General features: G+C 37.0%; 6 protein-coding genes across 7 annotated transcripts; 3 read left to right on the top strand and 3 right to left on the bottom strand.

Moving 5' to 3' along the window:
* The first annotated feature begins 1,466 nt into the window (after positions 1-1,466).
* On the top strand, positions 1,467-6,973 carry LOC129276500 (uncharacterized). The gene is made up of 2 exons (XM_054912877.2): positions 1,467-1,860; positions 3,976-6,973. The coding sequence occupies exon 2, from the start codon at positions 4,059-4,061 to the stop codon at positions 4,641-4,643; it is 585 nt and encodes a 194-aa protein (XP_054768852.1). The 5' UTR covers positions 1,467-1,860; positions 3,976-4,058; the 3' UTR covers positions 4,644-6,973.
* Positions 6,974-10,695: 3,722 nt separating this feature from the next.
* LOC129276147 (mesenchyme-specific cell surface glycoprotein-like) lies at positions 10,696-17,322 on the bottom strand. Its single transcript, XM_054912576.2, has 7 exons — positions 17,115-17,322; positions 16,530-16,644; positions 15,567-15,755; positions 15,101-15,166; positions 13,189-13,454; positions 11,913-12,142; positions 10,696-10,792 (listed from the first exon to the last, which is right to left on the bottom strand). Exons 1-7 carry the CDS (start codon positions 17,298-17,300, stop codon positions 10,696-10,698), a joined length of 1,149 nt encoding a protein of 382 aa, XP_054768551.2. The 5' UTR covers positions 17,301-17,322.
* Positions 17,323-17,984: 662 nt separating this feature from the next.
* On the bottom strand, positions 17,985-20,028 carry LOC135156590 (mesenchyme-specific cell surface glycoprotein-like). The gene is made up of 3 exons (XM_064109153.1): positions 19,660-20,028; positions 19,141-19,359; positions 17,985-18,178 (listed from the first exon to the last, which is right to left on the bottom strand). Exons 1-3 carry the CDS (start codon positions 19,865-19,867, stop codon positions 17,985-17,987), a joined length of 621 nt encoding a protein of 206 aa, XP_063965223.1. The 5' UTR covers positions 19,868-20,028.
* A 4,438-nt stretch (positions 20,029-24,466) lies between these two features.
* On the top strand, positions 24,467-38,723 carry LOC129276145 (echinoidin-like). Its single transcript, XM_054912575.2, has 3 exons — positions 24,467-24,603; positions 25,681-25,849; positions 38,475-38,723. Exons 1-3 carry the CDS (start codon positions 24,467-24,469, stop codon positions 38,721-38,723), a joined length of 555 nt encoding a protein of 184 aa, XP_054768550.2.
* Positions 38,724-46,793: 8,070 nt separating this feature from the next.
* Positions 46,794-90,365, top strand: LOC129275730 (DIS3-like exonuclease 2). Of its 2 annotated transcripts, none has more exons than XM_064109789.1 (25): positions 46,794-46,952; positions 53,807-53,996; positions 56,463-56,626; positions 58,911-59,163; positions 60,130-60,321; positions 61,721-61,840; positions 64,290-64,391; positions 66,588-66,741; positions 67,358-67,526; positions 68,579-68,675; positions 69,996-70,118; positions 70,705-70,871; positions 71,388-71,487; positions 72,752-72,905; positions 74,302-74,414; positions 76,124-76,231; positions 78,300-78,476; positions 79,398-79,534; positions 80,306-80,489; positions 81,522-81,608; positions 82,359-82,506; positions 83,443-83,573; positions 84,426-84,530; positions 87,626-87,790; positions 88,652-90,365. In XM_064109789.1, exons 2-25 carry the CDS (start codon positions 53,835-53,837, stop codon positions 88,682-88,684), a joined length of 3,345 nt encoding a protein of 1,114 aa, XP_063965859.1. In that variant the 5' UTR covers positions 46,794-46,952; positions 53,807-53,834; the 3' UTR covers positions 88,685-90,365. The 2 variants fall into 2 exon arrangements, with proteins under 2 accessions (XP_063965859.1, XP_063965858.1); XM_064109788.1 differs by having other exon boundaries at positions 46,821-46,956.
* A 10,821-nt stretch (positions 90,366-101,186) lies between these two features.
* Positions 101,187-102,077, bottom strand: LOC129275725 (adenosine receptor A2a-like). The gene has a single exon (XM_054912217.2). It carries the CDS (start codon positions 102,075-102,077, stop codon positions 101,187-101,189), a length of 891 nt encoding a protein of 296 aa, XP_054768192.2.
* Between the last annotated feature and the right edge of the window lie 10,470 nt (positions 102,078-112,547).

Here is a 112,547-nt window from a genome sequence, read left to right on the forward strand (position 1 = left end):
TTTCACATGACACTTCCGTTATTCTGTAAATAATGGACATGAAATAACTTGGAAAATGAACACGATGTAGCATAGATAAAATATTAAGAAAGATAACAAAGATTATGGTAATCCCAGAAGCAGTAATCATTAGCTAATATGAATTAAACGAAATAGGATAGGATTTGCACCCAAATACAAAGTTCATATCTTATACCCTTTAAGCGAGAGTTAGTCGGCGGGTTGGGGGCTTTTCTGGTCATAAAACCGCACCCGCATGAACAAAAAATAATAACGGCTAAGAAAAAAAGTATTAAAAGAAAGGAAAGTAAATGAAACAAGGGTGACGTAACATAATATTTTCTGAACATTATTTTAAAGAAAATATATCACAAAATTTAAATCATTTGCATATTAAAGGTAAAAAAAATACTCTCATCGTTTGCTCCTTCCAGTTTAATTTTTTTGTTCTCGAAAGTTTCGCTTAATACGCGGTGTCTGCATGACCTAAAATTGTTTGCGTTTTACGCATATGACAGATACTGACAGACATTTAATTTTTTTTTTTACGTCAATCGAAATATCGCGTGTATACCTAAATCGTTTAGGCCCTAAACAATATAAGTAGGACTTTTGGAATAATGGAATCGTACCGTGAATTATGACAATCATTGTTATCATCTTTCTAATATAAATCAAATGAAAGGTATCACCACCCCATAGCCTTACAAATATCATTAAAGTACATTGTATCATGCCAGCAAAAAACATTCATCCTTGACAATAATTTTTCATAAGTGGTTATAATAAAAATATGTCACTGTCAAATTATAGCAATTTCGCGTATTGGAGTTATATTTTAAACAAACTGGTATGAAGGAAATTTGATCACACCATCATTTCTTGCAATCTTCTTTTAATGAAAAAAAAAGGATTCAAATTGTTCTATTAGTAAAAAATACGCGGGAACGGCGAACTATCATTCATAGCTAGCATAAGTGGGTTTTAAATTCGCATTATGCCTTTGTCCTCTATTTTCACGAGTACACAATTAACCACGCAAAGTAATTTCATCTACTGTTTGGTGCAGTCCGGAGATCCAGATGAAAACAAATCTTTTAATGGTTGTCATCAAAAGAATTGATTATTACCTGCCCCCTTTGAAGAACAACTTTCTTTCCATGTTACTGTTTTTCTTACTTTCTTTTTATTTTTATAGTCAATAGATGGAACTGACTACTGGCGTAAAGATGGGGACGGGGGGGGGGGGGGGGTTGGGGCTTGGGGAGGCATGGACCCCACAAAGTTCCTCGACCACGATAAAACAGAAGTAAAAGAATTAAAGGAAAGGGTGGGAGATATTAATCTCTTAATTATGATCTGAAAATGTATCACTATTGGATTTTTGTCTGAAAAAAAAATCTCTTTAGATTTTTTGTGCACCACATGGCATGTCTGGCCTCCTCACAATTTTCGCCTAAAACCCTGGAGCTGAGCAAAAAAGTTAAGCTTGAATAAGCCCTTTCTTCAGCACTTTCCTATTTACCTGGATACATCCACAATACGGCCTATCGAATTATGGCGTCTTTTGTGTTACCCGGCGCATAGCTATTGTGGGTCATTACGTAACAATACACTTTGATGTCGTTTGTGACGTATCTCTACTTAAGTGTGGTTTTAATGCGCACGCATCGCAGATATACCGCTGCACAACCAACACACAACCCATTATATTCATACACTGTGTACGACTTCATTGGACATATTATCGGAGATAAAATAGAAAATGTATTTCAAGAAGACGTCGGATAAAACCTGAAAATTACAATTCATTAACAGTGGATACCTAAGATATTATATTTTGGAAACAATGCAGGTTTGGTAAGTTTTTTTTCTGTTAAAATTCACAAAATTATCATTATTTTGGTGTACGAAATTATCATCACTATTTTTTCATGATGAAGAACTTTTGTGCGTTCTACTTTCTCCGTTTGTTTAGCTAAAAACATGTCTGTCCAATTTGTAGGAATATAGTCTTACACCAGAAAGACAACATCTTCACGAACATATCAACATGTTCAGGATCAAAACAATCAGTTGTTAGGCCCTTCTTGGTAGTGATCGGTTAAAAGATAATTTTATGCCGTCGATGAGAAGTACGTGACTCGGTCCTTTTTAAATGAACAATAGCTTCAGTTTGACAGGCATATCTAGCAAAATATGATCATAATTACATTTTAAACACCCTTTTACAAGGATCTCAATCCCTTCAGGTTGTTCTGATGACATTAATTAAAACATAATTTGTGATTACAATGCTAGCCCTATAAAAGTTTCAGACCTCAATATGAACAATTAAGAAATCGTTTACATGTAGTACCATTAGAACTTTAGCATTAAAAATTATTTTTTTCTTATTTTATATTTGCTTATCCGTTTAATGATTCATTTACAATAATAATGTAGCATTTACAGACTTATTTATTTCAAGATAAAGCCTTTAATGACTAAAAATCTATTGAACTGTATACTAGCTGGTAATAAATTTCTTTATAATTTATTTATAGACAGAATGAAATTTTCCGATAAAAAAAAACGAAATGTCATTGTTGCAGGACTTCATAAATGCAAGGAATATGAAATCATGGTTATATGGTATATCCATTGCCTTTGTCTGTCATATTTCATAATAAATCACATACATATTAGATTGATTACGACGATGCATTCATTCTTCATCTCGATGTGTAACATACACACGGGCCAGGGACGACGCCATGATAATCCTATTTTCTTTTGGGGTTGGGGACAAGACGCCCCAGGTGACGCCATTTTGTCTTAATTGAATTATAGAGGTATAATATATACACCCGGCCCATTTTACTTCATAAAAACGCCGGATAGCATTATAAGTTTACCATATGTTTACTATCAGCCAATTGTTAAACATGAATGATTTCGGTAGCTAATAAACTACTAATAAACTGTTATTGCATATTCAATATTAAAAGTTTTCTAAACGAGTCCCGGCCTGACCTCTCTTTTTAATCTTATCCCCCCCCCCTTTCTTCATTTCTCTCCCTCTTCTAATGTTTAAACATTTTTGGAAATTCGTAAGGGTCGCCTGCCCCACCCCCCCCCCTCCTTCCGTGGCGCCGCCTCCACATACATGCATGTATGTTGTCCATTGCTTATGTAGTATAGAGGCACTATATAACCCAAATGGTATGCAGCAAATAGGTATTCGATGAAAGACAGAAATAAAATCCACTCTCCTTCGGTTTCATCTTGGCAGAATGCTACACATGCTATAGCTAGGGAAATACATGTATATATTGAAGGCATCTATCCCCAGTAAAGGGGTCGAACAACCTACGGGCATATAGATTGGGGACATCCCCCCCCCCATAAAAAAAATAATAATAATTATAATGATAATAATAATAATAAAATAGAAATAACATTAAAAAAAGAAAAGTTATAAAACCAAGACCAAAATAAGGGAAAATGGGAGAATAAAAGAGGAAAAAGAGCGTATATACTATATGCTATTATTCTTTGTTTAATATGCAAAAATCTATAATAAAAGTAGAGTTTCATTTTAAAAGGTCAACTTCGATCTGTGCCTGTAGCTCGAGACTTATTACAAAATTATTTACCACAGGCTATACATTTTATTTATCACTGACCCCCACCCGTTAAAAACAATCTGTTCATAACAATGAAGAAGTTAAGCAGAAACAGCAATCATAATAGAACCAATATAGATCACACAATTCTTTGTTTTAATTTCCTTCTCATCATAAAACTAATCAAGAAGTTCACAAGGCCTATAACGATAGTATCTTCAAGCTCTCAGATTAGGTACTACTGTTGCACATACAATATAACCCCCCCCCCGCTCGGTACTGATTATTCATGCACCTCTCATCTTCCCAATTCGATGCAATTTATCTTTTCACTGATATTTGGATGTTTACATGATTATTTCCACAGATTCGGGGTCAACATCAATTTAAACAGTGTTCACAACGACCATCTGATCCTGTAAAGATTTCCTGTCACCAAGTAGCGAGAAAATGAGGGAATATTCCTCCGCGGTTCTTCTCATCGTCACCGTCATCATCGTCGGCCTCGTCTCGCTGACGAGCGCGGCAACGCACGCCACCAACATCAGCAGCAGCTCGGTGGGCAAGAGCAACGCAGACCTCACATGGGTTATCCCCAGTGACCTCTCCCAGGCCAGTTATTACGTTCTTTACGTCCTCGACGAGGGACTCAACGTCGTCCTCAACGAAACCGTCGATGACGTCAACTCAGCAACATACTCCCTCACCCAACTGACTTTCTCCACGTACTACAATGTGACAATCTACACGCACGACGCAGCAGACGATGCCATCGGCAGTGACACGTTTTTGTTCGTAACCGACTATGATCCCCTAAATTTCCGCGCTCTGTGCGCCATTGGCGTAGTCGGAGCTCTCGTTCTCATTCTCATCGTGGTCAAATTGGCGGGAAAGATCTGCAACCCCGACAAGGGTGCCGACAAATGGAAGCAGGAAATTTTGGAGACCAAACAGAGGGACCGAGAAGAGAGAAAGCGGAAGATGCAGGCGAAGGGAGGATCGAGAGCAGATCTTGATGTCGAAGGTCTAGCATGATGATCAATACCAATTCATGATCGATTTCCCATTTTCTCTCCTCTGTCCAAATGACTAAGAGTGACTATAATGTTTTCTGGTCGGATTTTTACTCATTGCAACGATTCCAAAATCAGAACGCCAACTTTTTTGCGACACCTTGTTCTTTTCTTCAAAATCAGACACAATCAAGCTTAATAACATGAATAATAATAATAAAGATGCAACAGCTGTCGTGATAATTTTCGATGCATATTACTTGAAAGCAACATAAAGAATATCGATACTACAGTATTCGTACCGTTTGCAGTGGTTGACATAGGAAATGGATATGAAAACAGTGAGCGTTATTCTTTAAGTGAGAACACCTTTTCCCATTTCAGATTATTTGTGTGGATTTTTAACAGAGGCGGGGAGCTTGTGAGGAAAATTCTGAAAAAAAAATCGAGGCCTATTTTCTGTGCTCCCCTCTCTTTCGTTTATCAAATCTTAGATCCTTAAATCATTATCTAGGCCTATAATACCCCACAGGTATACTTTTTTACTTGAATACCAAGTCTAACATTATATAACTGTTGAAAAAGAAATCAAGGACCACTTTACACCATAATCATGTTTCATTATATTCCAGCATAATTTATAACCGGATTTGCTATAGATTTACAATCTAATAATCAGGTATTATCAGTGTTATATACAAGAGTCCTCAAGTCAAGCTTCTGTTTTCGCTGTTTGAATGCCTGCGCTATACTACATTGAATGTATATATCCATTACCATATGACTGTGTAATTTTGTATCCTTTTCCCGGTATTCGTTTTCATATTTTACTTACTATTGCTCCTTTTAATGACCAATATGTTTGTCTGAATTCATTTGTAAACATAGATGAAGTTGAAGGAATTGAAAAGTAGTTTTACTAGATTTACTTTCGAAGCACAAATAGTTTATTAAAAAAAGCAATATAACGCTAAATACATAGCGGTATATCGATTTTATCGATTGATATGTGTAAAAATTAATTTAGCAAAATTTTTTTTGGTATGTGCAATACGGATTTAAATCATGTGATTGGTTATTGATCCGAGAATGCACAATCACCCGGTGATCGAAGTAAACGATTCAAAATATGTTTTAAACTATATGACGTCACCCACCATGGTTAAAGTACTGCAAGATGAAGAATGTAAATAGATTGATTAAAATTATGAGCTTAAACATCGATAAAAATTTACAGTTTAACCCTAGAAGGACTGGCTATTTGAGATGTATTAAGGACGGGGGGGGGGCATGATGGCCCCCTTCTGATCTCGGCCACCGTTCTCCCGATCGCGCCGAAATTTGGCACGCACATATAAACTACAAGCCAGTATAAAAACAAAATCCGAAAATATTTTTTTATTTTTATTATGAATAAAATATGCAAATTTATTCATGAAAACAGTATTTGCATATTTTACACTTCAAATTTTATCTTATTTTCCAAATGTCATCTTCTTAATCTAATTTAAAGGTTTCCGCAAAGAAAAATTGTGAAAGCCATTTTGTCCTTATGTATTTCTCTGTTTTTAGAATTTCTTATGTATTTCTCTTTTTTAATTGTTATTTCATTGTTTTTTTTTTCAATAGAAATTATTACAGACCATTTAACAACAAAATTAATAAACCCTTAATTAATTAAGCAGACCAATTAAAACGAAAAATAATAATCCTTTGATGAATTTCATCTCCCATAGACCTTATATACAAAGTATAAAAATTAGCAATTTTCGGCATGATATTGTCTCGTAAAAAGTCATGTGGCGTCGTGATGCTATACCCGAATGTCGTGAATTTGGTCTCGAAAGTTGCGCGAGATTTCAAAGTTATAAAATTTTGCGGCGCCATTTTTTTGTTGCGTTTTTAGAAATATCGCCCAAAGCGTCTTGGGGGAGGGGGCATCATGCCCCCAGTCCTTTAGGGTTAAGGGAAAATGAAGGTGAATGAAAAGCCGAGGACAATAAAGAAAGATAAGAAAGGGGGAAATTAAAAGAATAAATTTGTCAACTATTTTTAAGGGAGGACGGAAGAAATGGGAGAAAAGGAGAGAATACCAACACCTTTAAACAGTTGAATGAAATATCGGAAAATTATTATGAATGAGTTCATTAACCTGTTGACTACTGAAATCTGTGATTCCCATAGGCTTTGTAAAGGGAGCACACAGTTCCAGTAGTCAATGAGTTAACATTGTGTGCATACAAATTGCAAGCTATAAACCAAAGAAATATTCATTGATCGAGTGATTTCAGCTTAAGACTATCATTTGTACATTTTGGTGACTATAATAAAAGACCATATTTTCTACTTATAGTACGGTGTTACCTGTTGATGTTGTTGTTGTTGTTATTATAATGCATGCACAGAAAACAAAACTATCATGACTACGGTGTTAACCAGTGTCCACAGGACCACACCAGTCTTTTAACCCACGTGATAAATTTAAAGTGTTAGTTCGACAGTCGACACGCAACATCTTTGATTGTTACTTTAATTCTGTTTGGTTCAATTCTGTTTGGTTCAAACTCCATGGTGTGTAATTTCAACACCTCATGGCGTGGAACACCAACTGGGGTCGAAGTTCTTAAAGAAAATAAGGGGGAGGGATCATCAACAGTTAAAGATGAAGATGTGAAATGTTTGGATAATTTACATTTGGAAAGGAAAATGTTGATGACGGTGACCGATGTTTATAATTGGAATCATGATGATGATGATGATGATGATGATAGTAATGGTGATGTTGGTGGTGGTGCTAATGATGGTGGTGATGATGATGGTGGTGGTGGTGATGATGATGATGATGGTGGGGGTGATGGTGATAATGTGGTGGTGGTGATGATGGTGGTGATGATGATGATGATAATGATGATGGTGATGATGATAATGGTGCTGGTGATGATGGTGATGATGATGGTGGTGTGGGTGGTGGTGGTGATGATGATGATGATGGTGGTGATGATGATGATGGTGGTGATGATGATGATGATGGTGGTAATGATGATGGTGGTGGTTGTGGTGATGATGATGATGGTGGTGGTGATGATAATGATAATGATGATGATGGTGATGATGATGATGATGATGATGATGGTGGTGGCGGTGATGATGGTGGTGGTGATGATGATGATAATATGGTGGTGTTGGGGTGTCGTATCTAAGGAAAACAGCGCCCGGGGCAAGAGAAAATTTGCACCCTGCAATTGCCGTTCAAATATATGTTGCCTGGATGAACCATGATGAAGTGCTTTCCAATTTTTACACCGTTGGCGGCTTTGGTTGTCGTCATATTCATATTTAGGTTTCTCTCTCTCTTCGTTTTAATTTTTAGCCAAAATATTTCTTCTGTCAATTCTTTTTTTTCATTTTATGTATAAAAAAACAAATCCACTTATGCCTCCCGGAAAGTTGTGCTCGGGGCACGTGCCCTCTTGATACAAAACTGTACGCAAACCCCACACATTCCCTGTTCATTCATTCTGTAACTGTGTAAAATTAAATTCTCGTATTTTTTCTTTACTTTCAGAGACGAATACGCACATACCCTTCTCATCGACCGACCCTCACATCGCTTACTCTCTAACCCATACACCCTCACAGTTATATCCACATCCGCGCACACCCTAAAAAAACACCGCCCTTTCGCTTCCCTAGTACATTTATTAATTATTTCCTACGACCCCTTACCTGTCTCTCTCAGACACTTCAGTACACTTCCACACGCACATGTCTTGCAAACATACACACGCCCTCACACAAACACACACGCTCACACCCTCGCTTATAAACTTCCCTTCTCTACAGTCCCCTTTCCCCCCTGATATATCACTATTATCCATTATGGCCCCTCTCAGACGCTTTATATAGTGTACTCCCACACGCACATATCCTAAAATATACTACTATCTCACACACACCCTCTCACACCCACAAAATCCCTTCCCCTTTATATAGTCGTTTTTTTCTTAACTCTCCCTATTACCCTCTTACCTACCCCTCTCAGACTCTTCAGCGCTCCAATACGCACATTCCCTGTAAACATACCACAGACACACCCTCACCGACCAACACACCCTCAGAAACAATCACTCATTCGTTCATGTGTGTGTCTCTCTCCATCCCTTGTATGCCTCTCGCAGACACACGTGCACTCACGCATAATCACCCACATGCATGCAACTCATCTATACCCCCTCTCTCCGTGCACTCTGACTCTCTCCCTCCACCCCCTCTCTCTCACACACACACACACACACACACACACTTACTAACGTCATATCCTTCTATCCCTCAATCCTCTTTGAAATATACCATTCCCGGCCATCTATTCCAAATCATCAATTTCTCAAATAAATTCATATTCACTTCTGTCCCTGTTCGATTTCTCGAATACATTCTTGTTCAATCTCATGTTGAATATTACTAATAATAACCCTTTGTATACATTAAAATCATGACTAAAACATGTATATGATCAACTCCAAGATTGATTACAAGACACCTCAAACTTTTAAGATGGAATTTAACGTTTATTTCAGAAAAAATACATAGTTTTCTTTCAGCAATTAGAGATATACGATTATTGCACTTGTCAATATATAAATTGTAACTTATTATTTTCTCAAAATTAATGCTTCTTTCCTGTTGATTCATATTATCATATTATCAAGTCTTTTGTCAACAAAGAGGAGCGCACTGAATTAAAACAAGATGAATGTATGAATATACCGCATATCTTTAAAAAATATTTTTAGCAAACATCCATTTCAAATGTTGATGTTGCTGGCTTTCCATAGTTGTGGTTGATCAAATCAATCGCAACTCTTTGTAAGACGGGGCCCATGTGTATGTTTGCAAAATATGTAGCAGAAGTATCTGAGATACGCAGAAAATGGCACTTTCGCTTTCCTTGCCCCTCCGATCTGATCTTTGATAAATTCTGTAACCTTTTTTTTTCTTTTATTTATTTTCCATTTACCCTTAAAACCACCATACTTACTAATCATAATTTCAGAAAATGGTTGTTTTGTTTCCCTTCCTAAACCTGGATCATTCAAGTGCATTGAAGAATTCAGATTTTTTTTAAAGACAATCCTGAGTTACTTATTATCTCGTTTTATTGAAACAAGAGCAACTCACAATCATTATCATTACAGACACATCCATCGATGCCCAGTACTTCTACCGAAAAAACACACATGTGTAGGAACTTGAATTTGATAGACGATTTGACATTATCACATATCAGGGCCCCGTTGCATATATATTACTATTATGGTATCATTGCCATCCAGTGGTAACTTCCATGGTAACGATGATGAACAGCCAATCAAAATCAAGGATTCCATGCAAGATACCATTGCTGCATGACAAAGTTACCATAATGATAACTTAAATGCAAACGGGACTTGGACTAAGATTTCCGGCGAGATCCAAAGCAAATTTACATTTTTACGGTAATTTCATTCAAGGGATTTGATTCAGATGGAGAGTATGGTGCCCCGGAGGTGACAGGATATTTTTCATTTTACCAAATAACTCCCATGACTTACTTACTCGTTCCCACGACTTATTTACTCATGTTTTCCCACGACCTTATAACGCCCCTTAAGTAGTTGATGGAACGAGTTAGCAATTCATGAAAACATGCAAATGTATTGTTACTTTGATTATATTTTGTTGAACGGAAATAAATAAATAAATCTAAATCTAACAAGCTTGGTACGTCGATTGAATGAGTTCGTACGTCGCGGGAACAAGTAATGAAATAAAAAGTAAATATATAAATAAAAAAACACTAATCATATCGCCTTAATGCGTAGGTCTCTGGAGAAAAATCATGGCACGAAAATGGAGGAAGAGAGATTCCATGTTCTTGATTACCAGAATAGGGGGGAGGGGGATTGCGAGACTTTGGTAAATAGAACGAATGAACATTTTCTCAAAATGGATGGATATGGTGAAGGGGTTGGGGTGGGCTTTCCATGTTATGTTAGATCATATACCCATTCACTGAGAAAAGCTCAATCTTCACTTTAGAGGTTGACTTCGTAGACTTGGATGGTACCGCTTACAGTGCTGGTGACGATTAGCATCGGCCTGTCGAATGGGGATTTGGAGGCTGGCACGAAGCTGTGGGTTAAAAAAGGTAACGTAATGAGGTTATTAAGACCAATCCAATGGTAATTTTTTGGAAATACCAAAAAGTACTTCACTCTTAGAAAAATGGTCTTTAAAGGATTCTGTACTTGTTCCGTATTTCGAACCTTTCAAGAATACCTACACTGACGTACTTTTTTGCTTGTCCAATTTTGTTCTTTTGTTTTTTTTGCTTTTCAAATTTCAACCAGCACCCTCTGGCTCCCTGTTAATCGTTCCCACGGCCCTGATCTAGGACTAGAAAGATTTATCTATCAGAAAGTGATAGTTAATATGACATCACTATAAAGGTATGTTCCATAAAGATATGCAACTATTGTAACTTCGTCACGATGGTAATTACCATGGTAACAGGACTCAGCAGCCAATCACAATCAAGCTTTCCATGTTAGTTACCATTACCTGTAACGTCTTTATGAAACAGATCCTGGGTATGGTAATTTCTATGAAGTTTATTATTCCCCTCAGAGGAAAGTCAATCACGAACCGCGATACAAAACTCAATAGTGCCAAATAATCGATTTTTTTTCTTTCTTATTTTGCGGAAGTTTCACCCTTCTCCTTTGTTATCTTTGATTTTAATGGTTCGACTGTTTGATCATAACTATCATTTTATGAAGATGTTCTTTAGGGTCATATACAAGGCAAAAATTGCAGGCTATTAATTTTGCTATCGAAAGTAGCTTACACGGACCAACATACGTGCAATAAGACCGACAGAATTGTTCGAAGACATGAAAGATTAGACATTTCTCACTCGGCTGGGGATTATATTACTATAATTTTATTGGAGAAGATTACAGGATCTTTCGCGGTGTGCCAAACATATAGTGAAACACAATCCTTATCTTCAATCATTTGGATTGCTTGAGACTGACAAAATAGAATTAATCAAATCCCGCGTTGTCGGGCCTACATTTTCAGAGATTCGTGTGTGACTCTAGCATTTACTGACAGTAATGAAAGATAGGCCTATCAACGTTGCGCACCAAACTAAGTCACTAAAGTGAAATTACCAAAATTTAACGGGTATTTTGATTATAATTATATATATTAAAATAATGAAATGCAAGAGGGAATCACCAATACTCACCGCAGGTCTTCTGGATCCAGGTCGCCGAGATTGCGTTCTTCCAGAAGTTCTTGATAGGTTTGACTTGTTCCACCGTCCCGTTTAACATCTACAAACCTTAGTTCCATGTCACTGGTGGAAGTTGGCATAACAATCTCATAGATGAGAATGGCGGCGCTTCGATCGATGCCGAAAAATGCGTAGGTCTTGCCGTTTATCTCGCCAAACTCGATACTCTCACACTCGGGCCCCTGATTCATAATAATCAGACATTCAAAATCACTCAAGATATGATATCAATCTACGTATTGCCATATTCCTACTGGGGAGAACACAGTGTCCCCGGCCGACCACAGTGTGTGTGTGACGAGATAATAATACACGTTTAAGTCTTGAGTACAGACTAGTGAAGTTAGTGAGGGAGACTAGAAAAAAACTTAGCAATGACCACTGGTGAACAACGGACTTGTTAGTCGGAATCGGAGTTCGGACGTCGTGTGTACATTTGTAAATAAACTGTGTTTTAAACCATTTGACACGGCGTGGCTTGTTTTCTAGCAGTTCACAGTGTGTTCACAGTGCGGAACATATATGCGATGTGAAATCACCTTCACACTCATAAATTCGAGCATTTGAACAGTATGGATCTCTCATTCACATAGTCGATCATGTGAACAGTCACACTGTCGAGGTGTCCATGGTGTGAAAATATCTTCACACTGTTGAAATTGAGCTTTTAACAGTGTGAATAATAATTTTCCCATAGTTCACTATGTGAACGCACTGTGATCACACTGTGTGAAACGGTGTTCTTTCGAGCAGGAGACGACAATCATGATAGCCACAACTTTTCAACTTGGAAAGGGTGTGGATATGAATGGTCGATTAAGCGAAAGAAAATACGTATGTGAACGCACTGTGGTCATACTATGGGATACTGTGGGGTTTTTTTAGCAGGAATGTTGAATCATCCACCAAATGTGAATCATAATGTGATGCCGATTATGTATTTTGTTGACCTAACTATCGCCAATATTTATCCACTTACTAGCCGACCAAACGGTGCAGTTTAAGTTCAGTGCAAACGTCAAATGAAAGCAGAATGTCTGTTGCATCTACGTATGGAATTTAATGTTTTTGAGGTCGCATTTTCTTATGCTTAGAAAGTTTAGATTAATTCAATAAACGAATGTATCTCATCCTTTGCTTATGTAGCAGTGACATTTTTTATTGACTGACGAAAGCAAAGGGGACAATGAATTCATCAACATAATTATAAGACCCCTGTTAGACCAACCAAGTTATCGGAGCGTGAATCCTGTAGGTCTCCTGGGGTTTCGTTATCCGCCTCGCCAGGTTTGGTGTCGCCATTGAATACATCCGGGTACGACTCCTTCATTCTCCTCTCGACGTCGTCCGCGCTGTCCCAGACACGTTCTATGTTTTTCAGGCTAGGTACCCCGTAAGGCCTGAAGATAGACACACCGCGGGCCCCAAAGAAGTGGGGGCGAAGAACCTTACCGTCATCATCTAGACCGTCGGTCCTGCTGAACTTGAGACGACCTTGAGAAAATAACGAGTATAGTTACAAACAACTATTCCTTTGGAAAAGCGTCAACCCGCAGTTCGACACTCTATACCCAGGGGAGCGTTTCATTAACATTTTCAACCGAGAAGTAGTCAGATCTGACATCTTTACTTTACTTTGATTGGCCGAGAGGCACTCTTTTTTATGGTAACTGTCGAATAAAATGGGACTTGTCGGATAAAACGTCCAAGTCCTTTCATGAAACGCCACCATGGTCTTGAATTAGTACCAGGTAGGATGCGAAAGGATGTGTAGGCCTATAGTATGCCGCAGTCGAGTATTGGAACTATTGTTGGAATGCTCCCCAAGGAGTGGAGAGGGTGCATGTATTTTATACGGGCAGACCAGGACCCGATGACAGTGGTAATAATGCAAATTAGTGCTCAGAAACATCATGTTTTAAGCACTATTAAGGTAACTTTTATGATGATGATGATGACGACGACGATTATGATGGTGATGATAATGGTGATGACGATGATGATGATGATGATGAACAACATTTGTATCGCACCTCGTTTAAGACAATGTCTGATCCCAGCAATACTGCGGAGCTGGTAGCATGCAGACTGACAGACATGCCATATAATTACTATTATTATCATTATTACTATTTTTATTGTTATAATTACCGTAAGGGCACTAGTATTCAACCCGTTTGGAGAGTTTCCTCAAATATATAGAAATAAAGAATTTACCTGAATTTCAGACCCGTCTTATTTCCAAGAGCAAATGCTGGTTATCCTTTTTCCGTTATTTTTTTCTTCAACCAGTTGACTGTGTGCGCGGGTGATCGAATTATACGGCGACGGATTTTGGTACTAGTATTCAACCCGTCGGCACTAGTATTCAACCTAGCGATGAAAGATGGCCCTGTCTCTCAATCTGCTCTTGTCCCATCCGACTATGGACTAGATCATTTGAGATGAGACCAAACAGGGAATTAATTAAAGCCAGAGAATTACATAGATCTAGATCTAATTTAGCAATCTAAACCCTTTTGAGATTTGCTATCAATCGATCCTCACTAGGTTGAATACTAGTGCCATTCAGTGCAAAAGGCCATCGCCGCATAATTCGATCCTCCGCGCATACAGTCGACAGATTGACAAAGAAAATATCGACAACAGATTACCCTGGAAATAACAAAGGTATGAAATTAAGATAAATTCCCTATTTCTAAATATTTTGGGGAATATGTCAAAATCTTTGAATTATGCCGGGTTGAATACTAGTACCCATACGGTACTACTACTATTGTTATTATTATTATTATCTTTATTTCCTGTGACAAAACCCAATGCCCTGCGTTCAACTTTCATCATGTTCTCGTTTGATTAAAATACCACTTGAGGCAGTATTTCAAATTATTGTCGCGGCAATTTTCAAGAAGTGAACAAGTATTCTTCATTGTACCTTTTCTTCGAGAAAATAATGCGATAGCAGTGAATTTGTCGTTCCCTGTTGTAATCAAAGTAGATCGGTGATATTATAATGCTACATGATTGTTGTTTCAAGTCATTATTCAAGGTTGGATAACTACATATTATCTGAAATAATGAAACTATAACGGCATCCATTATGTATTTCCGACATGCATCTTTAAATCTAGAAATCTTACCAAGTTCATCATTGTCCTTCAGTTGATCTTTCAGATTTGATGACATAGAGTCAGATAGCTCCACACCTGCGAAGAAAGTAATGTTTTAAATTAATTATGGTGACAGTAAATGAGAACAGTGATACGCGGGGCACTCACTTCAAAAGGAGGGGGCACTCGGATTTGGAAAATGGCAAGAGTAGGGATGTGCGGCCACAAAAGCTTGAAACCATATCCTCAAAATGCTTAAGAACTGAAGTTGCCAATAAATGAGGGACTTAAGAACTAGGTGGCCCTTTGCAAATTTAGGTCCTTGGAAACTGGAATTTAGCATGAAATGACCGTCTTCGAAATTAGGTGAGATGGGGTTGGTCAATGAAAAAGGGGGGAATCATACCCTTAGTAAACCGTAACAAGGGGGCCTTAAAGGCCGAACATACCCCTACTGCCATTATCCTGGAGATACATTCATATATACTGTACATACCTTCATCTCCGTCGTACAGGTCCTTTCCTCGAATGCCTTCGTCCCAATCATCACTACCAAGCTCATATTCGAATCTGTCGCCCTCATTGGCAGTGAATATATAGTCTGTATTATTGAAACTGAAGACCTTGATTGCGTCTGGCTGGTAGAAGCTGAAAATGTCGTACTTTTTGTTCTCTGGGAAGATTTCTACAGCAGAGAATTTGTTAAAATTGAAAAGTAAATGGTAGCGATTACGAAATCCTACCAATTCAAATTTGGAGATACTCCCATACCCGCAAACGCCCCCAAACATTCACGCCTGTGACGTGTCGATGGTTTCAATTTATCTTTGCCGCCGAAGTGGGGATGTGTGTGTGATGTAATACACTCTAAATTAACAATTTAATCACTAAGAAGGCCCACGCTCGGACAGAAACAGAAAAACCACACACCGTGATCAGTTCATTGGATGTTTCATAGCCCTTTATACAGCTGAAGTTTAATTTGACTGACGGGATCTTTTCACAAATTATATATTTCTGTGCTTTAAAAAAATGTTGTTTGAAATGTGATGACACAGTTATCTAGACTTGTACCTTCCCACTCTGTCGGATATGTCCTTGGTTAGAGGGATAAAACCTTAATTGTCCCCACTTGTATGTATACACACACACACTCACACACGCCCTCACGGACCCTTACATATACACACGCACCCTATCATTCGCGCGCGTGTGTGTGTCCTCGTTTTCCACTGTAAGTACAGTTACATCCACCCCACATAACACACGCCCTCACCTTCACACACACGCATGCACTACACACAAGACTGCACGAACGTGATAAAATGGACATACCGTTGTCTTTATCGCTTCCATCGATGTAAATCTGCCCCCACACACACCCTCACCTTCGCACACACACACACACCCACACGCACTACACATAAGACTGCACGGACATGATACAAACTTTGCATACTGTTGTCTTTGTCGCTTCCATCGATGTACATCTGCCCCCACGATTTAGTTCCAAGTGGTATAATGTCTGTGATGGTCCTCTGCTCGATATCGACGACAGCAATAGCATTGTTTTCCTGAGCAACGACATCAATGGTTACGAACGTTTATGATACATAAATGTCCATAGAAATGTTCATAGGATATTCAAATATAGTCATACTCATGAATACAAATCCATAGCAAAAAAAAAGCAACACTGACGATTAAACGAGAAAACTACATGACCCCCTCCTGTTTCCTGATTTTTTCATAGAATATAGAAGAAATGAGATTGAATATTTTTTTTCTTCTCCTATATTCACCTCTCTTTTAAAGTATAATATCAATAGTAGTAGTAGCAGTGGTAATAATAATGATAACAACAACAACAGCAATAATAATAATAACAATAATAATAATAAAATTAATGATAATAATAACAGCAATCATAACAACAATAATAGTAATGAAAATAATGATGATGATAATAATGATAACGATAATAATAGTAATAATAATAATAACAACAACAATTATAGTAATAATAATATTGACGAAAACCTACCTGTAAACACACATAAGCGGTGCGATCATCTTCTGAGATGCTGATATATTCTGGTTCCATGTTCTGAGAGAAGGTATTGTAGGAATCGCCAGATAGGTAGCCCTTGTACGGTGCCCTGACGCCCCACCTCTCCAATTTATCCGCCCTTAAAGACATAGAGTTAGTCAAAATAATGGAAGGAACCATATGGTTGTAGGAAGGTATACGTACTGCTGCACGTCACATCCTAGGGGCCGCGGACTTCGGGGGTGGATGGTGGAGCTTCATCCCCCCCCCCCACACACACACTTTTTTTTACCAAAACCGTGTAAAAAGCATAAAAAATACCATCTGGTTGTAATTTAATTGGGGGAATGGTCAGCCCTCTCCATAACTTTCAATACCGTTCGACGGCTCGTATAATATTAATTTCAATATCTAGACCAGCCCCCCCCCCCTTGATAAATCGATAACGATTTTTTTTTTTCTCAAAATATTCATGCTTCTACTTTTGAGTTGGAAACATGAATATGCCCTTATTGGCGCGGGGGCTTGAGCAAAACGAATGAGAAGAAAGCCGGACATATAATATGTCATATATAATAGTGAGGAAACATAAAGTGGCGCGCCCTTTCCTCGTAGTACTAAGAGAGTTGAGAGGCTTTTGTCGAAAAATTGTGGACCGGAAGAGCATCGGAATCTCTTGACTCTGGGCAACGACACATTTTGCAATTGTTCGTCCGGTGCAAATCTTCGAATGATCTGCTGTCCCTGTCCACCAACTTTTGACAAAAGCCTCTCGGCTCTCCATTGTGATTTTGATTGCATTTTCAAAGGAATGGATGCGTTGTAGAGAGTTTCCCCGTAGTAAATGCGAAAACTCTCTAGTATTTACACATTGTTAAACTTGCGGAAATCCAAAGTCGTCACCGACGGTGTACTGCTTGCGAAGTTCTCTACTATGGAGATTGATCCTTCGGGGTTGATGAAGGTATTCTGGTCGGGTCCGCCCGCCTCCCCTTCGTTGGCCGTCATGATTACAGTGCACAGATGATTGAACTTGAGCATGTCAGGTTTGCTACCCACTACAAAATCAAAGAGAAGAGTAACTGGGTTCGGGTGGTTTATCTCTTTGTGTAACAGAAAGGCGTGCCACCCCCTCCCCTAATAGAGATAATAACTAAATAATATAAAATAAAGTAAAATGAAATACAATAACAGAACAAAATGAAAAGAAAAAAAATGATATAAAATACAAACAAAATAGAATGAACTAAAATGAAGAGAATAAATGCAATTGAATAAAACAAACTCATTGATTGAATTTAAAGAAATGAAATAAGAAGAACAAAAGTAATGAAGGAATATGTTTATACGTGAAAAAAAAATTAAGTAATAAATAATTTGTAAAAAAATATCACTAAAGCCTTAATTGTTTGTTTAGTCATTTCTAGATATCCACCTATGGCCGCGTTACATCCTTTATTACTTCATTTATTATGAGAATGTGCATCATAGGCCAGCTTCAAAATCACTCAAGAAGACTGTAATGTTCATGGAGTAATCAATGTATTTCCGCACCGTAAAGACTATCGGATTCAAGAACACAGTCAATGTATTGAAAAAGCCCGCCAAATGACAATGAACAGCTGGTAGTGCTTTGTCAAAAATTGGTGAACCGGAACAGCAGGGGCCGTAACACAAAACTTGGCGATGATCCTAGAACATTTTTCTACGATTGATTCCAATGAATACAATGTACAATCAATCGTAAAAATCAAGCGCACGATCAATTGCTAACCTTTGTGTTACGGAACCCAGGTCATCCTAACTTTCGGAGCTGACGAAAAATTACAAAGACGTGTCGTTTGAGTGTCCGGCCTCCAGGACGAAACTGCTGGTTTTGATTCACAAAGTCCCGACAAAGACCTCCTGGTTGCTCTTTGTCACACGAGGTGCATTTGGCGATACATTTTCTAGGTTCTTGAATCCGTTCTGCGCCGCGGTACAAAAAACCCTATTCACAAAACGACAAAGTAATGCCTACCTTGGATTTGACTTGCCACTGGCCATTCCTTTGTATTAATGTTATACTTTCCTCGTACGATTAGAGTCCCATTGGCCTGCGATGTTTGTCCCTCTATGACGTATGCAATGTAATCACCACATATCTCAATATCATTCGCCGCACGACCAGCCGGCAGGGGGAACCTTTTGAGGATACGTAGATATGTTGAAAGCTGAATGATGTGGATGTATTTACCCCCTGTGACACAATAATTCCAAAAAATAAAAATGTAAGGCGAAGATTTATCTCAGAGTGACAGGCTTATTTATTTCTACGTTCTGCAAAGTAAAAACAAGTTATCATGATTGAATACAATGCTTTAAAATTGATTTCTATACGTTGAATGGCACTTGAATACTCATATTGGTTTTTTTTCTTCAAAATCATGTGTGCTAATTTCTGATTTTCCTCAATACTTTTTCAAAATCAGCTTGACATGAGGGTGAAATTCTCTTTAAGATTATACCTCTAAGAAAAATCTATGACGAAGCTAATTACCAGCAGAGTACAGAATCCTTGCATCCTCATCATAAGCACTCTGTTCTACTGCAGCCTTGTTGATGCCATACAGTCCATTTCCGGAGCTATCGTAGTCGTAGGGGATGTACAGCTTGGCCAGGGATTCAAGAACTTCTGCAGCCTGTACTTGAGAAAAGCAGATCAGGAGGCCACAAAAGGCTACGAGTATCTGAGTGGAAAGATGCATCTTCCGGTAAGGCTGATGGTAGGAGTGGCTCGAGGAAGCGTATCGTCAGAGAATAGGCCTTACTGGTAGTAGCTGTTTTCCGGCGAATATTTAGAGATTGGAAGGGCTCAGTAGCTGCTGGGCTGGGGAAGATGAAGCCTTCTGAACTTCTTGGAGCCGATGGATCCGGTAATGTCTCGGTGGTCTGGAGCTCACATATTTATAGAGTGAAAATCTAGACACATCGTCGGGTCCTGGACATTGCCATGTGAATGACATGGGTCCATTTGTACTGTAAATGTCTGACACGTGAAAAGCTTGCAAAAACCCCTTTTAAAATCCTTCTTCAGAATACTTAGAAGTTATTCAAGTTGGAGGGGCGACCACGTGACGAGGGATGCCGAATTTCAGACTTAAGAATCCAGGGTAGCACACGGGGAACTGACTACTTAGCATGTGACAGACATGTCATGAAAATATACCTTTCAAATTGGCTTCAGAAAACAAAATTTGATTGTTGCCATGTGATAATCATATGGATTGACTAGCAATTTAAATCAACTAAAAAATTGTATTATCACAACAAGATGGAAGTGTAGACGACGCCACCTGCTCCCGTTCCCATGCATAACACGAAGATCAATCTCGAAATATATCGAACTTATTCAATAGTGTCCAGTGGTGAGTGATGATCAATACAGCGAAAATATTTTTGGGATACTGGGGGAAGGCTGAGTTTAGAATGTTCTTTTTAGTGAAAGTGTACAAGTTGCTTTCCTTATCCCATGTTTGGGGCCAAAATGTAAGATCTTGACGAAAAAGAAAAGACTAATAAAACTAGCAGCTGAATGAGTTAATGATCTCTAAATGAAAAAGATCTTAATTCTGGTCCCCAATGGCGCCCCCCGGAGTGAAACGAGAGACCAGTCATTTTTGGGGAAGGGAATTGTACATTATAAGAATGGATATCACCCCTTTCTAATAGTGAAGGTTTCTAGAAACTATGCACAATCCAACTCCTGAACGTGCTATACAACATGTACAATGCACTCTATATAAGCATAATAAGGATGTACAGTTCACTCCAAACGTGCCAAATGGATTTGTCCCTATTTCACTCCAAGAGGAATTTGATTGGGGACTAGACTATCTCGTTTGCATTTCGGGAGTGGTTACCAATTTCTCTTTTTTTATCCCTGGAACTCAGAACGTAAAAGACTCAAGGGAAAAGACTAAATAATTAGCAAGAATGAGTGCTGCGGAAGCGTTGACACATGTTTGAACATAATTATTTAGATGAATCTACGTATCCGCCAGAAATGGCTGATCATTTTATAATACCGCGGTCAATAAGTAGAAGAAGAGGAGGAAGAGAGGAGGAGGAGGAAGAAGAATAAGGCGGAGAAAGAGACATATATAATATATACATATAGACCTATCATCATCAATCTTGTAATATCATCACTATTCGAAGCCAATTGTTAGTTTCCTTCTTAAAAAAGAACTTCCAATTGGGGGATCTAATTCGGTAAAGTGATTTCGTTGTCAATAAAAAATATTTTTATTTGACTTCTTTCTTCTGTTTTTCGTTCTTTTTTTATAGTTAAACTATAATCAATATGCATCTCACCACATAGCCTATACTGAACGCTTACATTTATTTTATTAATGCGGAGCTTAAAAGAATATGGTTGAAAAACATACATTTCATTAATTGTGGTGAAAAAATACATTCTAAAATTAAAAGTTTTAGAACTACTTACTGGCGTACAGATGGGGGCATTTTTGGCCATGAACTGCCGAATCTTTTTCGAAATCAATAAAAAAATGAGTAGAAAGAACGGAAAATGGATGAAATATACTTTGATTTTTCAATACTTATATTATGTCAAAACCTATCACAAAATTAAATGTTTGTATTTAAAAAGTCAAAAATTGTGTTCGGTCACTTCGCCCTCTCGCAGCTTTTTAGAAGGTCTGAGCCATGTCACATACAAAACATACATATATAAAATAACAATACATGGAACAGAAACTAGAATACGGCCCGCTGAGAGCAAATAATATATTTGCGATTCCCCTCTGAAAAACAGATTTATTCAAACGAACTTCCTTAATCAGATCTATTAACTCTTTGCCCGCCACGGAGAGATCGAATAACTCCGCGCTACATTGATTTCAAAGTACAAACTTATGGTTTTGCATGGACTATGCTAATTAAGCTCACAATATATTTTGATTGGTTGAATGTAAAGTGCTAATTAAGTTTACCATAGCTTTTGATTGGTTTAATGTAAAGAAAAGTTTTGTGTGTACACATCGCTAATGTGTATGTGTGTATGAGCAACGAACTTAATGCTCTCTGTGTATAATAAATAGAATGTGACCGGTATCCTTATGGTTTTGCATGGACTATGCTAATTAAGCTCACAATATATTTTGATTGGTTGAATGTAAAGTGCTAATTAAGTTTACCATAGCTTTTGATTGGTTTAGTGTAAAGAAAAGTTTTGTGTGTACACATCGCTAATGTGTATGTGTGTATGAGCAACGAACTTAATGCTCTGTGTGTATAATAAATAGAATGTGACCGGTATCCTTATGGTTTTGCATGGACTATGCTAATTAAGCTCACAATAGATTTTGATTGGTTTAATGTTAAAGAAAAGTTTTGTGTGCACACAGTACAATTCGATCATGGACATATTTTCTTCAATATTTTTCAATAGAACGATCATTTCTTACCCAAATTTTGACTAAACTTGCAGCATACAGGTAAGTTTTGGAAACAACAATAATTCAAATCGTATTTGCTTCTTTTCGCCATAGTTGGGCAGAATGGATGAATACGAATTATTGAAGTATCAATTAAGTATATATATATATATATATATATATAAAATCAAACAAGCCAACACTTATAATAAAAAAGAAAAACAATTAAATATATATATATATATATATATATATATATATATATATATATATATATATATTTATATATATATATGGTTGAAAAACATATTTTTCATTATTTGTGGTGAAAATACATTCTAAACTTAAGTTAAGTTATAGAACTACTTACTGGCGTACAGATGGGGGCATTGTGGGCCATGGACCGCAGAATCTTTTTCAAAATCAAGAAGAAAGGAGAAGAAAAAAAGAAAGGAAAATGGGTGAAATATTATTAGATTTTCTCAATACTAGTATTATGTCAGAATCTATCACAAAATTAATTTTTTGTATTTAAAATTAAAAAATTGTGTTCGGTCACCTTGCTTTGAGCTTTGAGCCATGTCACATACAAAATATACATACACAAAATATACATACGCTCCTCAGTTTGGAAATCTCACTTTGATCGATAATCCCTCCTCAGTTTTAGTAAATATCAATGTGTAAATAATATTAATGGATAGAGCATCTAACTCTCTTTAAACTGATACCCTACATGATATGATTATGCTTCACATGGAGGTGCAGTGCCTTGGAATGTGGCGCAAGGTCAAAATTCAAAAGTTGCACAATTAAACAATATTAAAAGTCACTGTTCTTTTTTCAGTGGTGATGAGTGGTTTTCTCAACGGTTTCTTTTAATTATTTTCATGCACCTTAATTTCAACATTAAAAGGGAATCAAACACACCTCTGCACAAGCAAACACATAACAAACAAACATGCATGGTGATTTCTGACCACGACTCAAACCATGTTATCTCACAGTCATAGAACCATCACTACAGAAGCAGGGGCTTGATTTGAAATGATTTCACGTTGACACAGACAAAGGAATCATGTTCTGTATTGACACTTCATGACCATTTCTACTCGTTTTGCAGCTTCTCAATTCAGACCTCATCCAACACTTTTGAATCCTGCTCTTTTCGTGATGGCATGACCATAACAAGCATGGTATCATTTTAAAGAGAAATAAATGATCTTTTGAATGATGTAAAATATGCGTTGCGTAAAATTGGAAGTTGGGTGAAATTAATTTTTTAGAGGCTTATATACAATAACAATATGGAACAGGAACTAGAATACGGCCCATTGAGAGCAAATAATACGTTTACGATTCCTCTCTGAAAAACAGATTTATTCAAACGAAGGTACTTCCTTAATCAGACCTATTAACTCTTTGCCCGCCACGGAGAGATCGAATAACTCCTGCGCCACATTAATGTCAAAGTATACCGGTAAACTTATGGTTTTGCATGGACTGTGCTGATTAACCTCACATTAGCTTTTGATTGGTTTAATGTAAAGAAAAGTTTTGTGTGTACACAGTACAATTCAACACACACATCACTAATGTGTATGAGTATATATAATGTGTATAATGTGTATGAGTAACGAACTTGTGCGTATAATAAATAAAATGTGACTTGAGTGGAATTTGGCAGTGTGCTGTATGTGAAGAAAGCCGAACAAAGTGGGCAAAGAGAAGTGATTTTGCCTGAAGCTGCATGCACGATTCGAAACTGTTCTGCTTGCATCCACTTCCTCAAAGAAGAATAGCGTTTTGAAATTAAATCGGCATTAGGAGATAATTACCGATTAGGCCTATCAATTTGGCTAGGTTCTCCGCTAATTCTTCAACAAATTAAAATAGTGAGTAGACATGTTCTGTCGACAGAAAACCTTGCTGTTCACCCTGGCATCGGTCACCATCTTGTCCATGTGTCCTGGTGATTGTCTCGGTGACGCTCCCTGCTGCTGTCCAACCTTCTGGACTGCATACAACGGTAGCTGTTACAGGTAAGTTTACAAGGGGTCGGGTTCTGGGGAGAAAGAACCAGGGATGTTGTCGAGGCCGGCCTCGAGACCACATTTTAGCCGGTCTTGGCCTCGGCCCTAGACACGTTTACAGAGTATATATTTAAAGGAGAAAGTTGTTTTTCCAGCGGCCTCGTGGCTCGGAGGTACCACCCTCATCTACATCCCTGATAAGAAAAAACTGACAACAGTGGCTGTCCTCAGAAGCCCACACCCTGAATGGATGATGACCCTCTAAGGAAAAAACATGGCAACAATTAGTGCATAAGTGACAACCAAATTTGTTGTAATAAAACCAATGGGTGTTGAACAAGAAAGATAAAAAAAAAAAACCAAGGGTGAAAAGGGCTGAAATGTCCGAAGATCGAGTGACAGCGTTTTCCACTCTTATTGAATAAGATGTTACTCATCGGCCCTATTAGAGGGTGATGTACCCCTTTTCCACCATTTTTATATGTGTACATTCAGTCCAAATTTCCACCGTCCCACGAGGTCTGTACATTGTGAAATTTGATAGGCTCTTAAACTTTTAGATTGTTTACACGACATATTAATTAGCTGTGGTTGATAGAGAGGGAAAATGTAACACCAGGAAAAGGGAGAATTACCAGAAATTGGGGGGAGGTTATCGAGACTTAATTTGGCCTTCTTTACTTCATCTTCATTCATTAATAAAAAAAACAATACTAAGTAAAGTCTAACCCATGGCTACTTTTGCATACAGGGCCACCTTTGGCTGAATTACATATCTCATTGGTGAATCATATCGTCAATGATATTGCTGACCCCCCCCCCCCTCGTTAGAGTGTGTAATTCTTCATATATAAAAGACAAAAATATGCCACTGTTATGAATATCCATTTTTGGTATGTTTTTGGTGTTGCATATAACCTACTATAGTATAAGTCATTCCTCCCCAATCCAACTTTGAAAAAGCCTGGCTCATACTGGTGTGCATGTCTCGAAATAAACGATGAGTATTTTCAAGAGCATTTTTTTTTCTTTTTGTTTTTCCTTCTCATTTTCCCAACCTTTTCTTTTTATAATCAAACTCCACAGATTGTTCAGTTACAGTATGAATTGGCATGAAGCCAAGGCACATTGTAACCAATTCTCCAGACCGTCTCTTGGCGTTGGGGACAGGAATAGCGTGGCTCATCTTGTATCCATCCATTCCCTAGATGAGAATGATTTCGTTGTTTCTTACTTCATATCTACAGGAATCAAGGTAAATGGGGGAGGGGATTAGGCCTACTGAAGTTCTAAAAAATAAACCCTAAACGAAAATGAGACCCCTCATTGAAATGAAGTTAATCAGGAGTGTCAAAAATTTGCTCCAAAATCTAGACAAATGACAATCTCAGAAACAATATTTTTCACTGGTGACTGATGTGTTCCTTAATTTTACTCTGGTGAAATAATGATCGCAGCAAAAATTACATGATATTCACCACTGATCATTATTTTAAAGGACAAGTCCACCCCCCAAAAAACGTTGATTTGAATAAAAAGAGAAAAAACCCAACAAGCATAACACTGAAAATTTCATCAAAATCGGACCTAAAATAAGAAAGTTACGACATTTTAAAGTTTCGCTTAGTTTCACAAGTAGTTATATGCACATCCTGTTCGGTATGCAAATGAGGAGACTGATGACATCATCCACTCACTATTTCTTTTGTATTTTATTATATGAAATAACGAAATATTCTAATTTTTCTTAATTGTCAAGTGAAACAATGATTAATTCCTCCCTGAACATGTGGAACTACCATTGCTTAATAATACATGGTTTAGTCAAGTTGGTCCTTATTGACAAATCTGTAAAAATTGAAATATTGTTTATTCCTGCCACCCCTCCATGCCAATTAAGTAGCGCATCTAATTTTGTCTGAAGGAGAGCAGCAATAGACATTTCTACTTTGATCGATGAACAGGCTTAGTCCTACAACATCGTTGGAGTAAACTAAACTAAACTAAACTAAACTAATTCAAACAATAAAGAACAAAATGAATAGTGAGTGCAGGACATCATCGACGGTCACATTTGCATGTCACCGAGTTGTACATGTCACTATTTTGTGAAAAAATAAGCGAAAACAAAAAACAAACAAAATGAGTACCTTACTTAATAATAACAAAATGTTATCTTCTAACCTAAATTGTATTATGTTTTAAAAGGGTGGGCAAATGCCACCAGCCCCCACGGCCCCCCTCCCCCTTGCTCAGAAGAGATGCCATTAATGTTTTATTGTAGTTTATAGAGCGAGACAAAAAAAATGAAACTTTATCACTTGGCGGGTATTGCCAGGTTATCAAAGGAAATGTTTTATGATTCAACTCTAATACGGCAGGTTGACAGCAAAATACAAATATGTTTGCGATTCCCCTCTGAAAAACAGATTTATTCAAACAAAGGTACTTCCTTAATCAGATCTATTAACTCTTTGCCCGCCTAGCTTGGACATATCGAACAACTCATGCGCCACATTAATTTCAAAGTATACCGGTACCCTTAGGCAGTGGCGTACCGTGGGTCACGGCATTGGGGGGGGGGGGCACCAGCAAAAATTTTGAGTCACTTATATAGTGATCGCGCGAAGCGCGCTAAGTTGTCAGGTATACTGACCTAATAGAGACATTTTAAGGAAGCACTTGCAGTCATTGTAATCATCAATAACATACACATCTCAGCAATCAAATAATGCGAGCGCGAAGCGCGAGCTGAAAATTTTTGATATTCAGACCTAAAAAAGGACTTTATAATCGAATTTTTGTAATCATGATACGTACCTGTCTTGCTAAACAATGCGAGCGCGAAGCCCGAGCCGGAATTTTTATATATATTGATCCCAAACAGGGAGAGGAATCTCTTAATAGTATACATATCTCACCATAGTCATGTAATGCGAGTGCCAAGCGCTTACTGATTTTGTTAGAATTACATCTGAACACATGAAGCACTTTTTGTAGTCAATGTTATCATGATTATCATACGCATCTCACTAATCAAATATTGCGAGCGCGAAGCGCGAGCTGAAAATTTAGGGTGCGTTTATCCGCCACTTTTTTACCCTAGAATCATGATCTGAATCATGATTCAAATCATGATTCTGCAAAATCATGAGTCGAAATTGAATATAATCATGATTAGAATCACAAACATGAAACACGAAAAAAGGGGCGTTTGGAAAGACGTTTCTGCAGAATCACGTACGAAAATGTTCGAATAAACGTTATCGTGATTACAATCATGATTCTATGTCCTCACTGTTGTCAGTTGTGTCGGGCTACTTTCGGTTTGACTCTTTCCAAGCTCAAGGCGCTCTATATGTTCATTGTATGTACATGAGTATGTACTATGCATGCATGTCTTGTCATGTTCAAGTTCTGTGTTGGTCATCGCATCGTCCACTACTTTTCATTTTTTGGTCATGTCTTCAACTTCAAGTTCTAGTAAATGAATTAACTGGACAGACAATGATCTCAGTTGTTGTTGAGTATACAGTATCAATATTAAATTTGATCTACGCTGAAATTCACTTCTGAACACCATTTTGGATAAACTAACAAGATGAATAGAAGCATATGGACCCTATATGATATAAGTAAACAAAATGAGGTATAGACTGAATTCTGGAAGCAAAAGATTTTTCGAGAGCCGAAACACGTGCGAAAAACTTCCTCTGTCAAACTGCGCACTAGTGATGCGCACTGGATTGGCCCGAATCTGAGGAGAAACAGCATTGGAATGAAGGTCGTCTAAACGCTGATTCTGTGATATTGTGATTCATGTTTGTGTTTTGAATCATGATTCAAATCATGATTCTGGCTTAAGGTCGCATAAACGCAGCCTAAGATAATTCAGACCTGAAGCGGGGCAGTCTGAGGCTTGTTTGTAGGAATTCACTAAGACCATACGTATTTCACTAACCAAATGATGCGAGCGCGAAGCGCGAGCTGAAAATTTTGGATATTCAGATCAGAAAAGGGGACATTTCAAGGACTGATTTTAGGAATTCATGGAGAGCAGACATATCTCACCAATCCACTGAAGCGATCGTAATCACGGACAGGAAATGTTTTATATTAAGACCTTAACATGGGGCAATCACTTTAAGTAGTCATGAAAAAGAAGCATATGTCACTACATAAAACAATAATATATTTGGTGTATATATATTGACTTGAAAACGGGAGGTTTTCGAACAACAGGTTTATTTCTCTTTAAACAGACAATGCGAGCACCAGGAACAATGAAGACATGGACCCTGAGCAAATTATGTTTCATAAAGTTATGATAAAAAAGTTTATGTAATATAACATAACATGATTATAATACAATATACAATTATAATGAATAATAATTTCTTCTTTGCCACTACGTTCCTCTTCCTTTCTCCCTTTTTTCTCCTTTTCCCCGTTTTTTTTTTGGTCAGCCGATTGGGGGGGGGGGGGCACGTGCCCCCCATGCCCCCCGTAGTTACGCCACTGCCCTTAGGGTTTCACATGGACTGTACCAATTAAAGGGGAAGTTCACCCTGACAAAAAGTTTATTGTAAAAATAGCAGAAAAAATATTTAAAAATATTGCCGAAGGTTTGAGAAAGATTCATCAAATAATTAAAAAGTTATTAGAATTTCAATCATTTGATTTGTGACGTCATATGCGAGCAGCATTCCTACATAGCGAATGGTAAAAAAATCAATGAAATGTCATTTTCTCAGAAAATTGAAAATGGTTTTCACTGTACCTTTTGTATATCAATAGACAAATCATTTCACACCTGATCATGAATAGAAAACAAAATTAAGTCATCAGGAACCATACAAAATTTGAAATTCATGCATTTTGTATTACATAACACATGGGGCAGCTGCTGGTTTACGACGTCACAAATCCAAAACTTTGAACTTTAATAAATTTCTTACTCTTTAACGGATTTTCCTCAAACCACCACCAATATTTTTTGACTATTTTTATGCTATTTTTAAAACAAAGTTTTCTTTAGGGTGAACTTCCCCTTTAAGCTCACAATAGCTTTTGATTGGTTTAATGTAAAAAAAACTTTTGTGTGTACACAGTACGATTCGATGCACACATCACTATCGTGTATGAACAATGGATTTAATGCACCACGTGTAACTATTAATAGAATAATTATTGTTATTGCTATAATTATTATTATATTACTAAAAGTATTAGTACAAGGTTAAATAATAGCAGTAGAAGTAGTGGCAAGTAGTAATGGTGGTGGTGGTGGTAGTGGGATGGTAATAGTAGTAGTAGTCTTGCATACCTTCACATCAACCCCAAATCGTGAAGAAACAAAAAGGAAACAAAAAGGAAAAACATATCAGGGAACGAACAGAGGAAAAGTAAGACAGTGATATAGAAAAATAAAGATAGATAGAAAGAGAGAAAAGGAGAGAGAGAACCCCCCCCCAAACATTGAACATAACAGAAAAAAAAAATATTTACAATGAATATGGTGTAAGTTTCTAAAACGCCCCCTTTTACGTAATTCCCTAACCTTGATAAAGTGGAACTTGACCTCATCTTGTAGTCTAAATCATTCCATTTGCTTAAACCTATATATAGAAATAAGTTTGTTTTGGTAATGTATGACACGGGGTTTATGTGATAAAAATCTATGCCTTGTATTGACGAGAGTGTATTAAGTGATCAATGAAGAAATAAACCAATGAAGAAATGAATTTATGTACCATTTTACGAGGCCGCCATCATTTTCAAGCTTTAACCGCTCACGATGGCGGTCTCCTGCATTCATTTAAACTGTTATTTTCTTTTGATTGAATATTGCTTCTTGCTGATATTTATTTTTCATTGCTTTATTATGACTATTGCTTTCTTACTTTGTAAACCTAAATGAATCACCTTGATGTTATGTTGCATATATTATCTTGAATGCAGAAATAAATAAAATCAAATCAAAAGTGTAACAAGTTCCTGAACTAAAATAGTATTTAACCCTATTTTATAAATAAAGGGTTACTATGAGCGTTATATTCTTAATGAGTTATTATGCGAATAGCTTTATTTTGAAGAGTTTTTTAGATTGCTATTATGAGATGAATATGAATTACCCAAAATAATATTACATGCACTGAAGCTTTTCCACATGTTATTTTCTGGTTTTGCATTACCAAACAGATATACAGTTGTGCTCGGAAGTATTCATACCCCGAAGAAAATATGTGTTTTTTGCATTTTTCATAAAAATGAAAGCTAAACTAGGATAACTTTCATAGTATTTAGATACTACTAGACATTATATACAAAAGCATGCTGATTTTATTTTCATCTCATTTGCATAATAATAGAGAAGACGACTTTTCTGAATTTTCTGATGTTCAAAAGTATTCATACCCCTGTCATTCTCGAGTATAAGACACCCTATAATGTCAGGCATGGATACAAAAGAATTTAAGCTATGTTGCATGGTATCCAGGAAGAGGAAGTTCCTGAGATCTCAGAAACCTTCCCTCTTCTGGGGTTTATCCAGATGTTAGTTGCCGTGTTGATGAAATTGATTTCAAATCAATTCAATTCAAGATTGGGGGAGGGTAGGGGGGGATTTCACATTTTTAAAATGAAATTTTGTTGAGAAAGTCAGAGTCTTTGAATTTCGGAAATATTAGTGGTTCTATGAATTGAGAATCAGTGGCAAGATCTTCGTCAGTTTATCAGCATCGGCTTAAACTTCATCATGGTCAAGCAAAAGGAACTTAGTGACGACCTGAGAATGCGAATAGTGAATGCTCACAAATTTGGGCTACAAGGCAATGTCCAAGCATTTTAAGGTTTATGTGGCTACTGTCCAGAGCATCATCAGAAAGGACAACACTTTCAACAAAGTGGACAACCTTAAAGACCCGGACAGAAGCCCAAAGACTCGGCAAGGCGAGCGAGAACGTTCGAGCTTCTGCTTTCAACCACAGCATCACCACAAAGGAGATGCTAAAAGATCTCAATGGCAAAGGGACCAATATCTCCAGGCAAACCATCCAGAGGACCTTGAATAAGGCAGGATTGAATGGACGACGGCCACGAAAGACTCCACTCCTAAAACCCAACCACACAAGATCACGTTTGGACTTTACCAGAAGACATCTGGGAAAAGATGAAACTTTTTGGAGGTCTATCCTTTGGTCTGATGAAATAAAAAATGGAGCTGTTCGGACACAGAGATGTCGCCTACGTCAGGAGGAAGAAAGGGGAAGCCTTTAACCCAAAGAACACAGGGCCCACATGGGGGAGGGAGCATGATGCTTTGGGGCTGTTTTTCAGGAAGAGTCTGCTGAAACACTTCAACTTGGCCCCGATTGGATCTTCCAATAGGACAACGATCCGAAGCACACTGCCAAGAAGGTCAAAACATGGTTTCAGGAGCATGCAGTCAACGTACTGGAGTAGCCGAGCCAACGTACTGACTTTAACCCAATCGAAAACCTTTGGAAAGAGCTCAAGGTGGAGGTCAACGCAAGGAAACCTGGCAACCTGAAGGACTTGGAGAGGATTTCAAAGGAGGAATGGGCCAAAATCCCTGTAAAGACATGCAAGAACTAAGTAACAAACTATATGAGACGTCTGGAGGCAGTCATTGTGAATAAAGGCTATTCAATTGATTATTAACTTGTGGTTCATGACAGGGGTATGAATACTTTTGGACATCAGAAAATCCAGGAAAGTTATGTATTCTTTTGATATGCAAATGAGGTGAAAATAAAAATTGCATGCTTTTGTACATGATACCTAAATGTATTTGACTGATTTGTAACTGACTCCAGTTCTACTCTTATTTTTATTAAAAGTGAAAAAACCTGTGATTTTCCAAGGGGTATGAATACTTATGAGCACAACTGTATATTTCAGGGACCTGGGAACGAGTTTGTTAACCAGTGGTACCGGTGCTGATGAATATTTGATAAGCAATAAAAAAGAAAGGAAAAAGAGGTTTTCACTACGAAATGGAGGTCATTTTGGTCCCGATAAATCTGAAAGACAGAAAAAAAATCATGAAATTTTTCAAGTTTTTCTTGATTTAGGAATTCAATTCAAGTTCAATTCATTTTCAATTTACTAGTCTTTGATATGTAAAGATACATTTTATCCATTTTCACTGTTCATAATATTTTAATCAACAGAAAGTATCGTCATGTATTAGGGTATATATGTGCACTATGTTAACAGACACATCGATTGATCAGTGCTCCCAGCTCCTAAGAAAGATCCCTAACACCTTATTTGGATTCATTTACGAATAAGATAGTGAGGATTGAGGATTGGGATCCAATTGCTCCTTAATTGATTCTAATGTGTGACGGTTATATTATTTTTGGCAAAGAGGCAACATATCGCGCAGGCATGCTCAGTGTAGTTATGGCCGGGTGTCCATTATGCTGATGTGATATATTCTGATCATTACTCGATCTCTGGAGCCAAGAAGGACTACACATTCCTGATTATGTGCTGCCATTAACACGTACGGCTTGTACTATTTTATCAATTTACAACGTGAAACTAAACTTAAAACCAGTTCTCACGATAATGATGTGCATAGATGCAGATTTTGTTTTTGTTCTTTTGTCGTTCCTGTTTTTCCCTATACTTGCTGAACTACCTGGATATTTAATACTAAAAAAGAATAATCATACGTCAGTATGTCATTGAAGTAAACCACGGCCATACCGCAGCGAAAGGGGGGGGGGGGCAGCTGCCCCCAGAAATTGTGAATACTTGCATTCTTACTGAAAAATAAATATAATTGACCAAAAGTATGCACGAAATCCTTAAATTTCACTTTACAAAATGCAAAAGAGCCCCAATGATAAGCTCAGAACAGCACATGCACCAGAAATGTGTAGTGCTTCTTGGCTCCAGAGATCGAGTAATGGTCAGAATATATCACATCAGCATAATGGACACCCATGACTACAATGAGCATGTCTGCACGATGTTGTCTCTTTGTCAGAAATAATATAACCGTCATATATTAGAATCAATTATTAAGGAGCAATTGGAGCCCAACTTATCATCCTCAATCCTAACCTCATTATCTTATTCGCATGGTAATCCAAATGAAATGTTAGGCATCAGAGCTGCATGGGAGCACTGATCAATCGATGTGTTTATTCTGTTAACATAGTATATACTTATACCCCAATACATTGCAATAATGTCTGTTAATTAAAATATTCTGTACAAAGCAAATGAAGGAAACACTTCTTAACATATCAAAGACTAGTATAAATTGAAAATGAATTGAACTTGAATAGAATTGCTAGATTAAAAAAAAACTCCCTGGTTGCACTTATCACATCATGAAGATGATAAGATTTAAGGGTATAAGGGTTTGTCAAGTCGTTTCAAGGTATTCCTGCAATACCATGATACCATGCACACTGAATGTATTCGACGTCTATCTCTGTTTATCTATTTTGTTCCTAAATAAGCACATTTGACCCCTTTATACATAATGTCTTCTTAGATATAGACTTTTCAGAATAAAGAACCCACGAAAAATAAGACTTCTAAATCTACCCGCTTTTAGACGTGTATTTTGGCTTCCAATGAAAGTTTGTTGACCTTTTGACCTTTCCCTGACCTTTTCTTGACCCTTTCTGGATAAGGGCTTCTGACGATGGATTTATCAAAATCGAAAATAAAAAAGTACACACATATACATACAAACAAGGAAAAATTAGCTTTCATAACACCTCCAGTGTAATTTGCCACTTAACGAAAGTTTGTTGACCTTTGACATTTCCGGTCATAACTTTTTAACGGGAGGCCAAGAGTATATAATTGGGGTGTGTACACTTTCTTGTTTAGTATAACAATACAAACAATTTGATGTGTCACTCGACAGAATTGGGGCAATTAAAAAAATTGACCCATTGACCTTATTTTGATCCCTAACATCATGAACGTGGTCAAGATGACCATTAGAAATTTGTCACCAAGTTGAAAGTTGTTCCTTGTGATGTCACCAATCACATAAAAGTGAAAAATAAGACTTAGCCAATTTGTCGAAGTAGCCGGTAAATCATGACATATATGCTGCCTGACTATAATATACCAATTAATGTATACGAAAAGCTGTCCCGAAGGGTATAGGGCTATTTTAGTCTAGATGATCGGTGCAAAAAATAGCAAGAATTGTTCAGATTATGGTAAAAGCATGAAATTTGGCTGACAGGTAGAGAAAATAGTGCTGAACATTTTTAGCAGGGGGTGCCACTCTGACCTCTTCTCGTACTAGCAACAGTTGCTAGGGAACATATTTACCTTGGCAACCACCACTTTGGGGGTGTCATCTACATTTCAAAAACTATATTTTGACTTCTAAGCTCCCATTTTACAATCACATATCAAGAAACATTCCGACCATGTATAGCAACAGTTGCTAAGCAACATATTTTCCATAGCAACTATAGATAATATTACTTAATACAACATCTGGACATAATGTTTGAATGAAAGTGGTTAGAAAATTGGTCAAAGTATGACTCTGGAGTGAAAACATATACCAGATCCCTAAAAAGTTAAGAGACCGTCTAAATAATTATAATGCCTGCATAGTAGGCCTAATCTTATCAAGGTAACAAACCTAATTTCGATATCATATTTATTTTGCATACTTTTTACTCACACATGACAAAGCTAACACACAGACAAAATCATAATTGGGTCATTGAATGTGCATACAGGATATCTCTTGTTATAAAACTGAAACAGGATATTGTAGTGGATGTAGCATGGAACACTCGGAAAGACACCGAACCTTGACATGCTTGAGGGAAAAGGGAAGCTGAAATTTTATTGATATCAACTAATCGCTCCCAATTAAATGACAAACCCTCTTGGGAAATAATGGCGAGTAATACACACGCACTTGTCAGTAAGATTTTGATATCATATTGACTGACTTGAATATATGTACAGTAGACTTGAAACAGCCTCAAGAATCATTTCCTGTATATGCACTGTATAGCATGTGCAGTAGACCTGAAACAGCTCAAGCATCATTGTCTGTATTTATGTTGCTCCTTTTTTTATTATAATGCTGGACAGTTGAGTCATTTATTTTGCAATAGTTTCTATCTAGATAATGAAGAAAAAATATCTACATAATGTACAACTGTGCAGTTTCCAGTAGTTTGGGACTTTGGGTACAATTCTAGCGAATGAATAGAACGTACATTCTTTGTGTCGCACATGCCTTCACAGAGTTAGGCATATATCTAGTCCAAAATTTTTTAAGACTGTCTGGATTGATTATAAGTAGGGAAAACCAAAACCACTGTGAAGCATGTGTTATGCTCGACAAAGAATATTAGAGGCAACAGGGGAATACATCAAGAAAGTTACAGCCATCATCATCTTCGGTGTAACAATGAATTGTTCGTCAATCAGAGTGTAAGAGACATTTCTCCTCATAAGGACATAATATAAGGTGATAGTGCAATCAGCAAATTCATTTCCATCTGAGTTCTGAGTTGGACATGCAAAGATGTATTGGAGGTATATGGAAGGAAGAAGCATATCAGAACTTAATGCTACTGTTCTGTGCCGGGGTTTTGTGGCCGAGTATGGATCACGTCCAGCCAACCTGGGGCCTGTTGCAGAAAGAATTGCGTTTAAACGCAAGTCCCGAACACGGGTGCTTTATTGGCTGAAAATCAAGTTGCGCAAGATTTTTTGAGTTGCGTTTGATAGCAACTATTTCTGCAACAAGCCCCAAATATCACAAGTGCGTCACATACGTAGGTGACAAAGTCAGCTGCGCATATAGTACATCCTGCAAGATCTTTCAAGTAATGGTCCATTAAGCTCCAGCCAAAACACCTGCAATCGGAACTGACTGGTCAATCAACTTCTGCGAGAGCTTTCAAGTCATGATAGATCCCGCAGCAGCAGGATCCAGGCCAACAAAGCCTGTAAACAGAACTGATGGTCGGTCCAAATCAACTCTTAGGAGATCTTTCACGTGATGATAAATCCTGGAGCTGAAGGGTTGATCCAGGTCAAAACACCTAGCTAGAAACAGAACGGACAGGTCCAAATCAACTTCTGCAGTATCGAGTCATGATAGATCAATCATATAGCTGCAGGATCCGGCCAACATGCCTAGAAACTGAACTGACCGGTCAAAATCAACTCTAGCAGGATCTTTCACGTCATGATAGATCACAGAGCTGTAGGATTGATCCAAGTCAAAACACCTGGAGACGGAATTGACAAGTCAAATTCAACTCCTGCACATGGCATTAGGTCCGGAAACAGTATGGAAAGCTAATATGATCTTCATTCCAGGCTTCGAAAGGGAGGGGATAAACCAAGGAGAGTGTGTTGGCTTTCAAGAGAACGACTACTGTTAGCTAGAGATAAAGTGGTATCCAAGCACTCATTTGAAAATTACTTTCTGGCGGGATTTTGGTGTTTGAAATAATTTCTAACTTAGTTGACTCAATCAATTCTTGGCGGTCATTTTTTTCATCTCTCCAAGATCAGAGATATTCAACTTGTAAGCACCCATGACCTCCTGGTGAGCTCTTGTAGCTGTTCTTGTAACTGTTCTTCTCTTGTTAAATGTTGGTTTGTGGAATTCTTTCCAAGGGCATTTGTAGTGTTATACAGGGTCTTAAAGGAGATTTTTAGGGAAAATACATAGCCACAAATTTCCAGAATGTCAACGGTTTCTAGACTTTTAAGTCTCGATGATACAAATTCGATCAATTCTACCTCCATTGTTAATCACTCAGATAAGTAAACATGAGGTCTATTATCATTCAATGATGAATGTGTAACTAAATTATATAGTAATAACAGACATTAACAAAGTACCATTTGCTATGAAAGACACCAAATAATTTAAATCGATGGTCGATCTTTTACATGTGTTTATGTTAATCCATAATAATTTTGGTTTCCAAATGGAGAAAAATTGGTGTTAAGGTGGTTTTTTTTAACATGCAACAATCATTACTATATACCAATAATATGGTACCCATAGACATCGTCTTTGGAAATAATTATGAACCATATCATGAGGTAGTTTAATTTGTGCAATATTTTACGTTTTTAAGCATCTATTAGTACCTCTATCAATAATCTTACCGTAAGACATTTAACCATTGGTTGCTACAGAAAACATGTTACTTGTATCATCTGGTATTTTGCATGGGCGTGTATACATGGTATAATTGTTTCTGGGTTGTTGTGATTAATGTATTAATGCTTGAATACAAAAGATATGGTTCATATAAATTATGATCATGAAAAAAAAAACATACCCTATAAGTGGAAAAAAATGTTACCTACCAACCGTTGCTATGGTACTTATTGGGTCTACCTAAGAAAAAAATCATCACATGAGGAATCTATGGGACAGATATAATTTCTGAGCTCTTCTGAGTAAATCATATTGATCATATTCATCTGAACGATGATAAACAATTTGTTGCTATGTAAAATGGTCCCTTAGCAGCCGTTGCTATGAATAAATGGATTAAAACTGTTGTGATACAATGGAACATGCTTTAGGTTGAAATTCATGCTACACATCGCTCATGAAAATGTTACTTAAGCCCAATAAAGTTCAGTTACTAAGGTAAATATGTTACCTAGCAACCGTTGCTATATTTGGCAAAGTCACGTTGGCACTCCCTGCTAAAAGTCTTTAGAACAACTTACTCTACCTTTGTGCCAATTTTCATGCTTTTACCATTTTCTGAACATTTTTTTCACCAATCACCTAGACTATTTTAGGACTAAATGAGATACGACACATAGTAGTAATCAGTTCTTCGTATCATTATCGTAATCAGGATCTGGGAGCTGATGAATCAATTGGGCGCTACATGTGGATTGGTCTCCATGATACTACCAGCGAGGGGAACTTCGAGTGGACAGACCGATCCTCGTTCACCATGAATATGTGGTCCCCCGGACAGCCAGACAACTATGGTACGGGGGAAGACTGCGGGGAGATTACAGGCGTCTACGGCTATAAGTGGAACGACAGACCGTGTGACGATGTGGCTAAGTACTTCATGTGCAAGTTACCAGTTTGGTAAACTGAACGGGGACATCCCACAAGGCAAGGACCTTGGGAACGATTTTTTTCTTATTTACTTGGGGTGTTGATGTAAATTTGACAAGCAAAAAAAAACAATAATTAAAAATCACGATTTCTAATTCTTTAGAATTCCGGGGGGGGGGGGCGGTGCTGTCAATGTTTCTAGAATTCCAGGGGGTGCTGTCAATAAATGTTTTTTACCACTTAGCCTTACCTTTTAGAAAAATCTCCAAGTCATGACTGATTGAGTTTACATTAAACATCTAATTAACAGATGTGATTTTCGCTTTTTTTTCTCAAATACTGATTCATTGACAATTTATGTCATTTTGATTATGGGTGAACTTCTTTGTTAAGTGATAATCAAACCCCATTACTATTGAGATGACGCTGATGTCATTCAATGTGATTATTTCTTGTGGTATACTGCATTTTTACGTTGATTAATGAGGAATTTAAATGTTATCGATTTGATCAATGTTTAATGTTAATAAATGGGAATTAGAATATTCTGTTCGGGCAGTACTATACAATACAAATAACATAGCCGGTACGTGAACCTGCATATATTCTACATCGCTGTATAGCAATTCACTGATTGCATTGCCATGATTTGTATTTTATTGGAATCTATAAATAAATTAAAGTGTATATCATTGACATATTAAATAATTCAGCAAAATTTATGAAGGAAATTAGTAAAATTTGAAAGTTAAAACATAGAATATTGGATAATGATATTGCATTAAAGTATTTCCCCTTTTCGCTTGTTGAAAAAATTCTAATCTTATATAATATGTTTAATAGGGTTGATCTTTATTATTTCCTAGAACATAAACATGCAAACTGTAGTCCATGCTTTGCTTCTGTGTTAGTTATCTAGATATTGATTTTTTATCAAGAAATAAAGTTGAACTTAAACATTCATCTCGTGTAAGCTTTGTAGTGATTTCTGGCATGTTCCCTCTCCATTCATCTTAACTGAAATCTTGCTCTGGCTAACATTTATACGTCATGTGAAAGCGTTGTTCATCTAATTTACGCAAAATAGATGAAAAATTCATTTTACATGACATCTTATAATAAGCATCTTCCAAAATGCGCTTTCCGGTTTTGGTTATTTCTGTTGCATGGATCTGAGATGGCAATTAAATGGATTGTCCGGCCTGAAAATATTTATATCTAAATAAATAGAGTAAAATTCACGGAGCAAAATGCTAAACATTTCATGAAAATCGGATAACGAAAAAGAAGTTATTGAATTTTAAATTTTATCAATACTTTGTGAAACAGTTATATACACATAATCGTAAATATTCATTAGGTAGGTTAATGATGTCATATCCCCACTTTCCTTTATCTTATGTTATTACATGAATTCATATAATTGTTCATTTTTTCATACATGTGTATATGTGTCTCTATTATGATGAAATAATTTGCTGTAATAAATAACTAATGCACTTAATCAGTTGTCAATCCAATTGTTTTAGTAATTGGTAGAAAAATTTCGAATTAACCTAATTTCATATAATAAAATACAAAAGAACGAGCGAAGAAATGCCTAGAACTGTTTCACCTGAACAATGCAAATATTTAAAATTCAATAACTTCGTTATTTGTTATCCGATTTTGATCAAAATTTTCAGCATTTTGCTTTGTGAATTTTACTCTATTTATTGAAATATAAATATTTCCAGCCTGGACCATCCCTTTAAGGCCGCAGGATAATCAGCTGGAAGGTACATTTTTTTAAAAGAGAAATAGTATTTTTCATACTTGTCATACATACGTGGGGGTATCATGTCTACTACGGCTCGGTGTAAACATGGCAGAGGTAAAAATTACAAAGGTAAAATGGGCAGAGGTAACAATGGCAAAGGTTAAAATGGCTGAGGTAAATATGGCAGAGGTGAAAATGGCAGGGGTAAAAATGGCAGAGGTAAAAATGGCAAAGGTAAAAATGGCGAGGGTAAAAGTGGCAAAGGTAAAAATGGCAAAGGTAAAAATGGCAGAGATAATAGTGGCAGAGATAATAATGACAGAGGTAAAAATGACAGAGGTATAAATGGCCAGTCTTAAACCCCCATGCCAAAAAATCCAAAAGCCCATCAATGTACAGTAAATTGAATTAGGAAGGTTCTGAGGAGAAAATTGGAATTATAATGTTGTACTAGTGGAAGAGCCGTGGTGTAGTGGTTCTGACTTTCGCCTTGTAAACAGAGGGTCGTGTGTTCGAATCCCACCGCGGTCTAGCGTCCTTTGGCAAGGCGTTAATCCACACTTTGCCACTCTCGACCCAGGTGCTAAATGGGTACCCGGTAGGATGCGAAAGATATTGTATGTTTGATTTTGCCAGCGCCATAATGAGGCTGCGATGAATGCAAGGAATGCTCCCCAGGGAGTGGAAATTGTGCACTTTTCGTGCGGGATTGAAATGAATCCAATGACCGGGGTAATAATATGCTGTAACGCGCTTTGAGCCATTCAGGGAAAAGCGCTTTATAAAAATTGGCTATTATTATAATGGAAGGGGTAACCTTTTTAAATCATACTGTAGATCTTCTGCACCAAATTTATAACACTTGAGTTGGTATTTCTTATTTTTTTCCTGGACTTTGCCTTCTCATGTCAAATCGCCCTTCTAATATTCAAATTTGGATCCCAAGTATTGTACTTAATTCATTACAGGGAAAATTCACACTGACATAAAGTTTATTGTAGAAGTAGCAGAACATAATTAAAGGACAATTCCACCAAAAGTTGATTTGAATAAAAAGAGAAAAACCCAACAAGCATATTACTGAAAATTTCATCAAAATCGCATGTAAAATAAGAAAGTTATGACATTTTAAACTTTTACTTAATTTCACAGAACAGTTATGCACATCATGGTTTAGCAATATTTTGTGAAACAGTCGTCATGAATATTCATTAGGTGGGCTGATGATGTCACATCCCCACTTGTTCTTTTGTATTTTATTATATGAAATTAGGTTTATTCAAATTTTTCCTCCAAGAACTAGAAAAATTGGATTGACAACTGATAAAGTGCATTAGATATTTATTGCTGCAACTTATTTCATAATAAGGGAGACATATTATACACACAAGTATGAAATAATGAAAAAAATATGATTTTATGTAATAACATAAGAGAACGGAAAGTGGGGATGTGACATCATCAGCCCACCTAATGAATATTCATGACGCCTTTTTTTTTACAAAATATTGCTAAAGTTTAAACTTCAATAACTTTATTATTTGTTATCCGATTTTGATGAAATTTTCGGCATTTTGCTCAGTGAATTATATATGTATTAACACATAAATATTGTCAGCCCGGATCATCCCTTTAAAGCCAGCATGATAGTGTTGTGTTGCTCAGTTGGGACTTTGTGGAGAGTCCGTCATGTTGGAATATTTTAATCGGTATGTTGTTTGCAATTTTGGCCTTCTTTAAAAGGATTCGCCTTCATCGTTGATCGGTTTTCTGTTGGCTTAGATAGTTGAGTCGAAAAATGGGGGTTCCCGTGCACCATCCGGATATATATTTTTAACCAACTTTTTGTATGGCCTGAAGTGTCTAGTTAATGAATCTTGGTGTTCCTTTTACCAAATCGCGTCCCATGGGTTTCAAAACTGGCAATTTTGGCGGCCATCTTGTTTTTTTTTCATGAAAATCAATCGTTTAATATATCTTCTTTTGTGTCGAATGGAGATATTTTTCATGTGATGCTGATGTTTTTGATCAAACAGATTTCAATGCATATTGTTTACCCAAAACACATTTTTTCAAAACCGGACTGTTTAGAAAACGATCATGAAAAATCCAGGAGTTGCCGATTTGGCAAAGGGAACATCAAGAATCATTAACTAGACACTTCAGGCAATACAAAAAAGTTGGTTAAAATATATATCTTGATGGTGCTCGGGAACCCCATTTCCGACTAGACGAATAAGCCTGCACCATATATTGAGTGGGATGATACACTTTGACTTATCAGATGCGAGGCCTATATACCACTGGCGTAAATCCGTGTTGATGGGTGGGGGGGATGACTGAAATATTTTGGCTTTTTTTTTTGCAGTCATGTTTTTAGATATGCAAGGAATTGTCTTGATATGTACCGTGGGTCACGGCATTGGGGAGGGGGCACCAGCAAAATGTTTGAATCACTGAGTGAGCGCGCTCAGTTGCCATTTATTCTGACCTAATAGAGACATTTTCTGGACAATGTCATTAAACGGATATGCATCTCACTGATCAAATAATGCGAGCGCGAAGCGCGAGCTGAATTTTTTTTATATTCACACCTAAAAAGAGACATTATAATCAAATTTGTGTAATCATGATAGGTACCTGTCTCGCTAAACAATACGAGCGCGAAGCGCAAGCTGAAGTTTTCGTATATTTTTACCCCAAACAGCGAGATTTTGAGGAATATATTTTAGGAATCCATTAAGAGTATGCATATCTCACCATAGTCATCTAATGCGAGTGCCAAGCGCTTGCTGGTTTATAAGAATTACATCTGAACACATGAAACACTTTTTGTAGTCATTGCAATCATGATTATCGTACGCATCTCACTAATCAAATATTGCGAGCGCGAAGCGCGAGCTGAAAATTTAGATAATTCAGACCTGAAGTTGGGCATTCTAAGGTTTCTTTGTAGGAATTGACTGGGACCATCCGTAATTCAATATCCAAATGATGCGAGCGCGAAGCGCGAGCTGAAAATTTTTGATATTCAGATAAGAAGGGACATTTTAAGGACTGATTTTAGGAATTCATGAAGAGCAGACATATTTCACCAATCCACTAATGCGAACGTAATCACGGACAGGAAATGTTTCATATATAAGAAGACCTTAACATGGGGCAATCAATTTTTGAGTCATGAAAAAGAAGCATATGTCACTACATAAAACAATGATAACTCAAGTGCTAGGAAATATATTTTGTTTATATTGACTTGAAAACGGGATGTTTCAGTACAACAGGATTATATATCTCGTTAGCAGACAATACAAGCACCAGGAACAATGAAGACGTAGGCCCTGGGCAAATTATGTTTCATAAAGTTATGATAAAAAAAATTATTATGTAATGCAACATAACATAATTATAATATAACATTATAATGAATAATATTTTCTTCTTTCCCACTATACGCTTCTCTTCCTTTCTCCCTCTTTTCTCCTTTTCCCCTTTTCCCCGTTTTTTTTTTTGGTCAGCCGATTGGGAGGGCACGTGCCCCCCATGCCCCCCCCCCCCCGTAGTTACGCCACTGTATGTCCATATGGCAAATACCCCTCCAATATTATCATTTTTTTTACCCCATGATGGTTTAATGGTTTTATTAGAGATTACATTTTAAAAAAATTGACATTCCATCTTAATTCCTTCCCAAAGACACCAACATTGATGAATTGGAAGAAACGGGAGTTTCTCTTCAATGTTATGATAAGGACAGAAGTATTTCGTTTGGAAATGGTGAACTGGCTCTTTATTTGCATGTTATGATTCAATAATATTGTTTTATTTGTTAAGCGGTATTTCAGGAAGAATTTTCACCAATAAAACAATTATCTCTTGTGATGTTTTTTTTCTTTCATTTCTTTCGTAAAAAGTGGGGGGGGGGGTGTTTGTACAGGCCATCCCCCCCCCCCCGGGATTTACGCCAGTGCTATATACATGTAGCCGTAAAGGTGCTCGAATTAGCATGGCAATTCTTATTCATCGTGCAGTAAGTTTTTTCCAATGTATAGGCCTACAAGGTTATTTAATTCACCATTTTCCCTTAGCCACTGTTGTTTTATTTTGATTATGATAGTACTATCATCTCAGATTAATTAAACCATGATTTCAAAAATTTAGCATTCATTATCAATCTTTAAATAATTTTTGAAATTGATTTTTCATGGATTTAGCTCCTTATTTGAAACAAAACCTTAGTGAAATGTCAATTTTTTGCAAATTTAAACATGTTTGATATTTGAAATTGAACATGAAACACATAAATATGGCGAGCTGAATACATTAACATCTTTCTGATGTTTATCCTTTGAAAATTACAAAAAGAAAAGAAAACTATATTTTGTCATTTTTTTTAAGGACGGCGACTTTTTGATATGTAATTCCAAAAGGAGCTTAATCCAAAAATATTCATAAAAATTGTAAAATTCTGTTATTTTCAGCAAAATTTGTACTGATGGTGTAAACTTGTATCCAAAAATATGAATACATAACTTTCTGTAAAATAGGAAAAATAACAAATTTTAAATAACCGTATAGTAGATTTAGCTCCTTTTAGAACAAAACTCAAATTTGCAATAAATTTTTACCAACCTTTCCCCCAAAAAAAAAAATTAAGAAAAAGCGATATGTTGCATTTGATTCCCACGGCAAAGATACATATATTTGTGTTTTAAAAAAAAATCAATTTTGGTCAAAAGTGGATTTAGCTCCTTTTAGAATCAAGCTCTTCTTAAATAGCATAAAATCAGTAATAGAAGCCGGATTGCCATTGTAAGCAAAACAAAATGCTTGAAAATATGACAAACCGAAACATATATTAAATATATAATCATATTATGAGCAGAATGCTGCCGTACTTTGGCAAAAGGAAGCAAGTTACAAAAGTATCATTTGTTGTAAATGAGCAATGTGTATTCGTCATTTATTTTCTTTAATATTTTTCCATAGAACGATAATTTCTTCCCCAAATTTCGCCTAAATGTGCAACATACATAGGGTGTTTCAAAAACAAATACTAATTCAAATTTTACTGATGTCACTTGCTTCCCTTCGCCAAAGTTGGACAGAATGGATGAATACGAATTATTGAAGTATCAATTAAGTATATATTTAAAAACTCAATCAAACCAACACTTGCTATAATAAAAAAAGAGAAACAATGATATATAGTTATATACATGTATATATATATATATATATACAGTGTGAAAGAAATGGATGAAGAGAACAATGGTAGGCGTAGCTTAAATCAAGGTTCCCCAGAGCTATCTACCCTTTTGGAAAAATTGGTGATGCCGAAAAATGTCTCTGCCGGGAATCGAACCCGGGCCCCCAGCTTCGAACGCCGGTGCCTTAACCACTGGGTTCGATTCCCGGCAGAGACATTTTTTCGGCATAACCAATTTTTCCAAAAGGGTAGATAGCTCTGGGGAACCTTGATTTAAGCTACGCCTACCATTGTTCTCTTCATCCATTTCTTTCACACAATATTTAAATAAAAGAGTTGCCAAAGCTGTTGTACATGTATAACTTCACACACACACACACATACATATATAAATAATCTTCTCTTTACATATATATATATAATATTCTCTTTGTATTATCAGCTTCATGTTTATGCTGTCTTAGAAAAAAATTAGCCAAGTTCATTTTACTAAATAAAACGTGCAAGCTTGATTTGGATTATTTGGATCATTTGATTATTGGGCCTAGGTGCATTATGTACAAGAATAAAAAGGCACATGTTCATCACATGCACAGGAACTGTCATTATTTAATCTTTATTGAATTTAAAGAATATATTACGGAGCGATCAGGTGTTAAATTTCCCATTATCATCATTGTCTCTCGTTATTTGTCTGCTTTATTTGTCTATATACTCGCTATGACTAGTAGTGCAAACGCCAAGCAGTCAATCACCTATCCTTTCTATTATTATTATTATTATCATTTATTCGGCATTTCAAAATACATAAATTATAGTACAATACAAATTACATAAACAATAGGACATACGTGACATAGTACAAAGGACCTGGAATAGAGATGAAGGGGTTGCCTGGGTTTGGAAAAGGTTAACTAAATTACCATGACCCACATGTCTTCCTTCCCACACCCCTTTACCTCAATCCAGGTCAGTATAAGAATATAAAAAGAAACATATGAATTAAAAGTATCTATCTATCTATCTCTCTATCTATATATCTATCTATCTCTCTATCTATATATCTATCTATCTATCTATCTATCTATCTATCCTTCTATCCTATCTATCTGTTACGTCTGTCTACAAAAACACACGAGTTTGGACGTAGATGGCAGCATGCCGTAAAAAATCGAGCGAGTCTAATCTGGATTTTAATAGAATTCAAGTAAATTACTCTGATTTGCGATGGTTTGGAATCTCGTTTACATCTTGACTGTTCAAACATTTTAGTGAAATAGCGAACATTATCCTGTGCCTGTAAGTCTTCTTTTTTTGTATTTTACTTAGCATGTACTTGTATTTCTACAACGAAATGGGGAATGAATTAATTATGATGGTGCTAAAATCACTGACTGTAGTCCGACGTATTACGTTATTCGTATGGTTTATGTTGCGTTCACTTGGTTCAAGATTGCGAAATTGATGTGCAAGCGCGAACTGTGTTACGAAATGTCGCAATGTAGATCTACAGGCGCTAATGCAGTTTCGCACCGGCCGATTACCAGCATACCTCATCACCAATACTTGTTCCCAAATGTCATGACAAGTCTCTCAACAGTAGTCTAGTAGTACTATAGAGAGGCACACTGCCAATATTGGAGACTGTCTCCAATGAATGTGGGAGATTATTATCTCCAATAAATATCAGAGACTTTTGTAAAGAATTTGGGTATCCAATTTCAGAGACAGTCTCCAGTTTTAAGGAGATTCCTCATGAAAAATTACCCCTTTTCACCTTCTACACTAAAAATTCACCGTCTACTTTTGTTTTGATAAGGATTTTTGTTGTCAATCACACACAAAACAAATGGGCTTCTGACCGGCTCAGTGAGACAAAATTTTGGGTGGAAAAAATCATGCTTTTGTTGGTGTTGTTTCTTTTGTCCTTTTGCAAAGCAAGTCTCCAATATGGGAGATTGTCTCCCCTAGGCTATTGGAGAGAGTCTCCTATATTGGCCGTGCGCCTCTACTGCTCAATACTCAGTCACATTTCGAGGTCAATATACCCACCTCTTTTCCAAATATCGCGATCGGGAACGGCTGGTATTTCAGGAAATTCAGCTTTGATCTCGATGTCGTTGTTTGAATCCTCAGACATCACTTGATGGATCGCTTGGATTCGCCGTGCGCCATAATGTTGATATGGACTGAAGTTAGCAACCAAATTGTGCGAACATGTGGCGAACAAACTGCCAGCATGCTGCAGGTGAATCTTTTGGTCGCACAACTTCAGTCCATATCAACATTTCGGCGCACGGCGAATCCAAGCGATCCCCGAAGTGATGTCTGAGCCTGAGGATTCGAACAACGACATCGAGATCAAAGCTGAAATACAGCCGTTCCCTATGGCGATATGTGGAAAAAGAGGTGGGTATAATGACCTCGAAATGTGACTGAGAGACTTGTCATGACATTTGGGAACAAGTATTGGTGATGAGGTATGCTGGTAATCGGCCGGTGCGAAACTGCATTAGCGCCGATCTACATACCCCAGGACTTAAATTTCGTCATTTTAGGGCAAGGCCAGTTTGGCCTTGAAATACCCCATATTTTGGAGGGCATCAAGGCCACTACAGAGGGCACCAACCAAGGCCAAAATCTTTTTCCAAAGAATCCAAGAAGGGCATCGAAGCCGAAGGCCAATCTTTTTAGGTATGCTTTTCTTAGATGTCAAATGTACTTGTACAGGGTGCAACATAACTTTTTGAAGAACTTACCCAATTGAGCAAGTGAATTTTAGGCATTCAAAATTGTTGGAAAATACTTGCCCGAATATCAGAATATATTCACTTGCCCCCTAAAAATCTTTCAAAACAAGATTTTACCGCTTCAAAAGAAAGTAGTGCTGTTCTATGAACATGAAGTACCATTGCCCTTGTCCTCTTTTTACATGTAACATGAACTGATGTACCTTGTATTGTAAAATTGTATTTTCTTTTCAAAGTGATTTTATCTTGCCTGTCATGACCAAAATTAGTGTGTTGATATGCCATTTGAATAATTTCCTCTCTCATATATTTTTATGTACTTTTAAGTGACCATGGCACATAATAAAAAAGAGAATCTATGAAAATAATAAGAAAGAAAGAAAAAGAAAAATACAAGAAAGGAAAAAAAATAGAAAGAAAAGGAAGGGAGTGTGAATGAATGGGTAAAAGAAAGAAGAAAGGGGAGAAAGAAAGGAGATGAATGGAGAAGAAAGAAAGAAAAAATGAAAGGGAAAAAAGAAAAAAAGTGAAAAGAAAGACAGTAAGAATAAAAGGATGGAGGAAATAATAAAGGAAAGAAAAAAGGGTTTCCTTCATTCTTTGAAATAAATAAAGAAAGAAAAAAGGAAAGAAAAAGAAAGGAAGGGAAGATGAATGAATGTTTGAAAGAAAAAATAGAAAGAACAATAGGAAAAAATAGAGTAAGAAAAAAAAAGGATGAAAGAATGAATGAAGGAAATAAAAATGTTTCCTTCGTTCTTTGAAAGAAAGAAGAAAAACAGGGAGGGAGGAAGGAAGGATTAGCAGAAAGGAAAAAAGAAAAAGAATGAAAGAGAGGGATGAAAGAATGAAGGGAGGAGAGAATGAAAAAAGAAAAAAAATAATGGAAGGAGAGAAAGAGGGAGAGCAAGAGAGAAGGAAGCAAATAAGAAATTAAGGAAAGAAAGAATGAAAGAAATAAAAAAAGTAAATTTAAAAGGAAGGAAAGTAAGAGAAAGAAGGAAGGTAAGAAAAAAAATGAGAGACTTAAAAAAAGGAAAGAATTAAGAAAAATAAATGAACACAGAAAGCAAAGTATGCTAGGAAATGATAAGAAATAAAGATAGATGGAATGCAAAAAGGAATTCAGGAAGGATAGGATGAAGAAAGAAGGAATGGAAAAAAAGAAAGAAAAAGAAAAATCAGGAAGGAAGGTAAGAAAGAACAAAGTAAAAAAAAGGAAGGAAAGAATTAAGCTAAGAGAGAATGAAAGCAAGAAAGGAATGGAAAGAAGAAAGGATGACAGAAAGAATGAATTTAAGCAAAAGCAGAGGAAGGGAGCATAGACAATTTTAAGGGAAGAAATAAAGAAAAAAGGAGGAAAGTAAGAAAAGGAAGAAAGAAAAATGAACAGAGAGAGAGAAAGGATCAAGAAAGAAAGCTAGGAAAGACTGGAAATAAAGATAGATGTAACAAAAAAGGCAAGAAGGAAGGATAGAAGAAAGGATGAAGAAAGAACGATATAAAAATAAAAAATGAAAGGAAGAAAGAGGGGAAAAAAGTTAAAACTTCAAGCAAACAAAGAAAAATGTAATCATCTAACAATAATCTTACTGATATTTGTTTTATTCTAATATATTTTTAAGACTAAAATGTTTTAGAATTGAATAAAATTTCAAAGTGAAACATCAAACTTAAAAATTAGGTGAAACATCGCGGCATCACATGTACACAGGCATCTCTCTTCCCATTACAAGTTCGCACCGATGCAAGAAGACTCACAACGAAAGGAGAAACAACTAGACCGAGGCGATCTTGTAATGAAAACTCAAAAACTAGCTCCCATTTCATCACCAAATCAGTAATCTGAAAATCCATATACATTTAAAATAAATTTCCCTCCGATTTTGTGATTATTTTGGTGGAAAAACTGTTAATCATGTGAGATTATTCACTCTGATCCAAGAGTCTGCAAAAGTACCACTGCTCCGATCAATAGCTCCATGCTCCGATCCTGCATGCCTGCCACACACAGGCAGGAGGCCATGGCACGTGCGTGTGTTTGTGTGTAGATCAAAAAATTTAGCGCAAACTGGCTTGCAATTTGAATTGAGGGAAGTTGTTAACTTTGTTTTTTCTCTCTCTCTTCTGTATTTTTGCTTGTGAAATATGGGAGAACTTTGTAGACTTTAATCTCACAGTGAGAAAGGGCACAGCCGGTTTTGAAAAAGGGAGCACGTCGGCCAGTTTGAAAAAGGGCATAGCCTTTTCTGCAGTGAATTGTTCAATTATTTAAAGCCGCATCACGGCCAGTTATAGGGGCATCAACGGCCTGGCCGTCGATTAATTTAAGCCTTGATACCCCATATGTATTCTCGTTTCGGGTATTTTGATAATAAAATCATCCTTGTGTAGCAATGCCACATGATTTTTATTTTTAATTAAAACTTAAAATGTAAACTACACCGAGTGTCCCAGACAACCATAGGTGTATGCATATTATTAAAACTGCTCTACATTACAACCTGTGCTTGTCATGAAGAAAATTCCTCCTTATTTAACTCCCTGTTTGCTCACGTCTCAGATATCTAGATAAAAAGAATTGAAAAACAGTTCAAATTTACATTGGAATATTTTTTCCATTATTATTGTTATGAAATTTATAACAATATGAATGTATAGAGATAGTGTTATGAAGAAGGTAATTTTTCATGGTTTAAAAAGAGATATCTACAGTATATACAAGTTATTTTTTTTAAGAGTGAAAGGTTCAACAATTATTTGATTGCTTTTTTTTATATCTTTCTATATTACCTTTAGCAGATGATCTTTCAGTAACCTTGACAGTATTGGTAATGGTTCTATTGATTACAGATCATTAAGGATCTTCAAATGCAGGGCAGCTGTTGAAGGGAATTTATTTTACAACTACGAAACATTACTTGTGTAGTAGAATATTTCTCAACTTTGAGGAACAAAATAAAACAGAAGGGAATAAAGATTTTGATCATTTAGTCCTTCAAGACATCATTTTTTGTTCAAGGTGAAATAAACATCTGACATGGCAATGGAAAGATTTAATTTCAATGAACATTCACTGTTCAAAATGGATGTGGAAATCGGAAACAATGAACTTTGTTGATCAATTTTTTTTGAAATGTACTATGCTGATAAAAAAATTATATATCTGAAACTGTAATAATGTTCAAAATAAATGTTTGATAAATTGAATTCTTTTTGTTCTTTTTGTGAATTGATGGGAAGGGTCTTTAAAGAAAGCATAAGATACAAACACAACTCATAACCAATTCTCCATGGACACCTATGGGGGGGGGGTGACTAATATGAAATTCACCCATCCACATCTACATTGTATCTCTTCAAAATTTTGTAAAATTGTAAAATTGTTAAGTAGATGTATATCAACTTGTAAAACTTTAAATTAGAGGTAGGGTCTAAGTGTGGAATCAAACAAATATATTGATTTATAATATATTTTGAATATAATTTAATTAATTATTTTTCCTTAGAAGTCTATTTCTAGATCAACTTTTTTTTTTTTGGGAGGAGGGGGCTTTCAAAGTACATTTATATATCACAGTCGCATTCATTTTTAAGTACCTCTTAGGATGAATCAATAACTGCATCTGCGTAATAGTACCTCCCCCCACCTCTATAAATGAAAAGATAAAAAAATTGAATGGGAGAGCAATTTTACTGCACTTGTTTTCCACTTTCAAAGTAGTAAAAACATTATTCAGTTATAATTAATCGATAATTATTTCCAAAGAAAATATATAATTATTTTTTTCATTTTTTTGGGTATAAATATTTTAAAAATTGTTTCCTTTGATAAAGCTCCCGAATGATAAATAAAATCTCCACAATGATCGGTAATAGACTACAAATTAACGAACACATGGGACTACACGAAAATGTATACATCTTGCCGCAGCTGGCGCCCTTTCGGGTCGCTTTGTGACAACAAACTCTTCGAATATGACTTGTTCTCATTTCTCAAGCTGTCGGCAAATTTAGGCAAGCACATTGGCTATTAAGATTGGTACCATTCGAAAGCTGGGATTACATCGAGTTCAAAAACGATTGTACACTTATTGTACACACCCCTAACTTTTTGAGTAAAATGCGACTGAATCGACCCTAAAATACCACTAAATCCCCACTAAATTACGTCTTATGGAACAACGCATAAAATAGATCGAAATATATCGTAAAAAATCTAATTTTTTTATAAAAATGTCAAATATTCTTACCTTTATTTGAAACTATCTTGCTCGTAGTACAATTCAAAACTAGTCGCGAAATGACCCTGGAAGTGGAAGCTGTACAACCCGGAAGTGCTTCTGCGGAGAGGCGGGCTAAGCTAGAAACACGGACTTGCAACACTCGTTCACTGAAATAACGCACTCGTAAAACCTCATTTTTTTATGTAAGATGACTTTATTTATTCAATAAACATCATGAAATGAAAGATAAATGTATTTTCCACGGGTAAGTGACATAAAACAAACATAAAATGACGTTTGACTCACAATAACTTGACATTGAACAGAGGCATACATGTACAATGTACATGTACATTGTGTGGTGTCGGAATAGAACCCCCCGATTTTGCCGATCGTTTGTCGTCGCTACCTTGTGAATTAAATATAAGAAGTGAGCAGTTCCTTGATGCTTTGTTCTGTGATGGAATCGTCACTTTTTCATGTCCCGGTACACAAAGTCTATGCCTATGGGAAATGGAATTTCCGTTTTCAGACATGCTAAAACGGAATTTAACTTGATTTTCTGAAACGGAAAAGCCAATTTTTAGAAACGGAAAATCACTGTCCCTGTTGTGTATTCTTATATTATAACTTGCAGATCTCTAGAATAGATTTTCATTCGCAAAACAAATACTAGGGTCCACTCAAGGGTTCATTACAAGCCATAGAAGTCGTGTGTTGTGGACGCCAGAAGTGGCGTCGCAGCATGCGCGATCCGCTGGTTAGAAATCCACTGGCATGAGGGTCTAGCAGTTTTTTATCAAATTCATGACATTTCAACAATTTTATTTAACATGACATGCAAAAAGTGGAAAGGCATTCCAATTCTCTTTTTGATGAGAAGATAGGAAATTCCTTGTATCCGTGGTTCCTGCTCTAATTAATATTTTTTTAAATATCATGTTGAATAATGTTTTTAGTTTGAATTATTGATTTGTACCTCATTGACATTGTCATTGGCATTTTCAGACAACTTGTTCTCTCCTTTCAAATCTGTGACACTTAAACCCCTTTGTATTTTCCTTGCCGTTTCACAGTTTTTCCATCACGTGACTATATGTTTAAAATCAAATTCTCTTTTCAATCTGCGACACTGTCTTCAGCCCCTTCGTATTTTTCCTTACCATTTCACAGTTGTTACATCACGTGACCATATCCAGTCATGAACAAGGACCAACTCTCCACTTCTGTGAACTCCTTGCTGGAGTTGGACAACATCTCGGTGAACCCCAGCTACTCGGCGTCAGAAGAGGAGAGCGAACGGGTAGGGATGGAAGAACTTGACACAGAGATGGATGGTGAAGGGAAGAAGAAAAAGAAACAGGTAAGTGGATAAACGGGAATTAAATGGAAATAATAGGTATGAACTGGTCTAAATTGGTATAAACAACATCTCGGTGAACCGCAGCTACTCGGCATCAGAAGAGGAGAGCGCACGGGTATGGATGCAAAACTTGACACAGAGATGGACGGTGAAGGAAAGAAGAAAAAGAAACAGATAAGGGCTCTCTATCAAATGAAAGTGGCATTTTCAGTTATTATCTTTATTTGCTTGCCATCACCTGTGCCTGGGAGGCAAAGAGTTAACTGAAAATATTGGGGAATTAAAGGAGAATGAAACCTTTGGAACAAGATAGCTTGTGTGAAAACAGAAAAATCAAAGAAATAGATCAACAAAAGTTTGAGAAAAATCAGACAAATAATGAGAAAGTTATGAGCATTTGAATATTGCAATCACTAATGCTATGGAGATACTCAAATTGGCAATGTGACAAAGATGTGTGATGTCACTTGTGAACAACTCTCCCCATTACTTTAGTATATATTTCACTTAAATTGCCTGTTTTATCACATCTATCAGGAGATCATGTGTTCTTTCTATAGGAGGGCATGTAATACAGATTTTTAAAGAATACATCATGGATAAAGAGTTTGTATCACCATAAGAAAAAGAAAAAAGAGAAATTTTGAGTGTATTTTATAGTCCATCAAAGGGAAAGTTGTTCACATGTGACATCACACATCCTTGTCGCATTGCCAATGGGAGGATCTCCATAGCATTAGTGATTGCAATATTCAAATGCTCATAACTTTCTCATTATTTGTCTGATTCTCAAACTTTTTATGTTCTTATTCTTTGATTTTTCTCTTTCGACACAAGCCTACTTGTTCCAAAGGTTTCATTCCCCTTTAATTTAAGGTGTGAAGGTCAGTTGGACCACTACAACAGGATTTCCCCCTTACTCTCATGCAAATACATGTAGTGCAATTGGTTCTTCATTTCCAAAAGTAGGGACTCTCCTCTAACCAAGGCCTGCATATTTAGTCCTATCCAATGGACAAACCATTTTCCACTATACTTGTTGTGAATCCTTTGTTGCAATTTTACAACTAATAGATCAATTTTAGGTGTACATGTACATATAGTAAATCAGATTACATGTATTCTTTGTTGCAAGAAGCAGATCAGGGCCCCGTCTTACAAAGAGTTATGATTGATCCCATCAATCGCAACTATGGACAGCCAGCAACATCAACATCTATTATGCATGTTTGTTTCTAGCTATGATGTATATCTATAAATTCATTGATTTCTTGACATTTCGCTGCATTCTCCATTGTTTACAAAGGACATTTTGCACATTTCCTGTAGAAAAATTATGACACTGATGGATATCCATAGAGTTACGATTGATTGGATCAATTGTAACTCTTTGTAAGACGGGGCCCAGTAATTACAAATTTTGCAAGACATACATGTACAAGACATATGATTGATTAAGGGATTGTATAATAGACTTGTAATCGATCACAAGTTTCTTGCAACACCCCATAAGAGTGTCATGAAATAAACACCAGGGGCATACATGTATGATTCATTCATTCCATTCATTCATTCATTCATTCATTCATTCATTCATTCATTCATTCATTCATTCATTCATTCATTTGATTTTATTTATTTCCCACAAATCAAAGTACAAAAATACAAAAAGATCTCATTCTGAATTAACTTGAATTTATGAATTAAATGCAGATTAAAAAAGAAAAAAAAGTACAATCTAGAGTGTTACACTCAGACTGGAGGGACTTAAAGTAAAGCAAGATCTTGTTGTGGATTTACGCATTTACAAATAACTTACGCATTTATAATCATTGACAGCTGGAACTCAGATGGAATGCTTTATTGTTACAAAATGTGAAATAAACAAAATATGTTTTGTTAATATGTTCTTTTTTCATTTTGTTCTTAAAGATTTCAATTTCATAGGGCAAAATACATGTCACCTTGAACCTTGAAGAATAATCCCTTTCAGCAACTTTAAAGCTATCCCAAGACAAAAACGTTTTGTGTATCAGTGCGAGGTACCATCTTGAAGTAATTTGAAATTTCACTTAGTATACATAACATTTAAAATAAGTGTGCACCGTGCAAGTAAAAATGATTCTTGGTTTAAAACACAAGAGACCCAACAGGAGGCTGCATCATACGGATGAATGGCAGTGCGGCCTCTCTAAATACAGCTGGGTTTGTTCCTAGTATAACAGATCCTGGTAGGTGATTCCACATGTTGACAGTACATGGAAAGGACAGCTTGTAAGCGTCTGTGGTTGCGTTCGGGATAGCATACATTTATAAAGGCTGTAGTCATGTCGTCCAATATATATGCAGCTGGACCAATGGTAGGAGGAAAAGGTACAGCAACTAGACGATGATGTATTACATGGAAAGAGGGTACACTGAGCAAGAAGTTATTGTACTTGTAATTTGTGTTTCTATTTTTATCAGAAAAAGAGAAGGAGAAAGAAAGGAGACTACGTGGAGAATGAAGACAGTTGTGCGGAATTTGAAGTGAGAGCTCAGGTCGAGTCCGGGGACCCTTCCAACGATTCTGGATTAGCTGTTCAGAAGGGTTTGAAGGGAAGGGACCCATCGCCTGCCAAGAGCGGCCGGTGAGTTAACCCTAAATAGACTGGGCTATTTCGATGCCTAAGAAGACTGGGGGGGGGGGGCTGATTCAGCCCCCCCCTATGATCTCAGCCGTCGACCGCGCGATCGCGACGAAAATTGGCACGTGCATTACCCATGGCATAATCTGTGCAAAGTCTGTGGGATCAAATTTTCCGAAAAATCTCATAATTCATTAATTATGCTAATTTATGCGTAAAATCCAAGATTTGCTCTAATTAACTAAATAAGGCCTCTAAACTGCTAATTTTTTATTCACAGACTCTTTGAAGGATTCTGATCAAATGTACTTAAAAGAAAATTCAATATCACAATTCTTTTCTTATGTATTTTATTGTTTTTCAAATTTCTTATGTATTTCTCTGTTTTTCGACTTTTTGTATTTTATTGTTTTTTCAATGGAAATCGTCCGCTACTTTATTTTGACCATAAACAAGATGAAATTAATTGAGTTTGATTAGTAAAATTGAAAATAATGATACATTTATGAATTTTGGCTAAAAACACAATTTGCATTGGATTTGTACACAAATTCACGTTTTTGAGCAATTTTGGGTCGACATGCACTTACAAAATGTTGCGTAATTTCGGAACCACGTACCCGAGCGTTGCAAATTTGGTCTCAAAAGTTGCGCAAGACTTGAAAGAAAAAAGTCATGGAACGGCGCGGCGCCAGCTTTTCGCGTTACAGATTTATCGCGAAAAATGTCGAGGGGGGGGCTGAATCAGCCCCCCCAGTCTTTTTAGGGTTAAGGCGACCGCACACCTTACGACTGGTCTGCGACCCGATTTAGGAACAAATCGCATTTTGCTCATTTTCTGAAGATGTGAATGGAACATATCATTTTATTTGAGGTTGAAATCAATTGAAATAATAATATTATAACAATTTTGAAAGATTGCAAGCCCTTATTTTGGAGTAAAGTCCAAATTAGGTTCAAATCGTAGCCTATCGTAAGACTGCTATGACGTCATTACGACTAGATATTAAATTCGCTTTTATTCTAAGAAGGGTGATAGATAGCATAGTCACAAATTTGATCATAGGTATTCGTACGATGATTTCGAACATTACACAGTAATATATTCCAAGTCTCAATATTAGCATCAAATTCTATTACATTTTATTCTGAAATCGGGTCGCAGACCAGTCGTAAGGTGTGCGGTGGCCTTAAGACTGTTTTGTTTTACAAAGAATTGAATCTATTGAAATATTGAGCCTAAAGAGAATTCCATCCCTCCAATATTTGATTTGAACAAAAAGAATAAAAACAAAACAAAGCATGATGCTGAACATTTCATCAAAATTAAATATGAATTATTAAGAAAGTTATGACATTTCAAATTTTCTCATATTTTTACGATTTCACTATATTGCTTTTGTATATGATATGGGAAATATTTAGATTATTCCTTCATTAGGGCTGATAATGTAAAAAATAAGTTTTATCCTCACTGGTCCTTAATTCTTTATTCAAATTAGTATTTTTGTTTAGAATTCCCCTTTAATCATAAAAGCTTGGAGGAGGGGGCTAAGCAGCCCACTAGACATTATTTATCACAGTAAATTTGCAACAAAAGATAAACTCTCGCCTTGGAGTCTTTTGAGTATGTTATGAGACACAATTTATGGCACCAAGGTTCGCGGTTTGCTAGACTACACATGATTTTGTACCTGTACGACAACCCAAAATTACTAAAAATCATGATTTTACATGATTTGACAATTCGTCCAATACGGTGTGCCATCTATCGGTTGCAGCTCAGACAGGCCATGGGGGAAAAAGTCGACATCTGTTGCGTGCACTATTACTAAAGTGCATGCATGCGATTATTCAGTGCTGGCCGACGCGGCTCGACCGGATATTTGGTTTACAAGGGTCCAGGAGGTGGGAGAGAAATTTGCCTGCATATTTCTTTGCGAAATGAATACCGTTTTGGGTGAATTCTTGCCATACGGTTTTCATTTTTGAAGTATCACAGTCACATAATAGTACACTAGCACTGTGCACTGCCTGCGCCTGCACGCGATGTTGACCCCCAAGTTAGAAATTTGGTCCATTAGCTGCAACTCATACATGTAGATGGCGCACTGTCATATTGTGAATTCAGCACTGACACCATTAAACATCATATAATTGCATCAATTGTTCATCAAGAATATGTTTTAGGGCAGTAGATTAAATATCTTTCTTATGGTTGTGATAGTGGAAGTATAAAAGCCTCCTAAGTGCTATTAATAGTAATTTACCTGCCTGTAAATTCCAGTGGCCTGATGGTGCGGAAGCTCGAGTCCGGTGGTCGCTTCCGCACCAAGCTGGGTGGGGGCACCAGTCCCCTGAGCGGACACCCTGCCAAACTGTCCAGCACCTTCCCCAGGGAGGGGCAGAAGACCTTGGTCGATGGAGCCATGACGGCCAAGACCAGGAGGGGTTCGGCTAGTGCTCTCCATGGTAGCCCCGCACAGGACGGCATGAGCAGGAAGGACTCCAGTGGAATGGACAAGCTAGGAAGACATGGGGTGAGTAGTGATGGTGGTGGTGATGATGATGACAGTGGTGATGTTGATGATAATGATTATGATGATGACGATAATGATAGTGAGGATGAAGATGATGATGATCATGATAATGATGATTATGATGATGATGATAGTGATGATGATGGTGATTTTTTGTACAGTGGTGTTGGTGATGATGGTGATGATGGTGATGGTGATGATGACGATAATGAAGATGATGGTGATGGTGAGGATGAGGATGTTGATGATAATGGTTATGCTGATGGTGGTTATGATTTTATCGATGAAGTGGATGATGATAATGATGGTGATGATCTTGGTGAAGATGATAGTGATGGTGATGGTGTTGATGATGATGATGAAAATGAAGGTAGTCAATGTAGTATATGTACAGTGTAGATGACAACAGCATTGATCTATAATAGTCATGATGGTGGTGGAAATTTTTTTTTTACCAGGGTGGTTGTTTCTTAACCTTAACTGAAAATCTAATAATGCAGTACACAGATTCAGACTCTACCTCATTGTTTTCTCTGGAAAAATGCAGGAGGCAAAGATTAGATGATGATGATGGTGGTGATAATATTGATGGTGATGGTGATGATGGCGATGGTGGTGGTGATGATGATGATGAATGATGATGACAATAAGGATTGGGGAATAATAGAATGATGACAATGATGCTGGTGATGATGATAGTTGCTGCTGCTGATGATGATGATGAAGATGAAGATAGTGATGATGATGAAGATGATTTTGATTGATAATGATGATGTTGTTGATAGTGATGATTATGATGATGATGATGATGATGATGATGATGTTGTTGATAGTGATGATTATGATGATGATGATGTTGTTGATAGTGATGATTATGATGATGATGATGACGATGATGATGAAGATGGTGGTGATATTTCCGATAATAAACATGACAGTTGCTTATTCTATAATCTAATATTGCAGTCCACAGATTCAGGTCAGGGCGAGACTCCACCACATCACTTTGCAAGGAAAGATGCAGGAGGCAAAGACAAGCAAAAGAAGGGGAAGAATGGGGGAAAGGATAAGAAGCAAGGGAAGAAGGACGGACAGCCGTTATCTCCCGACCAACCCACAGATTCATCCGGTGCTACACCTAAGAAGCAATCATTCAAGGTACAGTTTGGAGTGGTTGACATTTTTTTCCCCTTCCACATTTTATGCCTCCACCCACTGTAGATTTTGACTAGAGGTTAATTGTGTTTTAGGTCGTCTGCCTGTCCTTCCTCTTGATACCGTTCTTGAGCAAGTAAAAGAATCATTTTCCCAATCAACTTTAAAGGACAAGTCCACCCCAACAAAAAGTTGATTTGAATAAAAAGAGAAAAATCCAACAAGCATAACACTGAAAATTTCATCAAAATCGGAGGTAAATTAAGAAAGTTATGACATTTTAAAGCTTCACTGAATTAAAAAAAACAGTTATATGCTCATCCTGGTCGGTATGCAAATGAGGAGACTATTGACATCATCCACTCACTATTTCTTTTGTCTTTTATTGAGTGAAATATGAAATATTCTAATTTTCTCCTCGTTGTCAAGTGAAAAAACTATTAATTCCTCCCTGAACATGTGGAATTAGCACTGTTTGATACTATGTGGTACAGTCAAGTTGGTCCTTATTGTCAAATCTGTAAAAAAGGAAATATTGTATAATTCAAACGATAAAAAAAAGAAAAAGTGAGTGAGGGACATCATCGTCTGTCTCATTTCCATGTCACTGAGTTGTGCATATCACTATTTTGTGAAAAATAAGCGAAAGTTTAGAATGTCATAACTTTCTTAGTTTACTTCCAATTTTGATAAAATTTTCAGCGTTATGCTGGTTTGATTTTTCTCTTATTCAAAACAACATTTTTCTGGGGTGGCCTTGACCTTGGAATATGGATGTTCTCTAATTAGTTTTGAGTATCAAGGTCAAAGGTCAAGGTGACAGGTCATTTTTTGTATTGAAATATCTTGTATGAAGTGGCCTCAACTTCAAACTTAGTCCATGCAGGATGGAAGGACAATGATTAGATTTGAGAGTCATGAGGTCGAAAGTCATCGAGGTCATTATATACCTGTTGTTCTATAACTAAAGATCCATGTAATTGATGATTTTCAAACTTGTCTCATATCTGTATCTGTGAGTGATTATGATGTTTTGGAGACATAAGTCTACTCTAAAGGTCAAAGGTCATTAGGCCCTTTCACCTTTATTTATTGCAATATTTCATTCTTGTGACAACCAAAGACACGTGTCAGGGGTCAGCCTCGACCTTGCTCATGTATGCACATCGATGTGACAATAGTCTTGCTAGATATGGGGGTTAAACAGTCAGAGGTCAAATATGAATAATATTGATAAAATTTAGGTTAAAATTCAGTTTGTAGTTTGATTTTCTACATGAAGAGAATTATTTGGTTTTCTGCATCATTGGTGAATTTCCCAGATGTCTGTACAAATATTACAATTTTTGTTGTTGTTGTTGATCTTCCCTCATTGGAAATGTCCACACTTTTCTTTTGACAGCCGTTCAACAACTACTGGATTCAAGAAGACGTGACCAAATTTATGAAACAAGGCAAAGTGGTGAAGGGGACGCTACGGATCAACCCCAAGAACTTTGAGGAAGCGTATATTGATTCACCAGTAAGTATGAGCTCTTTTTAAATTATTTTGAATGATATGCATTATCTGGTTTGCTAATCAATGGCAGTCCCTTGTTTTCCAGTCTTTGGCACAACTAGTCCTAGGGGTTCATTTCCAGTTCGTCGAATGCCAACTCATCTACTATCATTTGGTCTACCATCGGTTCGTCCACTATCCACATGGTCTAATTGCCAATTCGTTCACTCACCATTTCGTCTAATAACCAGTTGGTCTAATAGTCATTTAATCCATATACCATTTGGTCTAATTGGACTAAGTGTTAATTGTGCAAAATGAATGAAAATGAAATGGATATTAGACCAACTGGTTGTGAGATGAAATGGTGATAGACGAAATGGTGATTGGACGAAGTGATGATTGGACCAAATGGTTAATGGACCAAATGGTTGTTAGACGAAATGTTGATGGACAGAATGGCATTAGACGAAATGAAAGTAGACCATGTGGTGAGTGGACGAATTGGCCATTTACCGTCCGGGGTCCTGTAACACGAAGGTTAGCAATTAATCGTACGCTTGATTTTCATGATTAGTTGTATATTGTTGTCAATGCAATCAATCATAGAAAGTATGCTTCGATCATTGCTAAGCTTTGTGTTATGGGCCCCGGATTGGACATTGATGTATGGAAATTCTCTTTCCCAAAGCTAACATCGAGGGCCTCCTGAGTCGTGCGGTGGGGAGTTGAGAGGACTGCAGAGCTGCCAAGTAGTACTGATTTTCAGTATTTAGTACTGAAATGTGAGAAAAATACTGATAATTTAATGTAAAATACTGATTTCTAAAGTTTCAGCTTCATGTGTTGTCCTATGGTATTTTTTGAAAATACTGATTTCTTCACCGAAATACTGATTTTCAACTTTAAAAATACTGAAATGTTCTTTTTCAGGTTGGCAGCTCTGGGACTGGCACTGGGTTAGCGATTGGGAGTTGGGAGGCTCTCTATGTTAGCTTAGGGAGAGAGAGCTTCTATACATCCATGTCCAATTTGAACATACAACTGGGTATTGAAGCCAGTAGCAATGTCAGTGACAAGCAAAGATGGGCCAACTGATCATGGCGTGTACTTGTATCTGGGTGGTGTCATACTGTGTGATGTTGGTATGAGATGTGCGCAAGCCGATTGTCCTACATTCCTGTAATAGTTTAGCGGTTGTATGTGAAATTTCTTTTCAGTTTCTTGTTTCATGTATGAAAGATGTGGCTCACTCTGGACAAGGATCAATTATAGAGTTGGCCATTCGGGCTTATGGAGATGTCAGATAGAGAACCCCCTATACCATCACTGTTGAACCAAATTATATACAGTGTATATCCCTACCATTCAGGGGACAGCAAAGAGTGGAGGTGCCGTTGCTGATTGGTCTTAGGCGCCAGGCTGTACATGGAAAGCCTGGGGTTCGATCCCCGGCCACGGCACCTATGCTCTTCTATCCTGCAATCAAATAAAATGGAAATACGTTACGCATTATTGGTAACTAGGTTTGCACTTGTTTGTTTGAAAAAAAATCAGGGGACAGCATTTCCAGGGTTTCAGTTGGGCTAGTTTCCATTTAATTTTTCCCCAAAGTGACCAAACAAAAATCTAAAAGAGAAAAAAAAAGAGAAAAATGGAGGAAGGGAAGTGAGGGATATTGGAAAAAAAAAAATTTGCCTTCGATACCTATCCTTTATTAAAAAAAGGAAAAGGGAAGAGAAATGCTCTTTGAGTCATGGCCATCACCCACTCTCCGTAGAAATACCTAGTCTGCCTGCAGGCACAGACCTTTAATTTTACATCTAGTGTATATTGCAGAGTCTGAAGTAGGGAGACTAGATTCACTCGACTGTTTCTACCAAATTTGATATGATGATGAGTCTAGTCTCCGACCCAGTCATATTGGCCCGAATTCACAAAGGTGGTTTTGAAAACTCACGGTTGAGTCCATGGTTTATGCAGATTTCCTGTATAAATTACGTTTAATTTAGTGCGTATCGGGCGCGTGTTTAAAAAATTTCCAATGCTGATGCGCGCTTTTGTCACAGTGCGCCAAATTGACGCCTGTTGCCGTAGTTATCCACGCTATGTTATTCATGAGTCCACTGTTTTTATTCATGAGTCCACTCTTCAAACAGTGGACTCATGAATAAAATTGCGTATCTTACCATGGTAACAGGCGTCAATTTGGCGCACTGTGACAAAAGCGCGCATCAGCATTGGACTTTTTATACGAGCGCCCGATACGCGCTAAATTAAGCGTAATTTATACAGGAAATCTGCATAAACCATAGATTCAACCATGGGTTTTCAAAACCACCTTTGTGAATTTGGGCCATTATTTGTTGAATTGTCAAATTTGAATCTGTGCTTGCAGACCAAAGATTACCCTTGTGCTACCCCTTACTGACCATTCATGTAAAAAATGTATTCTCTCATTGTTAATGAACAGGATGGTGGTGCCGATATCTTCATCGATGGTCTTCACGCCCGCAACAGGGCGCTTCAGGGTGACGTAGTAGCAGTGCAGATCCTTACCGGGGAAGTGATCATGGTGAGAATTGGATTGATTCATCCTTCAGTGCTTTTACCATTATACCAGGGTTCCGTCTTACAAATAGTTACAATTGATCCGATCAACCTCAACTGTATGGAAGTCCATCAATGTCGTAATTTTTTTCTACAGGAAATTTGCACGATGTTCTTTGTTAACAAAGAGAAGCACACTAAATTTTCGAGAAAACAATGAATGTATGAATACAAAGCATTTATCTAGAAAATACTTTAGATGTTGAAGTTACTGGACTTCCATAGTTGTGGTTGATCAGATTTATTGTAAATCTTTGTAAGACGGGGGATGGGGGGACAGGTCTGAGGGGAAGGGGGGGGGGGCAAATGAAGAAGCAAGTGGTAGAGGAGAATAGGAGAGTTGGGTAGAGGAAGGAGGATGGTCAAAGGGGAAGGGGGGACCGAAGAAGGAATGGAAGAAGCAAGTGGTGGAGGAGAGTACGAGGGTTGGGCTGAGGAAGGAGAATGGTCAAAAGGGAAGGGGGCAACCGAAGAAGACATGGAAGAAGCTTGTGGTGGTGGAGAGTAGGAAGGTTGGGCTGAGGAAGGAGAATGATCAAAAGGGAAGGGGGCGACCGAAAAAGACATGGAAGAAGCTTGTGGTGGTGGAGAGTAGGAGGGTTGGGCTGAGGAAGGAGAATGATCAAAAGGGAAGGGGGCGACCGAAGAAGACATGGAAGAAGCTTGTAGTGGTGGAGAGCAGGAGGGTTGGGTTGAGGAAGGAGGATGGTCAAAGGGAAAGGGGGCAACCGAAGAAGACATGGAAGAAGCTTGTGGTGGTGGAGAGTAGGAGGGTTGGGCTGAGGAAGGAGAATGGTCAAAAGGGAAGGGGGCGACCGAAGAAGACATGGAAGAAGCTTGTGGTGGTGGAGAGTAGGAGGGTTGGGCTGAGGAAGGAGGAGTGTCAAAGGGGAAGGGGGTGACCGAAGAAGACATGGAAGAAGCTTGTGGTGGTGGAGAGTAGGAGGGTTGGGCTGAAGAAGGAGAATGGTCAAAAGGGAAGGGGGCGACCGAAGAAGACATGGAAGAAGCTTGTGGTGGTGGAGAGTAGGAGGGTTGGGCTGAGGAAGGAGGAGTGTCAAAGGGGAAGGGGGTGACCGAAGAAGACATGGAAGAAGCTTGTGGTGGTGGAGAGCAGGAGGGTTGGGTTGAGGAAGGAGGATGGTCAAAGGGGAAGGGGGCAACCGAAGAAGACATGGAAGAAGCTTGTGGTGGTGGAGAGTAGGAGGGTTGGGCTGAGGAAGGAGAATGCACTGAGAAGAGTGAAGTGGAGTGGGTGGGGGGTGAGGGTGATCTCTATGAGTGCATGATGAATACAGCCACCCTGAAGTTGGGGACTATACCCAGCCCACTACTAGTATACTGTTTACTATGGCTTTTAGTAGAAATTCATGACATCCTTCCAAACCTCTTTGTGCGTATACATGTAAGTTGCCCTTAGAGAATAGTCAGTGGCATATGAATATGCAAGGAAACCTGCTATTGAAAACCTTGGCCCCGTTTTACAAAGAGTTTGGATTGATCCGATCCACCAGAACTATGGAAAGCCAGTAATGTCAGGAAATGAAATGCAAGTTGATGTGTACTCATGCATTCTTCGTTGTCTTGACAATTCAATATGCTCCTCATTCTTACAAAATGACATTGTGCAAATTACCTGTAGCAAAACTTATGACATTGATGGATATCCATATAGATTGATCAGATCAATCACTTTGTAAGACGGGACCCTGGTGATTGAGAAAGTGAAGTATGAAGCATCATTTTCTTTGATAGTTGAAAGGGATTTTTCTTTGTACATTACCTACATGCTTCAGTATGAATATCATGAATCACTTCAAAATGAGAAATCATGGAATTGACATCACATGACACATTGGGAGATGCTACTCTTATGAAAACCGACTTGCTCTCAGCTTGGACTTGCTCTTTAATCTGCAATGTATTATATTGGCCTGGTTCCTAACATTTAGAACCAAGCCAATAATACACTGACTTCAATGGGGCTAATTATGTATGCATGAGGTCATATCTCAGGCCCCCATGGACCGATTCCCGCCAAATGTTAGTAACGGGGTTTTTTCATCATGCTCTACCAAAATATGGTATCAAAAATGCTGAAATGCTTTAAAAAAAGTTTTTTGTGATGTCATCACTTTTGTACTCTATTATCATGTGACAGACGCCCAAGTCACAGAGGATGAGTACTCCGAGGAAACTCCTTGCCAACCAGCCAATCATTGCCGTCTCAGAGAGCCCAGACAGGCTGGGTTCATCAACCCCAGGCTCCTCCACCCCCAAGAAGGTGGGAGGAAGGTACTTCTTTGGTAGTCAAGGTATGTTAATAATGATATGACTAGGTGGGTGTTTTATAATGCTGTTCAGAATAAAGCTAGTTTTGAGGCATGATATGAAGATTTTGATGCTGTCAATACTTTGAGCGAAGGAGGGAGGTGTATCCAAAGGTGCGGGGCAATAGATAAAAAGGCATGGTCTCCATATCCTCTTAGGTGTGAGATGGGTAAGGTACATGAAGAGTGAGTGACGTTAGTGCCAGATGAGCACAAGCCAGGACATAAATGGCGTTGTTCTGTTATTGAAGTCACGTATCCTGGAGCTAAAACATGGACAGCCTTGAAAGCCAGGAGAAGGATTTAGAATTTTATCTGGTACTTTATTTATAGCCAGTGGAACTCCCTAAAACAGGTGGATATGATCATATTTCTTTGTGCCAGTAAGCAGGCGAGCCCCAGCATTCCACAATAATGATAAAAATAACCTCATATTGACCCAGGGTAGCAACGAAATTGCACCCATAATGGGCTCATGTAAAGCAACAATTATCCTTATTTTTCGCAATTGCTAAGAGACATTTTGGAGTTCTTATATTTATACTTTATTGCAACTGGAAATGATCGTAATTTCTTCCAATTTTGTTTTTATCCATCAAAGGAGACTTTGACACAAGTAGCCTGAATGAGCTTGATGTAACAGACAACATGAGTAGCTTACATCTCAATGACTCTGAGGCAGCGTTTGGTTTCGCTGACGTCTCGGCTACATCAGGTGAAGAGCAGGACAAGGTTGGAGACTTGGTACGCAGGGAGTGGTCTGACGCCAGGTGAGTATCAAGAGATGCTTATGTTGCACCTGATACCTCTTTTGCAGAAGTCTCTAAGCACTTCACAATAAATGCAACATAATTCCCGTGTGTGAAGACCCAGTTCATGACAAAATCCTCCATTTGAGAACACTATACCCCAGTTTCCCTCAATCAATTCTCTTCTCCAAGTAAGACAAACCATAACTGCCCCAAGCAAGCAATTTAAGTATCAAAACACCTGTTTCTTGACCTCGGTCCGAAGATAACACAACAGCCCGAGGGCGGTCCCTGCAAAGCATGCCGTCATTTTAATTCACTTACTTTCCTTATTTCAAGGTCGATTTTCTTCGTTCGAAATTGAAAATGGACTAACAATGGATTTCTGAATACAATATGCCTTTGAAAACGTGATTAAATATCGAATACAATAATTTCATTCCGAAGGTCCTACTACAGGCAGAGAAGTCTTAGGTAATAGCACAGCTGTTGTTTATCATTTTGTCCTTGGCTCAACGCTCATAATCTGGCCTGTGGAGGTAAAATTGAGACAGCGGGGATTACCTGGCCTAGCGGGGTTGATCAGGCGGGTGTTTCATAAAGCTGTTCGTAAATAAAGAGCGACTGGTGATCCTGTCTTGCGGTAAATGGTACACACCATTGGCGATGATTTAGCGCGCGAGAAAGGATCACCAGTCGTTCTTAAAGTCGCTCTTAACTTACGAACAGCTTTATGAAACGGCCCCCTGGGCTTGGAAATGATTTTGGGATTTACAAACGCAAAATGGGGTATAGAACCGCAGTTTGCAATCTGAACTGCGGTCTTTCTCCAAACGGGGGTTTGACGTAATGTGTTGATCGACGGGGATTTAGTCTAGGCCGGTACTTCCGAGTCACAAGGTCGCTGGAGAAAACCACATCAACTTTGTACTCATTACTCGTCCGGAGGCATAGTCCAATGCTGGCAAATGTGGCCTCAAGATAGGCCGCAACTACATCTCTGTTGATCAAAATTTGAGTCTGGGTCTGTGCCTGCAGACTTGTACCTGATGATTACCATTATTTGATCCTAGGTCCGAGGTTTCATCAAGTAGTGAAGTGGTAGAAGACACACCCCGTACGCCAAGCAACAACAAGGGATCCTCAACCAGTGGTGGTGGCACACCTCAGGTAAGGCCATTTCTTCAATCGATTCACCTAATCTCATTAAGCTTGTTATCAACGGCAGTTTTCAGACTGGAATTATAATATGTGACACTCCCCCCACAAAAAAAAAAAAAAAAAAAAAAATAAGTCGCCAGGGAAGGTTCTCTGTATAAAGCCAAAATGATATTTTGGCTTTAAGGACGTTCCACAGTTAAGGTGAAATCCATGTCATCTTCACCAAACTTTGCACATAGATACTTTAGAACCTTAATATTCGAAATATGCAAAAATTAACATAGGTCCATGTGCTTGATTTTTTGCTATAGAGCTTCAAAGTTCACTCAAATTGATGTTCTTAAGAATTGCGCATTCAAAAGAATTTGGCATTTTTAGACCGCCCAAGATTACTACAATGAGTTTAAACCTCTATTACTCAGTCAAAATACATGAAAAAGTCATCAAATTTCGCAAGAGAATTAATAATTGTATCGTTAGAATGGAGAATCTATTTATAGTGCTATTTGTTTGCAATTTTAAGTTTAACAGCACTGTCAATTCTTAAAAATGGCGTAAAAGATAACAAAATCCCAATCTAAAAATGTGAAATTTTAGTAACAAACTACAAAAGTACAATAAATGCTGCACTTTATTAAAAATCCATGTCATTTTCACCAAAATTTGCAGAGTTGTAGAAGATGGTATTCCTAAGAGGTACAAACATTAAAAAATAGGGGTTCATGTGCTTGTTTTTAAACTATCAGCATTTTTATTAGAGCAAATGTGCTTTTTAAAACACCAAAAATGCGCCGAATGCTTTGTATCTATATGTGAAGAAAAATCAAAACCACTCTACCATTTATACAAACTGGCGGTAATATTCGTGATTCTTGGCAGCACTGCAGAGTAAAGTATTTTGAAATTGTAGACATTTTTTTTTGAATGGTTCATGGAATAATTCAATTTTTTTGCTTCATGAAATAACGCATCGGATCTGCAGTTAAAGTGCAAAAGATGAGAAAAATCAGCTCATACCCGCAGCTAATTAATCACCTGTTCATCCATTGTGACGTCAGCGCGCAGAGTGTAAACTATGCGCAGATCATAATGCGCATAAACATAACTGTGGAACGTCCTTAAATAGTAAAAATTAAAAATTAACTTTAATAGCAGCACGAATCATTCTTCTTTATACTCGCACAATGCAAACGTTTGTATTCATTATTGTAAATGTGTTCATTATACAAAAAGTCATCACTGTAAATATTTTACTTTTGTTGAGACTCTTACTCCTAATCGGGGGTCGATATAGTTAAATAAAATCTTATCTTTATCTTTTTTTATTAGAAATTCCGTGGAACGCTTGAAGACGATCCCCGAATGGCACCCAAGACAGGGAGGGTCGTGTACATCTGTGAATACAAACATTCCAGAGCAGCCAGTGGTCATCTAAAGCTTCCATCTAACCCGGTAAGGAAGATAAGTGTATTCTACCATCCCTTGACAAACGGAAGCAACTCTGTGGAATGAGATTCTTAGTAAATGAGGATGTGTAAATTCTTGGTTTTGAAATGTCTATAGTTCAGGAGTTAAGGGCTATGGGACTCAAATTCTTTTAGAATCATGTAGCGCATACATGTACAGAATACATGTATATACCAAATTAAGAGAAAAAAAGTCAATTTTGATAAAAAAAAACTTATAGTTGCTTCCTGATGGCATAGGACAGCAGAATTGCTGTACAAAGTCAAAAAGATGCGTCTTGTGACTGAATTCGAACTATTAGAAGTTTGTTATAAAAAAGTACAGTCTTCTCAGCCAAGTTTGTAGGCCCGAAAACTAATTGTATTGAAGATAGTAGTAAGCAACTAATCTCTGTCCGTGAAAGTGAATGGATGAGGTGATGATCCATGTTTTTCTCATCCAATTATACCGTAAGGTGATTACATGCATTTACTTTATTTTCTAAAGTGGACAAGTCCTATTTACAGAATGAAAAGTGGTGGGGTTCACTAACTTTTGAGCACAACTCTATGTGTTTTTTTGCGACTACCAGAAAGCCCCTGATGTGATGTTCGCACCTACTGATCACCGCGTCCCAAGGATACACATCCCCAGGAACGAGTGCCCAGCAACGTTTATTCAGCGACCCCAGGACTATGCAAACACACTCTTCATTACACAGATAATCAATTGGCCCTCCACCTCGCCGTTCGCAAAGGGGTAAGTTGTACCTTCATTTTGCAAATATATGATTTGTTCAGTACCCAACAGCTGGATTGCCTGGGAATGGAAGTGTTAGTACATGTAAATGATTGTACAATGTGGCCTTTGAAATCAATCACATCATTATGCGATCAATTACTATGCTTTGTGTGACAGGGCTGATTTTCATCTTTGTTATGATCCTTGCACCCTAATTTTCAAATCTTTCATAATCCTGGGCCCCATCTTACAAAGAGTTGCGATTGATCCAATCAATCGCAACTACGGAAAGGCAGCAAAGTAAAAGATATAAAATGCATGTTTGTTCAAAAAAATGTCGAGATATGAATGTATTTCCATAAATTCATTGATTTCTTGACATTTTGGTGTGTTCTCCTTTGTTTACAAAGGACATTTTGCAAATTTCCTGTAGAAAAAATTATGACACTAATGGATTTCCATAGAGTTACAATTGATTGGATCATTCGTAACTCTTTGTAAGACGGGACCCTGATTTTGATACTCCTCCTGCAGGCATTTGACGAGCAGTATTGGACAGGCTGGCGAGGTAGAGGCGGAAACAACAGCAATGCTGATTGAGCATGGAATCAATAGTTCTGAGTTTTCTGCTGAGGTAGTGAATTCTCTCTATTTAAGCACTGGGACTGCGCCGTACTGGACATTTGCATTTTCTTTAATTGCCAGCTCTAAAAAACAATGTTACAGTGGGTTTTTTTCGTTGATAAAATATTGTAATAACAATTTCAAATAATTTTCATATCCCACCTTTTCTGCTAAACCTGAGAAATAAAATAGAAATGGAAATTGGAGAGGAATCTTGGTACATGTATATGACATATTTACAACCCTTTTCCTGAGAGCCTGGTGAGCTGGATGTGGATAGAGTATGAGTTTTTATTGCATTTCAAGGCAGATATCTTGTCTGAAACAAATGAGAAGAGCAATTGTTTACAATACCATTTGAGGCAATAAATGTATATCATGAATCCGATCCAATCCAATGAATCGTCATTTCATTATCATTATACAATATTATCTTACCGTGCAGTCCTACTGAGCACACACATTTAAAATATTTTGAATTAAAGGACAAGCCAACCCCAACAAAAAGATGATTTGAATTAAAAGAGAAAAATCCAACAAGCATAACACTGAAAATTTCATCAAAATCGGTTGTAAAATAAGAAAGTTATGACATTTTAAAGTTTTGCTAATACCTTGGGTCACATTTGCTCTACGGCGGCCATACGGCGAGTTGAAAACAGCCATTTTAACATTCTTTTGTCCAACTACATGTGGGTGGTTTGAATTAAAATAGCTAAAACAGCCGTTTTCGACTCGCCATACGGCCGCCGTTCAGCAAATGTGACCAAGGTATTAATTTCACCAAACAGATATATGCACATCCTGGTCGGTATGCAAATGAGGGGACTGATGACATCACTCACTCGTTATTTCTTTTGTATTTTATTATGTGAAATATGAAATATTCTAATTTTCTCCTCATTGTCCTGTGAAACAAAGTTTTATTTCTCCCTGAACATGTTGAATTACCATTGCTTAACATTTTAAGGTTCAGTCAAGTTGGTCCTTATTGTCAAATCTGCAAAAATTGTAATTCGAACAATAAAAAACAAAAGAAATAGTGAGTGAGGGACATCATTAATTTTTTTTGTTTGTATGTGACCAAATTGTGCATATAACTATTCTGTGAAAAATAAGGGAAATTTTCGGCATTATGCTTGTCTGATTTTTCTCTAATGATTCAAATCAACATTTTTATGAGGCAGACTTGACCTTTAGATATTAAACATGATCTTATGTACATGTAATCCAATTATGTGATCTTATGTGAGATATTGTGTTGGGTTTGGCAGGTTCTGGAAGACCTTCCGAAAGAACGCCCCTGGAGGATACCCGCGGAGGAGTTGACGCAGCGACGTGACCTGAGGCCAGAGTGCATCTTCACCATTGACCCGACCACAGCAAGAGATCTAGATGACGCGCTGCACTGCAAAGCTTTAGGAGACGGTCAGTACACCCATGACTGGACTGGAATGAAACTCTCAAAACTGTACTGGAACTTTTTTTTAAACAAAAATACATGGACTCATAAGTGAATTCTTATTAATCACCATAAACTAGATTATTTGGTTAAGTAAAAAAAAATGTTTTGGTTAATGTAATGCCTTTTTACGAAGAGTGGTATGTTATGATACTTGTGTTCATAAATTAAACAGCGCGAGTCATTGAATAGATAAAAGTTTCTAAAAATGTAAGATCCTGATGCTGAGATTGACTGTTAAAAGAGAAATAATAATCCTGATCGCATTCATATTCACTATTTTCCCAACAAAGGTTGTGTTATGTAAATAGAGAAAAATCAACCAAGAATAGCTCTAAAAATTCCATCAAAATCAGATGTAAAATCAGTAAGTTGTGATGTTTTTAAGTTTTGCACAATTACACAAAATGGTTTACATGCACATTCTGATTGGTATGCAAATGAAGGAACTGATGACATCACACGATCACTATTTCTTTTGAATTTTATTATTGATTGATTGATTTTATTTCTCATGATAAAAAACAATACAAAATATATATATTCAAAGAATAAAAAGTTAATAATTGAATTACATAGTGAACAGGTATATGAATTTGAGATTACAAAACTTATAAGAGAAATACAGGGTGTAAGGGAAAAACCAAAAAGCTACAAGGAGCTTGAAAGGGGTTATTCCCAGTTGAAGAATACAATTGTGGAAATACATGTACATATACATAAATTGATAAAATAACATACAAAGAAAGCATAAATGAAGTATGATATATATATTTGTTTGTTTTAGTGTAATATAAGGATTGATTCCTCTCTGAATGCATGTCGGTGCTATTATTGCAACCTATTTTTATTCAGTGAAGAATTTCCTAATTGTGTAATATGCAAAATAATAAGGCTGAAAGTTGAGTTTTGCTGAAGATCACCAAGACGGACACTTGGGCATGTGTATTATTATTGCTTAAAAAGAATCTGAGTTCAGAATACCCTGCATTCATGCCAATAACTGAGCGACTAATCATTAACATTCAGCATCATCTGGCATATATAATTTTCATTTAAAAAAAATCCATTCTATTGTTTAAAATAGATTGACTGTGGGCCTGGCAGCCACTATGCAGCGCCAGATCGATGTTGCTCTATTCCTTAAATCGTTGAGCGCTTAACAAGGTATCAGCAACTCCCATCTTTTGGTCTGACGCGGCCAGGGTTTTAATTCCCGACCTCCCAGTTGTGAGACAGACGCTCTACCAACTGAGCCACCACACCGGTCAGAATTAATATATTATATCAACATATAGAACTCTGTCCTAGCTAATTTTATTATATGACTAAAAAGTAATTTGATTCTTCTATTCACTGCAGGTATTTATGAGATGGGTGTTCATATAGCCGATGTCAGCTACTTCGTCAAGGAAGATACCAGCTTAGACAAGGCTGCAAGCCTCAGGGCTACGAGTGTGTACCTCGTCCAGAAGGCAAGTCATAATAGCAAGCAAAAGACTTATTAGGTGATGCAAGAAACTTGCAATTGATTGGATGGATGCGCAATATGGTGCGCCATCTATCGGTTGCAGCGAACAGGCCGGCTTTCCAACTTCGGGGTCGACATCTCGCGCATGCACAGGCAGCGCAAAGTGCTAGTCACTGTATAAGGTGACTGTGGTGCTTCAAAAATGAAAACCATATTGCAAAACTGGAATTTGCCGAAAACGGTCTAATTTCGCAAAGAAATTTCTCGCCCACCACCTGGACCCTAGTAAAAGGCATAACTATGCAAGCCGGTCGAGGGCGCGTCGGCCGGCACTGAATAATCGCATGCATCCATACACTGTAGTACTAGCGCTTGCAACAGATGTCAACTTTTTCCAACGAGGCATTGCGATTTTCGGCCTGTTTGCTGCAACTGATAGATGGCCCACCGTATTGTGAATCCACCGAATTGAAAGTCATGCATTTCATTGCAAATGTGCAATTGATTGATCGATGGTCTCTTTCTTGCATCAACAAATATGAATTGATTTGCTTCAGTTAAAGTTGATCTATCACTTGTACATATGCATGTGAAATTCGCAATCGATTGCAAAAAGTTTCGTGCAACACCCCTTTAGTAGAATAAAGCTGAGTGATTGATCGCAAGTCTGACTTTTACACTGGATTACATTGAACATTTTGTGCAATCAAGCGTAGAAATCAGCTGTATGATCAATTGCTAAACTTTGTGGTAATCAACCCTATTTGGGTCCTGTTATATAAAGTCTTGGTCCTGTTACATAAAGTCTTGGTCCTCATTAGCTCATGTCTCCAGTGGCCTTTGATAAGCTTTCAATTCCCTTTTTAAAAATTTATAGCTTGAATGGATACTGGATAATGAACTGATATGTTAATTATCATTATTATCAGAAGTAGCTGTAGTAGTATAGATAGTGGTAGCAGTTGTTGTTATTATTGTTATCATTAGCAGTGGTGGTGGTGGTGGTAGTAGTAGTAGTGGTGGTGGTGGTGGTGGTGGTATTAGTGGTAGTAGTAGTGGTAGTGGTAGTGGTAGTGGTAGTGGTAGTGGTAGTGGTAGTGGTAGTAGTAGTAGTAGTAGTAGTAGTAGTAGTAGTAGTAGTAGTAGTAGTAGTAGTAGTAGAAGAAGTAGTAGTAGTAGTAGTAGTAGTAGTAGTAGTAGTAGTAGTAGTAGTAGTAGTAGTAGTAGTAGTAGTAGTAGTAGTAGTAGTAGTAGTAGTAGTAGTAGTAGTAGTAGTAGTAGTAGTAGTAGTAGTAGTAGTAGTAGTAGTAGTAGTAGTAGTAGTAGTAGTAGTAGTAGTAGTAGTAGTAGTAGTAGTAGTAGTAGTAGTAGTAGTAGTAGTAGTAGTAGAAGTAGTAGTAGTAGTAGTAGTAGTAGTAGTAGAAGTAGTAGTAGTAGTAGTAGTAGTAGTAGTAGTAGAAGTAGTAGTAGTAGTAGTAGTAGTAGTAGTAGTAGAAGTAGTAGTAGTAGTATACTTTTATCATTATTAAATTTATAATTATTTGTTATTGTTGTCATCATTATTATTCCTGCTGTTATTATTACTACTACTACTACTACTACTACTATTATTATTATCATTATTATTATTATTATTACGTATCATTACTCTTTACTCATATTATTCATATTATTACTATTATCATTATTATTTTAATCCTTTATATCATATAGGTGATTCCTATGTTGCCAAGATTACTATGCGAGGAGCTATGTAGTTTAAATCCCAACGAGGAAAGACTTACCATGTCTTTTGTATGGCGAATGACAGAGGAAGGAGAGGTAAGAACAAATATAAAGCAGATTTAAAGGTAGAAGTAAGTTTTTTTTTTTTACTTATGATTTTCATTACAGATCAAGCATGCGATCTTAAACACATAGGAGTAATGCTGAAAATTTGTTTACAAATAGAAGTACCGTTAAGTAGTTGCAACAAACAATTATTTCATGAGAAAGTCTTTAAAATCAAGGTTAATTGCCACACTATTATCATAGATCTAGATCTGGTACATTGAAATAAACTTATCTTTGTGAAATCATGAAATTTTAGCTGAAAACCGATAATTCTGATGATCACTAACACAGGAAAGCATATGTGGGACAGTGTATTAATATTGCTCGGAAAAATACCAAACATTTTGATGGAATTCCGTGCTTATTTTTGCTAATTTCTCAGCAATTACGCATTTTCTTACAGAGGCACTTGTCACATATTTTCTATTCATACATGCAAACACTTGGGTGGTAAATTTATTGGATTCTGTTCGAACTCATTTTGAGATTGTTACCAAAACTTGTATTTATCTTTAAATGCAAATATTCCTTTGTATTAACATTCTCACTATTTACTGACCTAGGGATTTCTGTCACTTATGCCATCATATAAGTTAGGGCTGTATCTGTAAAGTTGAGGTAAAGAAATGAAGTATACTATAGGAAGCAAGCTATGCAAATGTTGAAACACATTTTTGCCATGAATGTATACATTTTCTTGGCAAAGAATATATTTGCTTCAGCATTTTGAAATTATATACACAACCATAGTTTATTTATGTCAGGAAAAAAATAGGAAGAGCTTGATAAAGCCCCCGTTCCACTATGCCGATTTGGCTACGAATCAACAAATCTTCAGATTAGGCAGGATCGGGGGGAAATGTATTATTTACAGGGAGTCAGCGAAAAATAATTTGCAGTAATAAAAAACTTCCAAAGGAAGTATGCCAGGAAAGACCTGATTACGCTCATCCCACGACTGTGTGCCGTGTTACTTACGATTTCCCCGCTTTCCCCACGATTCAAAATGCGCGTTTTCTGATCGGGAAGATCGGCATAACATTTTGAACATGTTCAAAATCTGAATAAACTGCCCGCTGTTACCCCGTCTTCACAATGTTTTCATAACGCTGCTCCCTATTTCACCAATTCCTGTCCCACTCTCCGCCGATTAAATGATCAGGATGGATCAGGGATTCAGATCGTGATAGTGGAATGGCCCCTTCAACATCTTCCTGCTTGTGTGCTAATTTAAAAAAGATTTTTGATTGCATGTTGCCCCGCACCCAACCATCACTTTTAGAATTCTATTGTCTTGTCATAATTAGTGCATCCAAGAATAGTGTGGCCGCTCATTTATTGAACTGTACTTGCAGTTCAGTCATAACAAGTACCTCTCCTTGTTCTTCATGCATATCACATATTATGCTTGTATGTGGACCGTGAAGCAATCATGGTATTAAAATTAATCAATGTAAATGAACATCTTTTGTTCATTTCAAGATAGTATAGACCTTATGCATATGACGTGATAATCTCATAGCGCCCTCTCTCAGAGGATATAGGAATATGCGTGAACGGAGTTGTCAGAGATGCGCCAGCTCAAGATCAACAACGCATGCAAGGCGATGGACTCAGATTCTAAGGCCCATATTCTGAAGTCAGGTTTAACTTAGACCATGGTCTAACTCTGTATTAAGTTGTATGTTTCTTATTTTTACTGTGTTCTTTACTGATTCATCGATGGTGAAGACAATCATCTATTTATACTTCCGAGATAATTATGAACAATTTGAGAGCTAAATGAGCTGAAATATGATATCTCTACTGTTAGTGTTATATGTAACAATTGGCTATCCATACTTAAACCACAACTTTAAACCTGAGTTTAAGTTAAACCTGACTTCAGAATACGGGCCTAAGGATGTGGCGCAATGACATCAATGCATACGGTCTATTACATATACATGTACATGTACTTGATTGTTTTTCTTTTTTATTTTAAGAACATTTGTATGTCATAATCCAAGTAAAATCTACACCTTTTCAGCCGTATTTTTCAAATCTGATTCAATAGATCCTTCACGAGTGGTGCGGCCGTTCAGTCATCCGTTCCTGCGTCAAACTAAGTTATCTGCACGCCCAGGACATTATAGAGAACTGGACGGAGAAAGGAGACGACATTGTGCTTCCAGACATCACCAATGGCTTCAGTAGGAAAGATGTAGCCCTAGCTGTCCTCAATATGCAGAAGGTATGTAAAGGAGTTAGTAGGAGAAAAATTAATAAAAGAAATGAGAACTTGTGTTATACTCAACCTTTATGGCCCGAATTCACGAAGGTGGTTTTTAAAACCATCGGTTGAACCCATGGTTTATGTAGATTTCCTGTGTTAATAACACTTATTTACATGTACAGTGTACATGTGTATATTTAAAAAAAAATGTCCAATGCTAATGCATGCTTTTGTCACAGTGCGCCAAATTGATACCTGTTGCCGTGGTTATCAAGGCACGCTATTTTATTCATGAGTCCACTGTTTTGAAAATTAATGAGTCCACTCTTCAAACAGTGGACTCATGAATAAAAATAGTGTGACACTGACAAAAGCGTGCTCCAGCATTGGACTTTTTTAAAATATACGTGGTAAATAAGGGCAATTTATACAGGAAATCTGCGTAAACCCGGTGGTTTTAAAAACCACCTTTGTGAATTCGGGCCATTGAGTTATATTCATTTTTTTTACCAGTAATAATGTGTTGTTGTACATCTGTACATTTATTTACGATGTACACATATACCTGCTCATACAAGATTTTTTTATTAAAGTTTATTTTGAATTTGAATGTTATTTTCATTAATGTGGAGCGTCGTGGCCCAGTGGATTAGTCTCTGAACTTTGAAACAGAGGGTCGTGGGTTCAAATCCCGGCCATGGCGTAATATCCTTCAGCAAGGAATTCATCCACAGTGTGCTGCACTCGACCCAGGTGAGGTAAATGGGTAGCGGCAGGAAGTAATTCCTCAAAAAGCCGTGTGCACCTGAATAGGTAGCCTAGCTTAGCCGGGTAATAATAGCAGGGCCCGCTGGGAGAACAGTTTTCAGAACTGAAGTGGCTACCCTGGGTAAATACACCGTTATTATTATAATGAGGTGAAATATTCTTGCCTGACAGATTGCTCTAAACCTACGCAAGAAGCGTTTTGATGGAGGTGCTCTTCGACTGGACCAAGTCAAACTACAGTATTCATTGAATAGTGAAACAGGACTTCCTAATGGTTACTCAGTCTACCAACAAAGAGACAGCAATAGGTAATGTAAGACTTTGAATACCTCAGATTTAAAGTCTCAGATTCACAAAAGGGAACTTGTTGATTTATGACAAGGTGGGATATGGCAAGGTTGCTTTTTCTGTTTCTGATAAGTATGGTAACGATGATGATGATGATGATGATGATGATGATGATGAAGAAGATGATGATTGTAATGAGGATATTGATTAGGAGGAGGAGGATGATGATGATGATGGTGATGATGGTGATGATGATGATGATGGTGGTGGTGGTGGTGGTGATGATGATGATGGTGATGATGCTGATGCTGATGATGATGATGGTGATGATGGTGAACATTGTGGTAATACAATTGATAATTAGAGACGATAGTTATGAAGATCGTCATTATTGTGATTATGTCTTGTCTTTCTGTTAATGCCCACAATCATTATATTGATTATTATGGCATATGAACGTCAAGATTGACTTGACCTGAATTTTGCCAGGACCAGCGGGTGCACTACACCGGCTGAACACCCTACTCTTTGACGAATAGTGTATTGGTTTAACATGCATAGGTGTGACTCTCCTATACACGGGACCAACATTTGCGTCCTTTCCGATGTTGGTGATTATATGGTGTGATGATATGGTATGGTAATAATAATTTGGATATTATGAGAGTGACAATGATAATGATGATGATAATGAAGAAGATGACAATGATGATTATAATGATTATGGTGATGATTGCTGATGATATGATTTTATCACCTAAATGATGATAATTCATCGTCTTTGATTTCAGATTGGTTGAGGAGTTCATGTTACTAGCGAACATGGCAGCAGCTCACCGAATCTACAAGGCGGAACCACAGAGGGCGTTCCTGAGGCGACACCCACCTCCCAAGGACAAGATGATGGATGACCTCGCGACACTCTGCGATGGGCTTGGTATGGACATCGATGGAACAACAGCCGGCAAACTCCAGGTGAGATTTTGTACACATAAGTGAATCACTGAATTTAATAATCCTTACAATTAATTGCAAGGCTCCATCTTAGAAAAGTTGTGATTGGTCCGATCAACCACAACTATGAAAAGCCAGCAAAGTCTAAATGCATGTTCAAAAAGTTTTGTAGGTACGAGGAAAACACATACATCCATTGTTGTCTTGACAATCCAGTGTGCTCCTCTTTGTGCAAATGTCCAGTAGGAAAGTTATGAAAGTGATGGATTTCCATATGATTTACGTTGATCGGATCAGTTCCAATTCTTGTTAAACAGAGACCCTGGTCTGCTTAATGCAACAGAGGCCTTTTGCAGAAAGTGGTGCATTCAAAAGGCAACTATAAATCTCGAGAGCTATTCCATAATGCATGCTCTTGTTTGGTTGAATTTCAATCTGCACTGGGCCTTTAAATCTTACATGATTAATTGTATTTATCTGTGGAATGTTTATGTTTCATGTCATCTTTATCTTAATAGCTCAATGAAGAACCTAAATGAAAGCCCAGGGCCCCATCTTACAAATAGTTATGATTGATCCCATCAATCTCCAGTATATGGAAATCCATCAATGTCATATTTTTTTTTCTTTAGGAAATTTGCACAATGTCCTTTGTAAACAAAGAGAAGCACACTGAATTTTCAAGGAAAATCTGAATATATGAATATACATCATATCTAAGAAATATTCTAAACAAACATGTATTTTAGATGTTGATGTTTCTGGCTTTCCATAGTTGTGGTCGATTGGATCAATTGTAACTCTTTGTAAGACAGGCCCCAGCAGAAATATGATAATGTATACAAAACAACATCAATAATAGAACATTTTAAGACTGGCTATTAAAAGCCAGGGGTTTATTATGATGCATTTATTTTAGAGTGCTAAGAGACCTCTGATAAAGAGGTATTGGGCATTGTTTACAAAAGTATAATTATCATTATCATGGAAAGAATTTGAAAGCTCTCTGTGATTTTATCTAGCTTTTCCGTATTGTTTTTAAATTTATGATAGGCCTCATTGAACAAGTATTGCACTTCAGATGAGCAGGCCAAGCATTTACTCAAGGTGCTAACAGTCCTATACTCCAAACCAATGCAGGTAAGTTTATAATAATCATAATCCATATATATTATAATAATAATAGCGGTATATTTACCCAGGGTAGCCACTTCTGTTCCGAAAACTGTTCTCCCAGCGGGCCCTGCTATTATGACCCCGACTATAGCTGGGCTGCCTAGGCGCTCAAGCATTCAAGGAATTAATCCTGCCGGGTACCCATTCACCTCACCTGGGTCGAGTGCAGCACAGTGTGGATAAATTTCTTGCTGAAGGAAAACACAATGCCTGGTGATCTCACGCAGAGTCACGATCCCCTGCCTAACATCCCACGCCTCGAAAGGTCTTTGAACTTGGCATCTCTGGGAATGATGTTTGTCGTTTGTCCGGTGGTGGTGATTTCATGTAACGAGTGAGGAGGGTGCGGATGGAAATGTAGCAGACCATGTGAATTCCTTCTTCACGCGTTGAAATTAGCCAAGTATTTTGGCACATGACTTTCTGGTGATGTCAGCGTGGTGAATGATCGGTACGTGCCTTAAATGAATGTCTGTGTGAAAGAGCAGAATCAAACAACATTGATAGATTATTTCTGTCATATAATAGCTTTTGGACAAGTGGGCCAATACAAAATCTGTACAAAATGCTCAGCAAAATATCCTTTGAAAATGTTAAACTTTTAGAAATGGAATATTATCATCATTATTTTTATTTCTATGTCCTAACAAGCCATTACAATGCACAGCACTTTCAATGGATTGATGTTATTTATTTTCTATTTCTTCTGAACAGAAAGCAAGATATTTCTGCTGTGCCAGTCTGGAGGACGAGGAGATGTACCGTCACTATGCACTCAACGTCCCCCTCTACACCCACTTCACATCGCCAATCAGAAGATACCCGGATATTCTTGTACACAGAATGCTTGCTTCATCTCTTGGTAAGTACACAAACTGATTTGCAGTGATGATTGTTATAAGCTACTGAAATCCTTGCATCTGATTGGGCGAGAGACAGAAAGAGACAGAACAAAGTGATGAAGAAGAGAAAAACTATTGAAACACTCTCGGGGAGCATTTCATCAACATTTTCATCTGGCAAGTTGTCAGATTTGACAACTGTCCTTGATTCAGACTAGCTGAGAAGTCCTGTCCCTGTGGTAACTGTCAGATGAAACAGACTTTGTCTTAGATAAAACATTTGACAAGTCCTTTCATGAAATGCTCCCCTTGAGAGCATTTCATAAGCATTCTGTTGTCTGACAAGATGTCAGATCTGCATAGTTCCTCCTAAGGTAACTGTCGGATAAAATGTCCTTTCATGATATGCACCTCTGTAGTTGGTTCTCTCAGCTTGATAAATTCATAGATTGTAAATGAGTTAATGTAAATATGAATGTAAATGTTAATGTTAGATTAAATAATGGAAGGAAATAATTAGATGATTGTCTTGAGTGAATACTTTAATTACTCGTTGGATGGTCAGCTAGCTAGATAGAGAAATGGATGATTGAAAAATGTTTGCTAATGCAATGGGGTTTTCTTTCCTACACTAGGTTGTGGTCCTGTAATGGGGAGAGGCTTAGGGAGACTGCAGAGGCAAGCCATGAGGTGTATTGATGCTATTGTATGCTAATGCAATGGGGTTTTATTTCCTACACTAGGTTGTGGTCATGTAATGGAGAGAGACGCTGAGAGACTGCAGATGAAAGCAATGAGGTGTAATGATGTTAATGTTTTAATGTTTGCTAATGCAATGGGGTTTTCTTTCCTACACTAGGTTGTGGTCTTGCAATAGAGAGACTGAGACCCTGAGCCATGAGGTGTAAATGATGCTAATGTTTGCTAATGCAATGGGTTTTTTTTTCCTACACTAGGTTGTGGTCCTGTAATGGAGAGAGACCCAGAAAGACTACAGAGGCAAGCAGTGAGGTGTAACGATGCTAAAGATTCAGCCAAAGAAGTTTCAGATAAAAGCAGTGAACTCTTCTTTTGCCACTTCGTTAAGGTTGGTTCAGTCATTATTTTATTCTCTAAAAAGATGATTCTTAGCCTTGGTAAGATGTGAACTTGGTTCCTCCTGTTCTAGAAGCTCAGAGAATATTGTCTCTGACTCTACTTATTAAGAATCATTAAAAAAAAAGAAATTGACGTCAATCAACTTTGGGTTTTCCAAATTTACCAAATGAATTATTTTTTTTTCTTCTAATTTTAAAACTTAATAAATAGTTGTTTTAATACGCTATTGGGGTTGTATAGAAGGGGTGAGTAAAAATTGAAGTTAATTGTGTCAAGTATAAAGGTCATTTCAGGTCACAATCTTGGGTGAAAATTGATATTTTGTCATGTTTTCATATTAAAGTAAATGGTCATATCCAATAAGTTCCCTTTTCCTTGGAACAGAACATCTATGTTATTGCATCATCATGGCCTTGGATGATTATATTCTGAATTCAAAAGAAATCAAACGAGAAAATGTTTGATATTCCAATATCACAAAGTCAACTATATTAATAATATGCAACATTTATTAAACGCTTCATACAAATGTTTCTATGCGCTGCATACTATTACCCCAGGTTTGACACGGCTATCCTGATCGGACGCTCGAGCATTGAAGGAATTTCCTCTTACAGGGTACCCATTTACTACACATGGGTGGAGAGTGGCAAATGTAGATAAACGCCTTGCCAAAGGACGCTAGTGCTGTTATGGGATTTGAACCCCAGACCTTGTGGTTCAAAATCCAGAGACTTATCCACTTATCCAATATTAAATTTGGTTCTGCAGGTGAGACTGCCTGAGGCATTCCACTTGTTTTAAAACTGGTTCTTACAATTGTTCTTTGGTTATTTTGCAGCAATGTGGACCTCTGGTGGAGAAAGCCATGGTAATGTCCGTACTAGATCGCTCGTTTGATGTCCTGATAATCAATCTCGGTCAAGTCAAGAGAGTTTACTGCAATGTAAGTACTCATTCTTTATTTTTATTTACTTGTGGAATCATATTAATATTAACACTCCTTGACAGGGCATGATTGATCCGATCAATCGTAACTATGGAAAGCCAGCACAGTCAACATATGAAATACATGTTTGTTAAAAATTTTTTTTTGATATGAATGTATATCCGTAAATTCAATGATTTCTTGACAATTTGGTGTGTTCTCCTTTGTTTTCAAAGGACATTTTGCAATTTCCTGTAGAAAAAACTATGACACTGATGGATTTCCATAGAGTTATGGTTGATTGGATCAATCGTTACTCTTTTTAAGATGGGCCCCAGGGCTCCGTCTTACAAAGAGTTATGATTGATCCAATCAATCTCAAGTATTTGGAATCCATCAATGTCATACTTTTTTCTTTAGAAAATTTGCTCAATGTCCTTTGAAAACAAAGAGAAGCATACTGAATTGTCAAGAAAACAGTGAATGTATGAATATACATCATTTCTAGAAAATATTGTGAACAAACATGTATTTTATATGTTGACGTTGCTGGCTTTCCATTATTAAAGGTCAAGTCCACCCCAGGAAAATGCTGACTTTAATAAATAGAGAAAAATCAAATTAGCATATTGCTGAAAATTTCGTCAAAATCGGATGTAAAATAAGAAAGTTATGACATTTTAAAGTTTCGCTTATTTTTCACAAAACAGTGATATGCACAATTATAGATGAGTCAGTCGATGATGTCCATCACTCACTATTTCTTTTGTTTTTTATTGTTTGAATTATACAATATTTCATTTTTTATAGATTTGACAATAAGGACCAACTTGACTGAACCATATAGTATTAAACAATGCTAATTTAACATATTCAGGGAGGAATAAATCATTGTATCACTTGACAATCAGGAGAAAATTAGAATATTTCATATTTCATATAATAAAATAAAAAAGAAATAGTGAGGGGATGACGTCATAGTCTCCTCATTTGCATACCAGCCAGGATGTGCATATAACTGTTTTTAGAAATTAAGCGAAACTTTAAAAATGTCATACCTTTCTTATTTTACATCCGATTTTGATGAAATTTCAGTGTTATGCTTGTTGGATTTTTCTCTTTTCATTCAAATCTACTTTTTGTTGGGGTGGACTTGTCCTTTAAAGGTAAATTCCAGTTCTGGTAACGATCTCAAAATGACTTTTTACAGAATCTAATATAATGACCACCCAAGTGTCTGTTTGTATGAATAAAAAATATGTGCCAAAGGATTCTGGAAGAAATTGTGTAATTGCTGAGAAATAAGCAAATTAAGCGCGGACTCTGTCACATCCGTCGGGTCTTTATTCCAGCAATAATAATACACTGTCCCACGTGTGCCTATCTGTGTTGGCGATCTTCAGTGTGATCGTATTTCAGCTTCGATTTTATGATTTCACAAAGTTCAGTTTATGTAACTGTACCAGATCTAGATCCACGATGATATAGTCATACTTAACCTTGGTTTTACAGACTTTCTCACGAAATTAGTGTTTTACTGCAACTACTGTAATTTAGCTTTAAGATTGATTATATCAATCGTAACTCTTTGTAAGACAGGGCCCTGGCATCCTGTATCCAGGATACAGAAGCACAACATGAATGATCATCTGTAGTATGCTTTTATGGTAGTTGTTACCGTAAAGCCATCTGTGACGATATGGAAAGACTATTCCCCAAAGATTGAAGGGTATATATATAAACTGGACAGCAAAAGAAAGTACCCACCCCTGTCAAAGGCCGCACACAAAAATTCACGACATAAATACAAACAATTTTTGTACACAGGTGTGCTACAATACCCCTTACTAATCACATGCACATAAGCAATTGAATATCTTCATAACAAAGAAGAACTTGACATGCATAGCATCTTTGTCTCTGAATCAAAAGTCCCACACAAGAGCACTTTCCACCAAGCAAAAATGGCCACTGAATGGACAACATTTTTTAACAACCAATATGTCAAAGTGAATGGACGGCTCATTCTGTTACATTTTGTGACTTTTGATTCAGTGACCAAGATGCTGTACATTTCATTTTATTTCTTTGTAATAAAGATAATCACTTCCTGTCGGGTATGTGATTACTAATGGATATTGCACCATACCTGTGTACAAAATTGTTTATTTCTATGGGGTGAATTTGTGTGTGCAGCCTTTGAAAGAAGTGGGTACTTTCTTTTGCTGGCCAGTTTATTAGTAGGCCTATTGAATATGATTATTGTTATCCAATGTGTAAGTGTTTTTGGTGACAAGCCATATTGAATAACCTTTGACCAATCAGTCAGAGAAGATGGGTGATTGAAATTCAATTAAAGGCTCTGTGACATGAAGTTCCAAGTCAATTCCTATTGATGCATAGAACTACATGCAACTCATATGTTACAATTTCTCAAGGAATATTGTGCAACTTGCTAAGATCCACCCCCTAAAAGAGAGCTCAGATCTCATTCCCTCTGTGACATCATCTGTCAATCTTAATCATTATCGCTAACATAACATTTTACATGCTTAGACAATGTTATGCAACTTCCCACAACTCAGCACATGTTAACAATAGAATCACATTCTTTCATACTATACCTTTACATGTACATTGCATTTGATTTGGTGGTGATGCTTCAGCATGTCTGGCATTGCATCTTTTGTCCAGGTAACAGGTGGTTAGCTCTGGCAAACACATACCACTGGTCGAAAGCTTAATACTAAGAGTACATTTTCACATGTTTTGGGGTATTCGTGGTTTTGCAGGCCATACCACCGAAGAAGGTAACTGCCGTACCCCTCGGCAAGCACCACAAGTTGACCTTGGAATGGGAAGATGAATCAGGGTCAAAGGTCATGACCCAGGTCAATAAATGAATCCTCAGAGTGTATTTTAAACCTGCTTGATCCTTCGCAGGCTATACGTCTACCACTGAAGAAGGTAACTGCTGTACCCATCAGCAAGCACCACGAGTTGACCTTGGAATGGGAAGATGAAGTAGGGTGAAAGGTCATGACCCAGGTCAATAAATGAATCCCTTGAGTATATTTTATTCCTGTTTAACTCCTTGGTAATTGTTGTTTCAGGCTATACCTCTAAAGAAGGTAACTGCCGTACCCATCGGCAAGCACCACGAGTTGACCTTGGAATGGAAGGATGAAGCAGGGTCAAAGGGCGTGACCCAGGTCATCAAGATCTTTTCACAAGTTACTGTGGAACTGATAGCTGACAGGATGCCAATGAAATACAAGGTAAGACATGGAAATGGTATAATAGTATTCGAACCATACATACAGCTATTGTTAGAAATGAGGGGTTATGAGGGAAATATGAAACGTGCAATTTTCCAATCTATTCTCTCCATAAACCTAAGAACTCTTTCCATCTTAGGGCTAACATGGGGTCACAGAGGTCACATGACTCGGCAACCGTTGTACGAAGCTGGATAGGAAAAGGTCAGACAGAACCATTGCATGAAATGCAGGGATGTGATACACTTTCAGAAATTGTGGGAAAAGGTTATCAATTTTCATTAAGAGTTTGAAAGGGGTTGTTCACCTTATTCAACATTTTCTTTTTCAAATCATGTTCAGATTACTTATCCAGTTTACCGCTTTTTCACCCTATGTAGCCCGGAGGACTCTGCATTTTATGACATTTTTCGCGATACATCTGTAACACGTAAAGATTGCGCTGCGAGTTTCTGGCTTCAAATTATTCCTAGAAAATGTAAAACTATTTCATTCATTTTATCATGTATCATTTATGAAGTGTTGTTTTTTTTAATGTGGCAAATTGAGTGAATAAATGAATAAAAAAGTAAACTCGTTTAGTTGAAAATGTGTATTATGCAATGAAGGAAAGCTTTACGTGAGAGAAAAGATAACTTTGATTATCATTACTATTATTTTCTTCATTATTATTAAAATTAAGAATTTGATGAAAGGAATTGACATGACAGTGTATTTGGCTCTCATGTTCAGATGCAATTAGTAATTAAATGCCCCCAACATATGGAAGGAATATTTGTAATTTCACATGTTGATGGGCATATACGATATCATCTTTCATAATAACTAGTTTCCCTTTCATTTTTGCCTTTTGTTTTTTAGGCTATTCTGCAAAGGCCTGGCAGTTCATCATAACTCACAGCCAACTCCCTAAAGGTACATCATGTTTTCCTTGCCCTACATGTATATGTGTATGTATATGTAAATGCAGCTATTTATTGCATATATATGCTGCACATTGTAATATGTATCAAGTAAGACTGACAATCTATATGGGCAATGCCGAATACAATGCCCTCTTTGAATGTCATCTTCGAATGTCCTCTTCGTATGTACCGGTATCAGAACTTCCAACTACTATTGATTTTCAATAATTAGTAGTGAAAAAAAGTGAGGAGAATACTGGTGGTTTCATGCACAATACTGATTTCTTAAGTTTCAGTTCCGTGCATTGATTTATGGTATTTCTTTTAAAAATACTGATCTCTTCACCAAAATACTTGTATCAACTACCAGTACACTCTTTCTGAATGCAGATTCAGTTTGGAAATTCATGTCGGTGTGTTCATTATTTTTTAAGCATTGCTCAGATTAGCTCTGTTCAAGAATAATCTATGCTAAGTATCACGATTTATTGCCCTAAGTTTCATATTTCATGTTTTGATAAGTCGTTCAAACAGCTGAACTAATAGAAAAGAAATTGTGATTCAGCCTCCAATATAAAGCGTTAGGGGTGTTATGAAAGTGAAAATGAAAATCCACATTTTATTGTTCAAAATGACATCTGAAATGAAAATATTCCAGAAATTCTTTTTGCCCAGTTGATTTTGGGCGCGGCAGCCACTGTGCAACGCTAGATCGATGTAGCTCTATCCCTTGAATTGTTGAACGCCAAACAGGGTAGCAGCAACTCCCATCTTTTAATTTCTTTTGGGTCTGACACGGCCGGGGCTTGAACTCCCAACCTCCCGGTTGTGAGACTAATGCTCTACCAACTGAGCCAATGCACCGGTTGGTGCCGATGTGTCGAGGTTGGTCTGTGAGGAGCTTTTGGATCAGATGATTGCCTAACCATCTACCGGGATCAACCTTGGCACTTTCAGCATACATCCATGACATGTTTGTTTGGGTTTTACAACCATGAGACCTGTTAAGAGTCTAAGAATAAGGATTGTAGAGCACTTCGGCAACCAGAAGTAAATGACGGTCCCGAGTCCGACCGAATTTGTGCTTTCCGATTGATTATCGCATGACTGACTTGGTTTACTTGGTTGTTGATACTTGAAGCATAAAGCATATGGGCCCACCGTGACAATCATGACGCTATTTGCGTTGGTAAGGGGTATATCATATTAGTCAGAAAGGCTTGCTTGACAGACAGCTTACTACGTGCAAGTAAATAAGCCTTTTTATAAATCGCGTGGGATGTAATCTCCCCATGATTCAGCACTTTTTTATCCATTTGACAATGCGGCTATATAATTACATGTGCTGCTAGAATCTAAATGTTTTTTCAGTGTCAGGTATCAGCAAATTATTATCTGCATCCTATCAGAGATGCAAATACTTGAAGCTTGTAAGAGTGGTGTACAGCATTTCATTGCTCATTTGCACAAATATTGAATGATTTGATAACTTGGCCCCATCTTACAAAGAGTTGTGATTTTTCCAATCAACCACAACTCTTGAAAGCCAGCAACAACAATTATTATTATTATTATTATTATTATTATTATAAAGTCTTGTTTATCCAGGGTAGCCTCATCAGTGACACACACTTTCCTTCCAGAGGGCCCTGCTACATTTAAACACATACAAAAGGAAAAAAAAATCTGTTATGTCTGTTTGATCAGAATATTTTTGAACTATGATGTCTGTCCATACATTCATTTTTTCTTGAAAATTCATTGTGCTTCTCTTTGTTTACAATGGATATTGTTCAAATTTCTTGTAGAAAATATTATGACAATGTTAGATTACCATAGAATTGAGGTTGATCGGATCAATCGCAACTCTCTGTAAGATGGGACCTTGGAGTCTGGTGTGCCATGACTTCATGTTTTTATGGTGATTTTAGTATGTGTCCCTGTTTGTTGAAGTTCTTCAAGACCAATTGTGCAATGCATTGAGAGAGCACTTACAAAGTATGTTGTTTTAAACTATATAGGTTAAAGCTTTTACTTTTTTTAAACAAAACAGTAAGAAATTGTATGTAATGTGTCACATTTCACAATTTTACCGGTGCTAAATGCTGCCACCATCGGTCTTGTGAAGGTATATGCAGTTATTTTTATGGAGTCATTAATTGAACAACATATCACTCCATTACATATTTTGACAATTCTCTATATTTTTGTGTATTTTGCTAGTAATTCAATTACTCTTTGGACATGTGTTAATGAACGCAGAACAGTGCGTATTGATGCTTTCATTCAAGATTCTGTAAATTTTGTAACAAAAAAAGATGAACTGTACACCAATTTATTGCAAAAGACAGATATTGTAGTATACCAGTCTTTGAACATAAAAACTGGGTAATGATTTATTTAGTAATGCAGATTTATTCTTTGATATATTTGGACTTTCATTGATGTTGAGCATACAAACGATACATGTGAATGCATATTTTGGTCAGTATGGCTTGACAGCGTTCTTTCATGAATCTCAAATATTGCATTGATTAATAATATATTGATTCTTTTCATTTAAACTTTGTGATATTTGGTACGAGAAGTCAATGAATTGTGGATGTAAAGTAGATGAAATACATGTAGATAGCTTAGAGGTTGAAGAAAACAATCAAATTTACTCAGTTGGAGAAACTGGAGAGAATCAAGCTTTAATGAAATATGCGAGTGAGGAAGACACAGATTCAAACCTTAATATTCAAAGTATTATTCACAAGAGTTGATTAAATCTAGGAGAGTAAAAATAGGTGCAATTAGTCAAGTTTGTATTTGAACTCTATGTAAAATATTCTAATTACAGTATTTCCATTTTGATGTGGCATGAATCAAAGGAAAAGAAAGAGCTAAAATTGCCATTGCATTAAAATGATTGTTTATGTAGGATGTCATTGTCCGATTATTCCTAGGATAATACAGCAAATTTGATATATCTGGTTTGTGAACTGAATTACTTTTTTTAATGTCACAAAGTATATGTATACATATACATGTATATTTAGCCAAAGCAAGGGGGATTGTGGGGGATAGGGGTGATTTGCACCTAAAAAAAACCCCGCCCCTTAAGTTGCGGAAGAGCCCCAGTAAATTAGTGTTGGGCAAGAAAAAGTGATTTTTTTTTAAATATCTACCAAGGAAGGAAAAAAAAAACACCGTTAGCGAAAGTACTTCGCCCTAAATCATCTCCCAAAGTTTAATATTTTTCGTAGGCGGATACTCATCCCCCCCCCCCTCCCTCTTTTTTTAAATATTTTATTGTGCAATGTTTGGTCTCATATTTAGTTGTGATATTCAACTGTAGTCAGATGCTTTTCTGCATTTTTTTGTTGTTGCAAGTGTCTTTCAGTATGAAATTACATGTACATGTAGTGTTTTTAAATGTGCAAGCTTTTTTAATTCCTTTTGCATTCCTAATTTTAAAATTTTGTTGAGATGCCAAAAGGATGCATTATAAGAAAGTGGAATCTTACACGTAAACTAAACTAAAAAAAAAATCCTCAAAAATACAGTTCCTACATCGTATTGGGGCAGACATTATCACCTTGAATGAAATTGAATAATATTTCTTGAGAGATGATGGATGGCATTTCATCATACAACATGTTGCATTGATTCTCGAATTTCATTTGCAGTTCCTGATGCAAAGAGAATATCCAGACCTGCCTACCGATTTTCAGTATTCAGAAGTATACTGATGGTCTCGTGCCAAATATTAATTTCTATGGTTCAGTTTATCTGTTGTCCTATGGTATTTTCTTTGAATAAACTAATTTCCTCAACAAAAATAAAGATTTTCAGCTTGTTACATGCTGAAAAGTTCCTGCTCATGTTGGCAGCTCTGAATATCGGCATAACATCTGTAACTAGATGTAGCCTCTTTTTTATCAACTTTGAATACAGAGTTTATATTCAAAACATTGTTTAATCCAATGATGCTTATAGGGCTATGCCTGTTCATCAATCAGATGGAACATGTAATGTTCCAGACTATCAATTTCAAGTCCTACACTAGTTCAAAATTTGAACTGTCAATGAAATTTTGAAATTTCTCATAGTTTGATTACTTTCATATGTTTTTACTCTCACATAATATGTGAGAATTCCTTTCAAATTCCTGTGACTTTGTAGAAGGTATGTCAGAAACATCAATTTTTCACCTCCCCCCCAAAAAAGTCAAGGTTTCTATCTACGAAGGTGCCACATGACCCTCGAGTTCAATGAACCCTCTAAAGAAGATGTATATCGAGGATATGTAAAATAAATTGACAAAAAGTCTATATGGACTACACAGTTTGTCAAGTAAAAATTTTGTTGAGAAGTTGCATATAGGCTCAGAAGCATATAAGGATTTTCGCAAAAGGAGAATCAAGTGAAGTATATCAGTCTTCGAGGTGATCAGCACGTATTTGTCAGTTCTTAAATGTTCTTCCATTAAAGATAAAGTCCCACCGGCGCTGGAGAGTTTTTGTAATTAAAAGAAATGTTGGATAGTGTTAAATCTGCATATTCTTGATTATCAGTATTCATATTTTGACATTTCAATTTTTTTTATTGCTTTTTAAATGTTAATATCGCCATTTGATTTATGACATTTTAAACCTGTATTATTTCATATTGTAAGTTCAAGTGTAATAGATAATGAGGTAAATTTTTAGTTATTCAATTATGCTTAGAATCTTTATAAATCTGTTCATTTCTAGAAGGGGTTTAGTCTCTTACACTTCAATTGTTAAACCAATGTATGTTTGATCTGTTTACTAAAGTAGGCCTACTGATACACAGTTATCCTATTAAAGACCCTGACCGGGGTAAAGACAACCATACATCAACAGAAAGGTAATGATTCATAGAATACAAATATACCAAAAAAAATAAATAGAAATCAAAGAAATCGCTCCTCCCGAACTCGTTTCGATTGTGCATCTCCACGTCACATGGAAATGATAACGTCATGTTGTGTATGGAGGGTTGTGATTCCATATAGGTTTGTGTACAAAAACACTGGGTAATTTTTCTGATTTCCAGATTATGAATTCATTTTTTTTTTTTCATTTTCAGATGAAAATGGCATTCACAATTATTCAGTGTTCAAATGGAGGGAAACTTACAACCATTCACTACCCTTTTTTGTGATTTCTTTGTTTGGCTCTTATTGGGCCTAAATTGCTATGCCAGGAAAAGTCGTTACACATAATCTGAATGCAGATAGAATTGAAATCTGCGCCATATAAGCAGGAAATAAAATATGGCAAAAACTAGTCCAAAACTGTAGATTTCATAAATTCAAGAGTGCAGGAAAAATATATATGTGATAACTCTGTGATAGAAGTGAAGGAAATAAAATGCTTAATCTGGAAAGCAAAAAATGGAATGGAATCACGACGCTTCTCACACAACATGACGTCACGGTCTCAAGGCCGGTGAAAAGCACAATAAAGCCTGTTTTCTAAGCCCGATAATTGAAGCTGTTCTTAAGCAAAATACTCAGCTGTTAAGCGGTGAAAATGCATAAAGCTGACATTGCTGTATTTAGTAGTCTATATAAACTTTCGATTGGTATATGATTTGTCATTTTCATTTTGGGGTCCAGTCTGGGTCTTTAAATTACAATGCATATGTTAAATCAACTTATTTTGTTTTGGGGGTCATTTCTGTAAAAGCTTTGTTTGCTCTCCAGACTTGCCTTAAAATTTAAAGTGGCACAAACACAGGATTATCTTATTCGTTCATGAGAATAAATTTTAAAACTCAATTGTTCTTGTCATTTATGCATTATGCTTACTTGTAATGAGCAGAGTTAAACAGTACTTTAATAATAGCAAAAGAACTGACAAGGATTTGACAGCATTAATTGTGTGCAAATACATGTCTGCAACTCTTCGCTAATGTATATAATATATTATCCACGTGTACATGTATAATATCTGTATGTCTGTTTGTGTGCTATATATAGTTGCTAGTCATGCGATTTCCAAGCACAAATTGTTGATTGTTTCGACTCTGGTCCCAGTTTTGCAATCATGAACTCCTGTGTGAGCCAGATAAAAACTTTTCACCTTACAAATCACCGATTAAATGAAAAATATATCATGAACACATAGGTATTATATATCCTGACAGAGTGTTTTCTCTCAAATAATTTGATACCATTATACACGTGTATGTTTAGGCTTAGATAACAAGTGGGTATTCTTTAATGTGATGAAAAAAAATGATTTGCGCAAAAACAAGGCATGGCTGCAATGAATGAATACGTATAAATGGAAGTTATACTTATAGTTCTACTAGATTTGCAGTAAAATCCATTGCACAACACCTTCAACAATTTTATCAAATTTAGTAATGATTAGTAAGCACTTTTAGGGGTTTACAATGACATTTACTGCAACTCACATAGGATTATGACAAATATTGTCTTCTGGATTCATTCACTGCAGCCATACCTGACTATGACACAGTTCAAATTTAACATCAAAGCAAAGAATGCCTGCTGATTATCCAAATAGAAATGGTATCAGATTATTTGGTATGCTATCTTGGGCCATAAAAGTTCTGCATTCATGATTTTTTTTCATTAAATTGGCAACTTTCAAGGCAAAGTTTTTTTTCCAACTCACTCGGTACAGAGTACTACTCTTTGGAAGTTGTTATTAATTAGAAATATGCCTTTCTAATTCTGATATACAGTGTTTCTAGTAATTAAGCATATATTAATCTGAAAATAGCTTTTTTATCCATGTTAAATGTAAAGATGCAAAGTATATTCAGTATATTCCAACCTTGACTTGCAGATACTTCGTTGTATTTTTGAGATTGTACTGTAAAGCAGCGCTTCTCAACCAATGGGCTGCGAAGCTCTCTCATGTGGGCGAAGCCCCAGAAGGAGAAAGAAATAAGTGAAAAACTCGTATATTGCACAGACCTGTCCGAAAATGTTACGTCCAGTCAGTCTTCGTGGGTCAAACAAAGCTAAAGCACGCTTAGGTATCATGCATAACATTGCAAAGCATGCACATGCACACTATGATGTTTTTTTTATCTAACTTTGATGTGAACCTCGTGTGCATGCATATTGTTTATGTAGTTTATTGTCGCCCATTTACTGGACCTTTGCGAATGCAGATTAGTTCTCAAATTGTTTGTTTCCAAAGTGCTTTAGAGCTTTTTGTTCAAGTTTCATGAAACATTTTTTTTCGATGGACGTATGCTTTCCTAAAATGTTGGTCGGTGGGCCTCGAAAAAAAAGTTGAGATTCAAAGAGTAAAAAAAAGGGGTTGAGAAGCGCTGCTGTAAAGTATAATCTAAACAAAATTGATCCCTGCCTTCTGTTACATGCAATATGCATGGCAATTAGCTCATTGCTAGAAGAAGAGACATCTCTTGTTTGTTTTATTAATTGTGAATGTGACTTCATCCTGGAGCATGTTTCATAAAACTTCTAATAACAAATTTGCAATAACAGTTACAAGCTACTAAAATCCTTCAATTTTATTGGCTGATGGTAAACTTATTATAGAAATAATTGGGCATTTATTATCATAACAAGTATTTATGAAACAGGGACCCTAGTCTTATAGCATGAACACTTACAATAGGGCCATCCAATTTGGGTTCCTCAACTGTTGTTTTTTTTAAGGAGAAAGAGTACAATATGGACATAATGTTTTCCTTTTCTTGAGCTTTGAAAACCTCAAGGTCTTGCTGAAACTTAAGTTTGACTCGAAATTTGTATCATTCCAATTCCATATATAAATGTCAGTGAAGTAGATGTGTCCATCATTAATGAAATTAAATTAATCTTTTTAATTTGCCCAGTGGCTTTTCAAATTTGAGGCCATTGTCATGGCAACTTATTGCTACTTAAATATCTCAAAAACTTTATTGATTTTATTTAACTATGCAGTATTTCAAATGCTTTTTTTTTTTTGGGGGGGGGCTGGAAAACTTGATAAGAGATAAGTGATTATATATTTTTGTCTTATAAGAATGAATTAATATGATTCTGAAGCACTTTAATATATAACTAAAGTAAAATATATAATGTGCAATTCTAGTGTGGTATATATTTTGTTACAACTCGCCTGACTAAGGATTTGTTGCAAATGGTAAAAAAAAAATCACCCCAAATCGAATAATAATACCATCAGTGAAAGCCTATTTTTAGTTTTTGTAAATCCCCCAAATGGATGTGGTTATACCAATTCAATGGAATGTGCTAATATCATTTCAATCTCATGCAACGTGCAACATACAATGTAGCTGCAAAAGAAGGTATACAAAATTGCACTCATGTTTTATTCTGTGTTTAATATGATTATTAAAAGATCAAATGTCTATGCTATTAGTGTTCTGAACATGAATTTGTCATCATTCTTAAACGATTTTTAAATATTGCTGGTATTAGATTTTTAGTTATACTGCTGTATTGAAGATATTATGCAAAATGAAAATTACACTGTTGAGTCAGTCAGTTGCTGATTCTTTTTAAGGAAGGGGTTGCAGTATTTCAGTGTATTGGAACATAAAAAAGGGAGGATTGTTTCAAATGTAACAAAGAAATGGTGAAATTCATTAGTTTTTTTTTAAATAATACTCTATTTCACTGTATTAGATTCATTCTTTATGTCTCAGATCATCACTTATTGGTGTAATATTGAACATGAATATTACATTAATAACTCTTTGATTATTTCATGAATTTTCAGATAATACTCAATGCATTATAACTTGTGAACAATAACTCATTAATAATTTATGAGTTTTAATATATATGGATCAGTAATGTACTTTATCTGAATAAGATTTTTTAATGGGGGCAAAACAAGATATGTTTTATTTTATCAATAGAGTACATGTACATAAACAGTGATCCCCTCCGAAAGAGATTTTATCAAAACTTGTGGTTGAGAAAATATGAAAATCCTGTCCAAAAAAATGTAGTTAAATAAACTTTAAGGATACATAAAGATATGTTATTTCTTTCATCTGAAAAAAGTAACATTTATCTGCGTATCCAGAAGTATTGCTTATTGTGTGATTCTGATTTTTATGCAAATTTGCCAACTTCATGTAGTTTTCTTACAGGACATTTTCTTTCTTGCCATGTACATGTAGATTTAATTTGTTCCATTTTTTCAGAAGCACCCATTATTTAGGAATTGGCTTTTACTTGTATGACCATTTATGAATTTACATGTAACTTGCGATTATGAAATAACAATGCCAATTTGTTTTGTAATTATTTTACAGTCTTTCTTTTTTTTAAAAGGTGATTTGTGTTTTTAAATATCCAAATGAAAAGCAGCAGATATTAAGTTTTCCATTTGAATTTTAGAGCAGTCTGCAAAGTTTAGCATAATGCAAGTATGTATTTGGATTTGACTTATTTTGTGATGCTTGTACATGTATAATATCATTTGTAGATGAGTATGAAGCTATTTGTGCAATGTTGAGAAGCTATATTAATATTTATTCCTATTTAGCATGTGATAACTAGGGGGGGATCCAGGATTTCGTACATAAATGGGCTCAGAAAGAATAAAACATAAGAACCACTTGTTCCTCCAAGATATATCTGACAAGCAAAAAAAAAGTCATCACTTTACAAAGGGGAAGGTCTTTCAACAATAGGCCAGTTTGGAGGGTTACCTCACTAGCAAGTTTTCTCAAATGACCTTTCTTTCATAATGATAGACAAATTTTGAAGCAAGATAGTATGTTAGCATGCCCAGCGTAGCAGTATGGGAAAATTTCATAGACCGGATGACTAGAATTATAGCACTTTAATGAACAATTTATGAAGGTATGTTTCATTTCTACTTTGAAAGAATGATTGTGTTTTTATGTATGTACTTGGTCTACGGTTATATAGCAGCCGCTTATGGATGCATGCTGATTTCTAGTTGAACTAGTGAAAAGCACAATTTAAAAAGATATGTGAATAATAAAAACATAAAAGTTGGTGCTTATCTCATTGAATATTATTAAACCACCATGTCATTTAATTTTAAACGATCTTCTGATGATCAAGTGCAGAAAGGAACTCCAAACTGGTTTATTTGGGGCAAGGAGGGGGGGGGGGTGGACTGGCTACTTTGCTCTTCCCCCACACCTCCCCCCACCTGGATCCACTCTTGATGAGACAAGTAATATGCTAACAGAGGGACTTTGTTATTTATGAAAACAAAAATTGTTAAGCCGAATGTGAGAATGTAATGAATTGGCCATACAAGTATATTTAATGAAAAATGCAAAGCAAATGAATAAAAATACAAATCTTGGACATTTCAAGCAAAGATGAAATGGAGAATTCTATGACCAAATTAGATATCTTCCCTGCTTGAAATGCATGAGCATTCTTTTAACATTTTAACTTGATGTGTTATAGTTTTTTTGAGACATAGGTCCTTTGATACTAGTTTAACTATGGATAGCCATATATGTACCTGATGTAACTAGGGATAGCCAAACGCAACTCAAACTACCGTATATCAGAGAAAGGTTGTTTGATGAGCATTTGGGGGTACTAAAGCTATAAACAAATTTTCAGAAATGATAAGCGCAACATATTTCTTGATCATTTTACATACGGTGTACCTTTTTCGTTTACAAATGCAGTGTTTTTTAAATTTTCACCATAATTTAGGCCTTAAATACGCTTTTTGTGTGCCAAGAAGGGCCCAGTTAATCTGGGTTTTGCTACTTTATCACCACTTATTGATATCGTGTGGCATCAGGAGTCTGATATATCTATAAAGATCGTCATAATCAGCTTAGAACTTTTGGCTTTCCATAGTTCAACCACCAGTAGTTACCCTTGAAAAAAACAGGACATTTTAGTAAAGCTATCATCTTCCTGGTTTCACCAGTTCGAAATGTTTGGCAAGACCTGCACAGGTCTTTCTGAGGACACACTGAATTTTTTTTAATGATTTCTGTATTGTGTTCATAAGCTCATAGAAGAAGCTAAGTAATTATTTATATGCCAACCATACAGTGTGACATATTAGGTATTTCTTCTCGGATAGCAATTAGCAAACAAATATATTTGTGAAGCGCAAACATTATTTTGGCATTTATTGTTCTGCAAACTACACCCACGGTAATATATTTGAAGATGTATGTGGGGTCATCCAATATCAAGTGATGAGGGGATACTATTGTTCATTAGAGTTGATAATGTTATTACATGCCAAATTAATGATATCTGTCTAATATCAAAATGTCACATATCAATTCGTAATTGTGTACTGAATGAACCCATATCACAGAAATAAAACAAAAACCTTGTGACCTATAGATGACAACTTTGTATGCGTCTCATCATTTCGTTCACTCTCCATTTTTTTTATTTGTAAAGTTATTGTGGCATAGATTGCAAAGAGAGCTTGCAGGATAAAATTCGTTTCTCATATTCATACTTTAAAAAAAGTTTAATCGTCATCATGCTGAAGAACGTAGAAAGACAAATGACCAGACAATTCGGTGGATTCACAATATGGTGGCGCCATCTATCTGCCTCAGCGAACAGGCCACGTTTGTAACTTCGGGGTCGACATCGCGCGCAGGCAGCGCACAGTGCTAGCGAGTGCTAGTTGTGCTGTCACGTGACTGTGATGCTTCAAAGTGAAAACCTTGTGGCAAGAATTCACCAAAAACGGTCTAAATTTCGCAAAGAAATTTGCAGGCAAATTTTTCTCCAACCTCCTGGACCGTAGTAAACGGCATGTTCGGTAGAACCGCGTCGGCCAGCGCATTCAGTACGAGCGAATTTCGGCCTGTCCGCTACAACCGACAGATGGCGTACCATATTGTGAATCCACCGAATTGAACTTGTATTATCACTATTAAAGGGAATATCAAGATTTGAGATAGAGCCAGTGACTATAAACTTATCACTTCATATAAGAGTTTATTACCCTTTGAAGAAGGCTACATGTATATGTTATTACATTTAGACGACTATGCATCGTTCAATACAATATTACGTATATTCTATACAAGATCGTTCACTTCAGAAAAACAGTGAATTGTAAACAAATGCATGGTACTCTTATTCTGTTGGGTAAAACCGCGGTAAAGTCGAAGATTTATTTCGAAGAGCCTGACGCAATTTGAGATTTTCACCGTCTTGCACGTGATCTTCTTTTTCAAACAGCAGAATTTAACGAGTCCATTTCCGATTTTATTTAAAATGTTCTTCATTGTTTTCTTCCTATCATTTTCCCTTCCACACAAATAATGTCATTACTACGAGTCATTTAAAAAAAATGCTAAAGCACGTACTAATAGGCTTCATGAATGGTCCTTATTTCTTGAGAACAACTCGAAGTTTTGCGAAACTGTTCTTTGACAAGGGGTTCAGCTAGAAAAGGAAAAATCTAAGTACTTGAATTTCTGTTGACATTATTCGAAATATTGTGAGGAGTGCATCGCGAACGAATGAATTCACCTTAGCGAACAAACTTGTTAGATGCATCCCGAAATATTTTGAGGAAGGCTTGGCGAAACTCTTTGTCTCTATGATGGTATATAAAGGGATTGAGTGCAGCAGCGACAGCCACTTCAAACAGGAAAACGAGATTCAGATACACCATGAAATCATCATCTGCTAACGCTGTTACTTGTAGACTGAAAAATAGGATATACGGATACCAAAGGAATACAAGGACAGCGACTATGATCCCGGTTGTCTTGGCCGCTTTGAGCCTGCGCCCGATCTCTTCCCGTTCAACGCGGTTGTTCTGACCGCTTCTTAATTCATTTTCTATCGCTCTTGCTTGCTTGACAGCAATGCGCATTATGAGGAGATTTGAAGTGACCAACAGCAGCAGCGTAATGATCAGGAAAGTGACGATGAACCACGTGTGGATTACGAACCCAAGGTTATGACGCTGCGCTCTTGCACCGCCGACAGCTTTCGGAATTCCACAGACTTCTATGTAACTGCAGATTGCGGCATCACTCAAGCAGATTGTCCAAATGGATGCTACGACGTAGCCCGCGCGTTTATTGGTCACCAACGTGGGGTATTGAAGCGGTTTTGTTACGGCGATATACCGATCTACCGTCAACGCGACAATGTGGAGCATTGTACTTCCAGATAACATGAACAGCGGTATCCGTAGCAATTGCGCCGTAGAAGGAAACCACGGATACATCCCGAAAGCCATTGGGTATGAATCCAGCGCAACTGCCACGCTTGTAACCATATCATTCACTGCCAGACTTGACAATATGAAGTTTGTCGGAGTTCGGAGATTGTAGTTCTTGTAAACGGCCATCACGACAAACAAGTTTCCAATTAATATGAATGGTGCGAGCACGGCAGAAACTGTTAACATCAACGCAAAGGAAATTCCATTTTCCTGCGAGTATTGGTTGTTGGTGAAATTCATCATGTCTAACTCATTTTTTTTAATCATCTAATGACTTAAATCGTAGTTCAGATTATTCTTGTTCTTTTGCGAATTGTACTCGTATTAAGCCAAATCAATCTTGCGAAAGACCGTTACGATCTTCATCTGCGGATTTCATGGTTCTGATAGTAAAAAAGAAGGTCCACCGATTTTCGTTTTAAACTGACACTTTTTAAACACGTCGGCAGACTAGCGATATATCAGCGCCCACAGTAGTTCCTGCAGAAACTAGCAGTGTTGGTCTTAAACGAGCGTGTCCTGCCGCTGCAAAATCTGTTGTTTGATTATTTTGACGAATAATCAAAGAGCAAGCCAAATTGATGATCACTGATGGACGATTTTCGTCACACTCATCCTTTGGACCAAAAACAGTGTATTCGTCTTTGACGCGTCTTTCACACATTTCTCGCTATACCGTTACTCTGACAATTAATGATGTTTTACCTGTCAGGAATATTTGATAGTGGCCTATTAATGGATTTTCATTAAGCAGGGCCTAATTGACAGATTGCAATCCACGCCACAATACATTCATGATGAAACACAATATGCTTCGTACTCTCACCGTAAATCACAAAAGCTGGAAGTTGATCTTTGAGCTTGTGTTGTAAAATTGGAGCGTGTAGAACCAGAAATAATCAAAACATTCATTATGTTGTAATGCATATTATCATTCTTTTTGCGTTGCTTCTCTTTCCCTTTCATTACTTCGCCCACCTTCTAATATTTTTGAATATTTTCGTATTGTCTCACTTTTACATGTTTTTAATGTTCACGGACTTGCTGAAAAGCAGTCTGTTATGACTGAATGTAAGTTTTACCGTGATTAAATAAATACAATACAATACAATACAATACCTTCGATCTCTGTTTTCTCACTATATTTTACTTCTTTCTTTTCGTTCTTACATGGTCTCTTTCATCCTTTCTCTTCAGATAGCTTTCAGCCGTATTTAATTTCACCCGTTTTGAATTCTTTGCCCTTATGGATAAATTATTTGCCAATTCCTTTTCATGTTGTATTGTAATACATACTTATTTCTATATCCTTCAATGTTTGATATTGTATAATTTATACACATTTAGTGTTTAATTAATACTTTATATTATTGTATATGTCCTGCCAGTGCTGAGTACAAATGTCTATGTTTTGAATTTGGATCTGAATCTGAGATCTCCAACTGGCGGCAAATATGTCTAGATGTTTTGCCATAAGAATAAATTAGTTATCTGATAATGAAAATGCACCATGTCTACATCTTATGGAGATGACAGACGAATGCGCGACTTCCATGCATTTTTTAAAGCAAATGTACTACAAACAAAACTACACAATATACTTGTAAACGACACAGACTATTCAAGTGTAAAGGCTTTTTAACCGACATATATATAAATATACATGTATATGTATATATTCATATATGTGTGTGTGTATATATATATATATATATATGTATATATAAACGATATATATATATATATATATATATATATATATATATATATATATATATATATAATTCAAAAAGAAATAAACACTCCGTAATGAAAAGTATTTCACGAATTTTCATTACGGAGTTTTTATTTCTTTTTGAATTGTTTATTGGACCAACTCCGAGCAGAACATTTCCACTTTGTTTATTGATATATATATATATATATATATATATATATATACGAAGAGCTCACTTGCAAAGGGATTAGGTCCATTTTTCATCAAATTTGATTTTTTTTTTGTCTCAATGTATAGATTTTTAGTAGTTTTATAAGATGATATCAAAGAAAAGTTGAAATTCCTATTTAAAATTGATCAAAAATGGCAAAGAAAAATCACTTTTTTTTCAAAAAGGGGTTAGGTCCGTTTCAGTTTAGTTGCAAAAGGGATTAGGTCCACACCGAAATTTTTTTTGGAAAATAATATTTTAAAAAATATGAAGAAAGGTAGATTTCTTTTATTTCTTTTATACCCAATTTTATGTTGTCATGGAGGGAATCTTTAAAATTTAGTTTCGCATAAGAATATGCAATATAGCAGAATAAAAAAAAAAAAATTTCTTAGAGTGGACCAAAGCCCTTTTGCAAACAAACTCTTCTGAAGAGCTCATTTGTCAAAAGGGGTTAGGTCCATTGTTCATAAATTTTATTGTTTTCTGTCTCAAAACCTCTAAATTTTTAGTTGTTTTGATGAAAACAAAGAAAATTTGAAATTTACATGAAAACGTGAAAGAAGTGGCAAAGAAAAATCACTTTTTTAATCAAAATAGATTGGATTCATTTCAGTTTACTTGCAAAAGGGCTTAGGTCCACAATGATAATTTTTAAAAGAATTTATAGAGAAAAATTGAAGACAGGTAGATTTCTTTTATACCCAATTTTATGTTCACATGATAGGGTAGTACATCATGACAATTTAGTTTCTCATAAGAATATTGCAGCAAGTGAGAATAAAAAAACATGGTTTTGGTCCAAAGTGGACCTAAGCCCTTTTGCAACTAAACTCTTCATATATATATATATATATATATATCGGGGATAGCTGGGATCATGAGGCGGAGAAGAGAGTGAGATAGAGACAGAAAAGAGTGCATGAGAGAGAGAGAGAGATAGGCAAGAAAGAAAAGAAGAGAAAACGGGTGAAACGTATTTGAAATTAATAGTCAGATTAAAATATAATCCGATAAGAATGGTTCATCGTTTTAATTGGTTGTTTGAAGACAGGGAAAACGTCTAGACTGTTCATTCTTCATCTCGAACTCAGTAATAAAGATTGATTCTGCTGAGTGCACTTGTCACGCCATTACCAGTAGAGGCTAGCCAATAATTTGGTTTCTATGCCATTCTTCTCCCGTCTACCACTAAACAGGTACAGCGCCTCTTTGATTCCTTTTGGCCTTGCTTGTCCTTCTGTATCGACATCATAAAAAAGTGTGGTATATTTTCTTCATCTCGACGTATTGCTATTGCTCTGATCTAGCAGCTTGAATAGGAAAAGCCTGTGTGACTTTGGAGATTATTTGAGACAATCAAACACGAGCAAACTTTGATATTTCCTGACAAAATTGTCAAGATCAAACGCTCCAAATTGATATCGTCATGAAGCAGACCGTCTACTAAGTTGTGAAACTTTGCAATATTACCCAGTTTAATAAAATATTCTCGTAAGCTGCCTAAGAAATTTATTCTTAATCGTAATGTTGTCTACCATTCTAGATATGACAGATGTGCTAAACTTGAAAGGGTCTCTAAGTTCAGTCTCAATTATCGACATTTCCGTATTCATTTTGAACTTCTTAAAGGAGATTGGTAATTGGATTGGTTGGAGAGCAAGCAAGCAAGCAGGCCATGTTATGCACAGACTGGCGATCTTTAAAGAACACCAATGCATCTACACAACCAGAACTGTGACTGCATCTCATCTAGACTGTAGGATCTTATTCAAAGTTAGATAACCCTTTTGTTAAAGTCCATGTTTTGTTAAACTCTTTTGTTAAACTCCATGTACAGATGTGGACTGCATACCTTAGTAACTGAACTATAGGCATGATAGGTTGCCTGGTATTTCAACAGGCTGGGTTGTCATAATAAGTAGACTATAGGTTAACAGGTGTGTAGGATGACAGACTCTTTGTGTTACATATTTCTGTTCGGTGTGCTGGCAAGAAAAGCCAAGCCAGCTCACTCTGACTTCTGATTTTGGAGAGGAAGGTCCGTTTTGGGGTGTTTCCTAACCAAGGAAAAGGGCGTGTGCCACAGTGCGGGCAGGTTCCTTTCTACTCATGCCGAATTGTAAGTAATGTTTGGTTTATATGGTTTTAATGTTAATACAATTCTTATGCTTAATATGGCATGTCTGTTTTCGGAAAGAAAGATAGATTTACATATATATATTCTGCTCATTTTGTCAACCTAGGGTCAACCCAGGGTTAATGTAGAGTCAACGTACGTAGGTCAGGGTAGCACCTATACCCGCTATGTCAAGGTCATGAGTCACAGAGGGGAATGACTCACTTCAGTCAGCCGAAGCTTCTGTTCGTCGGACTCGACCATAATTCTTCCTAGTTATAGAGCTTCAACTCAACTATGGTTCTTCGTTCTTCAAGGACACGTGTCTTCGCTGATGTGCGTCGCGTTTTCATCGTCCCATAATTGTTCTTCGTTGTCGTCGATCATCGACATGTTCTTCGTCGTAATCGTCGCCTCTTCGTAGTCGCCGTGGTTTGTCGATCTCTTCTGTTTTTCGAACTCCACTTTACCCGATTAAGACTTTCGGTAACATAATTTAAAGGCCTATTTTTAGATCGATCTCTTCCCATAAACAATCGATGATGATTATATTCCTCTTATGCATATATGGCATTTTATGATTTTTTATATGCAAAGATTTATTGAATATCCATTTGCCAATATACTTATGTTCTCAACGATTCAATGTTAATGGCTTATTATATTTTATGACATTAAATTGATCACTTCATTTATATCTTGAATATCCTTTGGTCTTTTATTCAGGGTGGTTAAGTAGCCTGTAGATTAATGAGTTAATTAGAGCAGTTTCGCTCGTGACATTTGGGGGCTTGTCCGGGAAGGTACTTAGCTGTAAAATTCCTAGTTAAAGTCAAGGATTATTCATGTTGAAGGGAAATAGTTAACTGTCATATTCCTATAAATTTTCAAGGCTTATTGATGTTGAAATTTGCGAGTGTAACATGTATGTTCATGAGATGTGTTTATTGGTTTTGTCCTTCTGATTAGGTATTTCAGATCAGTGACATTTGTGACGGTTTGAGGAGACGGGAACTCTCGCACTGTGGTTGCAAGCTTCTGGCACAAGCAAGTGACATTGGGATATTGGTAAGAGAAAGCAAATTCTAAACAAAGAGTCTGTTAACCTAACATATCTATTTCTAACAGTTTAGGATCAACCATGGATTCAAATTTGTTTGAGTTAGGGAGAGAGTTAGGCTTTACAGGTCAAGACCTTTTGTCATTTGTTGAACAGAGAGAAAAATTAGCTCGAGATGAGCGACATGCAGCTAGGGAAGATAGGCAACAACAGATCGAGTTACAAAAACAAGAGGGAATGTTATTAGATAAGAAACTTGAATTAGCTCGTATCCAGAGTAGTTCTGAAGTAGGAAGTAGTGACGGTGACCGTCGTTCTTTGGCCCCTTCCCCTAAACTCCCTCCTTTCACGGAAGGAAAGGATAGTATGGATGCATATCTTAATAGATTTGAACGCTATGCTGAAAATCAGGGTTGGCCACAGACTAGCTGGGCCATAAGTCTTAGTGCTTTACTTCGTGGTAAGTCGTTAGATGTGTACTCAAGGTTGTCAGCTGATCAGGCAAAAGATTATGCAACACTGAAGGATGCTTTGTTGAAGAGATTTGAACTCACGGCAGATGATTTCCGTAAGAAGTTCAGATTTTCTAATCCCGAGGTAGGAGAGACTCCTAGTCAGTTTGTTGTGAGGTTGTCCCATTATTTAGATAAGTGGATAGAATTGTCTGAAGCTCAGCACTCATATGATGGTATTGTACAATTACTTCTAATGCAGCAAGTCTTAGAAAAAGGAGGTCAAGCACTAGCATTATTTCTAAAAGAAAGAAAACCAAAATCTGCAGATGAAATGGCAGGTCTGGCAGATACATTTGTTGAGGCACATGGGGGTCACTATGGAGTACCTAAAAAGAACTCCCCCTTGAACCATAAGAGTAAACCTAAGGGTAGTACTGCGGTATCCAATGCGCCAATTGCTGAGAACAAGGTTAAGGGTGAACAATCAGGCCATCGTAGGAAGGGTCCATGCTTTGTTTGTAACAAAATGGGTCATTTTGCGCAAGATTGTAATGTTAGACTCCAAGGCGCGAGTTTAGTTAGTTCTCAGAAGCCACCAATAGGTAAGCGTAGGAACCAAAAGAATCAGTTAAGAGAAACTCAGGAAGATTTAGTAGGGAAACAGACATCAGGTAGTTGTCCCACTTGTAGTTCTTCTGGGTCTCAGGAAACTCAGATCACTGACAGTATAGAGTTAGGAGAGTTCTTAGTGTCTTCTGCTGAGTATATTGAATCTCCTTCTAAAGAAATTCTAGAGATAGAAAAGCATAGGGAAGTCACTAGTATGTGTGCTACTTGTAAGCGTCGTTGGCATGATAAGCTTCCAGTTAGGAATGGAAAACTTGAATCACATGATGTGAGTGTCCTTAGGGATACAGGTTGTTCAGGTGTAATCGTGAAGAAGTCACTGGTATTGCCAGAACAGTTTACTGGTCAGTCTAAGTGGTGTGTCTTAATTGACCAAACAATTAGGAAGTTCCCAATAGCTAGGGTCAACATTGATTCTCCTTGGTCTGTTGGCAAGGTAGAAGCTTTGTGCGTAGAGACGCCTGTATTTGACGTAGTTCTTGGTGAAATTGACAATGTGAGACCAGCAAAGGATCCAATTCCAGATTGGAAACCTGGTCAACCATGCAAGTCGCATGACAATGTGAACATGGCAGTTCAGACTCTAGCTCAAGTTCGTGAAGCTCAGCGGCCACGGCCGACTTTGAAGGTTCCGTCAGCCATACCTGATGTTTCTTCAGAAGATATCAAAGAGGCTCAGATGGCTGACCCAACGCTAAAGAAAGCGATGGAGTATGCTAGTTTGAATAGTAAAGATCGTGAAGATAGTGAAATTTCAGGACATAGTTCATATTTTGTCTTTGATGGTGGATTGTTACACAGGGTTTTTCAACCAAAGTCTGTGCTTAGTGGTAATGAAGTTAGGCAGTTAGTTGTTCCTAAACCTTATAGGCAAGCTGTGTTGAAGTTAGCTCATGAGAGTATAATGGGGGGTCACCAAGGTGTAAAGAAAGTAACTGATAAGGTCTTAGCTAATTTCTATTGGCCTGGTGTCCAAGCAGATATTACTCGGTATTGTAGGTCTTGCGATATCTGTCAGCGAACAGTCCCCAAGGGCAGAATTCCTAAGGTCCCTCTAGGCAAGATGCCTGTGATAGATGTTCCTTTTCTTAGAGTAGCTGTCGATTTGGTAGGCCCAATTAAACCAGTAACTGCTAGAAAGAACATGTATATTCTCACAATAGTAGACTATGCAACCCGCTATCCTGAGGCGGTTGCATTGGCAAACATTGAGACTAGTACAGTAGCTGAAGCTATGGTAGAGGTCTTTTGTAGAGTTGGGGTTCCCCAAGAGATTCTATCGGATCGTGGTACCCAATTTACCTCGGAGATGATGCGAGAAGTAGGGAGGTTATTGTCGATTCGACAGTTAACAACCACACCCTACCACCCCGCTTGTAACGGGTTAGTTGAGAGGTTTAATCAAACACTTAAGCAGATCTTGAAGAGAGTATGTGCAGACCGTCCAAGTGATTGGGACCGGTACTTGGCACCTGTTCTATTTGCGTACAGAGCAGCCCCTCAGGCTTCACTTGGCTTCTCGCCTTTCGAACTCTTGTATGGCAGACAGGTTCGAGGTCCTCTTAAGATACTTAAGGAACTTTGGAGTGGTCAGGCTAATGATTCTGAATTGAAGACTACATATCAGTACATTGTTGATCTTAAGGATAGGCTTGAGAGTACCATGGAAGTAGCACAGGAAGAGTTAAGTAAGTCAACCTCGCGAAATATGAGATACTATAATGCCAAGAGTAGGGTTAGGAAGTTTGTTGCCGGAGATAAGGTTCTGCTTCTCCTTCCATCAGATCACAACAAATTGCTGTTACAATGGAAGGGTCCTTTCAAGGTAGTCCATAAATTGAGTGATCTTGATTATCGTCTCGACATGAACGGAAAAGTGAAAACCTTTCATGCTAATCTCTTAAAGAGATACATTGACCGGGCAGAAAGGCCTGATGTTCCTTCGTCTGTTGACAAGTCTGAGGAAGATACCACTTCTGCTGGAGCTTTAGAGGTAGTTGTTGGAGCTTCAGTTATAGATGGGTATGAGGATACTAGTCAAGAGACCCCCTCTATTCCAAGTAGTATAAGGATAGGTATCCCAGTGTTAGAAGCACAGGAAACCATTGATGATGTTGAACTTGGTTCTGATTTGTCGACTCAACAGAGACACGAAGTTAGTTCTCTACTTGAGGATTTTCCGGATGTGATGACTGATGTGCCAGGTAAAACACTTTTAGGCAGTCATTCTATTCGTTTGACTTCTGCTGATCCCATTCGACAAAGACCATATCCCGTCCCACATGCACTTCGTTCTGTGATACAGGATGAGACAGAGAAGATGGTCAAAATGGGAGTGATAGAGAAGTCAAATTCACCTTATTCGTCCCCAATAGTCATAGTAAAGAAATCAGATGGCAGCAATCGTTTCTGTATAGATTTCCGTAGACTGAATCGCATCACAATATTTGATGCAGAACCTTTGCCAAGTGCAGATGAAATCTTCGCTAGTCTTTCTGGATCTTGTTACTTTTCTAAGGTGGACTTAAGCAAAGGCTACTGGCAAATCCCTTTGTCAGAAGATGCCAAAGCAAAGACAGCTTTTCAGAGTCCAAGTGGATTGTTCCAGTTTCGTGTCATGCCGTTTGGTTTGGTCAATGCACCTGCCACTTTTAGCAGGGTCATGAGGTCTTTGTTGGCAGACATGAAACACGTCACTAATTATCTGGATGACATTCTCATTCATACTTCGACTTGGTCAGAACACATATCTACCTTGTATGAGCTTTTGGGAAGATTGCGAGCAGCAGGGCTCACTGCTCGACCCAGCAAGTGCCAACTCGGTTGCACAAAGGTAGAATTCTTAGGGCATATTGTCCAAGCAGGTAAGATCCAACCCATGTTGGATAAGGTAGAGAAGATCCGTGATGCTAAGAAGCCTGAAACTAAGAAGCAGCTTCGTGCATTCATCGGATTAGCCAGCTATTACCGGCGCTTTATCCCAAATTTTGCGTCGAAAGCATCACGTCTGACAGACAAGACAAGGAACCGGGAGCCTAACCAGTTGAAATGGACTGCTGAAGAAGAGGCCGCCTTCAAAGTTTTGAAGGAAAGTCTCACACAGAGCCCCATCCTTTGTCTGCCTGATGTTCAGAAGAAGTTCATTTTAAGAACAGATGCATCTTCTACTGGACTTGGTGCTGTACTCCTTCAGGAGCATGATGGAGAGAAACAGCCTGTTGCTTATGCAAGTCGCAAGCTTCTTCCGCGTGAACAAGCCTACTCGACTATTGAGCGTGAATGTCTCGGATTGGTATGGGGAATAAGTAAATTCCGTGTTTACCTTGAAGGTACAGACTTTGTCCTTGAAACAGACCACAAACCACTTCTATACCTCAATCGAGCAAAATGTATCAACAGTAGGGTAATGAGGTGGGCCCTTTCCCTCCAGCCATTTCGCTACCGCATTGAGGCAATTCGCGGCTCCGAGAACGTAGGAGCAGACTTTCTCAGTAGGTTGTAAGAAAAAAGGCACCGAATATTGAAATGCATGCAATTTAAAAGATTGAAAATTGTATTGCAAAATAAAACTGATTTAATTTGATTTAAATTTGGAAAACATTTAAGTCGATTCTTTATACACCTAAACCAAGATAGTAAATTACTGTGCTATATAGTGAGCATATTAATATTTCACATTTATCCTGCGAATCATATATTTTTACACATTGAATAAGATTAAACTCATTTCTGGAAGAAAATCAGAGCATTTTCTTTAAATTGGGGAGTAATTGTAGGATCTTATTCAAAGTTAGATAACCCTTTTGTTAAAGTCCATGTTTTGTTAAACTCTTTTGTTAAACTCCATGTACAGATGTGGACTGCATACCTTAGTAACTGAACTATAGGCATGATAGGTTGCCTGGTATTTCAACAGGCTGGGTTGTCATAATAAGTAGACTATAGGTTAACAGGTGTGTAGGATGACAGACTCTTTGTGTTACATATTTCTGTTCGGTGTGCTGGCAAGAAAAGCCAAGCCAGCTCACTCTGACTTCTGATTTTGGAGAGGAAGGTCCGTTTTGGGGTGTTTCCTAACCAAGGAAAAGGGCGTGTGCCACAGTGCGGGCAGGTTCCTTTCTACTCATGCCGAATTGTAAGTAATGTTTGGTTTATATGGTTTTAATGTTAATACAATTCTTATGCTTAATATGGCATGTCTGTTTTCGGAAAGAAAGATAGATTTACATATATATATTCTGCTCATTTTGTCAACCTAGGGTCAACCCAGGGTTAATGTAGAGTCAACGTACGTAGGTCAGGGTAGCACCTATACCCGCTATGTCAAGGTCATGAGTCACAGAGGGGAATGACTCACTTGAGTCAGCCGAAGCTTATGTTCGTCGGACTCGACCATAATTCTTCCTAGTTATAGAGCTTCAACTCAACTATGGTTCTTCGTTCTTCAAGGACACGTGTCTTCGCTGA

The sequence above is a fragment of the Lytechinus pictus genome, chromosome 14 (genome assembly GCF_037042905.1).
Source record: "Lytechinus pictus isolate F3 Inbred chromosome 14, Lp3.0, whole genome shotgun sequence".
NCBI classification, from domain to species: Eukaryota; Metazoa; Echinodermata; class Echinoidea; order Temnopleuroida; family Toxopneustidae; genus Lytechinus; species Lytechinus pictus.

Bases quoted from the DNA above. Each gene is read 5' to 3' on its own strand.
- LOC129276500 (XM_054912877.2), top strand. From the start codon at position 4,059: ATGAGGGAATATTCCTCCGCGGTTCTTCTCATCGTCACCGTCATCATC.
- LOC129275725 (XM_054912217.2), bottom strand. From the start codon at position 102,077: ATGTTAACAGTTTCTGCCGTGCTCGCACCATTCATATTAATTGGAAAC.
- LOC129275730 (XM_064109789.1), top strand. From the start codon at position 53,835: ATGAACAAGGACCAACTCTCCACTTCTGTGAACTCCTTGCTGGAGTTG. The intron at 56,627-58,910 runs GTGAGTTAACCC...TGTAAATTCCAG, and splicing joins TCGCCTGCCAAGAGCGGCCG to TGGCCTGATGGTGCGGAAGC. The intron at 70,872-71,387 runs GTAAGTTGTACC...CTCCTCCTGCAG, and splicing joins ACCTCGCCGTTCGCAAAGGG to GCATTTGACGAGCAGTATTG.
- LOC129276145 (XM_054912575.2), top strand. From the start codon at position 24,467: ATGTTCTGTCGACAGAAAACCTTGCTGTTCACCCTGGCATCGGTCACC. The intron at 24,604-25,680 runs GTAAGTTTACAA...CAAACTCCACAG, and splicing joins TACAACGGTAGCTGTTACAG to ATTGTTCAGTTACAGTATGA. The intron at 25,850-38,474 runs GTAAATGGGGGA...TATCGTAATCAG, and splicing joins TCATATCTACAGGAATCAAG to GATCTGGGAGCTGATGAATC.
- LOC129276147 (XM_054912576.2), bottom strand. From the start codon at position 17,300: ATGGTTCCTTCCATTATTTTGACTAACTCTATGTCTTTAAGGGCGGAT. The intron at 15,756-16,529 runs GTATGCAAAGTT...TCTCTGCTGTAG, and splicing joins TGGAAGCGACAAAGACAACA to AAATCTTCCCAGAGAACAAA. The intron at 12,143-13,188 runs GTTGGTCTAACA...ATTATGAATCAG, and splicing joins ATTCACGCTCCGATAACTTG to GGGCCCGAGTGTGAGAGTAT.
- LOC135156590 (XM_064109153.1), bottom strand. From the start codon at position 19,867: ATGCATCTTTCCACTCAGATACTCGTAGCCTTTTGTGGCCTCCTGATC. The intron at 19,360-19,659 runs GTAATTAGCTTC...ATTGTGTCACAG, and splicing joins AAGGATTCTGTACTCTGCTG to GGGGTAAATACATCCACATC. The intron at 18,179-19,140 runs GTAGGCATTACT...TTGATTTTGTAG, and splicing joins AGTGGCAAGTCAAATCCAAG to TGGGTAGCAAACCTGACATG.